General features: G+C 44.9%; 7 protein-coding genes across 11 annotated transcripts; 2 read left to right on the top strand and 5 right to left on the bottom strand.

The window, feature by feature from the left end:
- The first annotated feature begins 928 nt into the window (after nucleotides 1-928).
- crip3 (cysteine-rich protein 3) lies at nucleotides 929-18,806 on the top strand. Its single transcript, XM_018740091.2, has 7 exons — nucleotides 929-1,057; nucleotides 4,748-4,842; nucleotides 10,471-10,528; nucleotides 12,918-13,058; nucleotides 14,778-14,852; nucleotides 16,724-16,818; nucleotides 17,548-18,806. The coding sequence occupies exons 1-7, from the start codon at nucleotides 1,015-1,017 to the stop codon at nucleotides 17,683-17,685; spliced, it is 645 nt and encodes a 214-aa protein (XP_018595607.1). The 5' UTR covers nucleotides 929-1,014; the 3' UTR covers nucleotides 17,686-18,806.
- A 329-nt stretch (nucleotides 18,807-19,135) lies between these two features.
- LOC108926983 (solute carrier family 22 member 7-like) lies at nucleotides 19,136-22,353 on the bottom strand. Its single transcript, XM_029250837.1, has 9 exons — nucleotides 21,967-22,353; nucleotides 21,577-21,680; nucleotides 21,228-21,382; nucleotides 20,744-20,912; nucleotides 20,193-20,316; nucleotides 19,998-20,107; nucleotides 19,693-19,907; nucleotides 19,489-19,597; nucleotides 19,136-19,346 (listed from the first exon to the last, which is right to left on the bottom strand). The coding sequence occupies exons 1-9, from the start codon at nucleotides 22,345-22,347 to the stop codon at nucleotides 19,136-19,138; spliced, it is 1,578 nt and encodes a 525-aa protein (XP_029106670.1). The 5' UTR covers nucleotides 22,348-22,353.
- Nucleotides 22,354-27,455: 5,102 nt separating this feature from the next.
- LOC108927058 (uncharacterized) lies at nucleotides 27,456-42,290 on the bottom strand. Its single transcript, XM_029250836.1, has 21 exons — nucleotides 41,876-42,290; nucleotides 41,387-41,490; nucleotides 41,087-41,241; nucleotides 40,818-40,986; nucleotides 39,961-40,084; nucleotides 39,768-39,877; nucleotides 39,224-39,438; nucleotides 38,836-38,857; nucleotides 38,401-38,607; nucleotides 38,028-38,094; nucleotides 36,325-36,603; nucleotides 32,431-32,928; nucleotides 31,893-31,996; nucleotides 31,531-31,685; nucleotides 30,474-30,642; nucleotides 30,013-30,136; nucleotides 29,375-29,479; nucleotides 28,410-28,650; nucleotides 28,203-28,311; nucleotides 27,852-28,055; nucleotides 27,456-27,654 (listed from the first exon to the last, which is right to left on the bottom strand). Exons 1-21 carry the CDS (start codon nucleotides 42,254-42,256, stop codon nucleotides 27,573-27,575), a joined length of 3,624 nt encoding a protein of 1,207 aa, XP_029106669.1. The 5' UTR covers nucleotides 42,257-42,290; the 3' UTR covers nucleotides 27,456-27,572.
- Nucleotides 37,925-39,063, bottom strand: LOC108927062 (solute carrier family 22 member 7-like). Its single transcript, XM_029251491.1, has 3 exons — nucleotides 38,836-39,063; nucleotides 38,401-38,607; nucleotides 37,925-38,094 (listed from the first exon to the last, which is right to left on the bottom strand). The coding sequence occupies exons 1-3, from the start codon at nucleotides 39,000-39,002 to the stop codon at nucleotides 38,004-38,006; spliced, it is 465 nt and encodes a 154-aa protein (XP_029107324.1). The 5' UTR covers nucleotides 39,003-39,063; the 3' UTR covers nucleotides 37,925-38,003.
- Nucleotides 42,291-47,071: 4,781 nt separating the features above from the next.
- Nucleotides 47,072-52,438, bottom strand: slc22a7a (solute carrier family 22 member 7a). The gene is made up of 10 exons (XM_018740089.2): nucleotides 52,071-52,438; nucleotides 51,239-51,342; nucleotides 50,665-50,819; nucleotides 49,131-49,299; nucleotides 48,913-49,036; nucleotides 48,716-48,828; nucleotides 48,229-48,443; nucleotides 47,693-47,801; nucleotides 47,372-47,578; nucleotides 47,072-47,278 (listed from the first exon to the last, which is right to left on the bottom strand). The coding sequence occupies exons 1-10, from the start codon at nucleotides 52,425-52,427 to the stop codon at nucleotides 47,230-47,232; spliced, it is 1,602 nt and encodes a 533-aa protein (XP_018595605.2). The 5' UTR covers nucleotides 52,428-52,438; the 3' UTR covers nucleotides 47,072-47,229.
- A 6,453-nt stretch (nucleotides 52,439-58,891) lies between these two features.
- ttbk1b (tau tubulin kinase 1b) lies at nucleotides 58,892-100,097 on the bottom strand. Of its 4 annotated transcripts, XM_029251481.1 has the most exons (16): nucleotides 99,646-100,097; nucleotides 99,111-99,156; nucleotides 92,486-92,644; nucleotides 90,918-91,065; nucleotides 88,174-88,247; nucleotides 86,117-86,257; nucleotides 85,340-85,444; nucleotides 80,933-80,998; nucleotides 80,645-80,737; nucleotides 80,408-80,533; nucleotides 79,435-79,589; nucleotides 77,586-77,787; nucleotides 75,896-76,074; nucleotides 75,112-75,667; nucleotides 61,899-63,415; nucleotides 58,892-61,513 (listed from the first exon to the last, which is right to left on the bottom strand). In XM_029251481.1, exons 3-16 carry the CDS (start codon nucleotides 92,591-92,593, stop codon nucleotides 61,054-61,056), a joined length of 3,930 nt encoding a protein of 1,309 aa, XP_029107314.1. In that variant the 5' UTR covers nucleotides 92,594-92,644; nucleotides 99,111-99,156; nucleotides 99,646-100,097; the 3' UTR covers nucleotides 58,892-61,053. The 4 variants fall into 4 exon arrangements, with proteins under 4 accessions (XP_029107314.1, XP_029107312.1, XP_029107313.1 ...); XM_029251479.1 differs by lacking the exon at nucleotides 99,111-99,156; XM_029251480.1 differs by lacking the exon at nucleotides 99,646-100,097 and having other exon boundaries at nucleotides 99,050-99,122.
- Nucleotides 100,098-102,470: 2,373 nt separating this feature from the next.
- On the top strand, nucleotides 102,471-111,772 carry nphp1 (nephronophthisis 1). 2 transcript variants are annotated; one of them, XM_018740086.2, is made up of 20 exons: nucleotides 102,471-102,763; nucleotides 103,340-103,416; nucleotides 103,514-103,574; nucleotides 103,656-103,786; nucleotides 104,100-104,307; nucleotides 104,555-104,656; nucleotides 104,824-104,921; nucleotides 105,120-105,165; nucleotides 105,674-105,758; nucleotides 106,771-106,865; nucleotides 107,169-107,297; nucleotides 108,092-108,166; nucleotides 108,255-108,365; nucleotides 108,626-108,708; nucleotides 109,381-109,457; nucleotides 109,707-109,806; nucleotides 110,067-110,179; nucleotides 110,805-110,878; nucleotides 111,227-111,271; nucleotides 111,382-111,772. In XM_018740086.2, exons 1-20 carry the CDS (start codon nucleotides 102,698-102,700, stop codon nucleotides 111,652-111,654), a joined length of 2,049 nt encoding a protein of 682 aa, XP_018595602.2. In that variant the 5' UTR covers nucleotides 102,471-102,697; the 3' UTR covers nucleotides 111,655-111,772. The 2 variants fall into 2 exon arrangements, with proteins under 2 accessions (XP_018595602.2, XP_018595601.2); XM_018740085.2 differs by having other exon boundaries at nucleotides 105,117-105,165.
- The last annotated feature ends 10,124 nt before the right edge of the window (nucleotides 111,773-121,896 follow it).

Here is a 121,896-nt window from a genome sequence, read left to right as displayed (position 1 = left end):
AAGAAGAATGGCGGGCAAAATGCCTCTTGTGAAAACAAACGTAGGATCTGGAGTTTCGAATACAAAGTGCTACGAAGGAAGTAGGAGTTTACAGACACAGCTGACAAGAGGATGGTCTTGAAATGAAAACACAGGCGACGATCTTTGCTATTAAAATAAAACTTTAAAAAAAGTCCAAAAAATAAACATACATTTTGTTTTGCTCACTGGTTTTGACCTCCCCAAAGAGACAGGCGGGCAGCACTGTAACAATAATAATTGTTACAATAATTCACTCTAGGCAACATGATGATGAATAAGTGCAAAAGTGTTGTGCAACAAATTGTGGCATCTCTGAAAAATTTATTTTTACTCTGGTCTGAATTATGTATTTACCATCCCAGAGATTAATATGCACACTGTAAAAATGTAACTTTTCAAATGTGTATAACGTGATTTAAACTTTAGACTTACTTCCTTATAGAGGATAGCAGTAAATTGGGGTTCTGTTTCACCCCCTCATGTTCCCAGAGGGCAGACAGCAGGACAAGGACAGGAAACAGTGGACAGGGGACAGTGGACAGAGGCAGGGAACAGTGGACAGGAAACAGTGGACAGGGGACAGTGGACAGAGGCAGGGAACAGTGGACAGGAAACAGTGGACAGGGGCAGGGGACAGTGGACAGGAAACAGTGGACAGAGGCAGGGAACAGTGGACAGGGACAGGAAACGGTGGACAAGGGTAGGGGACAGTGGACAGTAGAAGACAGGGACTGGGGTTCACGGACTGGTCCAGTGTCTTGGTCCCCCTGCTGATGGGAGACAAAGCGTGGACACCTCCTGGCCCCTGTTTTTCTCTCTCACTCACACACACTCACACACACACACACACACACACACACACGAAGGCGGGGCGCCGCGCCGCGTCACTTTTAAGTCCACATCGGGGACGAGCGGACGATCCAAGGTTCGAGGCGCGCTTTACTTTCGGGGACGAGCGTTGACGTGCACGAGCATTGGCTGCATTGGAGCGCGATGACTTCCAAGTGCCCGAGATGCGAGAAGCCCGTGTTCTTCGGTGAGTTTCTCTCTCCCTTTACCGTCCCGACCGCGCGGTGACGACCAGGGTAACTAGGGTAACTACTAGGGTAAGCAGGGTAAAGTAGTGTGGTCCCGATCGAGCGGCACCCAAGCGCTCACGTGCACTGACTGGTGGTCTGGAGCCGCAGGACCGACACCACAGGCTGAACAACTGCGCTCCTTCCCGAGCCGCCGCGCGCAAACAAAGAGAAATATTGATATTAATTCATTCGGCATGATGATATTTAATAAGGACCTTTTAAGCGTCTAATGGCTCTTTGTGCGAGTTTCTTGAAAACGTTGGACTCTGGTAAAATATACCGTGCAGCGCCTCTATATTTCAACAGGGCTGTGTCTGTGTGAGATACATTGTTACAAGAATACCATTAAGAGTGTGTGTGTGTGTATGTGTGTGTGTGTGTGTGTGAGAGAGATACTTTGTTACAGCACTACCATAAAGAGTGTGTGTGTGTGTGGGGTACATTGTTACAGAAATACCACAAAGAGTGTGTGTGAGTAATACATTGTTATAGGAATACCATAAAGAGAGTGTGTGTGTGTGTGTGTGTGTGTGTGTGTGTGTGTGTGTGAGAGAGAGAGAGATACATTGTTACAGAAATACCACAAGAGTGTGTGTGTGTGTGTGTGTGTGTGTGTCATTTGTATCACTTGACTGTCTCCTCTGGCTACTGTGGACGCTGCGCTCCGGCACTCGGGCGGCTCATCTGTATTCCTCCTGGACGGCTCCAGATGGACAGGAGACGCAGGGGTTACGTAAGGCCCTCGGCACGGCTCGCCGCTCCCGTTGTGGCTGCCAGGGATGCTGTGACAGGACCCATTGAGGCCGGTCCCCGCATTGTTCCCGAGGACACGGCGACACCCGCGGCGGGCGGGGACGCTTATCGCTCCGCCGGACCTTCCGAGGAGCGGGGACGTTCGCAGCGGCGATCGGGTCCAAACCCGAGCCCAAGCCGCCGCGTCGGCGTCGGCGTCGGCGTCTCGCGGCTCGACCGGGATGCGAACGCAGAGGAGCGTGACGGGGACGCGATCCGGAGTCTCCGTCTCCACGGCTGACGTCTTACGGTTCCGTCTCCGCCTCAGTTGTCCGACGCGTGTCCAACGGCTGCTGCCCGCGTGTCACTATTTGTTGCTCCGTCCTCTCGACCACCTCCTCTACATTAGAGCTCGTATATGCGAAGTGCGAGAACCTTTTTTCCGGGCCACAATTTGCGTGGAGGAACGGAAGGCCCGTTAGTTTGGGTGACCGTGACCAGAGGCGGGAATCGCAGACGAAGCGTTCGCTCTCGTCACTCGTTCGCTTCCGCACGCTTCGGTCGCCGTCCTCTCGGCAAAAAGAGGTATAAACGCGTTCGCTTAGGCGTGACGTGTCTGGAGTTCAGTTCATCGCCGTCTATCGAACTGCGCGGCTCGTTAAACGAACGGCTCTACGGAAGACAACTGTTCGCACGAGCTTCAGCGTGGAGCGTCTCGTAAAAACTGCCTTTGAAAACACCGCAAGCCGTATAATAAATAGACAATAAGCTGTATAAAATGTTCTCGTCCCTCAACGATCCTGCTGTGTACTTCTTTATTGGTGTTTTCTGGAATTTCCACTTTTCTCCGAAGCGACTTCCAATGAACTCTATGTAGTGTTACTAGCCAACACAATTTATTCACCAAGATGACTTACACTGCTAGATACACTACTTAACCTGAACAACATGTCTTTGGACTGTGGGAGGAAACCAGAGCACCCAGAGGAAACCCACGCAGACACGGGAAGAACATACAAACTCCACACGGACTGAGCGGGGGTCGAACCCGCGTTCTCTCGCACCACCAGGGGCTGAGAGACAGCAGCGCTAATCGCTGTGCGCCGTGCCACCGATGGAATTTATTTCACAGCGATGGCCTGTCTCCGTGCACATCTGGGTTAGGGTTAAGGTTGGGTTGGGTTAGGGCTCCTGACGGACTTTTATGGATTCACAGCACTGCACATTGTTTTCCGAGATAGAAAATTAGCAGCAGAACGTTGAACGTTCGTCCTGTTTGTTCACGTAAGGAATCGACTCCTTGGACCCCTCCGCCCTTTCTCAGCGGCAAGTGAAAATCTGGGCCCTCAAGTGGACGTCCACAGAGAAAACGATAGACTAGAGAAGATGCCGGACCGGACGCGATCCAACACAAATATCTCTTTTCGTCCGCGGTGCGTTTTGTCCCTTTAAGAAAAATCCCCCGCGGGTTTGCAGTGGAGACGCCAGCGAAAGGGCAGCCGGTGTCATCGTGGGTCACCGAGCGACGCCGAAATGTGATTGGCGTCCCGACACCTGTCCGGCAGGCGCGAAGACACGGGTCAGGCGGAAGCAGCGGTGCTGACAGCGGAGCTAATTACCCCCTGCGTGGCTGTTCCGGCGAGCGAACGAACCCCCTGGACGCGCGCCGTCTTTCGGTTCTACTCCGTTTATTTCTTTTACGTTGTTTGTTGAATTTGGAGGAGAGCTCTGGAAAAAGAGCAACGCCGCAGTCCTTCCCGGCTACGGCAGTGACTTTTACGATCAGCCGCCCAGGGTTCCCATGATGCCTCTGTTGTCCTGCGCGCGAGAGCGACGGAGCTCTGGCTTTTATTAGGACAATATCTATACCGGCCTCTTCCGGGATGGTGTACGTAGGTGTCCTGGAGGTGTGTTCCCGAGCTGCTCCGGCACGACTGTCCCGCACGCCTCACGGCAGCATCATCACACCACTGCAAATAATTCCAGATGTGGTCATCGCCTGGCGAAAGCTCAGGTGTCTAAGCTGACGTAACCAGATGTTGTCAGAGCGGCACGAAGTACTTCGAGTTCCCGACGGTGCTAAAAATAGGCTGCATAAAATTAGCTCTGGGACAGTTTACCGCGGTGCGTAACGAGCGAACCCCCGGTGAAACTGCTTGGGTGTTGAAACAGTGAATTCTTGAAAGGTGATGCCATGATTTTGGGGTGTATGAACTGTGGATTATCCACAGCAGTAGGAAAAATAATGGGATTTATTCTAGTGTTTAGGAAGGACCTCCCACAAATTCCTTCAGTTGCCCTAAAGCAGCCGGAGCGGCTCTTCGTCGGGCGTCCAGGAGCACGCGGGCCTGGGCCCGCACGCCCGGCGTAACGCTCATCACCTGCTCCTCGGAGCAGCGGGGACCGCGGCAGCGTCCGCTCGAACCCGATACGCCCGCGTAACCCGATCGAGCACAGATTCCGCGAGGCTGAGCTCCGAGAAGCCCGGAAAGGCGACGGCCCCGCTGGTTTTCGGCCTTCCCGATGCTGCCGAGATAAACGCGCGCCGGGGAAATGTTTTGTGCGTTTACATAAAAAAAAAAAAAAAAAATGTTAAATGCGTCTCAACTGCCCCTGGAGACAGACGGCGCAACGTGACGGGAAGGAGACGGTCGGCGTGTTGACAGAACCTCTTCTCCGGCCTCTACGATGGAAGCAGCTCAGTTGTACTGCACTGCCATCCCATTAATGAATATGCAAATGAGCGCCACTGGTTTCCAGCATGTTGGGGTCCAAACGGCCTGGCCCGGTTTTACCGTAGCGCGGGTTGCTTCTGATCGGCTTTCGGCACGGCCCTCCCCCCCCCCCGCGAATGCAGGACTGACGCCCCCTCCCTGGCTCCTCCCCAACCCCCTTTCTCTACCTGTGATTTGCAGCCGAGAAGGTGAGCTCCCTCGGGAAGAACTGGCATCGCTTCTGCCTGAAATGCGAACGCTGTAACCGGACCCTGTCGGCGGGTGGCCACGCCGAGGTAAGGAGACGCCGGAGACACACGACCCCGGCGCGGTTTTCCCAGGGAGTCGGGAGCGTGTGAAGGCGCTGCGTCGACGTGGCTCTAAACGTGCCGTAGCGCTTCCGCGCATCCCACACGGCGTGAGGATGCAGTCGAATCTGCTCCCCGCTGGCGATGGGTACATCAGCCAGTCGTGCGGCAGGACTTCAGGGTCGAGCAAATCCTACGTGTGCGAAGAGGGGCTGAGGCGGTTAAGGTTTCCTCGCCCTCTCGCTGGTCCGCCAGATGCCTGCAGGCGTGGAAGACACCGGGCGATGGCGCCCTCCTCCGGGCGTGCGACGTCTCCCGAGACGCTCACGAGAGGAGGGGTCCGTCAGCGTTCGTCCCTCCCGTTAGGCGTGGTTGTCGGAACTGGTGTTTATCCGACAATCTGACCGAGAAACGGTCGCGTCCCTTTTCCCGTCCTTCTGTGCTCCTCTACGCTTGCTCATACGCTTGTACCAAAAACGAAGACCATCCCAGGTCTCTCCTGCATCCAGGCCCGATTACGTGGAATGTACTGGAAGCGGTGGTGCTTTCTTCTAGAAACTTCTCTAGCAGGTTGTATCACGGGCCTCCATGAACCAGAAGAAAGAAACGGTATACAAGTAGAATATACTGGGGTAAAACAGACGAAAGGCATCAAGACGAATACCATACAGCGAATAATGTAATGAAGCATAATGAAATGGTCAATCATAATTATCATAAATAAGAATGAAACTGTAAAAAGTAAGTGCTCTCCAACAAGGGAGGAAGTTCAGAACCCGGGAACTGATCTCTGCCCTTAATGTAACTGTTAGAAACAGAGGATATAAAACAGTAACTGCACTTGTTTGCTCAATTAGTTAGCGTTTTAGCAGCTTGACATGGGGGGCAGTAGGTGGCAGAGCGGTTAAGGACACATGCAGTCAACTTGGATGCCGGGTCAAGTTTGCGGTTACGGTCGGCGTATAAGGTTAGTGTTGACGTACGTCATGTTGAATGCGGGCATCAGCTAAATTATTACGTGAAAATAATAAAATCGGAGCCGGAAAAAGGAGCCTTACGAGCGGCGGGCAAAAACGGACGATATGTGGAGAGCTCCAGTTTGCGGCTCCGCGCTGGTAGCTGGGAGAGTTTCCATTGCGCCGTTTTTTTTTTTTTCTTTTTTGCCGTCCCTCTTTTTTACGATCGAGTAAATTACAGTTCAGCCGACAGCGCGGCGATCGCGAATCTGACGTAAGGAGGAGTTCACGCAGTCTTTTCTGAGCTCTTGCCGTGATTTTTAACATGCTATATCACGCACGGACGCTTCGGTTACGTTAATGTCCGTCGTTTGGGGGCCGATGGTGGACGTGTGTTCCGTATCACCTTTTTTTTTTTGGGTCGGTTTCTTGTTTTTCTGACGCTCAGATTTAAACTTAAAACTGCGAGCAGATCTTTTTCTGCTCAGTATTTTTTGCTGGCGAGAAAAACTCGACATCGCCAAGTGACCCAGTCGCAGCGACATTTCCATTTCGCGACGGGAGCAACGCTTAGTCTGTCCCGTCGTCTCCCACGCCTGGACCCGGGTTAATTTTCGACCTTTTTGGATTGACCCGTTGGCCGAGGGGGTTGCAAATGGCCTTGTGATCACATAACTAAAAATATCCAAATTTTTCATCCTGCATTAACATAAGTAGCTACCTGTTTTAGGACAACGAATGAAATGGTTATCACCATCTCTCAACTGAAATGGCACACACACACACACACACAACTGGGAGTTTAGTGTAAAAAGTATTTTCCCTCGTGACCCGTTATTATTTTTGTTTGAAGATGGTTTCCACACATTCTGGAGCTGCTTGGGTGCTTCATCCTGGTGTGTGAGCAAGACACTGCTTTATGATGGCTCCATACCGGTGCCTCTCAGCAGCCGGTCTTTACCTGATGGGACCAGTCCCCGAAGCATGCCGGGGCACTCCTCCGGCTCGCCGGTCCCCAACGCTCACGTTAAGGATCCAGGCCTTCTGCTGCTGCCCCCACCCAGCGAGACGCCACTTCCCCTGGGTACGAGCGAGGGCCGGTCTTGCGGGAAGCCGGTCCCGATTCCGCCGGTTCATGATTTAACGATGCACGGCTACGGTTGAGCCTGCTTCTCGTTAGGGCTGCTGTCCTGCAGACGCGCGGGCAGAGTATCGCATGGTACGAGTCGACCGGCAGAACCGCGAGAGGAAATTAAACATAGCGGTTAAAAACACATGTGGAACGGCGGCGGCTGCGGAGGGAAAACTCCTGCCCGTGCTGAGGGAATGAATGACCGGCTCCTGCTGCCCTCCTGTCAGATGTTTGGCAGCTCCAGCAGATCTTCTGCAGTCACACTTATCTCAGGTGATCGCGACTAATTGCACGGATTAGCAAACGCACGTGGAAGCGCGATAGGTGTCGGATGAGGGCTGAGGAATGCGGGGCGGGGGGGTCATGTGAAGCACGGAGATGGTGCTGCTTCGATGCTCGGAAGTGCGCGTTGAGCGTCGCAGCTCCTTCCCACGGACAGCGAGGGGCTCTTCGTGGAGCCGAGCACAGCCGGGCACTGCGGTGCGCTCACGGGGGGGAAGAAAAAAAAGATCAAGCCGCTTTTTATCCTCACTTATTTCTCAGCTACTGGTGCTTTCATTTGGACCCAACTGGGAAGGTTTCAGAGTACCTGCAGTTGTCCCCTTTCAACATCACGGGCCGCCCTTATACCGGGAGAAACAAGAGCGTCTTTGAGCTGAAAGACAGCGGAGGTCCTTTTGAGGGTACCTGTGACCCTGGCTGGACAAAGTGGACCTTGTCCGACTGGACAAAGTGGGCTTTTTATTTGTAAGAAGACTGTGGCGGGGGGGTATATTTCATAGCGAGACGTTTGTCAGTGTAAAATAATAGCTGGTGGAAAAGAGTTTTTTTTTTTTTTTTTTTTTTTTAAATACCCTGGCGCCTTTCAGAGATACGGAGCCAGACCTGCATTTGGAACTGGGCCCTTTTTTTTTTTTTTAGCTGTACCTAAAGAGGAGTCAAGTATTGGTGGAAGCAGAGCAATCACTGTCCATGCTGAGCGGGGGCTGCTGGATAAGGATGACTGGGACGGAGAAAACACAGTTCAGCGTTCCTGATTCGATTCCTGATCCCTTGTGGTGGAACGGCCTCCCCCTCTCACTCAGAACTGCTGAATCTCAGTAAATGTTCATGCACTATAACTTTAGGATGATGCCCAGAGAAACCTTTACGTAGCCACTCCTGTAATGTAACGTAAATGTTTATATGCATCTCAAAAAAAAAAAATATTACTAAGAAGGTGATCAGGAATCGTGGATATTCCGATAAAGCTTTATGCAGCTACTCGTGTGATGAACATCGGTTCCTATGGTGCTATCTGCTAATGTAATGAACACATTGTATTGTCTATGAGATGTACGTCGCTTTGGAGAAAAGTGTCGGCCAAATGAATACATGTAAATGTAGATGATTAAGTGCCGAAATGGTTAAGAGAGGAAGCGAAGAGTGCGACGGATTGCTAATTAACCACGGTATTTCAAAGGATGGAACACCTTCTGAATGTTAGAAAGTCAAGTGTTGAGGTGCCCTCTTGTGTAATTCCTACCGTGCCCGTGTATAGTCAACCCGCCCGGGGAAACGAGGTCCCCGTCGGCTTTGTCCAAAGGTGCGGCGCCACGTAAAGCATCCCTGACGGCGAGCGTCTCCGACGGCCCGTCGAGTGTCCCACCGAGGCCGTACGCAACCCTGGCGCGGCTCCGGGTGAGATGGTGGCGTGTCCGGGCGATTTCCTGCTGGTGGGCCAGTTCCAGATTTCGCGTGCCGAAGGTCGAACCTTTTGTTTCTTCCAGTGCGAGGGTGAGCAAAGGCGACCGCTCACTCGTCACATTTAATATGCTTTTAACGTGCTTCCAAAGTAATAATGCAGGACGGAACGAGTAAGGTTCTGTCCATCAGTAAACGCCGGGCTCCCTTCATTGACCTGGAAGGCTATCTGGAAAATATTGGCATTCTTGATGGCGGACTTTAAATAGGTGTTAACAGACATGTTTTGATTTTTTCGGGTAAAGGACACAGCATACCTTTCAAGAGTGAAAAAGACAGCTGCTCGGGCATCTGGGAAGCATAAGTATGCGATTCCACAGAGACGTATCGGCTAGAACGTCCTTCTGATAACCTTTGTGGGAAAGTAGAGCACCAGAGAAAGGCTGCTTTTACCCACCCCCCCTTAATCAGGAGGTATGGTACTCTGGCTTCTGCTTTTTCCTCTAGGGATTGGGGAGGCGGTGAAGCTCTTCACATTGTTACGCACAGCCCCTGTCATACTTGAAATGGTAGCTGTATCTCCTTGAAGAGGAGCAGTCCCATTTCTCCAAGGCAATGGGCTCGTGCGGGGCCCAGGGACGGGTCTGTGCTTCCGCTCCTGTCTCTGTGAGCCGTGGTAGAATGCCCACAGGGGGCTACAGGGATGGTCCTCCAGTCAGATGGAGCTGATGGACCTTGGCTTTGCAGACCTATTTATGCTGGATATTCTGGAAGCGAAGACTTGACCAGCGGTGTATCTGCAGGAAAATCCAGATGATGAACTTAATGGAGCGTAAATAGAAAAGCATACCTTTTGGGAGGCAACTAAAGTTGAAAAAAGAATAGGACACAGGCAAAAAACATTTGGATGTTAAACTAGAAGCGAGTTTGGTTTTGCAGTGCTCATCACTCCCTCGGAGTCAGGTTATGGGTGGGGAGTGAATGCCACAGTAAATACCAGTAGAGAGGAATGCTATTAATTTTGCATGGGCCCACACAATGAAAATCGTACCATAAGGATAAGGTTCCATAAGGATTTTTCATTAGCAGTGTCCCCTGCCTTCCGCTTCCTGGACTACCGTGATGATACCTTCTTTATATTATATGCAACAAGATTATAAAAAAAGTCAAGCAGGTTCCAAGTATGTGTCTTTAACTACTATGCTGCCAAAGCCCCTGGTGACTGGAGGTGATTGGAGGAGGCTTTACAGCTCGGTCAAAATCCCGACCCCTTCCTCCCTAGATTGTTTTCCGAGACCACTTTTTGCCACATAAATATTATTCTATTTCCCTTTCATGGCATGGAATGTGAGGGAGCACATATGGTAGCTGTTTGCTAAAAATAAGGGAGGGAAAAAGGAAGTGTTTGAAAGGAATTCTGGCTGCGTTTTCCTTGGAGTTCTGTCACTTTCTAAAAGAAGGCAAACCCCGAAAGTCGAACGGACAGGTCGGTGATGCTGGAGGCCTTGTCTTTTAGCGACGATAAGCTAAAAATGTGAAATGATGCTCGACAGAGAGACTGCAAGTGACCAATAGTCTGAACTGCAGCTGCAGGAGCACCACTTTTGTCAAATTCCTCGATAATTTTAACAAAATGCTTATGCGTATAGTTGGAATGCAAGGAACTGTATATGGAGTTACAGTGTAAAGCATGTACATTAATATCTGTCTTGTTCATATTTACCTTTGCATGCAAAATCCACTGACTTCTTATAGAGAGTAGAATAATAATCGAAATGAGTGCTTCTTCTGTACACGTATCATGTTTCACATGTATGAAGATTGCTCTATCTTTCTTTTTTCCAGCATGATGGAATGCCATATTGTCACCAACCATGCTATGCAACCCTTTTTGGGCCAAAAGGTAAGCACAACTTTCTCTGCAGTTTTCAACCTTTGGCTTAGAAGCATAATAATCTAAATCCACCAGCAGTGGAAAAACTGGTCAACATTTATGGCCCATTCAATTACCAGCCATGGCCTAAAAACTCACTTGTGCGATCACTGAAATGAACATGGGTGAAAAAATCAGCGTTGCTGCCAGTAAATCGATGTGACAAAGCGATGTGATTTGGCCGGGCACTGCGAATCGTTCGGTATGCCCCTTGGTTCTACTCATGCACCCAGGGGTAGAGCGAAGGTTTCCCTCCTGGATATCTGATTTTAAACATAAATCCAAATGAATCAGCACCATTCAGGCAAACAGCTAAGTGTTGGACAGGCAGAAGAACAGTAATATTGCAAGCGTAAACTGTCGCCACCTGAGACCCAGCAAAAAAGGGTTTCTGGATATATTACCGTGATTTGTGATAAGCTGTTCACGTGGTATCATTTAAAACTATAGAATGTCCTCTGTAGAGCACATTAGGACTCAGCATTGCAAGATGAGCAGTTTGGGGGATACGCTTAAAAAAGCTTTGTCCTCTAGAGTGGACGTGTCCATTTACTTCAATGGCTCGGTCTCAGGAAGACAAAGCAGATTGAAGGAACAAAATAGTGTCTTTTCTCATGTGAGATCATTACATGACCAATACTAGACTAGTTACGAAGTTTAAGAACGCACCCAAAAAAATGCACCACATTACAAACCACATTAAATGATATACGTAAGAAGTTTCTTCGGCTAAAAAAATACATATATGCGGCGCATTTGTGCCATTCAGTTATTTTTATTTTATTATTTATTGAAATGATCAGTAAATAGCTACTGAACTTTAGGGTAATCTGTCCCCTAGTCAACTGTTCCTTCACCAACTAAATAGTTATTGTAATAACAGTTAAATTAGATATTGTGAGCCAGATCTTTTTTTACTAACTTGGACGCACAGCAATTAAGGTATCACAGGCATCACCCTTGACATGAAAGTTGCTGCTTTAATTCATACTGTAATGCTGTATTGACCTTGAGCAAGGTACTTACCCTGAGTTACTACAGTAAAATACCCAGCCTTATAAAGGGGTAAACTGCTTATCATAAGTGCTACTGTCTAAGCAAGAAGTTGTGATTCTCATTCCCTTACACCTGAAATCCAGATGCGAAGAGCAGTGAAATGTCATGTTAAATTTAAATAACTTTGTAATACAACATATGGAGCCCAACAAGTCTGAAGACACTTGCTGGGGTGTTTTCAGTCTGTGCGTCAAGACAAAACAAGAGTGCAGATCCTGTACAACAGACAGCCCTGGATTTGAAGGAAGATTAACTGTTGTGAAGAAATGCAAACCTTCAATTAAAGGCCACACACGCTTTGTGTTCATCCCATCCAGAGCTGTTGTGGTCTTTACAGCACTGCTAATAGCAGAAGGTCCTTAAAATTCGTGATCCAGCGTTTAGCAAAATTACTGAAAAATCTTAATTCTTGCAAAAAAAAAAAAAAAAAAGCATTATTGTAGCTGAATGGTGACTGGTCTACCTTAACTCTAAGACGGACAAAAATTAAGTAGGACAACAAGACTTCATTAAAGCGGCTTTGTCCAAGTTGAGGCCTCTCTGTGTATTTTTGTTTTTTTATCTACTAAAGATTTAATTGGACTATTCCCAGATGCCATTTAATTCCTCCTTTTCAGGTTCAATAAAACGGTGATATATTCACAAAGGGGGTCCACTAAATTAAGAAGATCACCATCCTGGGGTTTAAATAAGTGTCTGTCAACTGAAGACAATATTCATACTGGAAATTGGTCATCATGCGTCTGTGTAATGTGGGCAAATTAGGCAAATTACCATCCTTTAACTAACCTGCCCCCTGTGGATATGGTAAGTGTACAGTACTAATAAAAATGCCAGAAATCACTTGAACCTCGGGTGTCCCGCAAGGCTGGGATGAAGCTAAACATTCAGTTTTTCTGCTGGGCTCAGTTCGGTCGGCCTCTCATGTTTTAAACGGGACTGAGTAAACAGTGGGGGTTTAGCATGTGCCAAACCACGCGGCTGTGAAATACTTTCCTCCCCACACGTTGCATGCCATCCCGTTTGAAAGGACAGGCTCCGCCTCCTCCGTGTCCTCTCTAGCGGAGATGCCAGTTACAACAGACAAAAAATATTTGTCACGGATGGAGGTCGCAGGGTCAGGGGTTACGGTTAGGGTTTGGCACGAAGCACTTTGACAAAGACCTGCCAATTATAATTGGAAGAGCGACAGGAATTGCTTAGTCGGCATTTCTTGGCCAAGGATGTGGCTGCATCATCAGCTGGTGAGGTGGGTCCTGTTCGGTGCCAAGGCTCTACAGCATTGCGTTCTCTCTCTCTACAGGTGTCAACATCGGGGGCGCGGGTTCTTACATCTACGACACCCCCCCTACAACCCCGAGCAACAGGTCCTCGGACAGCCCTTCGGACGGGTCTCCCACCACACCCTGGACCGCTTCCCAGATAACTCGGCAGCAGCCCAAAGGTGTGGAAACATCTCTCCGCATCAGTGCTGGCCTTAAATGTACATTTATTTATTTACGCTATGTGATGCTTTTATCCAAAGACACTCACAACGTTGGGTTTGTACGCTCACATACTTATAACAACGCATTACCCACTTGTACAGCAGGGACATTTTTACTGTATCGGTTCAGGGTAAGAACCTTGGTCAATGGAACTACGAGAGGGGTGGGAGTCGAACCTGGGTCCTTCAAGTCCGGCGGCTACGCTGAATTTGTACAGCTTCTACGTTTTCACCGAATCTGCGGGGGAGGCTTTGGGTGCGTCAGACAGAATCTGAAAATTATTTGTCCTCCTTGCCCACTGGTGTGAAAGCCAAGCCATTAAAATTCCGAAGCTGCCTTTATCCCGTGCTCAGATCTCCGTGGTTAATATGTATTACAGCGTGTCAGACCGCGTCTCGTCCCCTTGAGAGCTTAGCGGGAACTCGCAGTGCTGCACCGCATTCCGCACCGTGAGCAGTCTGGACCGTCGACCGCTATCCGGGGCCAACAGACCGACGCCGAGGTCACGGTCCGTCCGGCAGGACCCGAGGTGCACCTCCGCCGCTCGGAGCCTAAAACGGAAGCGTTGCTGCGCCGCGAAGGCTCGAGTGTTCGGCTGAACGCGAGCGAGAGGCCGCAGCGTTCCGCCGGGGAGGAATTTTAATGGGCAGCCTTTAATCGCGCTTCCTGAAACGCTCCTTTTAATGAGCCTTTTCCGACCGGCGAGGAGACCGGCCCGAACCCGGCCCCTTTGCAACAACAAGCAGAGAGTAAAAAAGGAGCGTTTCTGGTAGGTGGGGTTCGGGCTGAGAGCGGATGACAGCGAAATTGGACTTTAATGCGATGCGCTCGGGATGTGATGATCGCTTTACGGCTTCTTCTTCCTTAACTTCAAAACTGTTGAAATCCTTTTGAAATATGATATTAGATGCCCAAGGGCTCTTGTTGTTTTGGATATATCCTATTTTAACTCCTTTCATTTCCAATTACAGTTTCCTTCAAAAGAAACTTAGAGCATTAAATGGGAGCGTATTTAACCGCAACTTTTCATATGTCGGGATTAGTATTTGAGATACAAAAAAATGCCTTTCAGAGCCTATTAATCATGGGGGAAGAGCAGGTTTGTTGGCGGGATTGGAGCACGTTGGCTCACTTAGTGGCCAACTTTTACTAAATCTCTTCATCCCTTTAAGTGCCCCCAGACTTCCCCGTATATGATTTCAGTAGTGCAATATGTGATCAGTATTGATCAGCATCGATCAGCCTGTCCTCCTTTGTGCGCAAACTATTAATGAGAATTAGTAAGAGCTTCCAGTGCTGGAAAGTAGGATTTCTTTGGACTAAATGATAAAAACTCTAAGTGGCATCTATGACTACTGTCATTTTCATACACTGACCCTCTTGGGTTAAAAACAACTCTTTCTGCGGTTGTCGAAAATACAATGGGATAAAAATGACTCCAAAGGCGTCGAGTTCCTCTCCTGCGAGGAGGTCTGGACTCCAGGCTGCTGGGGGTCCGCTTCACCGGAGCACGTTGCGCTCAAACACGCACCTCGGCAATGCGCGCAGCACTCTATATTTACACACCGCGCCTCTCGGAATCGCACCCAGGCGTTACACGGGCGTCGTGCGTGTAGTTTGGCTACTTATTCTGGCGCGCGAGTGTGAAAGGCCTAAAGAGTCATTTCTTTTTCCAGTGGCCCCCGCCTACATCAAGACCTTCGCCGGAGAGACGTCGCACTGCCCAGGGTGTGGAAAAGTGGTGTATTTTGGTAAGCGCACGATTTCATCCGCTTGGTACGTCGTACGTTAACACCCTCGCTTCAGATCCATCCCTTTTTCAATGCCCCCCGGCGACCCGACGGGAAGCGCCGCAGATATATTGGAGTAACAGATGTTAGTTGGAGGCCCTCGTACTGACGAAGCGTTCAAACGCACACACACACACACACACACACACACACACACACACACGTGTGGAAAGTGCGCTCCGCTTTTCCTGTTCCAAACCCCTCTCCTGCCCTCTTGTTTTTTCCTTACTTCATCTTTCAAGATCCGCACTTTGGCTTCCTTCACTCCTCGCTTTGACTGTCCTTACAGATACCTGGGGGGGGGGACTTAATTCTAAAAAATAAAAAGGCAAAGGGAGATGCGTATAAAATTGGCTGTGAAAATGCCCCCCCCCCCCCCCCCCCCCCCCCCATCCCCATCCCCATCCCCATCCCCATCCCCATCCCCATCCCCATCCCCAGCCTCCTGCCGCGTCCCTCGGCACTCTGGGAGCAGGTTCCCAAACGGCTGGCATTCAACGGGCAGGACAAAAGGAGCTTTTCTCTCACCGGGGGTCTGGGGGGGTCAGATCGCTCACTCTGAGAGGCCTTGTTTGCAGCAGCTCCCTGTAGTTCTGGCGGAGGGAGCGGGTCCTACGTGACGGCAGCCAGGAAACGCCACGCCTCGCGCCCTTCCCCGCCCTGCCGCCACGCCCTCTTTCATTTCTACCACCGCGTATCGGCAACGAGGGCTCTCGAACCCGTCCCCGTCGCCGGGGCTCAGATAAAGAAAGCGGCAGTCTATTTCAGGGCTGGGCACGAAGTGGTTTGGAATGACTGCTTCTGATCCGTCACCGTGGTTGGCCTGTTTTTTTTTTTTTTTTTTTTTTTCCCCCCCCGTTTTTCGTTACAGAACCTTCCAGAAAGTTACCACAATATTTTCATACAGTTCCAATTACATTTCACCAAAGTGTTTTGATTGAAAACACTCTGCTTATTTCTCCCAAACAGACAGAAAGTCTCCCCTGCTAAATATAGGAGCGGTCGCAAAATTTGCAAGCTTAATGGAAAAGCGGCGCAAAACAAACACAATTTATTATGGTAAAGAAGACCCTGCTGGACGTGGCGGCGGTTAAAGCCATCGTAAAGTCGTGAGGGCGGACGCGTACGTCTTTGTGCTGCGCGCTGTACGTTTGCAAGGCTCAGTGTATTGCAACAAGTGACACCTTTTTTTAAAAGTCTCTCTTGGGTTTTTGAAGACCATGCGGTCCTCCCCCCCCCACCCAGGCAGAGCGTGGTGTATTTCCACCTGCTCAGGGTTCGCACCTCCGCACCTTTGACCATAATTATAGCACGAGGAGCCGCGTCGCCAGGCGCCCCCCCCCCCCGCCCCAGGTGCTCCCCACCCTCATCAGGTGTGGTCCCTTCTCTCAGAGACCACACACAATGCCAGACATCAACAGTTTGTCTTATTGTGAATACATCACTTTGCAATAGGCATTATTGTGTCTTTTCCTACTCCAGTTATGCTTCCAAATTTTTTGAGTGAATGTCAGCAGGACAAACAAGGCAAAAGCACAATTTGAGTTAATGACTATTTCGGCAACGCAAGACGCATGAGAGTAGCGTTCATCCCCTTTGTATAAACCCCTCTATTTATAGGATTGGGTGACGCTTTCGCAAAGGACAGGCCTCATTTTAAACTTCGTGTGGCCTTTTCAAAGGCACCGCCCACGTGACCGGCTGCTCGAACCGACTTCCTTCCCACCCCCTCGGCCATATCCACGTGTCATTACGCCGGCGGGCTCGGCGCGTTGAGCGTTTCTCTCCGCCGCTGGTTGCTGAACCGACTCCCGTGTTTTTCCAACACACAGCGGAGAAGGTGATGTCGCTCGGTCGGAACTGGCACCGGCCCTGCCTGCGGTGCGAGAGGTGCAGGAAAACGCTGACTCCTGGTGGACATGCCGAGGTACTGCGCGAGCGCTTTCCCACAGGGGGCGCCACTGTACGGTGACGCGTGAAAAGTAATACCTCGCTCAAGGAACCAGGTTATGTTTAGGAATGACATTCCGTTTTCTTATGGATTTAATTATGTTTATGTAATGCAATTCCAAAACATTTCTTTTTTCATATCAAAAACTGCAAATTTTGTACAATTATAAATGAAACAGTACAATTTTCTGTTTGGTTCAGCTGTAATAACACATAACATAATATTAATACTGTATAATATGTTTTATTCATTCAACACATAGTTTCTAACAATGAATGACATGTATGTGCTGCATGGTTTAAAAGTGAATTTTAAGAAGCTCTGTTGTTTATGCTGAGTACTTTATCAATGGCCTTGTGTTACAAGGTGACAAAATACTTCTGGTGGGGCAGCTGGTAGGTGTTTGGTTCAAACCCCTTTTCCTGCTGTGCTATTGCTGAGCAGGGTATTTACACTAAGTTACACCAGTAAAGATTACCCAGCTTTAGAATTTGGTAAATAATTGTAAGCTGCTTTTGGGAAAACAGTCAGGTAAAAAAATATAAATGTTTTTTAAAAAATGGGAGAAACTTTGAATGCTCACCTCACACCGTATGTCGTCAAAGGTCTCGGATAATTGAAAGTAAAGTAGCATGTCGGTAAATTTTGTCCTGCGTTCGCATGCACTGATTGCACTTACAGTGTATTCTTCACCTGTAATTGCAGCACGAGGGGCGACCTTACTGCCATGTACCATGCTACGGATACCTGTTTGGTCCAAAAGGGGTTAATATCGGGGAGGTCGGCTGCTACATCTACGATAAGGACCAGAGCGAGCAGAACGAACTGTCAAGCCACTCATAAGAGGTCGTGGAAATTACGTCAACGCCTTTCCATTTCAAACATACCGATAACGCTAAAATAAACAATGATTTACTATGGTGTCATTGCTTGGGTTGCTCCAGTGAATCTACCATGTTTCATTGTTCCACAATGTATGAGCTTATTAGACTAATAAAACTGTAATTTACTGTAATGGCACTGGTCCTCAAACTGCCCTGTGCATTAGTAATATTGCCATATTTAAAGCTGTGTATGTATGAATATGCTGTTATTTTGAGGCAAGGAGCCTCGCTGACCATGAATATTCAACTTGGATATTTTACACAAGAATGGATATTTAATAGAAAATATTCCCAAGTCATGCTTAGAATTGTCTCTTTTTCTGTTAAGTATAAAGGTGCTTGCTGTTTTTAAGAAGGAAAATATACGCGAAGGTTGTTTCTGAACATCTAGGAGTGTTGTGCCAGTAAAAGTGCAGTTTTGATTTCACAAAAACAGCTGCAAAGGCTGTAAAGTGACAGCAATCAAGGCCATTTTTAAACTTGAAATCTTAAAAGTTAGCGTCACAGATATTATTGCGCATTTGGGAAAATTAACATTTTTTCATTAGAAAAAAGGTGAGACCACAGTCTTGACCAGTTTTGCAGAATTTGGGAGCCCCAGTAAGTTGTCTCTCAATCTGTGCTCTCTCAGGTTTCTACCTGGCAACTGTCTGGCATCTTTGTTTCCATTGTATGTAACGTTACCGCATCAACACTCAACGTGCATGTCTGACTGTGTCCAGCTATCTCCTGTTCTGTGGTGGGTGTGAGGGCGTCTGAAGGTTAAAGGTTCATTTCTGTATGCCGATGGATGTTAATTCAACAACAAAACTGACCAAACAGAGCACCAAGCTGTCTTACGTCGTGTTTTGTTGAACCTAAAGGAAGAGAGGCCGCTCATGGAAGAGACTTGAGGTCATTTCCAATTTTGTGTCCTTGCATGTTATCAAGTCTCATAGAATGTTGGCCTGTATCTCTGAAGAGTAAATGTGTTTCTCTTCTCAGTGTGATGGCAGTTATTTTGTTGTGCTTTATTTATAGCATGTGAAAAAAGAACCATTCTGTCATTCATCTTGCCAAAATACTGGTTGGTATCAACGATATCTGCATTATAAAGACTTCTTTCTGAACTGATGTAAAGAAATAATGTTGAGAATTCATTAAATATTTAATATTCTACAAAGACTTTTCAGACTCGTGATTTGACATAATGAGATCTTCAGACACAATATTTCCTTTTGGGTATTACTTTCATGTGTGTAAAACCGCAAGACCATAACTTGCAAGATACTCGCATCTCAAGAAGCAGCATAATTATTACTAAGATACATTCAACACACATGGCAACTACTGAAGTACTAAACGGTTATGTAGGTTTTTTGATATTTTGGCAATTTTTCCCCAGTGGATTGTCAAGCAGCTCACCCTCTTTAATTCCCTTGCTCGACATCTTGTATCGTCTCTGGTAGACGCCTATTTCTTGTCTCCGGTAGCCGGGTAGTTACCAGGCCAGCGGTGATGGCCACAATGCACATTATGACTTGAGGAAGAAGGTACCAGACATCATCCAGCATTAGAATGAGCGGGGCCATGGAAACCCCAATACGGGCCATGAAGGAGGTGTAGCCCAGTCCGTTTTGTCTGGGTGGAGACAAGAACATGGAAAGTATGAGAGCCATTACTTCTATCCAGTGACTCAACATGTCTTTCAGCAAGGCAATCTGGCCTGGGGCCATTACACTGAGGCCAAGTGGGTAAAACACATTAAGAGGTTTTCTCTGACCTTACAACTGTAGGGTAGAGCTCAGAGGTGTACAGGAAGATGGTTGAGAAGGAGGCAGCCGACCCTGCCTTCCCCAGGACTGCGATAATTGTGCGATAAAGCCATTTATCTGAGTGGGAAAACAACGCCATTACAATTCATTTGAGGACAGAGCTTGGATGATACACCGATAAGGACGGACAATGAGAGAAAATGTTTGGGTACCTTTCGGCACAAATATGTTTATACCAAGACAGAGTCCTGCCAACAGCAAAGCCCCCGATTCGGTGCTTCTGCGTCCAATTTTTTCCAAACAGTAATAGACTGCTGCTTTTGCAGGAAGTTCTATGAGGGCGTAAATCAACTGGGTCAAGTAGATATTCAGGCCAAACCCAGTAAGGTTGAAGCTTATACCATAAAATGTGGAGGCAATGCCATACCTAAGAAGAGAGAAATTTTGAAACTCTTGACCTTCCTTAAGGTTCCTCAACAATGGAGAAATCAATGGCAGGAGAAAAGTGTAGTAATACCATATAATGCCTGTGAGTATCGCTATCCTCCTCATCTTCGGGGTTCTCACCAGATCCAGGTAGGTGTACATCTTCTGCCCTTTCTCTGACACCACTATACCCGAAAGATCCTACAGGGTGAACAGCAATCTGTCAGACAGCCCCAAACAATGCTCAGAATACTTTGAGACTGACGTGAATCAGCTGTTTACCTACCTCTGGCTTAATTAAAGATGCAAAACCATCTCGCTTGTTCATTTTGGCACACTTTCTAAGGTAATAGTGGGCTTTCTCTGTCTTTCCGGTAGCTATTAGCCATCTTGCTGACTCTGGTACCCACCTACAAGAGTGATTGACATTGACATATCTAACATACGATTTTTCCCTCTGTAAGCATGGGTGTCCCCCAGGTGTTCTAGCTTTCTCTCCCAGCCCAAAGATATATTTTTTTCAGGTGAACTGGTGACTTTTAAATTGCCTGTAGTGTGTGAATAAGTGTGTGTGATTGTCCTTTGATGGACTGGTGTGTTTCCAAGGTGTACCGTGGCTCATGCTCTATGTATCACAGATACTGTCAAGACCATTAACACCACATACTAGACAAGTGGTTATTCATTATGGATGGACGGTTTTACAAGGTTGTTGCCTTCAGAATTGAACACATGTGCCTGGAAGAGGCTCCAGATCACTACAAGTCAGCGATGGACAAGTAGATGATGAAAATGGAGTAATATCCGACAGCCATGATGATCTCATGTCTCGCTCACCTCCAGCACAGGATAGCCACGGCCAAAGGGGAGGTGATGGTAATAATTAGTGACCGCCAGTCCCTCACAAGGTAAGCGATTCCTGATAGCACGATGGAGCCAAAGGTCCACGCCAAGCTGTCAACCACTCCCACGATCCTTCTGTGCTCAACGTCAACCCACTCCACACCTGAACAAGAGAAGTACAGTTAATTAAATTCTACTATGTAGGCTCTTAGCAAACACCAACCCTTTAAGTGATTTTTTTTTCAGATTAAAACACTAAGAATGTTTTGGGTTTAAGGGTCTGGAGGCAAAAGTGGTATTGTAGATTTTAAGAAGATTAAAGTGAACAATTGCAAGGTCCACAAATGAGCGAATGATTGCGAACAGTACAATTATGAAGAGAATCCATGTGTGAAGACGTTGGGTAATTCAGTATGAGTTGACCACCTTGCACTGTCCTCCTTGGGCAGGCAAAGAGGAGGGCGATTTATTCACTCACACAGGACCGTGGAGACAATGCTTATTCCTGTGATCCCAAATCCCGTGAGGAACCTCAGAATGGCAAACATGACGTAGGACTTGGAAAAGGCACTGGCCATGCCAAAAATCATCCCTAAAATGTAGGAGAGCATCAACATGTTCCTCCGTCCGAACCTGTGGGCCGAGGGCAAAAGTGCATGAATATGCATACATGTGTAATGTTCCCTGGTGCACATAGAGAGAAGTGCTTTGATCGCGTTGCAGTTAAGGAGGCACGATCTCCAACAACAAGCTGTTGGTTGACTCCTCTAGAAGGAAACCTTCACTGAACCCACGAGAAAGGTACAGCGTAAATTTAAGACTGTCACCTGTCACTGAGACTTCCAAACACCATGGCACCAATCATGACACCAACGAAGAAGATGGTGGTAGTCGCTTTACTCATACTCTTCTTATCGCAAAGCAGGTCCCACTTCAAACAACAGGAAATCATAACTTCATAGAAAAAAATTCTACATGAAATTCAAACATGAAAAGAAACTTTCATCTTATATAGAAAGGAATATACTGTGTATTTAGCAGTAAGAATATTAAGGTATGTTTTGAACTCTTGACTTAAAACTGTATTTAAAAACAGTTTTTATCCATCCATCCATCCATTGCTCATCTATAACCATTTTTCTAATGTGTGGTCATAGTTGGAAAAGATGCAGTAATAATAATAATAATAATAATAATAATAATAATAATAATAATACCTCCGTAGCTATTGTGGAAGTGAAGGTGCTGGTGTCATAGACCCATCCATTCTGACACTCAATTGCAGGAGTGTCTGTAGTGTTGGATGGTCCATACAGCAGATGGAGCTGCGGCTGAGGGAACATCTCACAGGAACTCAGGGCTCCATCCTCCTGTGCTGGAATGGAGACAGTCAGCCTCTGTTCCTGGGTTAGATTCTCGAAGATGTCTCCATCGTCCAGGGCGGTGATGTTGCAGTGGTGGGATGGCACGTCTGAGATGAAGTTATGCACCAAGAAGTGGCAGGGGAGGGTGAAGCGAGTTATGAAGGCGATGCTCATCAGCGTGATCTGAAACCGGCTGAAGCCGTCAGTCTCCGCGAGCAGGTTCTCGAACTTCATCTTCACCTTCAGCTCATGAGCACATCTGTGTCTTGGTTTGAACTGTCCTTTCTACTACCACCAAGAAAAATATTTGCTCATACCCCTTGCGTTGAACGTCACTGGTAAAATGTCTCAGTTGCTTGTTAAACTATAAATGCAGGAGAGTAATTGTTAACTAAGCAACTTTTCTGAGGATAATTATCTTGTTTTACTACATAACTACAATAATACAACACTATATTAACAACAAAACAAGGACCTGGTTTGATGAAATAGTAGTGGATTGAAAAGATGGATTTATGTATAAATGCCTTGTAGTTCTCCTACTGATCTTCATGCACTACAACTCTGAATATTAACTGTAATATTAAAATTTTAATATTTTTAATATTAAATATTAACCATTGGGTTCTTCCCAAAAAGTTTCACAGAAACTTCATTGAACATAAGTCTCTCGAAGGAACTGTCTTTCCAGTATAAAAAAGCAATAACGTAGAAAGGGAACGCACAACCGTACATACAACAATAAAATCATAACAGTATGATAGTTGAAAGATGATCTACCGTCTTTGTCATAGTAAACTGAAAAAAACTTTGAAAATGGCTGTAAAAATGCAGCCGGTCACCTACTTACACACTTAAAGTAGTTTACTGCTGAAGTTTGTAAGGGGAGTGTAAGAAGGAGAGGGGCAGGGACTCCTCATCAGTTCTATTACCCTGCTCTACTCTCATTCTATATGTGTATTTCTATATTCTACATGTGTAATGTGTGGTGGCAAAAATGCTGGAATTGAACTAAATGGCAATACTTTGAGTATCTGTATCTGTCTGTGGGTGAAATACAGTTGTTTCACTTTGAAGAAAAGAATCAGCAAAATGAATAAACGTAAAAGTATTTGCACATGTGAACAACCCGGACAGCTCTGTGAGGTAACAGTGGGGTTTTTATTTTTTTTTTTTTTAACCCTGGAACAGAGCGGCACAATGGACTGGCTCTCTCTCCCATCCTCCTATTATCCTCACATCGCACAAAACTGACTAATACCTAATATAAATTTCTTAATAAGAAATGAAAGCACAGTAAGGCGTTTGAAAAGTAATGGAAATGGTATGTTATTTACCTTAAAGTGCAGACAATAAGTGTGAATGAGCTCCAAGGCCGAGATATTGTAAGGAGGCGCTTCATGACGGAGAGATCGCGCTTCATTAACAGTGCAGAAGTGATAGATGTGCAAGGTACAGGGTCATTTAGAGCTTGATCACCTTCTGTTTGCTTTTCCATCTTTTGAGGAACGCAAGACACACACGCGCACACACACACACACACACACACACACACACACACAATGTCTACAAGCATCTCTCCCAAGCGAGGTTGCTGTGAACTGGAGCCTAACCCGGCAACACAGGGCGCAAGGCTGGAGGGGAAGGGGACGCCAGTCCACTGCAAGGCACCCCAAGCATGACTCGAACCCCAGACCCACCACACAGCGGGTACCGACCAAACCCACCGTGACACAAAACACAGGGCAGTGCTTACTATTCATGATCGCCATCTGTCAGTGTTAGTCGGGTTAAGAAAAATACTAAATAGTCCTCAAAAAAGTTCCTAACAGCTAAATGTTCATTACTCAAAAGTCCAATGTGTATTCTTTACTATTACTACTTTTTAAAGAACTGTCATATGGTTAAAAGCCTTAATATTTAATTAAAAACTACTAATTTCTGTCTGAGTAAGTTTTGTGAAAAACAAAAAAAAAAAAAAACTATTGTATGTAGCTTCTTTGCAAAGTACAGTAAAAACAAAGACGCGCAGGGTGCAGTTGCAATATGCCGAGACTGACAAGATCGCTGTTAGGAATCATGAAACAAAAAATAATAGAACTAACAAAATAACACAAGGAGAAAACAGCGGTAAAGCAAACGATGAGAGCGAAAGGAAGAGAAAGACACACAAACGTGCGATAAATTTTATTAGCGCTGTCGAAACGGAACACTGACAGCGTCGAAAGAAAGCGGCCAATAGAACGTGAAGAAATGGAGAACGGCGTGTGCAGAGATCAGCGGGATGATGAAGCTCTCGGGAAAAGACCCTCAGCCTCAATAATTGTTGCTATTAAATATCGCAAATCAGAGAAGCTCATCATTTCAGGATTGGAAAACTGGTTTGAGTGAAATGTCTGAATATAACACCAAAAACTATTCCGCCAGCCATCATACATACATATTAAAAGCCTTTTTCGGAATTATTCTTTTCGCGTTCAAAAAGAGCCCAACGCCAGTTTATGCCATTACATTACAAATGTTACATCTGAATCATCCCGATTTAATGCTTGGACGACAAATGTTATTCTCCAACAATATGTAACAAAAACCTGGAGTAGATCAGTAGAAGTTCGGCCCTAGAGCAATGACTGCTGAGCTCTCATTTCTTTTGGCTTTCTTTATAAAGAAATTTTCAACTTTCAAAGGCATATAAGGTTACAACACGTTCAACATTTTTCTGTTGTCCACAGGAGCTGAAAATTATGAATCTGTCATTAATGAACTGTGTTCATGACCATTCAGTAACATACAGCAGCCACGTGAAGTCCCCATTTACTTTAATTCACTTAGCAGACACTTTCCTCCAAAGCAACTTCCAATGAACTCGATGTAGTGTTATGAGCCCACACACCTTATTCACCACGGTGACTTACACTGCTAGATACACTACTTACACTGGGTCACTCCTCCACACATCAGTGGAACACACTCTCTCTGTCACTCACACACTATGGGGGAACCTGAACAACATGTCTTTGGACAGTGGGAGGAAACCAGAGCACCCAGAGGAAACCCACACAGACACAGGGAGAACATGCAAACTCCACACAGACTGAACAGGGATCGAACCCACATCCTCTCACACCACCCAGCCACTGAGAGACAGCAGCGCTACTCACCGTGCCACCATATCACCTATACAGCATGACTTGACAAAAAGTACGAAATAAATCTCAGAATAATTATGCAACAAATACCTCTGTTAATGTCACACCAGTTGAAGCAAACTGCCAAGGATAAGAACATTTGAGAAGTTAAATAACACCCAAACTGGGTACTTATTGAGGGATTCACAGTTACTCTTTTCTGGAAAGGACGAGGTGGACGGGAAATATTGTTCTAAGGTCATGCCAAACCTAAGAAAATCCTTTAATTTTTTAAATGCTTGCACCTTAGATGAAAATACGCTAAGAGAAGTTTTTTTTTTTTGTGGAGAGGCAAACAACATATGGGGTGCGGTGGCGCAGTGGGTTGGACCACGGTCCTGCTCTCCTGTGGGTCTGGGGTTCAAGTCCCGCTTGGGGTGCCTTGCGACGGACTGGCGTCCTGTCCTGGGTGTGTCCCCTCCCCCTCTGGCCTTATGCCCTGTGTTGCCGGGTAGGCTCCGGCTCCCCGTGACCCCATATGGGACGAGCGGTTCTGACAGTGTGTGTGTGTGTGTGTGTGTGCGCGCAAACGACATTCAACACTATATCCTGCTGTTAGGAGTTGGGTCCTCATAGATACTCTCACTGACCCTTAGGTTCTCTGTGTTGTGTGATCAGATTCTTTGACCCTGAGTTACACTAACCATGAGGACCTAGCTCTCAGCAGATGGTGAGAACCTCCAAGGACCATGAGAACTGGACCCTCAAACAACATGGACATGAAGCAAGGTCTGGGAGACAGAGCTCATCTAACCGGCAGGCGTAGGGGACACGAGCGTGGCAGTGCAGCACAGAGGGAGGCACAACGGCTGTGTTTTGGGATAAGCAAGAGGTGAACTTCCTTTAGAGACACAAAAGTGGTTAACGAAGGACAACATAAAGTCAGTAACCAAGGTTCATACACAGCAAAGATGCTTTCTTCCTAGCAGCAAAGATGGAGGCACGATGTATTCGCAGCCTGTGGTTTATGTAGACCTCTGAATGAGCCACACCCGTTAACTACCAGCACCTCCTGACTCCTGTGCTCATAGAAGTTTTAGAGGAAAACTCTGGAAAATCTCTCTGTGCTGAAGTCTGTGTCTGAGACGTGGAGATGTGCTCACCATAACACCATAACATGAACTCTAACCATAACACTAACCCTAACCACATCCCTACCCCTATCTCTAACCCTAACCCTCACCGTACCTCTAACAATAACACCATCCCTCACCACATCCCTACCCCTACTCCTACCTCTAATCCTAACCCTAACCACATCTCTACCCCATCTCTAACCCTAACCGTAATCCTCACCCTACCTCTAACCATCACCCTACCTCTAACCATAACCGTAACCCTAACCACATCTCTACCCCTACCTCTAACCCTAACCCTCACCCTACCTCTAATATAACTGTAACCCTAACCCTAATCACATTCCTATCCCTACTCCTACCCCTAATCATCACCTTAACTCTAACCCTAGCCCCACCCTTAACCCTAAACCTAACTGTATCCCCAACCCACTAAATATGACTTAATAATATCTGTTTATTTTTATCATATCCGTTTATCTATGGCGTAATGGATAGAGTCCAGGTGGCTGACATCCTTGATGAGGTGCCGGGCAGCTGAAGCGTTGGCTCAGATTGCTTTGTTCAGCATCTGGCTATATAAAGGAGCAAGTTGTAAAAGCATTGAAGCAATGTTGCAGGAGGTGACTGGGTGTATTTGCTCAAATATACACTTGTATTGTGCACTTGTGGTAATGGTGAAGTGACAATAAAGTGATTTGATCTGATTGGAATAACAACTGACCGAGGAAATCCACCTTCAGGAAGTAGAAATCCAAAGGATCCCATCACTAACACTGACAATACAACAAATAATTATTTACTACTCAGAATTTGTTCATCCACAGTGTATTTGAAAAAATGGTTATTGAATGACAGTACTCTACAAGGTACTATATTGCAAAACATGGACAATATATCACCTTCAAGGGCAGAATATTCTTTTATGAACTGCACACACTGTACATGCCAGATGCAGTCGATAAAGGACGTCCTTGGGAGGAAAAATGAGGCTCTTTATAGAAAGAGCCCAAGAATCACACTCAGAAACCTGCCGTTCCTAAAGTGTGCGTTTGATTCTACATGTTGTGGTGTCTGAACAACAGGTGCGCTTGCACTCAGGACAAGTTCGATGGTCATGGCACAACCGCTACACTCATCCCAACTCAGGTATGGACCGCCGATGTGGAAGATTGCGACTCTGAAGACTCGGGCATCAGTTCTCATTTCCATCACTATTTCGACACTTCAGGTGTTTGTCAGCCTTTTCTTGCTCCAACAGGTCTACCGTGTTTTTCCTAGATGAAGGGAAAGCACATTATTATAAACGGGTATCTTTCACAGGCGACAAAGGAAACTCTGTCCATAGGTACATAATGAGAAAAATTATTGATTCATATTTGTTCCCTGTATAACTAGCTCTAATAAAGATAGTATGGTTCTTATTTTCTAATTCTTTCTTCTTGCAGGTTTCACTGGGCATATTTGTTCTCACCTCGCCTCTATATCTTCTATAGTCTCTGGGAGGCGGGCATTAAGAGTCTCTGGGAGAAGCCATGCCATTAGGCTGGAGGTGATGACCACTGAGCAGAATATGACCTGTGGGAGGGGCCTCCACACATCCTCCAGTAGCAACACCAGGGGGGCCATGGAAACGCCCAGTCGGCCCATACAGGACACGTAGCCCAGACCGTTTTGCCTGAGGGATCAGAGGAGTCGTTTCAAACATCAGATGTGTCATTAATTCCCACTGTGACTGATCAATGTTTAATCAGAACTGATGACTAACTGTAATCTTAGGTGTCTCCTGGCAGCTTTTCTAGACCACTCAAGGCCACTGACTTACCTAACCACCGTGGGGTAGAGCTCAGCCGTGTATAAGTAGATCGTGGTGAAAGACGCTTCCGCCAGACCTTTCCCCAGGACCGCCACTACGGTTCGAAAAACTCCCATATCTGAACGATTCAGATGCAATAACTTATTACTGCTTCTTACACAAGGCTGGATGCACATAGTCACTGCATCAGTAAGTGGAAGGACATCATATCCATACCGCTGGGAACGAAGAGGTTGATTGCAATGCAGACTCCCGTTAAAAACAGAGTGCCAACCTGTGTAGTTCTTCGGCCAAATTTATTCAAACAGAAATAGGTACCGATCTTAGCAGGCATTTCAATGGCACCGTAGATGAACTGGGTTAGATAGATGTTCAAGTTAAACCCGCCGATGTTCAAGCTGATCCCATAATATGTGAATGCCACTCCGTACCTGTGAAAGAGGAAAATTTCAAAACACTTCGAAATACCACAAATTTCAGCGGTCCGAGGATAGTATTACAGTACATTTTGTCTCCGAAAATCTACACAGTCTCAGCAGTGCTGTCAGTGTGGAAATGAAAAAGCACTGGTTTTCATGGTTCACTTGTAAAGCTTTGCTAGTCTGTCGGCTTGATGCATGTCTCTGTGATGCTTGCATTGTACTGTAAGACTCTGAGACAAGGTGGAAGGAAAACTTTGGAAGATAACTGACATAACAAGAACATTCTCTGGTATCAGTGACTCCAGCTGTCCCCGATTCTTGTCTCTGTGTCTAGTCCATGGTGGTTTCTGCTCAGTATTTCCTTTCCTGGTCCTCCTCAACTCCCTCTCCCTTGAGTCAATGACTCGTACTGGACTTTCCTTGGTTCTGCATTTAAGCTCCCTCATCACGGTCCTTTAGAGACCTCATTATAAACCACCTGCTGCTGATGGGCTTGATGGGCTTGATGGTGACCACCTCCTCAGAGGTTGAGATGAACGGGACTGGTGACTACTGTTGGCAGAAATCCAAATGCTGAGACCAGACCATTGTCTCACGGTAGTGGATGTCTACCTGAAGACATCAACCACCGCAGCAATCGTAATTTTAAAAAAAAAAAAAAACTCCCCTATCATGATCACAGTTTCAGTTCTGAATTTGATGAAATAAAACAAATGGCGCCACTCAATGTCACCTCCCAATCAGAAGAGCTTACCACACGATCCCAGTGAATAAGGACAACTTTCTGATGTTAGGTGTTCGGATCAGGTCTAAGTAGGTATATTTCCTGTTGCTGTTCTCCTTCACCTTGGCATAAGAAAGAGTCTACGGAGAACAGGGAAAGGAACGTGAAGACGTCACACAGGAGGAAGTATAGTCTGTCTGCAGTTCTGACAACACTTCTCACAGATTGTTCTTATTTCACAGGCCGAAAACGACAGTGGGAAACATCAAGCAGGAGATTCATCCAGCGTACAGGTGCTGGGTAGTGTAGCATTTAACGCTGTTGCCTTGGAATGAAACGCCTGGGTTCAAGTCCCCACTCTTGGTGCAGTACCCTTTATCCATGCACTTACTCCAAACCGACAGGGTAAAATTTATCCAGCAGCATCAACAGACAAATAATTGTAAGCGGCTTAGTGCACAAACCTAACATTGTATCTCTCATTGGACTCTATTAATGATCAAACATCAATGCTGTGTCTACTATATCTTTGGAGACATCCAAAAATGTGTGTGAGTATAACCACAGTTTATGTAGTTATTGTATTAGTTCCAAAACTTTTATCTGTTAAAAATTGACAGCATCAGTTTAAAGCCTTTTAAAACAGATCAAATCTGTACAGTAGCAGGTTTACCTCTGGCATAATTTCAGACATAAATTGTGCCCTGTTGTTCATTTTTGCACACTTTTCCAGGTACATGTGGGCTCGCTTCACTTTTCCATTGACGATGAGCCACCTTGCAGATTCCGGTAGCCACCTGAAATATAATCAGGTAATGGAACAAAATGTGGTGTTCAGAAGATACCCCTGGAATTTAAAGTAGAATTACACAGGAAAGAATCAGTATGCCAGTCTAAATACTTCTCAAAAAAGGTCCCTGTCAGCAGGAAGCACATCACTCAAAAGTTGATGAGTTATTCATAAATTAAGTACCAGCTGTACAAACATGTTCACAGGTTTACAGGGAATGTCATGACAATCTAAGGTGAAATGTGTTTCATTTAACTCATGATCTACTGAAGACTAAACAATTTTTTGGGGAAAAAAATCCTGTGGTGATCTATTCTTATTTCCACTTGCTCTTAATGACTTACCACCAGGCAATGACTGCCAAAAAAAGAGGTGAGGTGACTGCGACAATCAACCACCTCCAGTCATTCACCAAATATGCAATTCCTGAAAGCATCATGCTCCCGAGACTCCAGTCCAGACTCACAATGACTCCCGCAACTGTCCTGTTTTCAATGCCACACCACTCCACACCTGCAGGCAGGAGAGTGTGACAAAGTCATAGAGACCAACTTTCAGCAGGAATCTGCAGATCCAGGTCATGGTTGAACATCCAACAGTAGCCCGTTGAGTTGGGGCCCTTCATATCCTGACAATAATTTCAATCAGATAAGGAAACCTCAGGCAACTGAGAAGTGACACCAGCAGCATGAATCGATGGTCTTCTGCTGCTGAGATGTAATCAGACGATGTGTTACCCCTCACTTACTGTAATCTCTGTGTAGTCAAAATTAGACTTTAATATTAATAACACACAATTTCTTATATCACAACAGAAAGCAGTAAATGTCGCTATGTGGGAACCAGTGCAGACGAAGAAGTGTAAGAGGCCCAGGATGAAGCATTGTGGAAACCAGGGGATGACAGGGAACCACACGTCAAGCCACCTAATAAATCTGCCCAGGAGGCGAGACTGAAAGCTTTCCAATGCTGATCCTTTTATTCCGAGATGTTCTGGAGAAGAAAGTAGGATCTAGTGACAGACTGTGTCAAATACTGCAGAGAGGCGAAAGACAACGAAGACTGAGGAGCGGTAGTAATTTCTAACTAACTGGAGAGCTCCTGACACAGCAAGGAGGGCAGGCTCGATGGAATGGCTGATCCCGGAACCAGACTGATATGGGTGTCTTGGTGGAGGGACAGCTGCTGGTCACCGGACCTACAGTAGTTTATTTTTTCCCCACTCCTTGGTCTGGGAGTCCCTTGTTTTCCTTTCCTCATCTTCCAGATGGCTTACTTTAGATCAGCACATGAATTGACAATTCCCAATTGACTTAGGGTAAAACCCACTGAACTATGATGTGAATACTGATTTAATAATGATTATAATGAATGCATGAATAAAATAGTGTTGTCACTTACTGAGAATAATAGAAATGATGCTTATTCCTGTTAGAGAAAAACCTGTAAAAAACCTCATGATTGCAAACATCATATAGGAGGTCGAGAAAGCACTCGCTAGACCAAAGGTTAATGCTAACAGGTAGGTCACCAGTAGCATGGTCTTCCTGCCAAATCTGCAAAAGAAGGAAGAACTTGTGCTGTTATGTCACCTTTAGTGCCCCATTCATGGAAAAATAACTCTTTGCATTCAGAATATTGCAGTAAGTTACTGAAGTAACTATGCAATATGCAAAGACAGACATCATTTGTGCTGTGAGATTTACCATCATTAAAAACAACTAACGTCACCTTTTCTGAAATACTAAAAAACCTGCTGGTACCTGTCACTGAGGATGCCAAACACCACGGCCCCACACATCAGGCCGATGAAGAAGATGGTGGCTGTGCCTTTAGTCATGCCCTTCTTCCCACACACCAGATCCCACTTCAGAGAAAACACTGAATGTCACCGAAGGCCTACTTTTCTATGAACCTTAAAATGCAAATTATAATTAAATTAAGTAGCTGGACTGTGTATTTTAAAAATGATTCGAGCACAGTATTTCTTTCACATTTTTTACTTGAATTGGAAAGGAAAGGGCCTTCATAGAGGCAAACAGGAGCCTAACCCGGCAACACAGGGCGTAAGGCTGGAGGGGGAGGGGACACATCCAGGACGGGACGCCAGTCCGTCGCAAGGCACCCCAAGCAAGATTCGAACCTCAGACCCACCAGAGAGCAGGACCTGGCCGAGCCTGCTGCGCCACTGCGCCCCCCAATGTTACAAAACACACTTCACAAATTAAACAGATCGTTTAACATGAGCTATGAAGCAAAAGGCACGGAAGACAGAATTTTTTGTAAAGCTTGATGATTTACCTCTGTAGCTATTGTGGAAGTGAAGGTGCTGGTGTCATAGACCCATCCGTTCTGACACTCAGCTGCAGGAGTGTCTGTAGTGTTGGATGGTCCATACAGCAGATGGAGCTGCGGCTGAGGGAACATCTCACAGGAACTCAGGGTTCCATCCTCCTGGGCTGGAATGGAAACAGTCAACCTCTGCTCCTGGCTCAGATTCTTGAAGATGTCTCTGTCATCCAGGGCAGCGATGTTGCAGTGGTGAGATGGCACGGCCGCAATGAAGTTATTCAGCAAGAAGTGGAACGGCAGGGTGAAGCGAGAGATGCACTGTAGCAGAATTACCATCACTTGAAACTGTCCGAAACCATTGATTTCAGCAATGATGGTATCAAACTTCATTTTGGTTGCCAAAACTGCAAGATCTGACAAGAAACAAGAACCAGGAGTGATGTACAGCAGGTAACTGGACACCAGTTTGGATGACACCACAAAACTGGGCTCTGCAGAGTGAGACTCCTGATGCAGAATTGTGTTGAAATCATTCCCTCCAAACTTTTAAAGGTGTGTTAATAGCTACAGAAAGGTGCATCTTGGCCAAGTTGCCAAATCAGGTAGTCTTGCACTTACTTATTTACTTGTGTTAAACATAAACTTAATGCAGGACTGCAGAGAATCTTCATGGACCAGGAACGGAGAAACAACTGAAGGCACGTGAAACAGAAGGGCGTTTCTGCTCCGTGACCCTTCATAAGGTGGCAAAGTGTGGACTTAGTGGATTTATTGGAAGTGTTGGGCATAAGCATAACAAAACTCTTGGTCAGCATAAATGAACTGAAATGAGACTGAAAAGTGTTTCGTCATTAATGCTAAAAATTGAAGAGAAAGGAAAGAACCTATTGAGTATGAATAGAACAGGTAAAGCAGAAGGATCTCCTCAAGAGCAGGACAAAGGAGAATCTTGTGGTTCGAAAGGTTGTAGCTGGGCAGGGTTAGCGATGGGATCGACTTCTATGGAGATGGCAGCTCAGGGTGGCCCTCAGACAGGGACACCTCTGGCATAAGAATTGTGCTTCCAACCCCTTGGTCAGGAAACTGGGACATCCCAAGAAAGTGTTCTGTGGTCTCAACCTCCATCCACTCCAAAGCCATCTCAAGCTTGGGTCACTCGGATGGGTAGACCAGTGTCTCGGCTTGAGGTCCAGGTTCCCAACCCCTAGTTCTCCCTTGGGACCTCCATTGACAAACCCTGCTGGGTCCCCAGTTAAGCAGTCTATTCCCTCTTTAGACACCTCACTGTACTCCTTACTAGAACTAAATCCTTGTTCCCTAAACTGTCTTTCCAGTTCACGATTGGACAGTATTCTTGTCCGTAGCCTGGACTGTTCCTCCAGCCGTGCCCTACATTCAGACAGCCACTCCTTCCACAAACTGCCTTCAGTTTTGGGAAGCAACCCCCATTCCACAGTCTTGAGGTGTTCTTACTCCTGGGTTTCACGACCAGACACGATATAACTGATCAAGGACTTCCAGGTTTTATTATAAATCTTGTCCATGTTAAACTAAACAAAAAAATTCTCAGTCAAAATACACAATTGACTGAAACAAAATGGTCTTCTTGGCTATAGTACTTCAGAATCTAGAAAAATCTAAAACAACACAAATTTCAACAAACAAAAGATCTTAAGGCTCCAAATGACAGATGTTTAATCTTTAACTATCAAAACTCAGAACTTCACACAGAATCAAACTCTTCACATCTACTCCTTTTTCTTCAGTCTGTGGTTCTGTTTTACAGAGACTTTAAAGTGGCTTTTGGTTGTAGTGAGCATTGGGTAATGCTTTGTGTTATTGAACGGGTTAGGGTTAACCTATGCCCTTCGCTGGATTGGCAGATAGGCTCTAAACAACCATGACCCTGCACTGAACCAGCGGGTATTCATAAGGGATGGATGGATGGATGGATGGATGGATGGATGGATGGATGGATGGATGGATGGAATTCTTTTCATTTGCTTCCCCTGGTGCTTGTTTGCTCATAAGAAGCTTGTCCCAGGTCCGGCCATCAGTCTACGGTGTGCGGGTTGCGGCTGAGATTGCCGGCTGCCCCAACCATTAAATGACTGAAATAAGACCAAGCAGTACCACGACCAGCTATTTAGTTTAGTTACTTCCTGAAATTATTTTGTAGTTTTCTTTTTTAGCTGAATGGTTATGAAAAAATATTGTGTTTGTTATAGTACAGTGTGTGTTTTGTTCTGCAGATTAACAGGAATCAATGAAGTACTGATAAAAACAGCAGCAGAAAGATATGGGATGCTGTGGCTCTAAGGTATCTTGGCTATAATGAACATAACACATTAACCTTGTTCACATGCACAGTTATTTTGAGGTGCCATATTGTGTTCTAAAGTATTCAGAAAATATTCCTGGAGAAGAATCTTAGGCAATGTGACTAAGTGCTGACAGTGCAATGCAATTATTAACTATGAAGAAGTAACCATGGATTGGCATAAAATCCTTGCGGTTAAAACAGAGTCGTCTAACCAAACTAGTGGCAACTGTTGGCTCAGCACATCTACAGACTAAAGGAAAATCAGCAAAAGTTTTACACTTCACTTGTGAAAGTGCAAAAAAGTTTTTATTTCTTTAATGAAAAAAACAGGAGTGTCAGTCTCGCGAACAATAAACCAAACCAGATGAGAAAGTTGTGTTTTATGGTAATAAAACAGCCATGAAAACCAAACACCAACTTGTCTTGTTTTCATTTTTAATCTAATGAGGCATCATGGAAGAATCAAAATTTAAACCTTGTAGCTATGACAATCGCTTGAAAAAATGTAACAGTAATGAGAAATGTATCTGGGCACCATCATTTCACTTAAAATATTTTTGTTGTTCATGATGGTTTGAGATTTTGAACAATATTTGCACGTTTTTTCACCTTTTTAACAAGATTTTAATTTGCGCTGCTGTGAAACAAGAGTAATTAAAACGCTACATGCTTTATAAATATTTTAAATTCGAACACATTACAGAAATGAGAGATTTATGTAAAAAGATATATTTTTAAATTTTTAATTAAAATTTTTATTTCTAAAAATATGAAGGCTCAAAATGGTGTAAGACTGGTAGCGTGTTTAAGGCTTTGTAACTGAAATCAGCAGAGATGCAATTTATCATTGTTTCATGAGACTGACCCCAGAGTTCAATGTGCTGCAGTTAAATATTTTATAATATACTCTACAAGAGTAAGCTCAACAAATCTTTGCAAACATCAGATATTAAAAGATGATGAGTGGAAACTCAACGTTCAGTCCTAATTCCATTTTCATAACTGATATTGCTCACAGTTTGATTGTTCACATTGAAGCTTATTTTGAAAAATCATCAAATCTCATGGGTTCACATCTTAAAATTTCCATCAGTTTCTTCAAAGCTGATTTCTTTTAGGAAGTTGCGCTGTTTCCCTAACCAGTTAAGATATGTTTAATGATGCAGGAAACACTATAGGAAGTTATCATTTATTTTCATATCACTGGTCAGGGAATTAAGAATGATGTCACACTTTTGACGGAAACATTGTGTGAAATTCCTGAAAAAAACAAGAACTTAAGTATTGTATACAGTGATAGGAAGCACAACACCTGAACTGTACATACCAGGACAATGCAGAAAACGAGGCTGGAGAAGATGGAGACAATGCACAGGAAGTGACCTGGGGAAGGAGTTTCCACACATCCTCCAACTGCAAGGCCAGAGGAGTGATCGAGGCACCCGGGCGACCCATGAAGTTAATTTTGGTTTCATCATTGAACCAGTGATAGTTTCAAAAGTTTAAGAAAGTACTGGCAAAAGGATTTGCTGAAATCTACAGTGCAATATTTCAGTGCTCTGGAAACTTCTGGCATTTACCTTCATAGCGGTTGTGGAAGTGAAGGTGCTGGCGTCATAGACCCATCCGTTCTGACACTCAACTGCAGGAGCGTCTGTAGTGTTGGATGGTCCATACAGCAGATGGAGCTGCGGCTGAGGGAACATCTCACAGGAACTCAGGGTTCCATCCTCCTGTGCTGGAATGGAGACAGTCAGCCTCTGCTCCTGGGTTAGATTCTCGAAGATATCTCCATCGTCCAGGGCGGTGATGTTGCAGCGATGGAACGGCACAGCCACAATGAAATTGTTCAGGAGAAACTGGCAGGGCACGATTATACGTGGAACCACCAGCAGGAAAATGATCATCACTTGAAACCATCCAAATGTGCTCACTGAGAAGGACACTGTCAAAATTCACCTAGGCTACACTGGAGTCAAAACAAATATTGATTTATAAGAAACATGAGTGATGCATAATAAACTCCAAGACCCAGATTTCTGAAAACTCTTCACTTGAGTTCCACACAGAGACTCCCAATGGAAAGCCATGTGGAAATCGCCGTCACTGTACTTTTACGTCGATGTCCACAGGAAGTTGTATAGTACAAAATATGTAAAACAAAGCTGCCATATTTCCTGTCATTTACTTACTGACTTGCATTAAACATAAACGCAAAGACGAAACAGATGGAATGTCAGTGGGGAGTGAAAAGGGATGAAATCAGACAAAAGTCTTGAGTGGATTTAATCTAAACAAGGCAATATCCTGAGCATCTGGACATTTAACAGTCTTGAGTCACTTTGTGAAATGATGTCTTTGTCTCTTTAGCTGAAGAACAGTGCAAATGGTATTATTTTTGGTGTACTGCAGTGTGTTTTTTCCATACATTAGAAAGAGTTAATGAACCAGCAAAGAGGAGGGCGATTGACAGATGTGTGTCAGTTTGGGATGAAAATGAACAAGAAGCAATGATTACTCACTGTAGTGTAAAATGTGGTCCTAAGGCATCTTCACTATGATGAACATTACAACTCATTAAACTACAGTGTCGCGTCACCTTTGCCCCTGCAATGCATGTTGTGGGACATGTTCCACAGATTTCACTAAATATTGTTGGAGAGGAAGCTTATACAGTGTGACTAGGTGCTGACAGAGTAATGCAATTATTAACTCCAAAGAGGTTTCTGCAAAGTGGCAGAACATCCTTGATGCTACAAGAGTGTCTTGGAATCAAAATACCATATGCTTCACTTTCAGTACATTTGGATACTAATTAAAGCTCCTTCTTATATTTTCATCTCAAACTTTCTAGAAGTGCAAATTTTTGTGTTATCTGCAATTTTTAAAATTGGTTTGTAAAAATTGAGTACAATGCAGGACAATTCTCAAATAACATCCACCAGAAATGAAAGTTCCAATACGGCACAACTGCATAGCCCGGCTTTAAAACAGTAAATTGAACATATCTTTGCCAAAATTGAGATTATGAAGGAAAACTCAACATTTCAGTCATCAATCTACAGTCATGAGAAGATATTCTCATAATATGAGAATTTAAGTAATCTGGAAATTAAATGGACAGAAATGCCAAATTCATGTCTTGAGACTAAAATGCTATCAGTTTGTTCAAGGCTGATTTCTTAGAAGAAATTACAATTTTTCCATTAAAAGTTCAGTCCATGCCTACAATCTTTAATGTTTAAAGGTGAAAAAGTTATCACTCAGGAGCAATTTCTTTCACATCGCTGGTCAGGGGTTTGAGTGGCTGCTCACACTTTTCTTGGGCTGCAACACAAGGTGATGAATTCCTGAAACAACAGGAAAATTATGTTCATTAATTCAACAAATATAATGAGGAACACATGGGCTGTAAGGCTGTATACAATGTATCATGTAAAGAAAGATTCTACAAAAAACAATACTTATAACTACTATTAATGAAAAGAAGAATTTAATGATTGTCTGGTTGACTGGAAAGAAGGTTGGACGGATCACTGATTGACAGAGACTGGTTTGCACAAAATCACGGTACAAAAAATGAGCTGATGGTAAAATGTGATGAAAATAAGAAAGGAAGAAATTGGAAATGGAATATAAGGTCTTCTGTGATTTACCCAGGCTTTTCGATGTCCTCAATCGTCTCTGGCAAGCGGATGTTATGGGTCTCCGGAAGTAACAGGGCCACCAGGCCGGAGAGCATGGCCAATGCACAGATAATGACCTGGGGAAGGAGTTTCCACACATCCTCCAGTAGCAAGACCAGAGGAGTGATCGAAGCACCCAGGCGACCCATGAAGCTATTGTAGCCCATGCCATTTTGCCTGAGTGAAAAGAAGTCATGTGATGTTAGTCCTGTTAAAGATGTAATGACATTTCAGCAGGACAACATTAATCTTTTCACCCAAGCCAGCTCTACAGGGTTAGTTATCCTGAGTTAACCTCAGCCTTGGGTGCAAGATTCTCACCATAAACCGGGTCATCATTCACCACGCTCTGCCTGACCCTTTACGGGTCACACATGCCAGTTGGGGGGTGGGTGTGTTTCTCACCTGACGACAGTGGGGTACAATTCTGTCGTATACAGGAACACAGTCGTGAACGAAGCTTCAGACAAACCTTTTCCAACGATAGCGACAATGGTACGAAAGAGCCACATATCTGATAGAACAAAAAAATAAATCACTGCAAGATGATTGTCAAGATGCTGCAATATCATCTAACAAGGAAGGAGGTGTCTGTGTTCAACTAAGTGGAGTGCATGGGTTGATTATTTTTACAAGGACAAGAAACGAGAGCAACTTGCTCTGTTTCACCGCAGACTGATTCTTTGTTTTTCCAAAGGGCTGCTAGTGAAGGCAGCAGTCCATTGCATGAGTTTATATGATAGGTTCTGCAAGCTCAGTTTCGAAAGGCAGTTAATACACAACTATATCTTACCCTTTGACAAAAAAATGTTAATTGCAATGCAAGTTCCAGTCAAAAGGAGCGTTCCTGCTTGGCAGTGTCTTCTGCCAATTTTGTCCAGGAAGAAATACACCATGAGTTTAGCAGGAAATTCAATGGCAGCATAAATGAAGTGGGTGAGATAAATGTTCAGGCCAAATCCAGAGATGTTCAAGCTTATCCCATAATATGTGGAAGCCACTCCATACCTTTTGGAAGAGAACAAATAAAGCCAGCATGTCAGCATGGTCAATGAAAACAAACTCAGAACATTGATGGGCTTTTATATGTAACTACATCACCTAAGTGCACTGTGTCTGTCTATTCATTCCAAGAGTTTTATTCAAAAGTTTACTCTTAAAGGTTGGGTCATTTCGGTTTTTATTCTTTCCCATATTTGTAACGTGCTCTAGTAGTTTTTTTTTTTTTTTTTAACTCTAGAAAATAAGGCACAAAGCAACATGGTCGTGACAGTAGACGATACTAAATAAAACGTGACTAAAGGAAGAACAAGAAGGAGGTGAAAGGAAGGACACACCAAACCATCCCTGATAATATGGCCAGTTTCCTCATCTTGGGGGTTCTCACTAAGTCCACATAAGTGTAGCTCTTATTCTGCTTTTCAACCATCACAATGCTGGAGAGCATCTGTGGAAAACACAGACAGGAACATGTGAATATTTTACTGACTGAAATGAAAATAAATCAAACTGTGAACACAGGAACTTCACCTCTGGCTTGATTTTCGATGAAAACTCTTGCTTTCTGTTACATTTTGCACATTTCTGCAAATAGAAATGAGCTTTTTCCACCTTCCCATTGGCTATCAGCCACCTGGCTGACTCTGGTATCCACCTGTGCAATTGGTCAATGGAAACAAAGACGACTGAAAATATTTTTGCCTTTTCTTAAATATTTCTCCAAATGTACAGCAGAAGTGCATAATAAACTTAAGACATTTAGAAGGATGATACGCTGCAATGTCAAAGAATGGTCATCCGTTGTTAGAACAAATATGACACTGCAATGTTCTCGCAAATCTGATTGCTCTTCCTAATATTTATGTAGAACTCCTCAGAGTATTATTGGCAATATTTTTGGGACTCTCAATTCCTGATGAATTACGCCCCTGATTTTATTTACCTCAATACTATTACTTAGGGTCAGTCCACATTGGCTTGCCTTCTCTCTCTCTTCCTTCAAACACATAAAATTATTTATGACATCAAGTCCAATTTCAAACGATAACATTTTAACATCAATATGAAGAAGTGGTAAAATATTAACCAAACAAAGAAGAATTACAAATAAAAAAGCTATCGATTAAATGTTGCCGCTTATTGAAGAAATCAAAGAAGGAATTGATGAATATAAAAATAGTCTAAGTGTGGATTCATTTGATCTGAGGTGGTGGTGAAGATTTTGGGAGAGGCCAGGGTGGCAAAAGAACTGAAACTGCTCAGCTCTTTAAATCTGAACCTGATTTAAATCTCTATAAAACTAATGTCCACAAAGTGGGGGATAAATGTGTTTCACTGGTTAAATACTTAGTGACTGCAAAAGGCTTTTCATACTATTTTATTCTTACCACCAAGTGATGATTGCGAAACCCAGAGGAGCAGTGACAGTAATCAGCAGCGATCGCCAGTCGTTGACCGCATATGCAAGTCCTGCCAACAGCATGTTTCCGACAGTCCAGGCCATGCTGCCAATCACTCCAATAAGGGTCCTGTGCTGAACATCAACCCACTCGATACCTGTGGAAACAAGTTGATGATATTTGATATTATGAACTTCGTCAATGAAATTCATCAGCCTACAGAATGCACTTCCGGAACGAGATCAGAAAAGACTCACTGAGAACAATGGAAATGATGCTGATTCCAGTAAGTCCCAGTCCGGTGAAGAATCTCATGACAGCAAACATTGTGTAGGAGCTGGAGAAGGCACTGGTAAGCCCAAAGCCCATGGCACACACATAGGACAGCAACAGCATGCTCTTCCTGCCAAACCTACAAGTCATGAATGCAGACATATTGTAAAACAGTTCTTGTTTAGCATGAAGAATTTCATCATGGCCTGAATGAAATGGGATATTTTCTTTTTTAGAACTGTTTTGTGTATCAGTGTCCTTTTTTGATCTTTGCTGCAGTTCACCTGTCACAGAGGGTGCCGAAAATCACAGCTCCAAGCATGACGCCGCAGAAGAAGACAGTAGCCGTGGCCTTATTCATGCCCTTCTTGTTACAGACCAGATCCCACTATAGAGCATAGTGGAAAGGCTGATGTTCACCTGTTCTGTTGCAACTGTGTTTACACGTGTAGGCACAATAAATACCATAAGACTGAGATCTTTGAGCTGATGTATCATGAAAAATCACAGCAAAATGTTGCAGTTGATGAAATGCAAAAAAGAGGATTACAAACTAAACAGATTAACGTTCCGTTTCTCGGTATTTTAAGTATTTAGCACATTGCAGCACACAAAGGCTCCTTTTTCTAAAGCAGCCTATGTGATCCTTTCTACATGACACTTCACTATATAAAAGAAACTGAAATGTTTAAATTTTGGCTCATTTTTATTGTGCTAAAAAGACTGCAAACTGCAGAAGAATAATCTGAGTGCTGTGGAAACTCGAGATTTACCTCCGTAGCTATTGTGGAGGTGAAAGTGCTGGTGTCATAGACCCATCCGTTCTGACACTCAACTGCAGGAGTGTCTGTAGTGTTGGATGGTCCATACAGCAGATGGAGCTGCGGCTGAGGGAACATCTCACAGGAACTCAGGGTTCCATCCTCCTGTGCTGGAATGGAGACAGTCAGCCTCTGCTCCTGGGTCAGATTCTCGAAGATGTCTCCATCGACCAGGGCGGTGATGTTGCAGTGGTGGGACGGCATGGCCGCAATGAAGTTATTCAGGAGGAAGTGGCAGGGCAAGATAAAACGTGGAACCACCAGCAAGATGACAATAAGAATCTGGAATTTCCCTAAGCCATTAACCTCATCAAGGAGACTGTCAAACTTCATCTTGATGGTTTCTAGAACTTGGGCTTTCCTTCTAAAAAGTAAAACACAAACTTCAGATGCCTTGTCTGGAAGCTCTTTCAAATGAAAAGGCAATGTTTCCAAACAACACAAATTAACACTTATCTTCAGTGCTAAAATTTCAAAGTGTAGCTCCAGTCTCAGTTTTAATCAGTCTATACATTTATTGCTGTTATTTCTGCTTAACAAAGAAGCTGCAACTTTAATCCTTATCTGTACTTCTATTAAAAAAAAAAAAAAAAAAGTGCAGTCATTTTTTCAGCTTGCTGTGACCCAATATTTATGTCCTTGTCAATCCTGGAATTTGTTCATATTCTTTTTTTGACATTGTCACTTCAACAATACTGTATTGTACGACACTGTGACACAATAAATTTGGCATTTATAGATAACAAGGAAAAGTTCTTGCCTGACAGGTGTTTTGGCGCTGTTGCTCTGAACACGGCTGGGCTCCTGATTCTATGATCCTATGGCTTGGCTGCTCGTCGTCCTGTTATGCAAGCTTGCGAATCCCTTCTGGATGCTGCTGTGGCACTTGCCCTCATCCGTCCCTTTCTACTTGTTACAAACTGACTTCAGGGCCAAAGAGAGTCTTCGGTCCATCTGCTTTTGATGAGTTGCATCACTGTTGATAAAATTCCAAACAGCTGCTTTAACATCGGTCTTAGGGTCCCCCGCACACACACCTCCTGCCGCTCAGTTGGGCGAGAGTGTAGGACGTGAAGATGGTGTAATAGCGCAACTCGGAGAACGCTGCACAGCTATGGTGCTCAGACTGGGAGCTTTGTGCTCAGTGCAGCGGCTCAATGCTTTGTTTTCTGTCATTAACATACTGAGGTCCAGCTGAGAGCACTATTGTTCCTGGGGGTCTGAGGTTGTGCAGGCAAAATACTGCCTATTTGTACGCTTGTTTTGGCTCAGAGGCGGGAGGCGTAAGTAGCAGAGGATTAGCGTGAAAATATATAATTAATCCCACTTATTTACTGAGCCTTTTCAAAAAAGGACCCCATGCTTGGGAATATGGTTATCAGCACCTAGTAATATCTTCTGTGATGTCCAAGATTGTATTTGCTTCTGGAAATCATTAACACTTTTTATTATCTTCATATCAGCTAGCTCTGGTTGTTAAAGAACCACCGAGTTTGAAGGTGAAGTAAACCTGCACTCTTTCCCTTTGTCTGATGGCCCTTCAGTGAAAGTTCAAAGCACCATCAGCAACTGAGCCATAATCCAGGTTCTCAGTGTACAAACTGTTAAAATGAAATGATGATCACAGTATAAATTTAATTTAGTCCTTTAGACAGTGTTCCTGCTATTTCACTTATAAGATCTCCATCCAAGGGTAATATCTTTGATCATGTGGTCCTTCATTGCAAAGTAGTATGTGGTGGACAAACACCCTGTGAACTGTGTGGCTCTTAACCTTCATCCTTGTGTAGCCCTGTGTATGCTGATATTTCTTGCAGCTGATATCTGAATAATTCTGGTGTATTGGACTGTTTCTGAACACATTTCATAATTCAAATGGGGTAATAACTGGTAGCGTAGTGGTTAGAACTGCTGCTTTGGGCCTGAAGATCACAGGTTCGAATCCCATTTCTATCCATAGTACCCTTGAGCAAGGTACTTACCATGAACTGGTCTAGTTTTAAAAAAAAAAAAAAAAAAAAATGACCAGCTGTATGAATGGGTAGCTAGTTCTAGGTAACTTAACATTGTAAGTTGCTTTGCAGGAAAGTGTCAGCTATGAATAAGTGGAAACAATATGAAAGTGAATGTGTTCACTTGATGACTATTGGGGATAAAATGTGTTCAATTCAGTTCGTGGTATGCAATGGAAGTGTGCAACAGTGAAAAGCACACCAATGATGTTTATTAATTTTTTTTCCTTTACAATGAAAAATAGCCATTATGTAAACAGAGCAATTGTTGTCAATGTTGCGTTTTAACTGTTAGCCTTTCAACAGTTAACGAATTGATTGATCAAGCTCAGATTTAGTACTAATTTATTAAGTTTATGAAATGAACGAGAAATTCTGCTGGTGCATTCTGAGCTATTATGGTTTTCAGTATTATTTTAGTCAGTTTCCTTGTGCTTTTCCTGGAGATAACTGCATTTGCAGCAGGCAGATCCAAACCTCCCATTCCCCAGCAATGACCTCCATCTCCACCTTGGAGATCTCCAGATGTTCCCAGGACAGTCAAGCGACACAATCTCTCCAGTTTATGCTGGGTCTGCCTTGGAGTCTCCTTCCAGAGGGGCGTGCCCAGTATAGCTCCAACAGGAGCTCAAACGTCGGCAGTTTTAGGACATGCAACACACCTCAAATGACTTCCCTTGATCAGGAAGAGCAGTGGCTCAATTTAGAAGCTCTCCCAGAGCACCAAACCCATTACCTTGTCACGGAGCATGAGCCCAGGAATCCTGCAGAGAAACTGTGTTTAGGCTGCTTGTATCTGCCATCTCGTACATTTTGCAATTACCCAAGGATCATATCCATAGATGAGGAAGGGGACGTACATTGAGCAGTAAACTGAAAGCTCTTTCCAAATGCTCAGCAACCGCTTCATCAGCACAGATCGTAACTGTGCGTGAAAAACTGAAGATGATGCACCAACCTGCTTTTCCACCTCCTGCTCTCCTTTTTCCATCACTCGTTCCCATGCCCCCTGAAACAGCTGTGCCAGGATGAAACCTGCATTGTTTCTCTTAAATCTGAAACTCTACTATGAGGTGGACTCTCCTTTCCAGCACCCTGCCAGGAATTCTGAGGAACATGATCCAGTGTAGTTGGAACACACCCTTCTGTCCCCTTTCTTACATATTCAATCCCCCACCCCCAGTTTGGAAGCCCAGAGATACCTTATCTGTTAGCTATTCAACAGTGAAGAGGCACGTGAGCCGTACTACCCCTACACTATCCAGTGCTTCCAAAGGGTCAGGTCAAATCGAATCCAGCCCTGCAGCCTTACCACTAGAGCGACCACCATGGTAACTCCTGGAACAGTGAGGATCCATCACCAGAACCCACACCCAGCAAAGAAATTAGACCAACTATATGTAGCCAGCACTTTTCCATCCCCATCATCAGCCCAGGCTCCTTCACTGCTGGAGAGGCGACATTCCATGTTCCCAGAGCCAGTTTTCATTGTCGAGGTCTTGGTCTTGTCTAAGTCAATACTCCTCATGGTCCAGACTGCTCATGCTACTTGGCTGGCTGAACCCCTCACTTCACCTGGTAGGGGCTGAGCCCACAAGATAAATATTTTCTTAGACCAGTCCGAATTTAAATGGTACATAGAACCCTGGTCTAGTGGCATGCTCTGATTTTTGTGATACATGGGATGAAGAAAAATTAGTTATCCTGTTGCAACAAAAATTAGCATACAAAGGTACATTAGCACCAATGCTAGAAACAGAAGAAACAGAAAATCATATCGTTTCAAACTGAACCATATGTACATCTCATAGACAAGCCTTATGTATTTTAAAAAACCGTAAATTCAACACAAGGCCAACTGCAATCAAATTTTCTTGTCAGTAAAAATGTGTTCCATTCAATTTGTGGAATGCAATGAAACTGTACCCCACCCTTTTACTCTTATTCACAGCTGATTTTATTCTGCCGTGATTACTAAAACGGCCACGCATCAAATCATGCAGTTCTTTTAAACCTCCTTTGTTCCATTGCTGGTTATAATAAACCTTTGATTTGGCACAATCGCAGGCACTGGCTAGCTGCCACGTTTAACCCATTGAAGCCTTTGGAAAAACTCACACTCGGGTGGGACGAGGTAGATGTTTCTCCTTCCCTCCTATGTCATTTTGCTCGATTCCTTTAGCAGCCACTGGCGCAGTCCCCCCGACCTTCTTATAGCATCTGTCTCGTCTCTAGAATATAGTGGTCAGGGGCCGTCAGAAAGGCCACGCCCAAGAGACATTCTCTGGACCTTTGACACCTTGCCTCTGATGACGGTTTATTTCTGGGCCTCAGTTACAGTTACTTTCACTGAACAAAGTCCACAGTAACATAGGTGTAAACACGCTTTTGAAATAAGCAGCAGAGGGCTTTCAATTTTATTAAGCAATAGTATGAAATCTGCATGTGCCAATGTTATGTGCTGAACTCATGTATCAAGACAACACAGATCCTTTTGTGAACTTATAAGACATCCTCATCACATGGAAATGCTAAAAAATATAAAACAGGTCCTAATGTTTATGTATTGATTTCAGAAGAAACCAGAGAGGGGGTAGACAAACCCAAACCTTGTTGATGAGTTATGACCATTGTTCACTGCAGTCGATTTGGTCAAAGGCAAGGCAAGGATAAGCAGAACAGTTGATGACTGTGCTCTGATGACTGGAGTTTACTATCTTTGCTGTAGTGTTTCACAACTATTGACATGAGGCACAGGCAACATGCTGTGTATACAATACAGGAATGGGGACTGAAGTTCTCCCTTTGTAAGGACTGTAACAATGTATGCACTTATGAAGACAACCCAAAGATAATATTGAATAATGGAATATGAAAATATGCATTTTAGCTTGCATTCATGAGATCATTTTTGCTTCCAATTTTCACTCTAGCAACAGTACTGTAGGAATTGTACATTGTAAATCATACATCAGTCTAGTTATAACAGTCCAGGATCTTCTATCATACCTTTTTTCTTTGGATGTCCATGTTTACATGAAATCTTCTTACCTCAACGATTGTTCCTGATTCCGTAATTTAACTAATTTAAACTTCTTTCCCAGTAGCAAGGTCTGTAGCTGTTGCTATGGCGAGCTGGAACTTGTGGACTTGTGCATTCTCTTGGCCTTGTGGATAATGTTTGAAGAAACCTGCATAGAACTACTCCGTCTCAATTCCTAAGAGCACTGTAGCATTTCGGGTCCAGGAGCGACATGTCATGAGCTTTCATCTCCAGTGGAAGCCAGAGGTTTGCTAATTCATTTCAATGTTCTCCAGCTGGTTCTCAGGGGTTCTCTTGTTCCTGGATGAACAGAAAAACTGAAATGTTAAATGAGGCCAGACAAACCATGTTGCAAACATCTCAAGACAGCCAGACACACATGCCCACACAAACCTCTCTTCCTCAACGTCCTGGATGCTCTCAGGTAAGCGGGTGTTCAATGTTTCAGATAGAAGGAATACCACACAGCCTCCCAAAATGGCAACAGTGGCAAAAATTAGCGGAGGGGTGAATTCCCAGACATCTTCCAGCAGCATGATCAGAGGAGCCAAGGAGCTGCCAATACGGCCCACAAAGGAGGTATAGCCCAGACCACACTGCCTGTTGATGCAGGGATGCAGAAGCAAGTGAGGTCTTCAAGAAATTTAAGTAAGACCCCTACAAAAATGTCAGGAAGACACCTGGGGTCGGATTAAAGTTGGAAGGTGTCCTTACCGAAGCACGGTCGGGAAGAGCTCAGTCGTGTAGAGGAAAGCCGTGGTGAAGGCAGACTCAGAGAAGCCCTTGCCAGTCACTGCCACCAAGGTCCGAACCAGACCATAGTCTGAGGGAAATGAGTCAAAGATCACAGTCTGGAACATCACTACTGAGCAGAAGACTCAAAAGAGCCCTTATTGCCTCCTGCACCACTAAGGTCACATTGATTCTTAATTGCATTATCCAAAAATACATGAGGAAGATGAAGCACATGCTCCAGCGAGGCACATGCTCTAAAGCCGTTGTTGTACTTTGTTCAGTCTGACTCAGCTCACATCCGGTAGTATCAAATGTAAAGCAAGATTATTACTTATTGCCTTGGAATAAAGGTCTATCGAGAATCTATCACAAGAACAAAAAGTACCAGAAACAAGGAAACATGAAAATAGAAGTAACATGAATATTGACAACTGACATAATGTACAAATGATTGTGAGTATCAAGTATGAACGAGTATGGTTAAGAGAGCTTTCTCGAGGTGTGCGAGTCAGCACCTGTAGGAATTACTGTGTTAATCCCAATGAAGATCCCAGTGATAATGAGCGACCAGGCCTGAACGTTCCGTCGGCCAACTCGATCCAGGGTGAAGTACGTCAGGACCTTGGCTGGCACCTCAATGGCAGCATAGGTGAAATGTGTGAGGTACATGTTCAAACCAAAACCTGTGATTTTGAAGCTGATCCCATAATAGGTGAAGGCCACTGCAAACCTGTAGATGGAGAATCCAAAAGTATAAAAAGGTACATTTGACTCAAAACTATTATACCACAGAAGTGAATAATGGAGTCCAGAATCTGACAAATCAAATCTACAGTTCCATCATTTCCATATTGCTTGGCCACAATTTCTGCAGAAACCTACATGAATTCAGTGTAAGAACATTTGACCTATCAACATGCATTTCCATCTACACAGCCACAGTACCTCCTCTCCATCTGATGGATGGAGATGAGAAGAAAAGCCCAGAAACATCGTTTTTACCAGAAGATCCCACAGCAGGCTGTGATTTTTCTCAGCTTGGTCGTCTTCACCAGATCAAGGTAGGTGCAGTGGCTGGTACTGGAAGCCCCAGCTGCAGCAATCTTCTTCAGAGTCTACAATAAGCCAGAAACTCTCAGATGTTGGAGATGTGGCTATAGCAGACAGCAGTCTGTATTCACGTTGCGTGACTGTCTCACCTCTGTTTCCAACACTGTGGTCTGATTAAACTTCCCATTCATCTTGGCGCACTGCGACAGAAACTTCTGGGCAGCTTCCACCTTCCCGTTGACAAGCAGCCACCTCGCAGACTCAGGGATCCACCTGAAATTGCGCACATATCAGATGACGTAGACTCAACTGTCAGGCTCCTTTCAGTTTGGGAGTACACTTGGACCCGAGCACCTTGTGACCTCACCACCAGATGATGAGAGCGGGGAGAAATGGTGACGTGACCACTAGCATTAGATGCCTCCAGTCCCTGATAAAATAGGCCAGCAGGGCGAGCAGCATGTTGCCAACACTCCACACCAAGCTGACGATGATCCCAGTGAAGGTGCGGTGTTTTATGTCTGCCCACTCTATGCCTGGGGGAGAGCAGGAAAACACGAACTTTCACAGCCAAACTGTCTCGCTGTTCCAAAGCTCAATGGATCACCTTAGGAGACTCCCAAGGTCACATGGGATTGAGTTCCCCATTCAAAAATTCAGTGCCTAGACAGTGCGATCAGACATAGGTTTGATCTCTCCTGTGTGGAGTTGACTGTTCTCCCGATGTTCATGTGGGTGTCAGGTAAACTGGTAACTCTACAGTACCCATAGCGTGTGTGTGTGTAACATTGTTGCAGTGTATAACTGCATGAATGGCTTTAGGGAGTTCAGTGTAGAGTATCTACCATTTTAAGTCACCTTGAATGTCAGCTAAGTACTTCATTTTTCTATGTTGCTTTGGAGAAAAGAATGTGCAAAACGAACACATAAATATGACTGCACTTAGTGCCTTTCTATGTGTTATTTTTTCAAAGGTTATATCTGAAGCAAAACATAACTATGCTGAGAACTACTTTTTGAAGGTTAAATAAGATGGAAAGATAAAATATGGTCTTAAAGGAACCACATTATAAGGGACACCTGGAAGTGCAGTGGTTAGTGCTGCAGCCTTTGAACCTAAAGGTTACAGGTTTGATTTGCACCTCTAGCTGTAGTACCCTTGAGCAAGGTACTTATCCAAAAGTTTCTCCAGTAAAACTGCTCAACTGTATAGATGGGTAAATCACAGCTGTAAGTTAGAGAAAGTGTCAGCTAAACGAATAAATGTAAATATCTAAAGCAATCTTTGTTGTTGTAGGACATCTCCAGGTGGACAGCTTGTTTCTGCTGATGTTCTGCTATTTCTACAAGGAGACGCTGACCTGATTCTGCCTCGACTCCATGAACGACTGTACCAAGTCCATTAGAACACATGGAAGTTCCTGCCCACACGTTCCACTGACCACGACGTCAATACAACAGAAGACACAACATACGCCGGGTTCCTTTCCCCTCATTTTTCTTTCAGTGGACTCTGAAAAAACCAGTTTGGCCTTTTCCAAACATGTGACAGAAATTTCATGATTCAATAAACTGCAGCATTGCATAACAAAATAAAGCAAGTCATTCCCATCACGCCTTCTGTGATTCCAGGGGAAACATTTCACTAAATGTTTGGGTCCTGTTAATCACGCCTCTCATCATTTACCTTCATTCATTCAGCTGATACTTTTCTCCAAAGGAATTTACTATGTTGAACTAGTCAGGATTTACTTAGAATTTTTATGGAGCAACTTAGGGTAAATACTTTGCTCGAGTGTATTACAGGAGGAGAGAGAGACAAACCTGCGAAACTCTAAGCACTATGTCGCCTGCTGCAACCATCAGTGAAACAAGGTGTGGGACTGGACACAGTGACCTACTCAGGGAGATAGTTGTGATGGTGATCCCAGTCAAGGCCACCCCACACAGTGTCCGGGTCACAGCAAACATCGTGTAGGAGACAGAGAAGGCTGCTAGAGTGCCCATGATGCCGCCCAACACAAATGACACCAAGAGCATGGGCTTGCGGCCAAACCTGGGCATTGAGAAAGGAGGGAAAGGACAGCAGCGGTTTCCATTAAAAGGCTCCACCCAAGTTCACACACAGGTTACAACAGCTTATTGCCTACTACTCTGTACTGACGGAGACACTGAACCAAACCCAGCACAGTTCCTAAGTTAAATTAAACTTTGTTATTATAGGCTTCTCGTCACCTGTTCTCAAAAGAGTTATTATTGGAAGTGGATATTAATGATCAATAGGCACCCTGCAAGACCCTGCTTATAATACCAATGTTTTGGCACAGTTTATATTTGGGTTGCTGTAACGTCGCACCCATGAAAAGGTAAACACATCATAAGTGAACATGAGAAGTGTCATTTTTTTAAATATAGTAATGACAATAATAATTATTATTATAATTAACGACAACTGGATGTATCTATGCAACATACTTATCTGACAAATTTCCAAAGAGCACTCCACCAAGAGTGACCCCAACGAAGAAGAATGTGGCCAGAGACTGGTTGAACTTCATGTTGTCACACACCAAATCCCACTGGAAAGCAGAAGGGGGCAAGGGGGGGCAGCAGGAATGAGTATCGCGGATATCCAGCCGTGCAAAAAGGACATGCGATTAATATTTCTGAATAAGTGTGTGAGTTGGGCAGCTGGATAATGTTTTAGTGTCATTTCACCGAGGAGAGAATGCAGTAATAAACTTTCCGGTTTCAAGCTGGGCAGTATTTAGCAGACAGGCTCCTTTTTCATAAAGCAAAAGGCTGCAATTGTCTCACATACACAGTTATGATAAAATTTAAAAGTCGAGAACATACACTGGGTGCTTCTGTCAACTCCAGTTCCAAATTTACTTTGAAAAAAGTCGGAAACAAGTCAACATTTGATTTTCCCATTAGCCGTAACTTGAGGAGAGGACATTTTTGGAACTGCATTCTGCATGTTTTTACAGTGATTTAGTTTATTGGTCAAATAAGGGAGGGGAACTAATTGTTTGGATTGCTGGTGCTGTCAGATCACTGGAATGGCCGTGTAAATGCTGGAGTAACGCTTGTAACCTCATTATATAAATTAGTTTTTCAGTCAGTCAGATGTGTTTCCATAAGGGTGCCTGGCAAAGTCCAGGAAAGTCCAGCAGCTCTTCCTTGGGACAGTGCTCTTTTTGAGCTCTGCGGATAATGGTTTCTCATTAGTGGGGTTAAGCAGGTAGCCTTTGTCGAAACTGGGCTAAAAACCCCTGTTGGGCTTGGCGCCAACACAACGACCTACCTCTGTGACGGTGGTGGAGAGGAACTTCGAGCGTTCGTACACCCAGCCATTTTGGCAGGGGAGCGCGACCGCAGATGAGTTGGACACATTCCCGTAGGGAGCGAAGAAGGCTGTGCAGGAGCTCAGGGCTCCGCTGGGGTTCCGGGGGATGCTGAGCTCGAGAGTTTCTTCGTCGGCCTGGGCACCATAGTTCTCCAGGTGGGGCAGCGCACAGCGGTGGGGGGGCACGGCCGAGATGAAGTTGTGCAGCAGGAAGTGCAAGGGAATGACCAGCCGGGAGAAGGAGATCAGGTGCAGCACCAGGAACTGGAACCGGGAGAAGCCCCCTACCTCCTGCAGGACCTCCTCGAAGTTCATGCCGAAGCAGTTGCAAGCAGAGTCCGCAAGCAAAGTGCTCTGTTGCGGGGAATAACTGCCAGAGCAGGAAATTAATGCTGCTTTCCACCGTGTCTAACACACGTCAGACCACGCTGTGCTCACACGACCCCGTCCTCTCAGACCACATTCTGCACGGTCATGTTCCTGCAGCAACACATACAGCCCTTTGTACGGACAGTCTTGTGAGCTGTGCCTCGTGGGCCGTCTCCGGTGCTCCCCAGCAGCCTTCCACATCACTCCTGCTCTAGGTCCCACAGGAGAAAAGATGGGATACACGTACCGAAGTACCCATTATGTGCACAAAAAGTGCATACCTTTAAAAATGAAACACAGGTTCGACCATGTTGGCAATTCCATTGCTCAGTCACTCCAGTTAAAGTTACTTATAGCTGAACTGTCGATACACACATGTCCTAGGCAGGATCGTGGTGGTCCGAGGCGTGTCCTGCAAGCACAGGGGAAGCTGGCAGCATCGTGATTAGAGCTGCTGTCTTTGGATTTAAAGCTTGCAGGATCGAATCTGATCAACTGTTGTATTGCCCTTGAGGAAGATATTTACTCTATATTGTTTTGACTGAAAAATCCCAGCTGAACAAACAGGTGAATAACTGACCTCTGGTTTTTGGGGTGGTCTGGAGCCTATCAGTGGGCAGGGAGAGATACGCCTTGGTGCCCCGGTTAGAGCTGCTGCCTTCCTATCAAAAGGACCTGCGTTGAGACCAACAGCATGAGGTGGGATTTGTTGAGCACAGTGCTTAAACCTAAAAATCAAAGAAATTAAAGAAAGTTACCCTACTGTGGAAGTGGATAAATCACTACTTCTAAATTCATATTCTAAGTTGCTTTGGAGAAAAGTGTCAGTGAAATAAATGGAACAACTATCATCCGCAGCGGCACGGTGCTGTTGCAACAATTATTTTAATAGTTTTTTTCAGGCCACCCTTCGGCTTGGTGACTTAGCTGTTCTTCGGGGACCTGAGCAGAAGGATCCTTGATGCACGTCCCTTTTGCCTCACAAACACGGAAGAAACAACAAAAACTGTCCTTTGTGCACGACACTGGAGAAAAGGCTCCCTCACTCTTGATGCTACTCACTGTTCCCTTGGGGTGAATTTCACTGAATTTGTACAGCTGGCCAGCAGCCCGATTCTAGCACATTCCAAACAGAAAACACACTGCTGATAACAACTTCAGTACTTATCCCATATTTTTCTCCATGTCATTTTCCATTTTATTTTCATCATTGACCTGGACCAAAGTTTGAGATAAAAGTTGCTTCGATCTTCCTTTTGATGTCTGACTCATTCAGTAAACTGAAAAAGTCTTTTAGAAACTTTAAAGTTTTATGCAAACTGTGATCGCCCTTCATGTTGGATACTCACTCGCACGTTTGTGCAAAGTGCTTTGTGCTCTCAGTTGTCAACCACAATACATCTGAACTACTGGTAATAAATGATACCAGTGCGAAATACCCAAAGAGCTTATAGACGCCTTAAAGGAAAGGACCCATGGAGATGATCATCCCTCTGTATCCAATGCATCTTCATGAACCAGTCATCTGACTGACAGTGACAGCTTCATGGAACAAATCAGTTCCTACTTTTGCCCCAGTTCCACTTCCTTTGGTAATGAATTATGGGGAAGGGAGATGGTTTCTGTAATACTACTGTGAAAGGCATCACCTCCTTTAGATTTAGTAAATCCCATGTTCTGTAACAAGACTAATTGATGTTAACATTTATAGTTCATCTGAACACTTCTGTTGTTAAAGCCACTAATGAAATGTATCACACTGAGGACACCTAAGGACCCTCAACCCTGAGCCACTTCACTGGACCTATTTTAGGAAGCCAGGATGTCCAGTAAGTGGTTCACTGAAGGGTAACTTGTCTTCCCATCCCTTGGTACCTGCCATAATACAACAGAGCAGCTAAACCGTTGTGCAAAAATATATAAGAAGATGTGCATAACTTACCTAGCAGGGAGAGAATGCTGAACACATTGACATTAATAACTGTGTTTGGTTTTGGTCTTTTATAGTTCCTTGGCCTGATTCAATCGGGACAATATTTCTATAGTTTTCTACACAATCCTAATCAATCAATCCATTGATTGATCAAACGATCCATCGATCAGTCCATCAACTATACATACAGAAAGAAAGAACTAATCAAATGTTTAAACACACCAGAGCAACTTGGGTTGAAAAAAAACACAAATGCTCATTTCCCGATTAAAATTATTAATCAAACTACTTTCCAGCAACTGGACTCTCACTGTTCACTGTTTACAGTATTCTAAGCAGATATTCAGTTTGGATTTGTAGTTATACATTGGCCAGAAATAGTTATATATGCCCAAGAAAAAAAATCATGCAAAGTTTCAGTTTTACAGCTTTCTATTTTTATTCCTTCAAGTGTTTAAGAATGTGTCATTTTATTGCAAACTTTCAACCCTTTTTTATCACCCTGTGAAAACTATACAAATCAGGACCACAACATGTTTCTCGATGTTGTCTTAGAGCACTGTTTGGGGGAAAAATAAAGATTAATGCTACAAGTTCTGATGTGAAAGGGAGGGGTGAAAACACAAAAAAAGATCTCATTTAACCAAACCCCAATGACGACTAGAAGAGACACAGGAGAGTCACAGTCAGAGTGAAGAGCAATGTCAGTTCTGCGATCAGAATTTTAATATGACTTTCTAAAGCCACATGAGAGGCTACCAGTTTCTGAAGAAGACCAAGCAGTGGGTGTATTGCAGGTGCATCGCTTACAAGATTTGCAAAGTTACTTAAAGTTGCAAGGCAGAGGGTTGACAATCACAACAGCATATGGAAACAAGGAGAAGATTCACCAGAGCAGTGGCTGCAGGAGTCACAAGTGAATAATCGTTTCTGTGAACTATTTGAGCACAAAGCGTACACTGTGAACTTCTCAAAGCTGGTATTTATGGGATGGCTGCCACTTGGAAATTGCGAGGAAAAACCTCCCCTACAAGGCAACACCTGAGGATACTTTGAATCCGAACTAGAGACCTTATGTGAGCGTGAAGAGGCAGCTCTATCATACTCTCCTGAGCAGCTACACTACTTGAACGGCTAGTGGCTGGGTTGACTCAAGAAGCCCTTCTACAGCAAATGCTTCTCCACGGACTTCAACAGTCCACCCCCTGTAGCAACACCCCCCTGCTACTTCCCATCACATCCACCAGGTTTTGAAAGATCTGCACAGATATCATGTGTGAAGTTTGCATGTTCTCCCTGTGATCATATGGGTTTCCTCCGGGTACTCTGGAGTCCGTCCACAGTCCAAAGACATGTTTCACATGAGCAACTCTGCCTATAATGTGTGTGTTTTTGTGTGTATTGATAAGTGAATAAGTGTGTAATTGCCTTGAGATGGACTGCTGTCTCATCCAGGGTGTATCCTACCTCACACCCTGTGCCTCCGAGATAGGATCTGGGCAACTATGACCCTGCACTAGACAAAGGGTTGTTGATGACAGACGGATTAACAAGGTTGTTGGTTTCAGAATTAACTCTTATTGGTATGCTCTACGACTCAAGATCAACACTGTGATACTAAAAAAAATTAATCTGCAACAATTAAGTGAGCAGCATTTTTTGAAGAAGAAGAAGAAGAAGGAAGAAATGACCCAGTATGTGCAGCTCAGGAAAAACGAAACAACAGGCAAACACTTTTAAAATATTGGGGCTCTTTAATAGCATGGGTATGTATGCAGTTGTCTCTGAACAAAATGATGACTGCTTTCTGATACAAGCTACGGTCCACATGGTCAGATTGTATTGACAAATAGTTGAATATGGGAAAAAAGGATGGATTTTTAAGAGTTCTCACAATATCGCTCAAGAATAATGATACATGTGCCATTTCATATGGCCAATTATTACCATCTATCATGCATTTTAGTTTCATTTTTTGTACATTCTGTTTTATATGTGTAAACATTATGGTTGTTCCTTCTTCAAAAACAAAAAGGAAATAAATTATGCAATAAATAGGAATACCCTTTGACACAAAGACCTTGTCTAACAGACGGTCCTCCTGCTCCTGCTTTAAACCCTATTTTCTGGATCATGCGAGCACGTCAGTGTTCAATCCTGTGTGTGAGTGCACGTGTGTGTGTGTGTGTGTGTGTAAATGAAGCACTGTTCTGTTCTTGAGGGGCAGACCTGAACGTAGCTGATGTGATGGAGAAAGAATGAAGATCACTCACTCACTCGCTCGCTATGTCGCTGATGCTCCAGGTTCCCACAACTTGAACTCCCGGCGCTGTATCTGTGCAGCGCCTTGTTGAATTTCCTCGCCGAGAGTGAAGTGAAAGATGTTGGCGAAAAAGCAGTTTTTCATAAGCGAAATGGCCTGAAAATAGCCTGAAAACAGCACGTACTGTGAGAGCTGCAAATGGTATCTAGTAGATATGATAGCAGGTGCTCATGGTTGAAAAGGTCCAGGGTCCCTTTTCCTGTATAACAGATGCTTTGTGGTAGCTATGGTCATCTGGAATGATGTTATACCATGATTTTTGATGATGAGGATATAGTAAATGAGTGGGTGACTTTCATGGAGAAAAAAAATGTTCAACCAGCTCCTCAAGTGTGAGGACTGTGATTGCTCACAGTTACATGCAAACGGGAGGAGCGGGAACCCCACGGCTTTGGTCTGCAATGCCCCACACGGGGTCCAGGGCAGCGCAACACTACAGTGAACCAGGTCAGAGCGGATGGTCAGTGGTCAATACAAGCAAACTTTTCTACAGGGAGATTACTACCAGTCTTATGGTTTGAATGACAGGGGCCCGGGGCATGGTGACACAGTGAAATCAACACCCCTCTTTGCGTCCAAACCAGCGAATCTACCACACGCGTAAACATGCACATGAAACTGGTCTCCTGGGATTTCATTTCACTATGAGTTTCTAGCGCTAACAGATGGAAAACCTCTTTTAGGTTATTGGTCAGCAGCTTTAGGGCTACAGGGGTTACCACTACTAACAGTCACGACATCAGTTGGGACAAGTGGAATAAAACCATGGTGGCCTCAACTGGTCACCATAAGTGGTTAATAGTATAGGTTGTACTCCTGCTCCCGTGTTTCCACCTGAACACGTCATTGCTGTCATAGTCACACATGGACATGGAGCCTTTCCTGAGCTCGCTCTCCTCGGACACACAGGGATGCTCACAGCACTCGGCCATTTCCGATTGTCGTCCTGCGATCCCATCCATTGCTCACCACGACAGTTATTTGCCTCAATGGAAATCACTAAGAACCTCACTTTGTTTACATCTCACCAGGACCGATTAACAAATACTTTGGTAAAGCACTGTGCCTGAAACAGCCATATTTACATCTAAGTGTCTCTTGGAGAACGCTGATTTACGAAGCAGGAGAGGATCATAGCGTTTGTTTCCTGCTAAACAGAAGGTCTTTTTGTTCACAGCAGAATTTTTTTTTTTTTTTGTTTTTTCATTTTGGACACGTTCCCATTTAGGAGTCACTGGGGTCAGCTGCATGTTTTCCAGTGGAGAGGCAGCATGAGAGCTTTAATGCTCAACAGCCCGGAGGGTCTGTTTCTGCGGGTTTCTGGAAGTCAGCGTGACCCCCCCCCCGCAAAAGGCAGAGGGCTTTGAAACAAAACGGTGGAGGCTCACCTAGACTTGTACACAGCAGGGAGAACATCTCGCGTTGGCATTTGGGCTATAAAGCAAATGGTGTGTACATAAAAAACCCACGGCAATAATTAGAAGTGGATCTAAAAGCTTCTGTATCTTCTTCCATCTAGGTGATCACACTCCAAATGTTTTTGGTTTGCGCTAAACCAAGGGTGTCCAGTATTCTAACTCCAACTTTCAACTGTTATGAACCAGCTCGAGGGTTGTATATATAAAAATCACTGCAGCCGTTACATATGTCAAAATTGCACCCCGTAGCATAGTTTTCAAAGCTGCTGCCTTTGCCGGTTCGAATATGACCTACTGTTGTAGTGCCCTTGAGTAAGATACTTAGCCTAAAATTTGCTTCAGTTAAAACAAAAAATAAAAAGAAAGAAAAAAAAATACCAAGCTGTTTAAATGGCTAAATAACTGCAGGTAGTTTGTGAGTTACTTTGGAGAAAAACATCAGTTAAATAAAAAATTGCTTATTTTATTGTATTTTACAACAATGCTCATTAGACTTACTGTTATATACATTCTACAATATATCTTGTTATAGCAGTTACTTATTAGATACTGTATATAGACACAGACATTTATTCATTTAGCTGAATCTTTTCTCCAAATCAGCTTACAATGTTATGCTTACTATTACTAAAGTTACAAGCTTACAATTATTTACCCATTCACACAGATGGGTAATTTTACTGGAGCAATTTAGGGTAAGTACCTTGCTCGAGGGTACTACCACTGGAGGTAGGAATCAAACCTGTGACCTTTGGATCCAAAAACTGCTCTAACCAATACGCTACCAGCTACCCCCTCTTTACCAGTACTGTACTAATTGAAAGCCCAGGTGCCATAGTGTATTAATCATTTGCAAATGTTCTTATGGGCCACAACTGAGGAAATGCCTTCGGGCTGCACGTTGGACACCCCTGCTCTAAACGATTGTCCACTGCAAATACGCAGAAAAAAAGTCAGACTCTAATGTGCCCAGTGACACTGGAAAACAAGCAGTGATCAGAAAGCTAGCTAAAAATCATAATTAATGATATATATATAAAGTTGCAGACCATCTTGTGCAAAACTATCAGTCATTGTAACTGGCGCACAAAAACACACCTGTACCCACAAACACACACACACCACTCACACCATCACACCGCCCAGGGAAGTGTCCGAGGAGAAGGGCAGGAAAGGCTCCATCGTATCTCAGCCTCGGTTGGGTGTTGAGAGAGAACGCTGCCATTCCAGAGTGGCTCCCTCATGAAGCAATGATGAATAAACAGAGCTTCACGCGGCAGTTTCTGGCAGGAACACACACCACTCTGAGGAAAGGGAACAGTGGTTATCATGTTGATGCAGGAGATGGATTTCTCCCTCTACTTCAGGATAGGGTAAATAACTTTCAGCCCTCTCCCAATCCTCAGCTGTCAAGCAGAAACCACGGATTTATACCACCCCCCCCCCAACTTAACACAACTATCGTTCACTGTTCAGCAACTGACTGCTTCGACCACCTGAACACGCAGCCTCGAATAATTAACTGTCAATGATGAGGCATAAAGTTGTGATAAACCGTCACTGAGAAATACCGCACCTGCCAACACTTTGCCTCCACTGTGGCTTGTATGGTACCAAAAGGCCTTTTCTGAAACTGAAATAAACAGCAACATTTAACATTTATCTTTTTTCTGATTTGATTGATTTACCAGATAAAAATAAAGATTAATTCTTCAAGAAATAAGTATATAATATGTACAGACTTTGCTTAAACTATTATCAAACACGGAAAAGAAACATTTGCTTAAGAGGCATGCCCATTCACATAGTGGTCACGGGCCAGTGAAACATCATTGGCTGCTTAGTGGTTGGAACCCGTACATAAACCGTAGGGTCTACACCCTGGCCCCACACCCTGGCCCCACCCATGCTGTGGCTCCACCCACCAACCGATGCTGGTGGCACACTTTGCCTACGCCTCAAACCTGTATCTACACCACTCCCCCAGACCAAACAAACCTTTTCAGAGGATGTCTTGACACCTGGAAGAACGACACATGCGCATCAAATATATGGATTCAGTCAGTATGATGCTTATTTTAAATCAGCTAATTATCTCTGTTCTACATCATGTCTTCATACTGGATTTAGGAAATGTAAATTGACAAACGTTCATAGTTCCTAACCGTAAACAAGATAATTAAAAAGTACATCTGTGCTCCCCCTTTGACTACATGGTTTTAAAACAAATAATTTAGCGGTGCAGTCTAAGAACAGCCAGGGCTTGCGCAGTGTATGACACTTAAATCAGAGAATATGAACCGCACCGGCTTTCATCAAAAGGGTATCTTTGACATAAATACTGCAACACTTCCAAAAGCTTTCCATAATTTATCTTTCAAAAATGATACAATGTGTCTTCAAATAAAGATCAGAGACAAATTATTTAGACTAAGCGAAATTTACCAACCTAAACAGCCAAAAGATGAAAGGATGTTTTACCTTTTGTTCTCATCATTGGGACATTAATACCTTATCGTTTATTCTTTAGTAATACAAGAGAAAGGATTGTATGAACCCACTCAGGATTTGTATGTAACTAGCAGCATGTCCAATGTGTAGTAAAACATGCAGAGGTCTTGCTAACTTGCGATTTGAGAGGGATGTCGGGCCCTACGAGAACTCTGACTATTTGTCAACACAACGGAGCTGCCATGTGTCGGTGCACTGACAGGCCTCTTAGCTGCACAGCTGTCGCTCGAACGGGATCTGGCATCGACCGTTTCGTAAGGTGGTAAAGCAAACCGAAAGCAGTTTGTTTGGCCTGGGAGAGTAACTGTGAGGCGACACGTTACTCCAAAGTAGGTTTGAGAAGCATGAATTTATCACGGTTGGCAGATGTGTCAAGAGAGTGCGTTATTATCTGGTGGCTGTTTTGCCCCTGGCCAAGAGGCTCTGGGCCTGCGGGGGCGGCCGGGGCTTCCTTCCAAGCTTTCCACCAGCAGGAGGCCCGGAAGCAGGGTCCTCGGTGGGGCCAACTGCCAAGGGGCGGGGCTTAGAAGGGGCTGTCGTGGTGGCCCGCAGGGGACCGAGCTGTCTCCGCGTCTCTATGGTGGTGCCCTGCTGGCGCTGACGGCGGGGAGAGGGGCTGTCCGTTCGCGAGGCGGCGGTGTAGCTGCGGGGGGAGGCGCTCAAGCTGCGGGTGGCTGAGGGGGTAGTGGTGGTGGGGATGGATCGGGATGCAGCACGTGGGGGCATCCGGGGGCTCCCGCAGTACAGGGTCTGGCTGGGGGAAGGACGGGGCATTGATTGCATCGGTGGTGACCTCTGGTCGTATTGAACATTCATGCCTGGTTTCCCTGTTTGCTGAGCTTGGAACCTGTAAGGACACATTAAAAGAGTTTACGGTTATACGGGATAGATTTTAAAAAAAAAAAAGGAAAAAAAAAAAAAAAAAAAAACTGTCTGATGCGTGCAGATGTAATCAGACAAACGTGGCCCTTAAGTGGGTAAGGGACAGCAGTTGGGCAACGCAAATGTTACCCATTTGGGCCAAGATGAATGTGTTCAAGAAATAACTTTCTGTACTCAATTTGATAACTTCATATACTGCATTTGATACATGTCCCCATTTTGCTTCCGTGTGTGTGTGTGTGTATGTATGTCCATATTAACACATTCTGTATGTTCTACAGGAAGTTAACAAATTGGACCAAAATTGTCAAATTTTACACTGGTAACATGCTAGGCACTGGTAGACCTACCTATTTACAGCTGTGGGTGGGGATTTCTGGGCATTTGGTGCCCCGAGAGACAGTGGAGAGGGTACAGAGGTCAGGGAGCCCGAGGGCTTTTTTATGGGCGTGACCGGCCGGGGGATCCTGCTGTGCGGCCGCTCCGTTCCCCTCTCTCCATCTGGAGCTTTGGACGTGGAGCCCAGAGCCTTCCTAGCGGGTGAGCGGTCCGAGTCGTGCGTGTCTTCCTCCGAACCCGTAGCCGACAGAGTCTCGGAGGGTGCCTTGCCATCATCACCCGAAGACACAGATGATGAACCTAGCCTCAGCATGCGACCCTGGCGTTTCTCCATGATCAAACGGGCCAGGTGCTGTTGCTGCTTCGACCTCCTGCCTAGTCGCTCTTTCGAAGACAGCGAGGCTGACTGATCGGAGCCAGTGTCCTCTTCAGACACCAGGACCGGTATCCGACTCCTGTGCAGTGCCTTAGGGGGCCTGAAGTCATTGGTCTTCCCTGCAGGCTTAGCCATGCCCTCCTCCAGCGGTACCTTCTCACTCTCTGCCTTCAGCAAAACCTCAGGAGCGACAGCGGACAACCCATCGGCAGAGACCATCTCGGCTACCAAAGAAACGAGCAGAGGGACATCATCCTCTTTGGCCACAAAATTATTTTCTATGGATATTTCAAAGCCATTCTCAACTTGAGCTCCCTCAGCGAGACACTGAGGGGGTGTTTGGGACCGCTCGGCTATAGGCGCAAACCCATCTCGCTCCACTTCCTTTTCCGTACAGCTCAGATCCCCATTCTCTCCGACAACTTCTTCGCGCTCCTCCTCACCGGCCGAAGGCTCCTCGGCCACTTCGAAGAGCTCGTGATCCATGTGCCTCGCCTGCTGGCCACTGGAAGACATCATGTTGAGGTGGGACGTCTCTGCGATGTGGATGAAAGTGCGCTCGACTTTGGTGAACGGAGAGGACGCACCTGTGGTGGTGACTGGGGGTTTTGGTTCTGACCGCAGCACAGAGGAAAGCGTACCAGGCTCAGAGACATCCAGCTGGCTCCCAATGGGCTGAGGTTTCTCGGTCTGAGGGGTGACCGTGGCCATTGTTCCCAGGTCTACATCTGGCTGCAAGTCCCCAGTCGCTAAGGACTTCCTCATGTCTCCAGGAGAGAAAAGGACAAGAGTCCTAGAGCCTTCTTCCAGCTCGAGGTCAGGCTCCACAGTGGATGCCTGGCCCTTGGACTCCCGCTGATCATCTGCCAGGAGAGTGGAGGGTGCTCCATCCTGGCTGCGCTCCGTGCTCTTCTGGCTTGCTTCGCTGCTTGAATCACTCTTGGCCGTGTCCTTCTGCTCAGCCAAAGGAGCTGCCAGGACACTGGGGAACACGGTGGCGACAAAGTCCACCCGCTTTACTCTCGGTTCAGGAAGACCACTTAAAGTTTCTCTCTCGGGGGCCTGATCCTTGGGTCTGGCGTCTTCGTAAAGCGCACTAGAAGGCACCAGTAAAGGTAGGCCATTCTGCTCAAAAGTTCTGGGTGACAGTGTCTGCAAGATAGCCGAAAAAAAAAGGAATAAGTGAGACAATTGTTTCCAGGGTGATGCCATCATCAAAATTAAATTAATATCTGCAAAACTTGTGCTAAGGTACGCAAAAGCAAATTAAATTAATAAACCAAAAGGATGCCTTCAGAACTGTTGTATGTCCAGAAATTTTGCAAAGTAACTGGGGTAACTTTCAAAGAAACATTCCAGGAAAACTAACTTTTGCAGTGCTCCTAATTACATGAAAAGATCAGTGTAAGTGAGGAAACAATTTCAAAATCCTCCTTAAAATCCTTTAATAATGTTTTGGTTGTATACAAGCTCTTCAAGATTGTCTAGATTACATACATAGATAGAAAAGGCACAAAAATCCATTGCACAGCTCAGATTTTTTTTCTTTTTTCAGCCCATTTGTGATTCAAGTGTATCCTTAAATAGTGTTTTGCCATATATATATACAGCCTATAAGCAAATACATTGCATGCTAATATACAGGTAGATTCTTGTAACATATGTATATATGTACATTTGACAAGTTCATTAAAAACCTTAAAATACATGCTTTACTTGCAGATATTACAAGCGGACTGTACAGTGTGGTACAAAAACTATTTCAGAAAGACTTTTTTCATGTCAAAAAAAGACACTCACGGATCATGTGGACGTATCATTTTAATCATTACTAAAACCAGTCAGTGGAACATTACTTTGTTACTCGGGATTACAGAATGCACCAATATTCTATAAAATATTAATCTTCCAGTGTCCTGAGTATTGGCTCATCTCGTAAAAGCTGGTTTTCACGGGCTTTATGACCTGCATCTCTGACCACGATTTGACTCTTATCCCAAGAACTGCGATCCAGGAGCTTCGCAGAGGCAGCCAGCCTTCTACCGTGATGAGAAAAGGTTAAGTCAGTTAGTGTATGGTGGCTGGCCTTGCCATGGATACACCCACAGTGGGTCAGGCACCTGTATTAAACTCCCCCACTCACTACTAGGTCACAGCACGTGGCCCCTGTGGGTCAAGTAAGCAGCATAACATACCAGGTAACAAATTTGCACTAATTCACAATTCTCCAACTGGACTTACAGGTTAGGAGCACAGCCTTCAAGACACAACCTTTAAAGTACTGGGGCCAAGTCTGATGCGGAACCAAAAAAAGCTACTCTGGGGCAAAATCAAAACTGAGAAAAATAAATTAACAGCTTTTAATATGGCTTCCAGTTTTGCCACACACTGTATCAGCGGGCGTGTGGGTAGCGTTAGAGCGGAGCAGTCGATGACATGTACGAGAGCAGACTGGCGGACAACACTGAACACGCACCAAGTTTCACAAAGGACAGCCACAGCGAGCCACGGTCGCTAGGAAACGGGATCGCAGGACAGCCAATGAAAACGAGTCTCATGCTACTAAAAGTCATGTGCACTTAGTATGCTGCTACTCCACTAAAATTGCTATAGTTTCACGTTTTTGCACTGCATAACAAGGTAACAATACAACGTTCGCCTCTTCCTCTATCACGTTTGTCCTCTATCTCTAGGTTCTAAAGTGTTTCTACAGTTATAACCACTGCGCTTACAGTACATGAGTGTTATAGGCAACATCAGGCACTAAGGCAACAATTCTAGAATATATTTAGCTCTGTACAATTCAGTGTGATAAAGCGCTTTCAAAAAAAGATCAATGAAATGACAGCATTATCATTTCGTGCTTTTTTTTTTTTTTTTTAAATTTTATTGCATTCAGTCACTATGAAATATTTATTGATAGCAGCTGGAAATACAGAAGTCCTGTCTGGTGTCTTAGAAAAAGCTGTGTAAACCCTGCTTTATTTAGAACTGGAAGCAAAACCATAGTCTGGGTCACCAACCATTGAGTTAATACAGTCTGACATGGTATGATACCCTTGTTGCATAGACCAAATGGAAGAAAGAAAAAAAATCTAAAGAGAAAAAGGACATAAACTAAGCTGTCAATTAAAACAACTTTAATTCTACTCTAAATGGACATGAAAACTGAAAGAATTATAATGTTTAAAATGAACACAAAGGAAGTCACAAAACTTATACAAAAAATACCATTTAAAAAAATGTATGTTACCACTTGACCCGTGAGTATCCTTTTTAAGCAAGAAAAAAAAAAAAAAAAACATTTTTAGGCATATTCACAAAGATATATAACATCATGCCAACAAGATGTTAAAAATCTGTGCACAAAATAGTTTGACAAGAGACTACGAACACACAGGAAATGCCCCAACGAGTTCCTGTGGGGGTGCAGAGGAAATTCTCCATCACAATTTTGTAGTTTTGTGCCGATTTGATGGAGCGGGTTCAACATCCAAGAGACAGGGAGACCCTGGTGTGACAGGGGATCGTGTCCCAGTGAAAATACATGACACTTACCCTCCCCAGAACACTAACCCATGCAGAACAGTGCAAAGAACCGCACACCACCCACCAAGAAACTGCTCCTTACATTAGCAGCGTGTTTGTTGTATGATACATTCAGGGAACACGGTTGATAAAGGCTAAAGCAGTTGGTTCTGTAGAGCAAGAGGCATCACGCAGCAAACAAAATGTGACTTAATCACACTACAAAGGGGGAAGTGACATTATAACCCAATAACATTCAAAACAAAACCTAGATTCACATTGTTTGTTTCAATTTTTAAATGGATAATTAATATATTCAATGTACACTTGCAGATTTAACACATCACATCAGAGGCAGACAATCATGATGTACACTTTTTCCATGTATATAAAAGTCATGAAAGGAAGACTAGACCTTTGAAAACCCTCATATTAACACAGTACACCACTGACCTCCCTGTCTTTATTACACCGAGGAGACATGCAGTCTTTGGCAGCTCATGTCTTTCACAGCTTCTGCATGATGTGTCAATCTCTCTGCTCCAGGTACTCATGGTTTGGATGAGCCTCAACAGATCTATGATCCAAAGTGATAATGAAACTGGAAACTGGTGTTTAGCTTATGACTCCCTTTTCATCTTCTCATTCCTTGCGGCACATATATACAATGATTGTTACAATACATACAAAAACCATGGCTATTTCAAATTGTGATTTGCTTATCGTTTTGTGAGGAACACACGAATTTGTGAAAGTAAGGGTTTTGTATTTGCTGATAATTATTCATGTTGGATGAACAGGTAAGTGCCAAGTTAATCATAAATTAAAAAAAATAATAGCATTAGAGTTGAGTACTGGGACATTTCAGCACTGAAATGTTTGCATTCCTATAATACAGGTGATACACACGATCAGTTTGTTAAAAAAAGTTCAAAGTTCAATTGCCATGACAACCGACGCTTTAAGAGTTATGAAAAGAGAATCCAGAAGAAACCTGTTTTCCACTTCTCTCCATATAAAACATACACTTATGGTTTAACATTTTTTTCTCTTGCATTACTGTATTCTCCATGAATGGAAACAAAAAATTTAAAAAAGCTACAGTAACATACAAACAAACCACAGGTGTTGAGAAAAGAGGCTTTGCACAATGGCTACCTATTCCTCTATAGCAGCAAAGGTACTCACTCATCGTTTCCGCTCTGCATTTTAAGTTGCAACCGTATGTTCTTTGGAGTTCTGGTTTTTTAATACATACTGATATGGTCTGATACAGGAAAATAACAAATGTGAAGAACGGAACAAACCTCCCACGTGTTTGTTACATGTCTACCACAGCTAACTGGATCTACGCTACATTGACACTAACCCTAACACTACAAATCAGAAGACCACACACGTGATTCTAGTAAACACTACTGGCCCTTTCCAGGGAAACACTACAGCTATTTGCACATTTCTACACACACTTCAAGTCAAGGCTTATCTGGGGGTGGTTTTGGTAACACTGCTGACATCATCGTGGGAATGGTGAAGCCTTAACAGATAACACTCCGGTTACCGGTCAAGCTCTTGACATTTTCCCGCACTCATATAGGGAAAATATAATAATTCACTGAAGTGCGAGAACTGGCAAAACATTATTAAGGTCTGTGTCTTTCAGTACATGTAAGGAAAACAGACACCTTACCTTAACACAAGTAATAAACCTTAAAGCATGATATTAATATGTAATTACAATTGTATATCAGCATCTAAAATAACCTCTTATTATCTAATAAACATAAATGTTATAATATAAAGGTTTATTAAATAGTAAGAGGTAAAATATTCAGCTGAGTGTCTTTAGAAGACTGCCAATGTATAATGAAACTTCTCAAATTTTCATGCACAGACCACTGATGAGGACACATCGAGTAAAGTTTAACAATAAGTTGAATTATATGTCTGTTCGATGCTCGCCGACATCCTCAAAAACGTAACCTGAGGTGGTGAAAAGCATCTAAGAACAAATGGAACGCGATTTCACAAAATAAACACTCGAAAGAAAACATGATCATCATTCACAAATATTTCTTTTAGGCTACATTCATACCCAAGACGGTGTAACATAAATGATATATGTGGGCTTAGTAATCTCATGACACTGCATTCTTTGTGCACATAGCCCTTAGCACACACCAGCTAAAAACCCAGAGCAGTCCTCCATTCTGTATCATTCAGGAGGAAATCTGCATGTGAAAGCAAATGTTCAGTTATTTTCAGTCACATTTATACCAACTGATTCTCCTTTACAAGCATTGTTACAAAGCAATGCGATATCGGACATAAGATGTCAAGCCTGTATGGCAGATCACATTGCTTAGCACTTGACGTGTCGTGCTAACTTTATTTTAAAGACAAATAACTCTTGGTGGGAGCGTAGGTTTATGATGTTTAGCTTTTCAGGTTGTTAACATTTCTAAACACAGCTGCTTACATTTAACTTAACTGCACTGGGATAACTACATTTTCAAATATAAAATTTTGCATTTTTGTGTTGTAATATCTAGGCTGTGGACAGTTTTTCCTCTCATTTTCTCAACAGTAATAAAGTGCAATAGTAAACAGTCTAATTTCAGTTACACTGCACTGTACTATGGCAGAAAACATTCAGTGTCAGTGTTTAGTTCTGTTTTCATTCTGAAATTTCCTTGTGTAGATGTCACCCGTGATCAATATCCACAAGTGCCCAAGACAAACCAAACAGGCTAAAGATGGAGTGCTGTGTCTTAGAGCAAAACTAAGATATTTTCTGCCAGTATGACCCACTGAAACCGAACAGTGCCACGTATTATGGGAGAAATCTTTCAACTGAAAGTACATATGGAAAAAGTTACTGTTCCATGCTACAGTGATGATGGAAGTGATTATGATGTTGGACAGGCAGATGTCCATGAAATGAGGCATCTTTAGGATAAAGACCCAGAAGGACTCTAGAATCCAAAAGGATCCACAAGGACTCTTAAAAGACCCCCAAAGATCCCCACTGATTGCCAAGTACTCCGAAGGATCCTGAAACATCCCCAAGAATCTTGAAGGACTCTGAAGTATCCTCAAAGGTCTCCAGGGACTCCAAAGAATCCCCAAGAAGAAAACAATGGTATACCAATCTTCTAGACCTTAGGCGACTCCACTACTACTCATATTGCTAAGCATATCTTCTCCTTTCTAACCAGGACCTAGAGCCTCACAACACTATAATTGCCATTCCCATTTTAAGCAGAAACGCCTTCTTTGAGATGCTCCTGTACAAGGATTGACAGAACAATGGGAGAGGAATGGCACCTTCCAAAGTCTGAGGCGTTGTGAATACTCAAAGAGAACCAGCCAAGGATAACCCTGTACCTCAGTTATAGAATAAAGTGCTGTGGTATTTCACTGGGTACACACTGTATACCTATAAAGTACTTTCTGACTGAACCAAGACGTGGCAGATTTAATCTTCCAATCCTGCTCTGAATATCCCAATCACAGAAGGATGAGATGTTCACATGCAGCTCTGAACTTGTGCAAGGATACCAAGAATTTGTCTTGTCTACACCTAAACACAACCGCTCTCCAAAAATTTACACGCTTAATGTATTTAATGACTCTCCCCACACAAGTATTGCTACCCAGATTAAAATAATAGTGATGGCCTTAGAATGTAATCATTCCGCTTATTAAAAGTTTTGTCTCCTCTTCTCTGGTGAATCCTTCAGCTCTGGAGGACGACCAAGAGTCACAGCAACAGGCATGTATGCCATAGCAAACCGTATCATCTTCTCACGATCTTCTCACACATAAGCAGTACATGGCATTACACCCCTGCTTCCAAAATACTGATTTCAGGGTTTCTTTTCCAAATGCAACTTAAAACTTAAAGTGCAAGCCAAACACAGTGTCACCAATATGTCAATTATATTTATGTATTCAAAAAATTTGGTAATGTTATTCTGTTTTGGCATTACCAAAGGCCACACTGCTTCTGCCACCCTTTCCCCAGGAAGTACACGTGCCTCCACAAGAGCACAAGCAGAAGCAGTGAATGGGGACGGAATCTGACACTGCTGCATGCAGCTGTAGCCCCCAACGACTCAGAGGTCAGAAATCACAGGGAGGCAGGCTACCCCGGGGGGAGTCAGAGGAGGAACAGATTGAAGTGAAGTGGGGAGTGTTTCACAGCGAGGCACCGAAACGCAACTTTTAACAACAAAGCATTGACCTTGGTTACGTATTAAACACTTGCTTCCAACAACACAAATTTTCGAAAACACCTTTTCTCCCCTCATTTTTGCAAAAAAAATTAAAAAAAAAAAATTTAAAAAAAAAAAAAAAAAAAACCATAAATGTGTCCTGTGTTATTTGACAGTCTTGTTGTAATCCTCTCTTGCTTGCTGGGACAAGGACAGACATGGAAGTGACGCCATCTTGTTTTTAAGCTCTAGGACTTGGCTGTGATGTGACCTTGACTGTGGCTCTTCCAGTGACGGCCAATTTCACCACTGTGCATTTCATTTGCGTACCATACAAAGAACAATTCCAGTTTATTGCGCGAGTGTAAAAAAGAAGGGGAAAAAAACAAAAAACTTTTGTGTCTTTTACTGTCTGTTCTTTCTTTTCCTTTTTAAAGATCAGTAAGGAATTCTGGGACTGAGAATGGAGGGGGCGGGGCCAGCAGACGGTAGGCAGGGCTTTGGCTCACGTCTTGTTCATTAGTTTGGCCAGCATTTGCTGTATGTGTAACCTGGACACATTGAGGACCGAGTGGCGGGGCCGCGGGCTCCCGGCCACCAGGGGCATGTGTCTCCGGGAGGGCCCGCGGGCGGGACTGCTCTCCGCGGAGCGGCTGCGCTGGATCAAAGTGCCACCTGGGTGAGGATACAGCTCCGTTTCCAGAGTTGAGGAGGAGAAGACATAGGATGCCAATCTTCGCAATTGGCTGGACCTCGGGAAAGAGTGTTGGGAGTGTTGCCTGTCCTCCTCCAACTGAAAAAGACCAATAAGAGTGGAGGAAAATGTGTCAGGCCGGGGAAGACTAACTCCTGCCTCCTTTTCTTTCGTTTTATGTAGTTTTAGTTATTTATTACTGATCTTTTCCTCTGCACATGCTGCAGTGATCTCCAACAAGGGAGACACACACAAAAAAAAATAAAAAGAGACAATGAATCTCCCTCTCTTTATCAGATCTATGCAACATATACTGCAGGAAATATCGTTCCTATCAGATATAGATCTCTAAAAGTGTGGGTGGAGGACAAAAAAAAGGGAAAAAAAAAAAAAACAAAAACATATGGACGTCAATCTGCAGGGATGCCAAGCCTTTGAACCATTAATGTCTGCCACCATATGGAGGAAAGGGCACTAGTTCTAAAGAACAACATGTTCCTTAAAAGCAGGAATCTCAGTTTGAAAGAATCTGCCAGTTCAGAGACAATCCCCACAACACATCAGCTTCATGGATCATATCGCAGGGCAATAAATGCCACTGACGCACTACAGCACAACTACTAGGAAAGCCTGAAATAAAGCACTACTTAAGATGAAGGAAAGCATAGCATTATTAGTGTTTTATTCAAAAACTTTTTGGACTTTCTTCACATTCAAGGCCACCTTAGTGAGGCAGTGATATTTTACTGACATCCTAACCCTAACCATATTGAGTGGCCCTGACCTTATCCAGTATTGCTGTACTCCCTTCTGCCTTCTTGAGTCTATTTCATGTTTATTACTTTATTAAATTATTAATTTATTCATGTATTCTCACTCTTTATATTTGTTTATGTTGCACACTGTTGCACTCGAGTGCAATTTCCCTCTAGAGTTAAAGTTTTCAGTCATTCATTCACTTAATCTCTGCTCATTAACCAACACTATAAAGTGTGTAAGTTTATGAGAGCGGTTTTAGTGAAATTTTCCCAAAAGTTCTGGAAGAACATCACTTCTGCATGTGATAACGACAACACTTAGATGTTTGCGTCACATTTTATTTCTGTTGGCCAACAAATTCATAAATAAGGGACATATGCAGCACTGAAATATGCTTGTGTTATAAAACAAGGGCAAAGCTAAGGCAGATTAAAAAAAAAGTGTATAAATCGCTAATTCAATGTCAGATTAAATATATTTTCTGAACAGTACAACAGCACGTACCAGATGTCTTACATGAATCTGAACATTTGTGGTCACAGTCAAGGTTTGCTACCTTGTCCGTGGGTTTTAAACGTATAGCCCAGAGAAGTTATTTGTCTGGTCCAGATGATGAGTGGGTGAAGATTTGGGTGTTGAACTAAATACAGTAATTTTGAACTAGCACTAACAACACAGTAATGAAGAAAACCAATAAATTAATCTGCCACTGCAAAGTTATGGAGTAATCAAGTCTATTATACAGGCATACCATCAAAACCCTGTACTTTACCTTACCCACAGGACTGTTACTGTAACACCTTGTTTTAACTGCACTGTCAGTGGCATTGTTACAAATGAGGACCTGGCAGGCAGGACTCCAGGAAGGAGCCCTTCATCACACCTCAGCACTGAAACTTGACAGAACGCACAGGCATGTTAGCCAAAGCTCTAGAACACACAGAACAGCATGGGAGGTGAAAGCGCAATAAAGTGCATTTTCCGGTTTTAGAACCTTTCGTCAGCAACACCTGTGCCAACGGCGCAATTGCGGCAGGCTGTTGACAACGATCTCAAGTCAACAATCGATGATTTGAACAGCATTCTGAAGCTGACCACTGCTCAACCTGAACTCTGACACCATTACCCAAAACAAGCTGAGTTTACAGGAAGCAAGTAGCTACATAAATAAACTGCAAATGTCATGGTATGATAGTGGCGCTATTTATCGATTTATATTTTATCCTTTGAAAAGTGCTCACAGTAGGGCGGGGATGTCCAACACACAGCCTAACAAATTACAATATCAAATCAGAGTATAGCACTGTAGGAGTACAGGTGGATATAACCTTAACTTTCAATGGCTATGAATAGTACCTACCCACTCTGTTAACCACTGTCTCTCATACAGATATGATGTATAACACCAGTTTTCAGCAGGTGACATGACTCCCATTCAGCCCTGCCGTGTAATGTCTGCTGGCTATTGAGTAATGTTTGCCATTACATAACTCCGGATGCATTTTCAGCAGGGCAGTCGCACAGTTTCAGACGGTTTCAAATCAAAGTAAAAAATAAAATAAATTGTTTTGCACACTGTTCTGTGTTGCACCATGGTCCTGGAGAAACAACATTTCTTTCCACTGTATACAAGCTATGTAGAGGAATGACAATAAAAACCCACTTGAGATTGAACTTGAATAACTCAAAGCTCTGAGGCCAGAAAACTTGAAATAAGTTTTACGATGACATACAAAGACTTTCTGTTTGGTGCAGGGATACTGTAAAAATGGGCATTACTAATTCCAGTGAGCCAAAGCAGCAATTCATCAACACACCTGGCAAAAACCACTATGGCACAGAGCTCTGAGGCTCCGTTGTGTTGAAGAACCTCAAACTTCTGACCACAGTGTTCATCACCAGTCACGCAGCTGACCGCTGACCTGCAGCCTAAGTGCACACCGGCTGTGGACCAGCGGGCGTGTTACGCATTGTGACAAACAAACCACCAAACACACAGCAATCTGACAAGCCTTTCCACAGCACAGGGGCCCAACATGCCACAGAATACGCTGCTGAGGAACACAGCAGACTTGCAAAGCCTTGGCCAGTTATGGGATGCCCCCTATTGGAATAAACTCAGAAGAGCTACAGGAGGCACATATCCTATACGGAACCTTTAAGTCAAATCAGTCTCTAAAACACAGACTCTATACATTCCCGAAGGAATCCGTTTTTAAAAAAAAAAAAAAAAAAATTTTTTTTTTTTTTAAATCAAGAAAACTAATTTTATGTTGACTTATGTTTGCTGTTAAGACATTTTCCCACTCATTCTGTTAATTATTGGCAACAGAGCCGTCAAGCAGACCCCACGTATGATATGTAGTTTTTGACCTGAAATGTTTAAAATCGTGATTAATCCTGCAGATCCTGCTTTCCTTGCTCACACGGAACAAGTGAACTGAAACATGCGACAAAGGAGCTGAGCGGCCAAGGAAAAACCATTGATGGGCTCAGCACAGTTCCTAACGCATCTGGTGTAAAAGCGGTGTGTGATTGACCCTTCTGAATTACTTGTTGATGGGGTTTTCATATTATACAGCCAACCTGAGGCACAGTCTGAGACTCTTCATTGTGATTCTGCCACATGGTCAAAAGAATGCGGTGTGGGCCATGACCGGCTGCCCAACATGATGCTTCTGAACTATCAACAGTACTGATCACATACTGTACATCAGCAAGTGTTCATCAGCACAGCGGTGCCTGATTTCCGTTTGCCATGTGCTGGATGATCACTGTGAAACAAATACTACATAATTATATATTACTCCTGCTTTGATGCTTGCTGCCGCATTTTCTATGCATGTGTTTAATTAAACTTCTAATGTTGGGGTGGTAATAAACATCCTAAAAATACTTTGCTTTGAATGCAAACCAAGGGCAAAACTCAACAGTGAATGATAACCTCTAACTCAGGAGTCACGCGATTAAGGAAATATTTGATAGCATGAAAGAAATAAAAATGTGCAGTTTTTAATAACTGGGAGCCTCTTGGCTGCACAAGGACACAGTGAAATAGTGTGACGCTGCCGTGTCCTTGTCACCACCTGCAGGCGCTGTGTACAGGCTGAGGGGGAAACGCATGCAGCGCTGCCCCTTATTTCAAGTCAAGGGGGAGGGTGCAGAGCCGCAGCTCCGCGGCCAAAGTGCACATGGGTGTGATGTGCGGTCGGCGGGATGATGGTGCAAACGAGAGCCACAAAAGAGGTGCAGAAAATACCTTGTCTTACAATGAATGTAGAACAAAGGGCAATGGTACATGGTACTGTACGTACCTGTACATGATATGGGGAAAATGCTTCAATTCATGCAGTTTTAGAAAAAAATTAATAAAAATGTTTTCAATAAATTAGATAAAATAAACAAATGTAAAAAATGAAATTGAATGCAAGAAGACATCCGTTCAAAATTATTGTGACATTAACGTTACAATGCCATTTGGCATTCAGCTAACTGATGTCCCTTCCATTACCATGACAGCAAGAGAGCTGGGTGCCATGGCGATGAAGAGCAGACTCTTAGCTGAAGAAGGCAGCGAGAGCAGGCAGAGGAGATGCACCTTTCCCATCAGATAATAGGGATAATGAGGACTATATAGTGAGGGCTCTTACTGGTCTGTGGGGTCCAGATGGTTCAGACTCCCTGCGCTTGGGCCGGGTGGAAGGCAGCGAGTGGCTGGGCGAGTGGGCAGGGCTCGGACCAGCCCCATCCTGCCGGCTCTCTGATGTGGAAGGTCGCCGGACGCTCCTGCGAGATGTCTCCTCCTCAGCGAGCGGCAACATTGCCCGGATCCTTCCGTCCTGGGTCTTGGGCCGCACCACAGCCTCGACGCCATGTCTCCGCCGCTCCTCCGGGTCCTCGTAGGGCCGCAGCTCCTCTGGCTCCTCATCCGTGGTCCCCGAAGTGGTGGGCTCAGCGCCTGGGTGGAAGTCCTTCAGCTCTGTCTCCTTATCAATGATCACCCACTCCTTACTGTCGAAGTCCTCTTCCTCAGCAAGAGGCACAGAGCGGAAGGCGTTGCTTAGAGCCTCGTGCTCCACGGAGGCGGACACCTCTATCCGTCCACTGGCCTGCCGGTCGCCATGCGCCGTGTCCACAGAGAGCATCTGGGCAGGCTGGGAGGAGTATAGGTGTCTGGAGGGAGAGCCCAGCATGTCCATACGCGACCTGTCAAGCAACACAAAAGCACGCACGCACGCACGCAGTGTAAGGGTTAGCCATCTCTATCTCCACATCAATTCATTCCACATCACAATGAAATATCAGAAATTCAGCATGGCACCCAGAGGTTAAGCAAGGAGGGTCTGTGGATGCGCTCCCAAAATCTTAAAGGCAAAATATATTTTACAAGAAAATGTTGGCAGGCTATTAAAGAAGTCCAGCCAGAGCACTCACCGCTTGTCATAGCCATCAGCCCTCCCCTCGGCAGCTGAGAGATGCTCAGACTCCGGGCTGTTGACACGGCGGTACCGTAGGGAGCGAACCTGCGTGCCTGGGGACTCCGGTGGTACCCCTCGCACCGGGGACATAAGGCATGCACCTCGGCTGGGGTCGTCTTCTGCAGCTCCCTGCGCCTGATGTGGGAGAGATTATGCAGAGGAAATGGATGGGATATATACCGCTCGCTTATCTCTACGGTAAAGAATTAGCAGTCCGACACACGCACATACACACGCAGTTTACCATGCATATAGAAATGCCATGAACAATAATTTCCAGCGTATGGCATATTATAAAACAGATATACACCTCTCTCTCACAAAACAGGGTAAATTTGAACCATGAAATCACTCCATTGGAAGAAATTCCTGTTGTGAAGGGATGGAATTATCCACCATTTATTATGGGAAAAATGGTTCCTGGATGGAAAATACTTAAAATTCATTCAAATACCAAAATGAAGAATATGTTTATGCATGCCAATGATAACCAACATATGTTGCAATGCCAGCTGGTCTTTCACTGTTGTCTTTTAAGCAATATCTGTCTCCATCCCCCACCTACTAATTTAGTATTAAAAAGGTGGATTCCAACCAGCACCATTTCAACCCTACTGGGACACTAATGATCATTGTTTCCAGGGTAACACACAGGTTAATACACTAGACTGAGCCAAACAACAACCATATTGGGACCACCATGAAAAAAAAACACCTTCTGAGTTTGAGATACAAAGTGTGTACGTCTGTCCCAAAACGTCTTGTAGAAATGACTGTGCTGTTATACTGAATGAAATACCCACTGTGGAAGAGGAATAACTGTGTAATGAGGAGAAATGCTGCTGTGCTGAGTAATACTTTTCCATTTAGCGCACGCTTTTCTCCAAAGTGATATTTAGTGTTAGAATACTTACAATGATTCATCCATTTACAAAACTGTAACGCTACTAACAGTAGCGCTGCTGTCTCACAGCGCCTGGATGGTGTGAGAGTACAAGGGTTTCATCCCCACTCAGTCTGCGTGGAGTTTGCATGTCCTCCCACAGTCCGAAGACATGCTGTTCAGGTTCACCCATAGTGTGTGAGTGACAGAGTGTGTTCCACTGATGTATGGATGAGTGACCAAGTGTAAGAAGTGTATCTAGCAGTGTAAGTCACCTTGATGAATAAGGTGTGTGGGCTCATAACACTACATAGAGTTCACCGGAAGTTGCTTTGGAGAAAAGTGTCTGCTAAATAAATGTAAATGTAAAACTGTATAATTTTTATTGGGGCAACTTTGGGTAAATACTTTGATAAAGGGTATTACAGCAATAAGTGAGATTCAACCCTGTAATCTAGATATGAAAAGGAGGTAGTGTGAACCACTATGCCACCTGCTGGCCCGATATAGTAATATTCCTGTTGTAGCTAATGTCATAAGGTGTTGCAGTGGTTTTTAACTTCTGCATAACATAAGGTATAGCATAGCATATAAAACAATATAAGTAAGCATCTCCTTCTGGCTGTCTTTTTTCAGCTCTCCTTTCCACTGGACAGGCTTTTATCCAGGAGCAGGTGAGTAAAGGGGGCGGCGCACTGCCATCCATCAGCTCTGACAGGGGCCACCGCCCCCAGGTCATTGTTCTGCCGTGGTGCACACCCACCTTGCCGATGCTGATCCTGAGTTTGTTGCGGTTGAAATCTGTATCTTCCCACCCATCACCCTCAGGGGCCACCAGGTTTTCAGCAGGTCGACCAGGCACCACAGGTGGAGCATTCTCCTGATCGCTGAGGTGTTCATCTTGGAGGACATCGTCCGTGTTCTCCCTCTGCAGGTCGCCGGGGACCGGAGTCACATTCACCACCCTGCGAGAGAGGGCCTGTGATCAGCGTTACGGTATAATCTGAATAGTAGGTGGGGAGGTGGCAAAGGGAGCTGAATGATACTGGTGACACTGTGACAAAGCTGCAACAAGCATCTTCTGGAATGAACCATCATTTTCAGGACCTCATTCATACAGTCAACTATAAATTCTACAAGGTGCACATGTAGACATGTAAATCAATACAAATGACCCACGTGTAAAGTAATTAATTTATGCCTGGTGTCAAAGTTCTACTGCTTTTTTACCCTTCTCCTCTCTGACAAAATAAAAATGTAATCAAAATGTTCATCTGTAAAAACTGCTGAGTATAGGGTATAAAATGTATTTTGGTATTCCATAATAGAAACAAATATGATATGGAGGATTACATACTGCATTAAATGTCTGGAGCAAATTGTAAGAGGTAGGCGTTCTTCTGAGGAACAAATTAGATAAACAAATGAAATGTCAGCGTTCAACAGCAACTCCAATAAAGCGTAATTAGACCTAACAGGACAGAGAGCTGCTGTCAGTGCGACTGGTCATGTGTCCCTCTGAAACGACGTGGACGCTGCAGCTGAAACGCAAGCTCTGAGTAAGCGTCCCTTCATGTCCCCCACTCCTCCCGATTCAATGTGCTGAGATCTGAGTGTCCGGGCGCCTGCATCCCACGCCAGAGAGCAGCAAGCGATAATGATGTCCCCAGAGAGGGAGCCGCTGCAATTGCGAGAGGGAGGACGTGCTGCAGTGTTGGCTGACGGGCAGCTACAAAGCAAGACTGTCACTGCCGCAAGGGCCAGAGCTCGACACAAACACTACAGGGGGGATGAAGGGTGGAGAGCCAAGGGTGAAAAGAAATGTTTCATGAATCCCCGCTAGACTTTATCTGAGAGATCCTTGATATAGCTCTGTGAAAGGGGCAAAGTGGCACAGGAACTATGATTTCTCAAACAGCAATTTACACTAGACCATAAGAACATAACCTGATGGTGGCTGTTTTCAGTCCTCTGAGCCTCATAAAACTCTTGAACAAAAGTAGTAAATTCAGAAGGTATTACCTCGAGTAAAACAGTCAACGGTAAAAAACAAACATAAAAAATATATTAATATAGCAGTGATACACATTTATTGTTAATAATAATAATAATAATAATAATAATCATCTATTTATTTATTCTTCAAAAAAAGAATTTTTAAAAGAAAATGTGTGGCTCTCAAGGATTCATTTCACAAAAGTGTGTAGCTACCAAGCAGATGCATTTACATTACATAACCACATACCTACCAAGCAGCTTCTTCTCTGTTACATAACCACGTAGCTAGTAACTAATACATTTCCATTAAATAAGCTTGTAGCTACCAAGCAGCTACATTTTCATAAAAAAAGCTTTGCAGCTGCCAGGTACTGTAGCTACACTCCTGTTAAATAGCTGTGTAGCTATAAAGAACCTACAATTCCATTTAATAAGCTTGTACTTACCAAGCAGTTTCTTTTCCGTAAAATAACCATGTAGTTATCAAGAAGCCACGTTTCCTTAAAATAAGTTTGCAGCTTCCAATCAGCTACATTTCTGTTCATTAAACTTGCATCTATATTTAAATAAACTTTCTGTTAAAAAAGAAACCTGGACACAGTTGGGAACCTCACCCCACCATGGCGGCTGTCTGCCTCGTGTTCTGCTGAGGTGGAGTGGATGTAAAGGCGGTCATCACCGAGTCCGCCCCTCCTTTCTCCCAGTCAAAGGGCTCGTTCTCCATTATGATGCGCTCCTTCATGCTGTTCTCAAACACTGACATTAAAAGCTGAAAATCACAGCACAAATGCTGGCAAATGCTTTTTCTTGCACACTTCAGCTTTTACATGTAGACCTCCAACTGCAAAAGTATAAATATCTACACCTGATTTTCCAGCATGTTTAAAATTCCTGTGTCTTATCTTATATGAAATGACTTATCTGTTAATTATAATAAATACTTTCAATAACCTGAAAATTAAACACATTGTTTAACTACCCTATACAGCGCCCTACCCTATTAATTAACAACTATAAATTGTATACCGTAGCCTGTACCGACAGACTTTACACGTTTCTTGCAATGAAACCACCAAAAACACATCTAGCAAACAATGACACTTTACATTATTGCACTGAAGTGTACTATATTTATTTTTGCTACCATATCTAATTATGTCCAGCCTTGGTTATATAATTAACTTTCTACGCCAATATATACTGTATTGGTTGAGTAGACAAAGGGCAGTTCAGGGGAAAATACTGAACCATAAATATGCAAATATGCTTTAAATGACAAGCCTGAGCAAAACTGTATATCAGTCACATAATATGACCTAAAAAAGACTCATCTTAAGGAAGGAAAAGGAAGAAAAGGCAACAGACGTGAGAAGAAGAAACCTAAACGGATAAGATCAATATGCAAGTGGAAGAATGCTACATACAGGTACTTGTGTAACATATGGTGGCTTATATAAGTGTCTGTATCGAAAACTCTCCCCCTTTGTTAATGCACGTTTTGTATTGTTCTCAGAGACTTTGCTTTGTAGAAAAACATCTGCTAAATGAATAAAAGTAAATTTTAGATCACAAGTAGAGAGCAGGCACCTGATAGTCGGGTTTTGTGTAGTAGTCGAGGCTGAGCACATGGTCCAGAAAGGTGTGAAACTCAGAAGGCATGTGCTTGAGCAGCATACGATGATCGTATCTCTCTTTGATCTGTCCTACTTGCTCCTGTGTAGGGAACCAAAGCAGATACTGTTAAAACTTGCCACTTACAATCTGTGTGATGCAGACAGGTAATTATACAGCAGTGCAGTGAACACTTCAAGAAGAGCACAACACCTTGTCCTTTATCTTGCGCCATGGCAGCTGTCCAACAGCAAATTCTACCAGCATGTAAAACAAAGACCATAAGTCGTCATGGCGACCCATTTCCTGCAAAAGAAAATGTATATATATTACATACACACATATACTACTATATGTCAACATAAATGGGCAGCATTAACACTAAAAGAAATGTTCCGCGGTGTTTTTATGTTAGCTTAATACAACAGCGGAGTTGCCTGCATGATCAATAGCAGTGTAATCGACAATGACAGCTGCGGCAATGACCGTCAGAGCACCAACCTTGTTTTTATGAGCGTTCACTGAGGCATAGCGAACCGTTCCCCGAAACCCAGCGACGGTTCTCGGCTGAAGGAGAAGCACAAGGAAAAGCCCTATTACAATGCAAACTTCTGATGTGAAGCCAAACTCCTCACAGGTTCACTGACATAATAACTGTCATGTCTATGACTGCAAACTTTGCTTGCTGGATGATATTTTTAGCACATATTCCAATAGAACGCTAAGTGTTTATAGCTCTAATTAAATTGTGTCCTTTGACCCTCTTATTTATTTATTAGGGTGTTTTACTTAGAACGCATGGTCCTCTATATCATGTCCATAGATTAAAATATGCGTGGCAGATTAAAAAACCTCGTCAATGGAAATGTGCAACAAAAATGAATTAAAAATAGGTGGAAAAAGGAAGAAATAAAACCAAGAGAGACTAGGTAGGGATCTCAGCAGGCAGGGAGAGGGGCTTGAGAGTGTGGGCTATGTGCCAAGCATGGTGTGTGTCTGTGTGTGTATGTGAGTGTTGATGGTAGCAGTGTCCTGGGAGAGGCGGGGGAGTGGAGGTGTGGCTGAGCTGCGGTGCGACATGCCGTGTTCCAGCAGCAGCACGGCACACTGCGGCCCCTGAGACAGGCTCACGTGATGCACTGGCAAACAGTCTTCTCCAGCTCCCCCAGACGGATGGGCCCACATGCTCCCAAGCTTAGCACGGGGTGGATACACTTGATGGACAGCCCCCAAAGCCTGTCCCATGCCAGTTCTCATAAAGAATGACAACTAGTTGCCATTTGACACCTTATTGATTACTTATGTTGACATTAAGGCTGGTATATAAGAAGTGGCCTGAGAACAAGAGAAAAAAAGAATGATGGGAGGAATTTAGATATCACAGCTCCCTGTTTGTGATCCTATTTTGTTCAGTTTCTTTACGTTTCTTTTTTGTTCAGCACTGTTACCTGTTATTGCTGTGAATTTATGTTGGCTTGCATTACAAAGGACACACCCTCAGTTTTGGTTTGCTATTTTTGGCCGGAACCCCAGCTGCCTGGTGCCTAAATCCGTCTTTGTGGCCACCTGAACCCCAATAATGGCCACACTAAATACAAGTTAATTTAATGTATACCAAGTCAACTTAAAATACAAATCAATAAAATCAAAGCAGACTTACCAAGCGACCAGTCCATAAATTTAACAGATGGACAGTGTCAAAGAATCTGAAAATATGTTGTGACAGAAGTGACAGTAATGATTTATGTACTATTATCAGTTGAAGGATGAAGCACTTGTTGTTACACTGAAACCTTAAAAAGGTAAAAGTAGGTGGTGGAATCTGTGTTCCGAGAGACCTTTGCACTGTACCAGTGGAGAGGAACGGTGGGTGACTGCAGTCGCGGCGCGCCTCTGTCAAACCAAAACGGATGGGAGAAACGGGCCAAACATGCGCTGCAAAACAAAAAGGCCAAAAGGAACTGCAAAACATAAAGGAAACAGTCAAACAAAAAGGAGGAGAAAATTAAAATAACCCAGCAAAACTAGGGATGGACGGATGGATAATAAATAAATAAATAAATAAATAAATAAGCAAAATCAAGAAGGATGTGCACGTGCCAACTTTCAAAAAATAACCTGTAACATCTCCTTTTGTTTATAGTCTCTTCATGGAGCTTGACTACCCATTTAGTGGAGCACAATAAAAAAAAACAATGCAAATGCTGATAAACGGACACTATATTTCTGTAGTGGTGGCACTCAGTTGCATACTTGACAAACTGCCCTAAAGACTCATGAGATACATCCAAATCGACTGACTGTGCACAGACCAATGGCAACGAGTCCCAGTGGGGTCGCCCACTGCGATTGGCTGAGACTGTGCTTCGGAGATGCTCCAGCTGCTCAGCATCCATGAGAACATTCGATAAGCAGTGATGAATAATTGAGGGCCATTTCGGCACAGAGTCAGGTTTCGTCTGCGCAGCTTGTGGGAGATCTTGCAAGAGAGAGCGAGCCCACTTTCCGGGAAAGATTTTCCAATAACATAAAAAATGTATTTTCAAAACAGTGGACACTCACAACCTGGGTTGAACTGGGTGCCGATGGCTTATGAAAACTGAAACAACAGCTGGTATACATTATTCAGAAATGCAGTCAATGTCACAATGCCCTTGACATTGCTGCAAGCAGAGACTAATCATCTAGGTAGCTGACTCACCATGTAAAAAGCCTCACTGGTATCATGCAGAACTAGGTCACCAGAAAAGCACTGAAACCTTCATAACCCAAACAACAATACTGGAAGGGTAACTGAATCTGGGAATTGATGTGAACGTAAGTCCGAGATAACAGCAGCTACCTAAACATTTACCTAAACTGTCTGGGGACTAACCCAAGCATTTAAATTTCCTCATTTACCTTAATCAAGGGTACTTCAGCAGGGGGTGGGTTTGGAACCTGGGTTCTTTGAGTCCAAAGGCATAGGCTCTAACCACTAAGCTGTCTCTGCAGCTACCAACTGAGAACAACTCACACAAGGTGAATGGGTAAGATATAACTGATACACAACATAGTCTGTTGGGTTTAAACACATAGAGGAGTGGTTTGGATAAGATGTGCATCACGTAGGGGGGACAGAGATGCATGAAGGTCAGGAAACAAGAGGACTGGGTGAGGCTGAGCAGGGTGGCAGGGCGGCACTGCGGACTGATGTGATGAGCAAAGGCCGGGATATTAAAAAAAACACACCACGGTAAGGGGTGGTCACTGCTGAGCTGCCCGAACGACAGAAGGTGGAGGGAGTCCACTAAACAAAGGCCCAGCATTGTGTGTGTTTCCTTCCATTGCCTGACTCACACACAGATGTCCGCTCCGCTGCTTTGTCAGAGCAGTTAGCAGATTTCAAACCTGTCAAGAGCGTTAAACTGCGCTATTTGTACAATTAAAAACTGAATTTGTCCAATTAATTAATACCAAAACAAAGATGTAAGAACTGATCTTACGATGTCTCAAAAATACCACTGAATAAAGGGCGTTGGAAGTTCTGCATTTAATTCAGAGGAGGGTCGTTTTTAAACTGTGAAATGAAAGACATCTATACTATCAATATTTTAATCTGTTTTGCTTAAATTTCTTCACTAACTGGAGAGCAGCACAATGAGGCATGGTATGAGAATTACTGACATTCCAAATAGGGGCAGCTGGACACCGCAGTTTAACATTGGAGCACCACCGAAAAGGCCCACAACCGACTCGCTCCATCTCATTACACTCAGGTTCCAGGGAATCCAGGAGGGATGAGCCAGTGCTATTTATATGCACACTATGATTTCTAAGCTCTGCAGTCAAACGCAGGTTCGGAGACACGCGACGCCTCCGCGGCTGCCTCACTACCTGGGAGTGCCGATAGAGGATGCTTGAGGGTCCCTCACATACTGGCCCCTACAGGTGGGTGTCCACCGCAGTCGGCCAGCCTTGGGACAAACTGGGCTTCCGATCAATAAGAGGCCGGTGCTGAGTCAGGACAAGACATGAGCCGTGCGCTGCCCCACCCCAGCTGCGTGTTGCACGCAGGCGTATCATCTATTCGTGTCACGCTGCAGCACTTGGGGAGTAAGCTGCAGAGGAGCCAATGACACCAGGCTGCAATTGCCAGCTCTTGCATAAGCTAATGTAAGCAACAGAGTGCTGGATGAAACCTAACTGGGTTTTGGATGTTTGGTAAATTTCAGTTTATAATTAAAAATCACTGCATAACAGTATATTACACTGCAATGTCATTGTAATTATTCAGGTTTCTTCGGTGTACACATGTTGCATGTTATATGCTTATGCAAACAAGTCCAGTTTCTATCTGCGTATTAAAGTTTTCATTCATTCACTCACTGAAAAATCCTGGTCTTAAGAAAGAGGTAGTCTCTGACAACCCACACTGATGGCTTCAGAGGCAACACTGGCATCTTTCTCAAGGTCAGTCAGGTGAGAGCAAACCAAAAAGGCTGTCAGCATGTCTGTTTAAACATCGCCGAGTATTCAATCACAATCCGTGCAGCTCTGGCATTTTTTTTTATTTATTTTAAAATTTACAGCTCAAAGTTAATGCCAATACCAGTACGTATTATTTCCAAACAACTTCAGACATGGAAGGTGAAGAGTGCAGGTTTGAAAATGCAGCCTGATCATAAATGTAAAAGCCGTGTCCTGGGTCGGGGTGTCGCTAACTGGAGCGGCCCACCCTTCACCATGATGGAAACCCAAAGTTGAGCTACATACAGTTTCCTATTGGTATGTTAAACCCATCACATTTCGTGTCGCTGTCTACACACTGACGGCTGCACAAATTTCCGCAACATAATATCACTGAAACTCATGTATTTGTCATTAGGACAGTGAAATAAAGAGCCAGTAAATGAGACGCTCACTCACGGGTCGCACTTCTCCAGTCGTGTTGGTGTACTGTCTTGCAAGGCCGAAGTCTAACATGTAGCATTTCCTGTGTGTTGAAGGTAACCGCCCCATTGCGAAGTTCGACTGTAAGAAAAGGGACACGAACAGCTCACATTTTATGAGGCATTTGTGCAGAAATCCAGAAATAGTGCTGCAAAAAAGTATTAGTCCCCAACTGAAAGTTTTTGAGACAATGTTTTCATGTCTTCAGCAAAAACCTAATATTAGATAAAGGACAGCTGAGTGAACAAATATCTTGTTTCATTTATTTAATGGATAAGATTATCTAGCATCAACTGGCACTGTGTGAAACAGTAATTGTCCCCCCCATTACATTTAACTAGGCACCTTTAGCTGTAATGACTGCAACGAAATACTTCCTGCAATTCATTATCAGTCTTTCACTACACTTCTGTGTAGAATCACTTTAATTTAGAAACACTCGTATGTTTTTGAGCCTGAAATGCTTGTTTCAGGTCCTGTCACAACATCGCTATTGGATTTAGGTGTGGACTTCGACCAGGCTACTCTAAAACCTTATTTTGGTTCATTTTCAACCATTCTGCAATTCTGAAGGGTTCACATTTTTTCCCTCACAAATGTATCATAATGATAATATATACTGTCAAAAAATGACTAATTATAAACCAAAAGGTAGCGCTGTGCTGTGCTCAGTCCATCTCCTATCGTTGGAAGAACACTGGAGGCATCGATCCCGTCTGGGAAGCAAGGAGTGGCCCTATGAGACACACGTACAGGTTTGATGTCGCGATGCAGGAACCCGACAGAGTGAATGGCTTCTATTGATTCCAGGATCTGTTTCCCCAGCCGCAGGGTTGTGCTCATTGTGAAGGTCCCGCGGGGCTGGCTCCTCCTGAGGTCTGCGAGGTTTCTTCCCTGTGGATAACAGAGCAGAACCTTTGAATGACCTTCAGGCAGGATGCAGGAGGCTCACAGCAAGGGTGAGGACCTCGGTCTGTATAACCAATGATCTTAACAGGGCTAGGGGCAGGGACGTCGTCAGCCCAGGAGCCTTCATCAGTGTCTGTAAGCCCTTTCAACTCACTAGGAAACTTAGTTAAACATGAGGGATGAAGAGCCCTGAGCAAGTTCAAGCAACACATGTGAAACATGAAGACAAAAGGCTCACTACCCATTAACCATTAAAAGGCAAGAGCTCTAACCACTACGCTACCGGGTGTCCATCATCAACCAAACATCAAGTACACAAATTCATATGCAAATATTGCCTATTCTGCATTTGCGGTTTAAATGCCCACAAGAAATGCAGATGTGCTTTTCCAGACATTTTCTTTCTGGCTCTATCCTTGTGAAGGCAGACTTCACAATTAATAAAAAGGTTGTGATTCATACAGCCTCACAGTTCACTCAGTGATAGTCCTGCCCCAGATTCCGAAGCAATCCCATTTCCTGAAAGAATACACCCTTAAAAACGTGAAGGCCCCCTGGGCCCCATGGCCGGCATGCCGAGTGGTCACGGAAGGACTGGGCACCACTGCACAACCCAAGCAACATCCATCATCTTCTGCACAGCCTGCTTAATGGAACTCTGCCTTTTAAGCCATGTTCCATAAACAAAAAAATATGTGCCATTATTCTTTTGTGCCGTGTCACCAATTCAGATGGTTCTCCCGCCTTGGACAGTTTTGCGGCCCAGCAGAATCACAGTTCCTGCATTTGTGGTAGCACAGGCAAGTACGAGCGTCGTCCTCCAAGCAGATGGTTGTTTCTCACTGTTTCTCGTCTTCCCTTTAAAATAGCTCATATAGCAGAGAGGCGCAGCAGCAGGGTTAAGAATAGCACGGGGACCATTGCGCCCAGAATGGCAGGAGTCTGGCTGGCTGTTTGTTTCCCTGGAAGCTGAGCAGCAGGGGCAGGAGATGGGAGACGATCAATAGGTGGACAGCTGTGAGGAGTCTATTTGCTGGGGGTACGTGGACATGGGGGCTGCATGTGGACTGCAAGAGTAAAGGGAAGCAGAAGGAAGTTGCAGATTTTCTCTGCTTACAGCTATTTTTGTTTATCAGGTGCCTTGTCCATGGTAAGAATGGGGTTTTCTACTATAAAGCACTTATTTTGATTTACCCCTTGATACAGATGGGTAATTTTTTTTCCAGGGTAATTCAGGGTAAGTACCCTGACCAAGGTACTGTTATTTGAATCTTGAATCTCTTGATTGCAAGACCACAGGATAAACCCTATGCCACCTGCTGCCCTCAACGCAGCTTAAAAGAAACAAAGAGATCTGTATGTATATAGACACACACATATACACACACACCGCTTCCATCATCTGTACTTTTAGCTCCAGGTGCTGACCTGCATCTCAAAGCACGTGAGCCATGTTCTTTGAACACCCAGACAAATACACTCATAAGACAAAATGTGTCCTCCCTCAGTAAGTGCATCAGCCAGCCACTCAACAACTCCCGTTACTCTTAATCACATCTGAAAAATGTTATTTTAAAAAAAAGAAAAAAACTGAAATACACACACACACACACACACACACACACACATTTTCAGAACCGCTTGTCCCATACAGGGTCGCGGGGAACCGGAGCCTAACCCGGCAACACAGGGCGTAAGGCCGGAGGGGGAGGGGACACACCCAGGACGGGACGCCAGTCCGTCGCAAGGCACCCCAAGCGGGACTCGAACCCCAGACCCACCGGAGAGCAGGACCCGGTCCAACCCGCTGCACCACTGCACCCCCCAAAACTGAAATAATACCATGGTATATACACTACAACGTGAGTATGTGGGATGAGAACGGCGGCTGCAGTACTCACCTGAAGCTGCATTACCACATAGTTGAACTTCTCGTTTCTTCCACAACCGATGAATTTACAAACATGATTTTTTCCTTGAAAACAAACAAAAAGAACAAATATGAAATAATGTAACGTTAGCTGAAGGTGAGCCTTGCATAGCATTTCACAAGTAGGCCAGATTCCATCATTTCCAGGCTAACTCAAAAGTGCAAAGCAATAATCTTCTCATGTGAGGTGAGCTCTATGGTATGAAACAAACAGCACAAACACAGCACAGTAAACCTACATTTCTACATGTTTGCATATCTAGGTTTATCTGTAATAATATTTCACATATCTACTGAAGCTCCTTGAGATCCACAGGTGAACAACAGGGAGAAGAGTAGCAGGCCCCAGTCAATATGCATCAAATTTCATTTGGTGTTAAATGCGCTTTGTATGACACTGTGGGAAGAGGAAATGAGAACCAGGTGCAGCCAATTCAGAGGATGAGGACTTTAAAAGACACACTGGAGAGCAGAGAGGCCGAGGGAATACTTTGTGAATTGGAGGTTTGATTTTGGCACTTTCTTGCAGTTTATAGTTAATTTACTGAAGTTGTTTGTGACTTCTGATTTCCAGAGTTGTTAAAACCCTGACAGATGCTGGTTATTATGGAAAGTAGCAATGGAGTTTTAGTTGCTTGGTTGTTGTTATTTAAGAATTATAGGAAAAAGGAAAAAACTAAAATTCACCCATCACCACTCCCCACCTGGTCACTCCTTGAACCCAACACCCTAGCGTGTCACATTTGGTTTGGAGAAAAGTGTTTAATAAAAAAAAAAAAAAAAAAAAAAGCATCAAACTGATGTAAGAAGGTAAGAAGTTACTTAAATTTTAAAGATTGTTTAAAGCCTGAGCTGTTACCGTCACACGCAGCTTACGGCCCAATCAGTACAGCCAGGTGCCCCCATCGAGTGACTCGAGCGTGTGTCATGCAGCGCATACATGTGACCATGAACCCAGAGACTCGCCTACAATGATCCTCAACATGAGTCGCCTGGAGCCCCTCTGCTTTGACTCACGAGCTCTCAGTACAGGCCTCATGCCATTCCCAGTGACTGCTGGCATGCCGCATAGCTAAAACAGCCATGAAGGACACATCAGGAGGTTCCTTTAAGACTGATGTCTCATGGTGCATGGGCTATACAGGTGGATCTGGGCTTGGTCCCCACTCAGTCTGTGTGCAGTTTGCCCCTTCTCCCCATGTTCATACTTCTGAAGCGAATACAATGTTAAGCTACTTACTATTTACTGATTTATACAGCTGGGTATTTTGTTTTCTGGAGAAATTCAGGGTAAATATCTTGTTCAAGGGTACTACAGCCAGCAGCAAGACATAAACCTGCGACCTTTCGGTCCAAAGGCAGCAGCTCTATCCGCTACGTTAGATGTCTGTTGCAGGTGAACGGGTGACTCTAAATTGCCCAGTGTGTGTGTTCACCGCTCTGGCATGTACATGTGTGAATAACCGTACGGAATTCAGTGCAGTGTATCTAACGCTGGAGAAAGGCGTCTACTAAATTACTGATGAATTAAATTAATTAATGGAAGTTGTACAAAGGCTCGAGACTGGAAATAGTTCAGGATCCTGCTCACACACTAAAAAGCTGTGTTTTAACACTGGGTGAAGCTTGTTCACATTTCAGAGTGGTTCTTTGTGCTCCCACCAGTCTTGAAAGGATGTTCCTTTCCGTGTTCTCTGTTTCTCCATTAAAGGGGGAGAAGACAGCCGAGGGCCGTGAGACACGGGAGCCGCTTCTCTGCGTTCCTCAAGAGATCGAGGCACGCAAATGGGACGGCTCATTAGGCAGGGGGAATGACAACTCTGTGCCAGGCAGGCATGGCACGGCATCTCCGAGCCAGGCACCGGAACAAATGTTTGTGACAGGCAGGGCTTGCAACACGGGGGCACCCCAGGGGGAGACTGGGTAACGACAGGGTGTGACTCCCTCCCTCAGCACTCAACGTTTCAGGCTGGAATAAGAGCCCAATCGGCAGTGCCAGACACCGGGGGGAATTGCCTCGTTCCCTCCACATCCACCATAATTGGCTGGATTGCTTAATTACTGACACCACGACCCTTCAGCAGCTGGATGTTAAGATGCTGACGATGAGGATGCTGAATGCAGGAGGAGCTCCACAGACTGACGCTTTCATGCAGATTTACACACCGGGTGTTTTACACTGTACAAAATGAAGCGTCTTGTTTAGGGGTACTAGGGTGTGTGTCAGTGAGGGTCCCCAGGGGGAACAGAGATTAAACTACTTTCGGGGTTCAACACCCCCCCCATTAACTGAGCAAAATAACTAAGTATAAAAATATAGCCTATGTAAAAACTATGAAGTATAAATACTTCAGTTACATATATACATTTACTGTATATATTTACATGCACAGACTACATTAAACTAGTTATATTTGCTGTATATAAATGTAGCCTAAATAAATATGCATTTAAATATATACAGTAAATCAAGTCTAAATAAGTATACATTAAAATGTAGTATAAAGGACAGTGTTCAATACATACTTTATATAAAAGTAACTACATGACGTGTATACATGTATACAGTCTCTAGTCTAAGTTAATAAACAGATTCCTCTTCCCAATTGGTTCCAAAGTAACAAACATAAACAGAATCAGTAAGCAGCGAGAACACAGAGCTTCAAGAGAAAGAACTGGTGGTGTGAATTCAGGCAGTCAGGCGCCTCGCCGTACCTTGCAGTTTCTTCAGGACGGCCACCTCCATCTTGAGGACTTGCTTGGGCTGCTGAGCCGACTCCACCTTGAGCGCCACATTCTCCCGTGTCAGCAGGTCAAGAGCCTCGTAAATCTCGCCGAACCCGCCGCCACCAATTTTCTTCAGCTGGAGGTTTTTTTTTTTTTTTTTTTTTAAAAAGAAAAAAAAAAACCCACAACATTAAAAGACATCACCAACTAAAGACCTTTCATTTCGTAAAGCAGTCCTATTACAGAGTAACAGTTTACCATTTCCCCCTTGGGTAAAACTTGAGGGTAGACACACAATCTTTTCTTGTGTTATGTACATTACACAACATATAGAAATGTCCTATTTTCAGTATGGAACTGAACAATCTGGAAACGCCGATGTGTAAGACACAAATATTGCCATGTATTAACCCTTCCATTCATTTGGAGCCACAAGGTGAGTACAAACAATTCAATTCAGCCTGGGAACTGAGATATTTTTGAGGAACGAGAGGGGGGAAAAAAAACAGGAAAACAAAATTATCCAAGTATACAATTTGTGCAGCTCTAACAAGGACAACCACTGACTGAGAACAGTGTAATTCTGACATTTCAGCACATAATCATTCATATCCTACTGTTAAAAAAATCCAAAGCCCCAATAAAAAGGCATTAAAAACCCTATTACAGTTTATTTATATTATATAATCATCAGTCAGTTTATGAACTCTCTATATCTGAAATTTCGGTATATCAACCATTGGCTTTTGACACCAAATATTTTATGTACGGAACAAAAAAAAATTTAACAAAATTTATCCAAAGTGTGTTGAAAAAATGAAAACTGCGCATATCATAAGTGAAGCAGAAGTAACGTACAGTTGTTTGGGTGTATGCATGCAGATATTTCCGACTGTTGGTGTGTTTGAAATGTAAGAATGTTGCTTTAGAAGAATGATACATTATAGAAAATGTATTTCAATTCGACTACACAGCATGTTGGGCATAGCGGGTGTGTTATTTAATTAAATTATTGTACAATAAGCAGAGCAATTAGCAGGAAAATTTTAGGTGATGGTTTCTTGGACATGTTACACATTTTAGGTGCAATGAGTAGTTTTATAAAGTTGTTCACAATAAACGCAACATGCTTTGATTTATCGCTTATCCTGCACAGAACTGATCAATTAAAACGAAAATTGAGAGTTATCCTGAAGCAGTATGTGCATAAATGTGTTTTATTTTGTGCTAAAATCATGGGTGTATAGTTATATGGTGTTTTACACTATTCTAGTGATATTTGGAAAATTTGTTTGAGATATTTGGATGGGCTGGTAATGCATTATTATTTTTCCCCATTTACAATAATGGGAAATAGGCTTTTGGTACCAGAAATGTCAGTATCTCCATTTTCAGGAAGATTAATTTTGTAAATTGAGGGGTGACTGTATTTTAACCTTTGAAATAAAAAAACAAATGGTCTCCTTTATAAGTAATGCTAGAACAAATTGACATGTCACAACGTTGTTCACACACTTTTACAGACAAACACATTTAAGGGCATGGAGGAGACTCACCACTTTCCATCGATCCTTGACCATACAGTTGGGAGGCAGGATATCCGCCTGCTCTCCGGCCCCGTTCATGTTTGCGTCTTCCTGGAGAGCTGATGCTAGGCACTGCATCGGCCAGCCAGAGAGAACCCGGGCAGCTCCCAGCTTAAACGAGCCATTTATCTGCGGGATGAGGGAGACGGCTGAAGGTCCTGATGCACAGCGTGCTGCTGAGAGGCCCACGGCACGAAAAACTAAGAGCTGGAGAAATGCTTTGGAACATTACAGACTGGCATTTTGATATTTTTTACCTTAGACAAAAAACCGCAAATGAATCAAACACGTACACAGTATCACCGTAAGAAGAGTCAAAACTGCAAGAAAGGACCAAAAATCTATAAAAGACAAATTTCTTTTCAAAAATACATAAGGATAAACATTAAATGTGATAAATTATTCCCCAGACTGCATATAAGAAAAACTGCACTTCATCAGTACAAATTAAGAATTTCAGGCTAAAAACTAACTGAAAGTAATATAAAAAGTATATATATATTTTATTCCATTTGACTCCTCTTTATTTGAAATGTCAAAATCATTTCCTAACAGCAAAGGTCAAAGGTGTCATCAGCATGAAGAAAATAAATACATTTTGGTTTGAAACACTTAAGCACATTTATGACTGTAAATCCTTTCAACTACAGACTATAGACTGCAAACTCAGGAATAAGTGGTTAAATTTTTCTATATCCGAGAGAAAAATACACTGGCTCCTCACATCACTAACGATCAAGTTAAGTTTGCTGACTAAATTTTCAAAGCTGAAAATATTTTAAATTTACCTTCAATTTGATTTTCTTATCTTAGCTCTCTTCTTAAAATCTTTGCTAGAGAAAACGTGAGCTGCGTTTACCATCCGAGCCAATAGTGGGCAGTAAAGAGCAACCAGACAAAATAATAGTGGCAGGCTGGCTAAACCAACTCTCTTCCGCAGTGTTTACATCTCTTGTCTGACGTTCTTAAGTGTGGTCAATAATAAGATGTGAAACATGGCATGTTTATGCAATGACTGAGGACAACTGGCACCGAATAGAAATTTGTGGAGATGACATTTTCATTTGCCACCATTTTAAATTAGTTTTAATTTTAATGTAGCTCAATGTTAATAAAAAAATTTGATTCAGATATATTCAAGGTTTTTGGATAACCAAACCTATAAATAAACCAAGGGACATCTGTATTATTAAGCTTTTATAGATGGTGACTTAGTAGTAAAAGTGACTTTGGAGTTACAAAGTGTTCCAGTCTCAGTTGTGCTCGTCAATCGAAGGGCCAGAGTGCTACAATGTTGATTTTACCAGGTTATTACATTTTCACTGCATTCTGTTTATACCTAGCTTTTAACATGCTACAGTTTCTAATATTGAAACAGATGTCATACAGGATTCTTGGTTACCGCAGTGACACCAGCTTAAAAAGCTACTCCATAATAGTGCTATATCAGTCAAATATATTCTTTAAATATCCATTAGCGACCAGTCTGAGACAACACTATGATTTTTCAATAACAACGAATCACACGGTGTCTGGACTTCAGTAAAGATCTCCATCGGGAAGTTGCCTGCTCACAGTACTCCATTTACCGCATGTGTAGGTGGCGCGCACTGATTCCCGGGAACACTGTGTAACACGGAGAGGTTTTGTACTACTCCACTCACATTTGCGGCACACAACAAACGACATTCTTATCTATGCCATTCTACCGCAAAGCCCAGATTGAAAGTACTTGTCTAGTGCTCTTAAAGGTATTAAACATGCTTCATGAAAAATTCGGCAAAGGCTGACAATCAACATTAACCATAAGAAAGAAGCATCTATGAAGAAAAGGGAAACTTCCATTCAAGTGAACACATGTAAACAGTAGAGTGCAGATCCCCAGATCCTGCGTCACACGACTACATCGGAAATACGGCGCCACCGCGTATGTCCTGAAACTCGTGTGAACGGGGATTCGGCTGTTTGAAGGTCATTTTTCAGGCCGTAAACCAGGATCATAGGAAGCGCAGCTGAAACAGGGAACATGCTGTCATGCATGCAGCACTCGGGTGCAGCGGGAAACCATGCAGAGCACCATTCAGGCTCAACCCCCAGGGTCCTGAATCCAACAAAGCAAAGTCATGCCAATTACTATTGCCTGCTATCCTCAAGCTCCGCACTGGCGGAGGCGGCAGAGAGGAGCAGGGGACCAGAGAGAGGTAGCGAGCGAGACCACAATGCGCCCGTGTGGACCGACAGCATTTGCACGGCTCTGTCATCATCAGCTCTGAATGCTCTTCTAGGACATCCGCACATCATCGTCTATCGGTGGGAAGGCAGCCCTCTTTAGCTAGAGTCACGTTCTTCACCACCTAAGCCCAGATGAGGCTCATTTCAACTGTTTTTCATGTGATTCACCTTCAGTGTTTACTACGGTTCCTGAAAATGAGAAATTTGAAGTGTGTGCATTCATCCTATGCATTAACGAAATGCAAATTCAACATCTGAAAGTACAAATACATCCTAGAGAAAAAATTGCAATTTCATTTTGTACTCACAAAAGGTTGATATTAAAGATTTATTTAAAAAAAAAAATGTTGCATATTTGTTTAATATCGTTGTTGAGTTATGCTTGGCAAGCCGATAATCATGTTTCTGGATTGAACTCAGTTGTGAAATGCACTTTTGCATAGTACGTAGTTTTGGAGAAAAGCTTCTGCAAAATGAACAAATGTAAAATAAATATTTACAATGGTAACTCCTGTGAGAAAACTCCAGTTCTATAGGTTAACCAAGCAGTTGTGCTGTGCCAAGGGTAAATCGTGGTGTTAGTCTAGGCAGGGCATCGAAGCCCAGTGACGAAAAGAAAAGGGCCTTGTGAGAGCAGGGACAGCTGGGTCGGCCGGTTCCTCATAGCATCCATCACGCAGCCACACTGTAAGCACTGACTGCACATATTCGGCTGGTAAGCGTACAGCTCTTCACTCCATATCAAATACAGATATCTGCTGAGATTCTCTCAACTCAGATGCTTCAACCACAGTTTGTTTGAGATTAGTTCTTAAGTTCAAGCCGTTTCACTTATTCAACAATTTTCTCAAGTAAGTGTGTATACAAATATACATGCCAATGCTTCTAGTTTTAGAACGAGAGGGGAAAAAAAAAAAAAAAAAAAAAAAAACTTTATACTGGCATTTCATTACTTAGCAAGTGTTGAGATAGAATTTTCAATGTTTTTTCGTAAGGATCATCTACATAATGTAGCTTTCTAGCAAATAGGCAATTTAATTTGCTCTAAAGCAATACAGATGTCACTCTGCATAGTTAATGATCAGAACGGTTCAGCTGTACATTATTTAAAGCCTTTTACAATAACAGTGGTTTAAAAATCTTATTCCCTGTGATGGGATCGGGAACATTGTTAAATGTGCAGCTTCTTGGCAGACCCTGCAGAAGGCTACGGAAATGTTCAGAGACATGTGACAAGTGGGATTCGATAACTGTGTTAGAAGAGACTCATATTTGTAATGACAGATAGGAAAAGGCATCCTCCGTATTAGTCCATTCACATTCTTGTGAACCATCCCACTGTGAAGGGTGTTTTTTCTTTCTTGCGCAGAAGCAAGGAATAGCTGCATTCAGGTTTCCTCATCAATTAAGAGCAGCGATACACTCCCCGGGTCTGAGGGAAGGTACCGCAGAAGCAGGCTGGAGTTAAAAATCGCAGTGGAAAGCAGCCACTTTGCCAGCAACTTGAAGAACACATAAACCTCTCACCATATTAGACCAGCTCTGGACAAACCCTCACGTCTCTGTTAAAATCCTAGACTCTGGCTTCCCGATTTAGTTGATTCCAAAACCCTCCTCTGTCAGCCTACAAGTCAAAAAATAGAGGAGAGTTTGTTATCGCGGCTGACTAAAAACGTTGCATCAGCCAGTCATGCTCCGTGTGAAACACTGTGTAAAATCACGGTGAAAACTCTCCCCAACTCACCCTGTGTCCAGGGACATGCATGGGACTCAAAGGGAGAACATCTGCAATTTCCCTGTTTCACAAGCAGTTCACAGTTAAAAGAGGTTGATCATCATTTCAAATTCATACAGTTTCATTCATACGTCGTGAAGCATCCACGGTGAAAACTAAGCCATTAAACTGACTTCAAGAAGTGGGTTCATCTCAGAGGGAGGAAGCAAAACAATTAATATTACACAGTGAATGTCATGTGAAAGGTCACCCCTGTGATATTTAATTAATTAATGAAATGGAATCTGTATTCCAACTTGACAGCTGGCTTCACTCAGCCCTGTCAACTGCCTAAATTATAAATAATTCACTCTCATTGTGAAAACAATAACTTGCATAAAGAAATGCTTACAGACTTAATATAAGAGATTATACAAGAATGAAATGAAAAACATACACTGGCATTGGTAAAACTCATAATGCAGTCAACCTATCCTTTCTTTTTGAAACATTTACCAGGTTTAGACCAGAAACTCCTTAGAGAATTTCTGTTATAACTACTTTAAGAAATATTTCTATAAACGTTATTAAGGGCATATCCATATTTGCATTCTGGACAAGGATGATTAAGCAAAACAGGCACAGCAAGATGGGAAAACAAAAGGAAGAACGAACAGTTAACACGAAAAGTGAACATTTAAACAAATCCTTGTCATGCAACACTGAACAAATGATTTGGGACACATACCAACTGTCTGCATTCAATTCACATGTTTTTCAAAAGACTGAAAAGGTACCTAGTAGTAGTGTGTAACCGGGCTAATCATTTTTACAGTAAAAAGTGCTATAAAAACACAGCCAACATTCTCCTCACATCATATTCACTTATATTAGTCATTTCCAAAAAGGACAGAAACCGCTCTTCTTCCAAGCTACTGGGGCCAGAAACTGACAAATATTCTATTTACATATTTATATAGGAGGCTTTAAAATTCCATTTAATGGCATTCATAAGTAAATAGCCATTTTAAAAAGTAAGCAGTTTAATCTGACCCAGGGCCCGTCTTCCAACACCGGGGTATCTGTGTGGTAACGTAGGCGCTCGGCCAACGACTGACTGTACTCTTCCCTTCGGCATGTGATCGTAGTGAAAACCAGGCACTTCTCAAAATATTATTCCGTATCCCGGCGTGTCAAGCGCAAAACTTCATAGTTTCCAAAATTTGCTGTGAAATTCAAACACACAAACAGTGGCGGTTACTTCTTCTAACACATCGTTAAGTGACTGAGGCTATAAAATGGTGGCCAAAAAGTGAACGGATTAGTTGTTAACACATTTAAACGATCAGGAACGGTCTGCTTTTATTCGGGGGGGGGGGAACAAAAGGCTGATTTGTGTAGAGAAGGCGGAGAGCACTTTATCCCAGGCACCACTGCGGACATCTGCCCCCGTGTAGAGTCTGCACTGACCGCGGTAAACCCGGTGACACGGCGCGTGGCTCCGGGACAGGTGTCGGTTTACCTGGAGGCTACCCCTTCCGGCCTCTGCTTCATCCCCTCCACCTGCTGGGACCTCTTCTCCAGCCCGCGGCTCTTGGAGTGATCTACCCGGCGCACATATTGGGAACGGAGCACCGGTATTATATCGGCACCGGCAGCACCGACACCAATTATACCCACTGCTCTTCACTACAGGGTCCAACGGCCAGAGCCGCAGCCGCCTGTGTCTTTATTACAGGCTCAGTGGAGCAGTTTGTTGCTTCATCTTGTTATAAGTTATGTCATGTGTTTCTGTTATTTTTATACTGACTTACTGTGAATTGTTTTCGCCCAGTTACTGTATTTACCTCCCCGCCTCCGGAAGAAACTGCTTTTCGGGATGAACTGAAGTCTGAACGGCGCTACACACACAGAAAGTTCCTGACTGTACAGTGTACTGTAGCGATAAATGACCGTCACCCTCCTCCGCACCTCTACCTGACAATCACTATCAATCAATGCTGCAAAATTTACACTATATCTACAGCCGCCGCCGCATCCAAAACAGCACACATGTAAAATTTTTGAGGCGAGAGAGGAGAGCGACGCGTGACACACGTTTCGCCTCAGGCAGCGCGAAGCCTCAAGTCCATCTTCGGCGTTTTCTCGTCAGGTAATGATCTCAACCGTGAGCGCGCGAAGGCGAGGAAAGCGTTTGGCTGAGACCTGGCACGCCGGTGGTGGTGCTGAATTCAGTCATAATTCCTGCAGCAGCCTCTTTCCTCCTCCTCCTGTCCTGTCATTCGCGTTTCTAGTATTTCGTGCGATTCGTTTTCGCTGCCAGGTAACAAACACCGACGACGGGCGAATTCTGAGTAGAAATCTCCTCAGCAGCGCGCGCTCCGTGGCGTGGGGAGCCAGCGCGCGCCTGCCTCCCGCTCTCCCCATTATGCGTTTTATCCGCACTGCAGTTCCGTCCCCAGCGCAGCCCGCGCCCGCACCCCGCAATCCCGCATCCCGCGCGCCTCTCTCTCGCGACAGGGCGGCGCGCGAGCGCACCGTTTCCACGGAGACTGCATCCGTCCGACACGCTCGCCCGGTAAACGCACCTTTTGCTTTTCTCTCGGCGAGCCTCACGCCAGGGGGCCGCCCTTAATGTCAGCCCCTCACCTCGACTTTAGCGTATATCGTCAGCCATCGGCACGGCGTTCAGACTCTAAACACTCAGAAGAGACAAAAAAAAAAAAAAAACGCGGAGGGATGAGGACGCTGTACACTCTGGGATATGTAGTTTTTAACATGGCAGCTCATCGCAACGCGACTTGAGTCGTACAAGATACAAAGACTACAAATCCCAGCACCGGCCGACAAAGGGAGTCTTATAAAGCCTGCATTATGATGCATCTCTGTCAATTATTCATTACTATTATTTTAATGATGAAACATTCGTTAAGCGGAACAAATGTCGGTTTACTTTTGCTCGATTCGTGCGCGGTGAGGTTGTCACGTATGCAGCGCTAAATTCGCTCCCTGTTAATTATTATCACACAGACAGAGAAGGCGCGGCGGTGCTACCGATGATGTGATGGGCGTTTGCTGGAGATGTGAGGTCCAGACTTAGTAGCAGTACCACTGACAAGGTGCCACCATCATCACCACTATATCACCATGATGATGGAGTAGAGAAGTGAGCCGCTGCGCTCACCTGTGCTCCTGTCGCCGTTCACACGTGTCGGGATCGGCAGCTCCGCTCGGGCGCATTCTGTATCTCTCGGGGTCACTGCAGCTCCTCGCTATCTCGCTCGTGCACCATGTTGCAGCCGCGTCGCTCTCCTCCTCCTCCTCCTCGTTCCTGAATCAGCATCACTCGTATGTTCCCACGATGCACCGCGGCCCTACGACACCACGGAGGTCCGTTGCGTAGCAACTCTTACTAAATCAATGTGCTGCGTTCGCCTCGCGCAAAATAGCGGAGTCAATTTTTAAATGAGAACATTTCCGTACCAAGGATAATTACATCATTTTAAACCTGGTAATATTTTCAAGAAACACCTTCCAAGTAAACGCTTTAATGACTGACCTTTCTGCTTGATCGTAAAGAAACAAGACAGAGAAACTGGACGTTTGACATGAATCAAATATACGACCAGCGATAACATAACTACGAATATTATAAACTGTGTATTCTGAACTTTTCAAAGTCCAATCCCCCACCAACCCTCCAGGGGGGGAGGCACCATCAGTATTACCACTGGTCACACAGACTCATGCATAACTGTTGCAGGGTCGGGGTGTCTGGAGCCTATCCTGGAAGTATAGGGCGCTGTGGGCTGACCACCGGTCCATCTCCGCCTAAAAACCATTCTTTGTTGTTAAAGCTCTCATTGGCAGTGTTTACCAAGGCTGCACCGAAAGCTTTGGTCAAATAAATCCTGGTTTGAGTATTTACAGAATCCATGTCAGATTCTCTGGACTGACGCACAGAAATTTGACCATCTGAAAGGAATAAATGGAATACAGATCATATTTTCTAGATCATCTAATAATGTAAATGAAGGTGCGGTTCACTGACTGACATCTGAAGACAAAAAGACATCTGGTCTTTTTAAAGCTACGCTGTATTCATTAGTCAGATTAATTAAAAATTTTACGTTTGGCAAGCTATTACATACACATGCAGCAGAAATATCAAGTTTAACAGGCTGTCATGTAGCAAAAAGTAGGTGGAAGTTGCCTGCTCCGCTCTGAACTTCAACTGGGAAACTCCACGAGTTATACTTGGTTTGGTTACATAGTGTAAACACTGGTTTTATCGTTGTAAATGATCTTAGGAAGACTTCTTCCGACAATTATTAGAATAATAACGGTTACACTATGTAATATTATAATTATTGTTGCATACTGCCACTCATATATTCACTTTTGTAGCAAACATGTAATAAACATTATGTTAAAACCGCTACACATTAATAACAGTTTATATTAATTCAAATCAAATGTATGAAATTGTTACCAATTCCACATTCATAAAAATCTATCTTAGGTTTGCTAACTGTTTGTCCTGGTCAGGGTCGCGGCCGTCCGGATCCTATCCGGGAATAACAGGGCGCAGGGTAGCCTTTTACAAAGCAAATGAGAGTATAAAATTCTAATTTAGGTAATAACTGTTGGTATATTAACAGTAATTTGGCTTTGGAGAAAAAGAATAATCTGAATGTAAATGTAAAATAAACCCTTGATGAAATACGTTAATTCTGCTAAAGACACAATTTGTTCAGACGTTTCTCATGAGTTACTTTAATTTCTAATCGGATTCGTGGTAAAATTCACTAAAATGGACATAAAAGCGCATGAAAGGAACGGCCTCTTCCGCTTTTAGACATTCTGTAAAGTTTGGTCCTGAACACTTTCCGTAGTGGACGCCCACAACTTCCGCGTGTGCATATCACGTGACCTTGCGTCGCGACGTGCCGCGCCCACCCAGAGGTGAACATGGCAGACGTGTCCGAAAGGATTCTCCAAGTGGCGATACTGATTTCCTTCGCCTCGGGGTTCCTCGCGGGCTGGCAGGCCAACAGGATGAGGCGCAAGTTCCTGGACTGGAGGAAGAAGAGACTGCAGGAGAAACTGGCGGAGACACAGAAGAAGCTGGACTTGTCGTGACAGTGACTCGGAGCGCGCTCGGGACGGATCGGGATCCGTGATCACTTCGCACGCGGCCTGTGTGTGAGTTGTGCTGTGCGGTCGCGCTCTCTGTGTGTACACACAACTGAGGGGGGGGAGACTCGCGAACGTCACGTTCTAAGATTATGCGTGTGGCGTCCGTGCAGAGCGAGTTAATCCAGCGTTCATCGTGCTGGTAGTAAAAAAGTTCGTAGCGGCACCACCGCACTTTGACTGGACTGTGAGCGCTTATGAAGCCCTAGCTGTTCGCTGGATTTAGATGCGAAGCTTCAAGCGCGGTGTGCTGTGTTAGACAGGTACAGCACCGTAGTCTCCTGCTGTGTGAGGCTGTGATTCAATGCGTTCTTCTTCTGCCTTTTCTCCTGCCAGGCTGTCCTGTCCGCCCACGCAGAGCCGAAACAGCGCCACCACCGTCGCCTCCGGCTTTGAGACTCACGTCAATGAGATTGGAGCCTCACTTTGGAAATTAAAGTTTTAAGGACGCATTTTTTGTTGAGGGGGAAAAAAAAGCCAACACTCATCTTTCACCGTTGTGCGTTTTAATTTGTTCACTCAAAATGGTATTTTTTCAATAAAATATGCTTGTTTGTTAAAACTGCATAAGCTCTTTTTTTTTCCCGGTTGATTAGTCCAAGAATTGAAAAAAATATCGGCTGCAGTAGTATATCTATTTTACCAATAAAATATGAATCTGCAAGTTACAGTATAAGAATTATTAAAAGAAACCGCATAACTGAATGCCCGACAAGGCAACGCCTCTCATTTAACGCTAGACTACTTACCGTGAACTTAACACCACACCGACCCTAAAGGCGCAGGTTTATGACGCAAGGCCCGCGCGATTTAAAAACGTGACGTCACATCTACGCGACAGCTTCACTTCCGCATTTTGACTTTTCACCCCGCTGTGTTTCTAAGCGACCGAATCAGTGGCGTCTCTCCACTTAGAATAATGGTGCTAGTCGTCAGTCCTCCACAGTGCCCATAAAGTAAGACGAATATATATTCCCGCGAGTCTAAACACTCCAGAGGCGGCAGCACTGCTGAGCTGTGCGGTTATATTCAGGAGAAATATGCCGCCGAAGAGAAAGGGGCCGCTGCAGACGCTGCAGAGGGACACGGATGACATCAAAAGACAGGTGTGTTTCTCTCTCTTTTAACACCGACTTTCACTCAGGTTCGATGCAGCTGGATAAGTTATTTCCGTATTACTCTGAACCATTGTTTAGGTGAATTGAAGTGGTAGATAAACTTTACACTGATTTACCATTGGCAGGGTGTACTTGCTGTAGTCCTACACAGAAGGAGTTCAACTTTAAATTTGGATTTTTATATTGCAAGGCCAACGGCTCAACCCTGGCACTGCCTGGTGGCCAGAAAGTAAATATAATTCTCCGTAGTACATTTACTCATGTATCTGACACTTTTCTCCAAGCAACTTACTGTGTTAAGCTACTCAGAATGACAGTATTTCCCCATTTATACAGCAGGGTAATTTTACTGGTGCATTTTAGGGTAAGTACCTTGCTCAAGGGTACTACAGCTGGAGATGGGATTCGAACCTGCAACCTTTGGGTCTAAAAACCACTACTCTACCAGCTGCTGTAATGGATGATCTGTCAGTAGTTCTTAACTCAGCAGATGAAGTCAGTAAATCAGGTAGATCCTTGGAAAGACTGCACTGAAGTGAGTGACCCAGATGTTTTTGTGGAAAGGTGGACTCTCTGGCGAGAGAGGTGCAGCAGCTGGACAGGACGTCGGACGGCGAGGGGCTCACGGAGGCCTCTGGGAGGTACGGTCGCCGGCAGTCCCGAAGCGCAGCGAGAAAGGGCAGGAGCGCGGCGCTGTGCGTTAGCGACACTCCGTCGTCAGCGTCCCTCTGTTCGCAGGTGCAGCAGTCTCCAGAAGTCAGTCGAAGAGACGGCGAAGACCTTGAGGAAGCTGACAAAGGCGAGTATCGACACGGCGTTTTTGGGCTGGCGTGACATGACACCGTTGGCCCCGATGCGTGAAACCGTTCGTCTGTCTCAGGCGGACGAACCCGCCCCCGTGGGGAACTACGAGGGGAGGAAGCTGGACGAGGAGAGGAGGTTGCAGGCGATCCGGCAGCAGCTGCAGTCTCTCTCTCTGAAGCTGTCCATGCTGCAGAAACCCACGCAAAGGTAACTCGCGCCAGCGACAAGGAGAACTGTGAGACCTTTTTTGGGCACATAGTGACCATTGGTCCCTCGGTGGCCCACCTGTTGTCTCCTTTCTCTCACTTTACAAACTGGATTGGCCACACTGTAGTTCAAGGCTCTCACTCTTAGTAAACATTTGTGATATATCTGAATATTTAGGATGAAGCGCGTGTTGTGCTTCCACATCGGTGAAGCCCTTAGAGAAGAGGAGCGCTCGGCGACCGCGGCAGGTTGTGTTCGAAAAGTGGCTCAGCTCTGTCGGTGTTGAGCCATCTGTGTTTACTTTGTGGGTCAGCGAAAAGGCAGCGACGCACGCTTCTTCTCGAGATGAGCCGGAAAGTGAAGACGAAGGAGAGGAATCTGAGGAGGAGGAGGAGGATGATGATGACGAAGAGGAGGAGGAGCAGGAGGAGGAGGATCAAGCTGACGAGGAGAAACGAGCTGATTTTTTTGTCGTTGCCTGTTCGTTCAAAGGTGAACAAGAAGGCGACTTGACAGTGCAGGTAATTCAGGGGTTTTTAAATGATGGGGTTGCTTTTCTTGTGTGTGAGTGAGTGAGTGAGTTAGTTCCTGGTGATGGACTGACCTCCTATCCAAGGCTTCTCCTTTTCACATAACATGTTTTTCAGGACAGGTGTTCCATCAGTGTGACCCTGACTAGTTAATCAGTTGCTTATCGATTACAGAAATTGATTGTGCTTAACCCTTGTGTCCCGTGACGCTCCGATCGTGTGTGTTTTCACGCAACAGAAAGGCGACTTATTGCGCATCCTCTCAAAAAACCCCGATGGCTGGTGGCTCGCTCAAGACTCCAAAGGAAGGATGGGTGTAGTCCCTAAAAATTTCTTAAAGGTGAGAACTCCTCTGATCTGTCTGAAACGTAACTTAAGGTTCAACAATTTGGGACAGTTCAGCGTATCGATGGCATAGAGTGTACACAGACGCTCATTCACGCACAGGGAATCGCTGCAGTCTGTACCATATTTTTGCATGGGTCTGACTGTGAGGGGGCCTTACAGGTGCCGCAGGAAGAGGAGGACGAAGAGGATGACGAAGACGAGTCGGACGCTGAAGAAGAGAGCGCCGACGAGCAGTTGGAGCCCACCACCAAGTCCAGGTACGCTTTCCACAAATGACCACCAGATGGCGCGGTACACAAAGCAAGCAGCTTGTGATCCTAAACTCTGTCTCCCAGTGGGCAACTATTTTAAGACAAAACAACTGGAAAATCAGAGGTTAGGCCTCTAAGGCATGTTTGTTTTAATGTCTGCAGAAGGCAGAGGGGAGGCTCATTGCTTTTATTTATTTTTAGCAGAAGCCACCATTCCAACTGGGATGTCGTGAGGAAAGCGATAACGGAGGTGAGCGGACGATCTGAGCGCAGTGCAGGCGGACGTGCGGAGGATCGGTCCGAAAGCACAGCTGTATGCCTGTGTCGTCACGCAGGTTTACACTGCACACAGCGACCTTGTTTACTGTAAACGGCAGCGCTCTGTTGTGATTTACCCTCACCACGTGTGATAAAATCGAGCTTTTTCCACCAGCTCAGCAGCAGAAACGTCGCCTGATGTTAATTTGTTGTTAAATGCAGTCGCGCACAGATGTGTGTCGTGTCTGGTCCTGCTCTAGGTGTGAGTAGTAAGTTTAAGAGTGGTGTCTGGTGTGTGTGGCTGACAAGCTGGAGGTGCCAGACGTCCATGCAGCTTGTTAAATCTCTTTATCTGGGCTGTAGACTCCAGGAAGAGTCGCTCCCTTAAAGCCGCCAGTCCTCGTGGCTGCAGACGGACTTTAGCCAGCTGCAACAATCCAGGCGGGTTTTTCAGGATGCGTGTCTTTCCGTTAACCCTCATGACGTGTGGCGACCGGCAGATGAACGCGACGGACGTGCTGTCAGCCATGGGGGCCATACCTGCGGGCTTCCGGCCATCCACCCTCTCCAGGATGCTCGCCGAAGGTGAGGCCCGCAGCGACCCCTCTCGGGGTCCGCGCTCCCACTGCGCCTCTGCTGTTCTCACACTGTGTCAAACAGTTGCTCAGAGGGACCTTTGCACCTCCCACAACGAAATAAACTCTGCACGGACATGCGAGAACCCCACTCAGAAGTGTATGCCATAATGAATGATGACATCACCATTTTATCTATCTATCTATCTATCTATCTATCTACTTGCGCTGATTTATCCATTTATGCAACAGGGTAAGTTTTACTCTATCAATTCAGGCTAAGTACTTTGATCAAAGGTACTGCAGCAGGAGGTGGCATTCAAACCTGGGTCCTCCGAGTGCAAGGCAACAGCTCTAACCGCTGCGCCACCTGCTGCCACAGTTTAAAACAAGCTATTATTTTAATTTGTCTCTGTTCAACTCTAAAGGTTTATTTTGACGGCGTGTTTCACAGCTGCAGGTCACACAAGGCGCAGCAGTGCCGGCGGTGTCGGTGAGCTGGAAATCTCCATCCACCGTGTTATATAACCATCTCACCTGAACACACAGTTGGCTCCACAGAGGCGGTGCACGTGAACTACTTCCGAATTCGTTGTGCACAAAGTTTTGTTTCTGCAGAATTTGCTCGAGGGCGTAGATGAAAGGTGCTATAAGGGCGCACGCGTCATGTTTTGAGTTCTTCGCAAAGGGCTATCTGGAGGGGATGTAGATGCGCGCCAGGATCACAGCCAATCTCGCCAGTGCCGGAACATTCCTCGCATGCCTCTCGTAGCTGCCGTTCCTCAGCTCTCGATGAATCTGCAGCAGTAATGCCAATGAGTAACGGATGACTGATGGGCACGAAAATGTCTTCGCACCCCATGAAAACAGGAATTGGATTAATTGACGACAGGTTTAATTAGGTCTTTTACCTCTTTGGATGAACAGACGTTACAGCTCACTTGTGGCTCTTTGTGGCGTTTCTTGTGCTCTTCTCGAACCCTCATTTCTCTGTGAGCAAGAAGTGTGTATTTTTCCTGCAGGAAATACGTACAGGAGTAGTTACTACATCCAGCCGGAGCTGAGTCGATCCCAGCTGGCCTTCAAAGACCTTTTCTGGGACCCGGACACAGGAAGTGTATGTATTTATTCTAAGCTGCAATTTTTTAATTCTTTTTTTTCCCCCGTTTTGTGTGTGTGTGTTTTCATAGTATCGCTCAGGCCGTGACCAAGATCCCTGGAATAACATCTCCAGTGTCGTTTACACCATCAGGTGTTTTGTTTGCTCGTTTCCTGCAGTGCAACATGCTTTTTTTTTTTTTTTTTTTTTTATTAAAACCTGTTTCTTCCGTCGACTTTTTACTCAAGCGAATAAGAGGATTCCGATAAAGCCGAACTGCCCCGCTTGCTCTAAACGTCCAGTTGCTCATTTTGTGTGTAGGTGCGACCGCGGGTGACCAGGACCTCCCTGACGCTCACGCTCTGGAGCTGCAGGATGATCCCCGGCCCCGGGGTGGGGGTGCAGGTCCTCAGCAGACACGTGCGGCTCTGCGTGTTCGACGGTGTCCGGGTGGGTCGCCCAGCCGAGGCCTGCGCAGCCTGCGACTGCTGCGACTCGTTATTTCACCCTCTTGGCTTAGATCGGATGAACCAGAGGTCATGACCAGGTTCACGGGGGCTTTGCGCACGTGTGGCTGATTTATCGTACATCTTCATTCTCAGGATACCTCTTTGCTGTCAGGTCTCTTAAGGTGTGCTTGTAATTTTGCCTCCGACCTCTAGGGGGCACAGTACTAAGAGAGGCCATGCCCTGGCTTTCCAAAATGTGCTTTTCAGACCTCCCTGCTACTCATCCCCGATCTAAGCTTTGCCTAGTGGGAAATTGGAAGTTGCCATTTTCAGTGTAAGCTTTGTAGTCCAGCTGAATAATAATAATAATCGTCGTCATCATCATAATAATTATAATGAAGTGGGTTACACACTGCTGCAGCAGATGGCACTGGTGTCTCACAGCACCTGGGCTGTAGCTTTGGATGCGGGATTGAATCTGACTCTGTCTGTGAGGAGATTGCATGTTTTCCCCTTGTTCATGTGCACTTCCTACAGGTGCTCTGGTTTCCTCCCACAGTCCAAAGACATGTGTTTCAGGCAAACTGGTGAAGTGTGTATGAGAGATTGCCCTGTGATGGACTGGTGTCCCATCCAGTGTGTACCTTGCCTCACGCCATATGCTTCCAGGGGAGACTCTGAACTTCCACTACCCTGCAGTAGACAAGTAGTTATTGATGGATGGATGGATGAGTTGTGGTGTAAACTGTATTTCAAGTCACGCTTCTTTAACTTGTTCCTTTTCCCCGGCTGCAGGTGTTGAGCAACATCCACACAGTGAGAGCCTGTCACAGCGCAAAGAACCCGAAGACGTGGACCTTTTCTCCAAGGGTACGGTGAGCTGCTGTGCGTCGGAGGCTCGCTGGCTTTCCGAAGGCGTCCGCGCCGCATCCAACACAGCCGTGTTCCATCGTTGCAGACGGCCGGTATCCTGCCCAGCCTCTTGGACGGAGACTGCTTCGTTAGGAGCGACGCGCAGTCTCCCGAGCTGGGAGTCCTCTTCGAACTCGGCGTCACCTACATTAGAAACGTGAGCTTTCACGTCTTCTTACGATGCACGTTTTTAATCGCCGTACAGCTTTTGGAAACTAATTTTAATAAAAACAACCTGTGGTTTCTTGTAAGAGGAATAGAGACATGTGAGTTATTGAGTTAATTACTAACAGCTAAGCGGTGGTGCATGGCCTTTAAGGCCGTTAAAAAGCGTCAGCGGAGAAGCGAGAGACCCCCGGCAAGGGGTGCGCTCCTCTTATTAGACGCCGTCACGTCTGACTCGCTCTCGACTTGCAGTCCACAGGCGAGCGGGGCGACCTGAGCTGCGGGTGGGCCTTCCTCAAGCTGTTTGATGCCAGCGGCGTGCCGGTCCCTTACAGGTACAGCTGATGCGGTCGTCACCGGCGCTCCTCGGCCGAGGCGGGTGGGGTGTGACCGCAGGGTGTGAAGCGGCCGTGCGCCTCGTGCACCATGAACCTTCAGAACTCCCCAGTGGCATCTTACTGCAGTGATGTCACTGTCTCTTTCTATAAATAGCACCGGATGTGTATAAAGGGCATCTGAGTATCTAATGTTTTTCTCTGGTTTTTGAAGATAATATTTGCATGCACTTGAAAGTGTGTGAACTCCCTGTGTCCCTTAGTTTTACCATGGTTGTATTGGTTAAACCAAGTAGGTGAATAGAATCAGGGGAGTAAACTGTAATCCTTTATCCATTTCATAAGTTTATCTTAACATGTTAATACAGGAATAATGGCCATCCCTAGAGGGTTTGCATATTTTCAAGCAGCACTGTATATAATCATATAATGTGTATATAATGTATAATCACTCAGTGCTGTCATTTAGATGGGCATTAACTTTGGTCATTGAGCTCTCATTGTTGTGTTTTACTTTAGATACACTGTTTTGTACTGTTTATTTATTCAAGTGATATCCAGTGTCGTCTGTCACTACCGAGGTGTGTGCTGTTCCCTTCGGGATCTATGAACTTTCTGCGTAATCTCTACTAATTAGTGATGTATGATGGAGAAACGCACCCGCTTTTTCAGAATGTGTGAGCTGAGTGTCAGCGGAGGGACGCCGTACGAAAAGGGTGTCGACGTGGACCCCTCGATAAGCAGCCGAGGTGAGGATGGACAGGCAGCGCTGTCCTTTCCGCAGAGTCTCGGGTACAGAGGGGAATCCCGTCTTTATACACGTGTGTCGAGTTTTTTCGGGTTTAAATTTTTCAAAATAATTGAATAAATAATTAAGTGGACTGCGACTCTTGACGTCGGACCAGTTTGCTCTCTTGGTGGTGGCCCGTTTTCTCCAAACATCAGCTCTTCCTGAAAGTAATCCGTCATCTGTGTGCGTTTGTGTGTGTTTGTTGCAGCCACGGGCAGCGTCTTCCATCAGATGTTGGCCTCCAGGAAACAGCCCAAGCTCCTGGTGAAACTCAGGCTGCCCAACACAAGGACCAGGGCCACCTTGAAGTAAGTGCGGTCCACCGCGAACCAGTCCGTGCGAAACACAGGGTGTGTGAGTGTAAATCTGCAACGTCATTAAAGGCGTGAGATAAACGAGTGAAATGAGATATTAATGTGCTTCATATTCCGCATGGAATCAGTCTGCGAGCCCTGGAGTTTGAACCCCCACTTTTCTGCATGTCACTTTAAACCGCTGCGCTTGACCTCTGTGACCTTGCAGTTAAGCCAGTACACGGCTACAGGTGACCTTCCTGTTTCCCCATCAGCCTCCTGCCCGACTCCTTGGTTGGCAGCACCTGCAGCGCACACCTGTTGGCTCTCTACAGACAGGTGTTGGCCGACGCTCTCGTCAGGGACCGGCCCACCATACAGAACGCCGGTAAACACGCACCTGCGCAGTGGACACCAAACATAACACCTTTTGTGTTACTACAAAGTTTCTATTTTTAGTGCATCTCATCTGGGATCTGATCCCAAATTGTCCATCCTTTTATTGTTAATAACTGCTCATCCAGTGCAGGGTCAAGGTGGTCCAGAGTCTATCCCGGAAGCATAGGGCAGGAGGCAGGGTACACCCAGGATGGGACACCAGGGAAATCACACACACACTAGGGGCAATTTAGAGCCAGTTTACTTGACACACATGTCTTTAGACTGTGGGTGGAAACCAGAGCACTTACAGCAAAGTCACATGAACACAGAGCAACGTGAAGGCTCCACACAGACCGACCCCAATTCGAACCCAGACCGAACACAAAGCCCAGGAGCTTTGAGGCACCTGCGCTACCCGCTGTGCCGCCGTGTCGCCACTATTCCTAAATCGATTCATTCGGACAGAGCCAGTTCAGCCGAGCAAAGCGATAAAAGAATGACTGGGATTTTTCTGACACTGATATCGTGAGCTTAGCGTCACACAAGAAGTTATGATCGGAAAACAGGAGCAAGAAATATGAGGTAGAGCTCGTGCTCGTAAAATTTCTGTGAAGAGCAATTTTCTTCTGCAGATCTTATCTGCCACCCAGTTCTGGCAACGTTCCCAGAGGTTTTGGATCACACTGATCTTCTGGATGCTCTGAGGGTAAGTCAGGTGAACAGCTGAACCACCTTTGAACCTCTTTCAAACAGAATGTCTGAATTTCACTGCATTGAAGGATTCTCGTGGAGATTGCAGGTAGCGGGTGGTGTAGTGGTTAAGGAACTGGCATTTTGGTGTCCAGCTCCGTTGTTTTCAGCCTGGCAGTGGCCTTCGTAAGTACAGTATGTGAAACATTGACTGCGGTAAAGAGGGGTACTGCCGTTAGACTGTAAAGAAACGGAACTGTTTATTACGTCCTGGTTCACAGAGGGTAACGGAATGTCAGTGAGAAGGAATATTGTGAAAAAGGTCGCTCGCTTTGGCTAACGCTGAGCTGACGTGTCCGTCCAGAGCACGTGGGCCGAGAAGGAGAGCGGGCTGAGGAGATCGCACAAGGTACGTGACTCTACGCTTGAATCTCCAGACGGTTTTTAGTGCAGGAAACGCGCGCGCACGCTGCTGAGCGGAATGAGCCGAGCGTTGATCTGTCACGCCGTGTTGCGCAGAGGGACGGCCAGCGGCTGAAGGGCCTCTTCGTGGAGGTCTACATGAGCACCGTGTTCCCCCTGCTGCGTTCCTCCGCCCTTCCCTCCGCACAGTGGGCCAACGAGGAGCAGGAGACACTGCGCTGGAATGCGGTGTTCGCCTCCGCCTCGCCGGGCGTCCGCGATGGCCTCTCCGTCCTGCTCTCCGCGAACCCCGTCCAGGAGGCATTCGACATCACCCAGGTGACCTACGACTTCCTGGGAGCAGCCAGAAGGGGTGTGGAGACCACGTGAGCCACGATGGCCTGTAGGACTGAAACTGGAGCCAAAACCGTATATTTATTTTTCCTTATGTCATGTGGTATTGTTTGAAATAAAGCCTTTTTTTTTTTTTCCACAGCTCAGGGTGTCGCTGTCCTGTGCTCATTCGTCACTCCTCCAAACACCAACACTTTAAGCAATGTGTTCAAAAGAAAAAAAAATATAGGAAGCTACCCACACGGACACAGATTTCATCCACTCGTGTGGTGCGGACACTGGGAGAGGAAGCCCAGGAAAGGCGTTCTGTCGGCCCCCGGCGACTGTTTGGGCCCCCGCTGCCCATTTTTTTTACAGCTCTAGCTTTGATGGCAAGAAAGAGGCGGAAAGGAGCTCTGCCGTCACACCCAGCAAAATGAAACGTATCACACTTCTCGGCTGTGTTGACAAAGCAAACACTGGCGCCTTACCTGTCGTTTTTTTGTTTTTTAAACGTTTTCTTTGTTATGTGTCCCAAGCACAGAGTTGTTCAAAAATGAATCACTCCATATTGTGCTGTTAGAAGCTGTGTAAATTAATTTGGCAAAATAACTGAGACGGATAGCATCCCAGCAATATGGCCAACGAGCAAATTCACACGAACCCTCGTAATTAATCAGCTGGTCACGCCGAATATCTTTCCCTCGATTATCATCACGACTCTCAAGAGAAACGACGGCATCGGGCGCCAGGATTGACCGGCAGTCTCTGCGTTTGGAGATCTGCAACTGATTGTTGGACGGGCAGGGCAGGTCTGTTCGTATTGTGGCGCTCAGCGCTCTGGGGTCGGATGGAGCGAAGAAGGACGCACAGGCAGCGTTCACGACGAACGTTTATTAAAATACCGGCACGGAAATAATGCTCTTGGTCCGAGGACCCCTTTTCCTCAAGGACGTGCGCCTCAAGCCTGCTTTCACAGGCTGCGTAGCCCTCCCCCCCCCCATGCTTTCTCCCTCTCCTGCTCGCAAACACAGTCGCCCCATTATATTCCCCGAAAGTCCCCCCAGTGGTTGAACGCTTATTTACATTTTTCCCATAATCCACCCATTTAGGATAAACACATTTTCCTGCTCAAACTCCCAGTAACGCGTGTCGATACAATATCAGTTCTCCCTTCTTCCCAGTGTCCTCAGTGTTTGCTCTGAGGACGTAGTGACTTCCAGTTTTACCCTTCTTCATTTGCACTTCAGAGTGCGTTACGCCAACATTTTATGAGGTAATTGATGGCTCAAGGTAAAACAGTGGGGCCCCTTCCTCGGACTCCAAATGGAGCGTTTCAGTTATTTCCTCCCCCGCCGCGCTGCCTGCTGCCACAGCGCATTAAAAACGCATTTTGTGGCTCCTACTTTCTGTCAGCAATGAAAAAGAAAAAAAAGGTTTTTTTTTTGGTTGGGGAACGATGTAACCTTGAAACGTAACGCACGTGTTTAGCGCAGCCCTGACGTCGGAGGATGACGCCACCCCTATTAGCTTCCTCCGAAGTGTGACGTCACACGGGCTCGTTTCAGATGCACCACGATTGAAAAAGCAGGTTTTCAGGCATTATGAGGGCAAGGCTGAGGGCAGCAGAGCGAGTCGATCTGATACCCAAAGGACTTCTGAGTATTGGAGCGCGCTCGAGATCCCGGCATACTATTCGGGACGCTCAACGTGTTGTACGACCGGCTCTAAGGGCCTTATCGAACCTGCATACCAGCGCTGCGAAGGCACGGCGGCAAGGCGAAGCGAATCTCAGCGATAATATTTGCACATAGTCGCCTATTTCATAGACGAGACGTGTTGGTTTCGCGTTACGCGCTGTCCGCAGCCAGAAACGTTAGCTCCGGACGAGCGCATCCCAGCAGCACGCGGAGTTGCGACGAGCGAGAAGCTCGGCGGTCGCGTTCCAGTCAGACGAGCGGCTCTGCAAGCCACTTGCACGTCGCTCGGGTTTGCGCGTTTCCACCGAGTTTTTCCTGCAATTAATTGCGAGTTATCGAATTACTTCCCTGCAGGAGCACGGCCTCTTATTGTGTTCCGCAGAACATTTTTTTTGATCCCGACAGGTCTGCAAGCAACCAGGCCTGTAATGTTATCTGTGAAACGCATCGCGCATCTGTCTGAAAGCCTACCGAAGAATGGGCTCCGTTTTCCAGGGATCGGGTTTCGGTGTTGCTTTGGAAACTGGACCTGGTGAGGGATCCTGGCGTGTCGCGTGGTGTTCTCATGAATGTGGCACAACCACGAAATCAAGGTGGCCCCAAAGCAGCACAAACCCGCGGTGGTCCGGTGCAGGATTGTGTTTCGATGGGGCGCCGGCCTTGGGTTCAGGTGGAGGCGCCGGTTTGAAGCCTGAAGGTTCTTGGCTCCGATTCCGCTCTCACCACTGCCGTGCTTAACCTTTAATTGAGGCCCAAGAAAGTGAGTGAGTGAATGAATGAATGAATGAAAATGACGACGCATCAATAGCATGCGGCGACCACTCCGGACCCAAAAGGTGCTATTTTGTAGCGCTATGGTCCTGGAGGAACGTTGTTTCGTTTCACTGTATACCTGCTGTACCAGCTGTATGTGGTTGCGATGACTTCGACTAAGAATGAATGAATGAATGAATGAAGCAATCGGGATGAAACCTTGGGATAAACGGCTAATCAGTTTTAATTACTGCCGATTCCATTTTCACGGCGTCTTCGTTTGCAACTCGCACTCCGCGCTTGAGTTTGCCGTCAACAGGTGACCGAACATTTGTTTGCCCAGATATTGGTATCAAATGACGAGAAGGTGCTGATAAGTGGGCAATTAAAGCACTCCAGGGAAAACGCAGGTAAACTAATTAGCTTTTAATTGGTAACGACCGGGTTGCATTTTGTAACCGAACACCTGCGCCAACAAACGGTCCTGAGCGCTGGTCTCCCGCCAGTCCCTTTGACTCGGGTTCCCAGGGAGATCAGGAATATTGCGTCGCCGGGTTAGCAACCAGATCTTTGCGCGTGATAGCCGTAGGTGTGTTTCCTGGCCTGTTAGGGTAAACAGGCACACACCTCTGCCGCGTATCGTTTTCATGTTTTCCCTCCTGCCACGGCACAGCACTGTTACTGTGATGTTATGCGATGCAGAGCAACGGCCAACGGCGGCAGTCCCGCCAAGGGCCCTGGAAACAGAGGCTGCGATTACACTGACAAGTTGTGATTTAAAAAAAAAAAAAAAAAACTCACATTCTACGTTATCGGGAACTGAAGGCCTGGAATGCGGCTGCCGTCCCCCTCGATTCGTATCTTGGCCTTCGAGGCCCCTTACGGAGGTCAGGAGCGGTTCAGACACACGCGTCATTGAATTTCTGGCTTGGCCTTTAACTGTGCAGAGCACGCACATAAACACAGCCTGTTAACTTTTATTGTTACCGCGGGCAGGGTAAAAGAGCGGCCCGAGGCATTTCCAGAGCGCAAACACCGCTGCCCTCGTAGCACAAAGAAAAGCCCCGCCGACGGAAGCCGACGCGACCCGTTTGCTCTAGACTGATCGCCGCCGCCACCGCTGCACGTTTCTCACGCGTCCCACTTTCTGCGTGTGTTCCTTTAGGTCCGGATTCCTCAGGCATGAAACTCTAAACCATCACCCGTCGTCCAGTTTGAAAAAATAGTAATGAAATCCGGACGCGTTTTTGCGACCGACGAGCCGAATGTCTCCTGCGGACGGCTGTTGTCCTGTCCCCCGACCCGCGGTCCCTCCCTTCTTTGGGACGGTGTACTGTTTACACAAGGGGACTCTGTTAGTGGGTCGCGTCCACAAAGGAGGCAACGTGGAGACCGAGACCTGAGAGTGGAGCTCGGCGCATTCTTTTCACACGAGCCTCACCAACCCGGAAACCCCGACCGCGTCCCGAACCCCGAAGCGATGCCGAACCTCCTGGAAACGAGGCGAGGATCCGCCGGTTCCCCGGGAGGCTCTCCGGGCTCCGGTGGCGGTGCCGGTGAGTCGGCCAAGGACTCCTCAACGCGAAACGGAAGGTGCCCTCGAAAACGTACTGAGGACAATGGCTTTTCACCACGCCCCACAAGCCCCCATTCAGCCCTTGCTGCTCTGGAGAGATATCTGGGAAAGGCTTCATTTTTTTTTTTTTTAATTCCAGCGCTGTATTATTTTATTATTTGCACCACAGCTACGTCACATTTACTCATTTATCTGACACTTTTCAAAGCTCCCTGCGATTCTTTATAGAACCGGGTAACTTTTACAGGAGCAATTCAAGGTGAGTGCCTTGCTCGAGGGTACTACAGCCAGAGGTGGGGTTCAAACCTGCAACCTTCGAGTCCAAAGGCAGCAGTTCCAACTCTAAGCTCTTAGCTCTCGCCCTTTGCTCGGGCGTCACTTTGCTACGTTGCCGATGTGGCTGCAAAAGCGAAAAAGGCGGTTTTATTGTCAACATTTGCCCAGAGCTGCTGCGTGGACCATGGACAGAAGCTCACGTTGAAGCTCGATTCGGTGCAATTTTACACGGGAGGGTCCTGTAAGTCTATGGCCTTTTCCAGATCTACGCTACGTTACAAAGGTCACCGAAACCCTCCCTTGAAGGTCACCTGGCAGGGGGCGAACCAGCGCTAAAGATGCGTTTCTTCATACGGAAAAGGGTGAGTCGGTTCCCCCCTCGGTAAGCTTCGCCAAAAAGCAGATTTTTACGCACGTAAACCTAGGAATGGCTCATCTGGAGTGAAACGTGGAGCCACACTTAACTGTTTAAGAACGTTCAGCTTTATTCATTTATTTATTTTAATACAGCAGAGCCCCGATCGCCCGATCTCCGATTATCCGGCCTTCCGTGTCATTGACCTGCAGGTTTTTTACGGAATCGTCTCCGGTTTAGGACCACGTGCAGCATCAGGCAGTGATTTCCGCCCTTCTGAACATCGTACTCCACGCAGCCAGTGTGTTTTTTCCTCTTTTTTTTTACCTTCATCGGTTGCGCGCTCAATTGTGACCGTGTAATAACTCTCGTTTAATTGTCTTTCGCTTTAGGTTTTCTTTCAAAAACTTTGAAATAATGATTACTGCCTAGGGTTGAAAATGAATAAATGATATTTTAATAGCTTTTTATTGTCATTAGTGAGTCTCCCTAACAATCTATTTCCAGATACAGCTCATATTACACATGGTTCAGCATTATCCAGATTATATAGCTCATTATCACATACGGTTCCAATTTTTTTTTTTTTCTTCTTTAATCAGCCCACCAGCATTGCTGTTTAGGCTAGATAATTGAAACTCCACTGCGATGTGTCATTTTATGTTACAGTGAAAAGCAATTACTGTTTTTCATGACAGTTTCATTAATAATGCCAAGTTATTTTAATTTCTTTTTTGATATGTGAATCCCTGTACGGTGCCATTCTTTCCCACTCCACACATATAGTGAAGCAGCAGCTCCTGTAATGTTTCACGAAACTAAAATCACAACCTGAATGCACGATTTGCAAAGAAAACATGATCGTACAACAGGGCCTCTCTGACAAAATATACGAAACATCTATATTTTGAACACTTCTCTCCGTAGCAGCTCACAGCAGGACTTTACTTGAGGTCATGAATCCATTTATGCAGCAGGGTAATTTTTAATAGGGTTGGACCGGGTCCTGCTCTCCAGTGGGTCTGGGGTTCGAGTCCCGCTTGGGGTGCCTTGCGATGGACTGGCATCCCATCTTGGGTGTGTCCCCTCCCCCCTCCAGCCTTGCGCCCTGTGTTGCTGGGTTGGGCTCTGGCTCCCCGCGACCCCGAATGGGACAAGCGGTTTCAGACAGTGTGTGTGTGTGTGTGTGTGTGTGTGTGTGTGTGTGTATAATTCTTACTGTGTCAGCTGAAGGCGAGTGTCTCGCTCAACAGAAATACAGCAGGAGGTGGGATTCAAACCTGGGTCCTTTGAGTCCAAAGGCAGCACCTCAAGCTGTAATGCTTCCACTTTAATGTAAACTGTTGAGTGTGCGAGGGATACGAATGATGCTGATAACCGGAGCTTCCACACAGCTGTGGTCCTTGTGTTCGTTAAGCAAACAGCAGCTCATCACGTTCAATATGGAATATAGAAATGGTGCCCGGACCCAGCGGCTCATTATGTCGCCTGCCACGGCTCGAAGAAGAGGTTCGAAGGCCGGATCGCGAAAGACTGCGACGAAGGCGGCTCAATTTGCCGATGTATCGCGAGGAACGGCCGAAGGTGACGTTGGCATGGAAACGAGCGGTAAAGCCTATCATTACCATGGGGGCGCCTGTGGACCGAAATGCAAACTCCTGTATCTCTAGGAGATTTGAGATACAGGCAAGTGCTTCTGAGTCGTTTACCTGCACGTGTTAGTCAAAGGCAGGGGCCAAAAGTTTGTTCAGGAACAGTCTGAGAAGGAACACCACGGCACGGCCGGCCTGCGGGGCACAATCGCCTTATTGCGCTTAGAAATGCACCTTCGCGGTCAAGCGGTGCAAAGAGGCACAAAGAGGGGTCTACTGAGGAGCGGAGAGGTCACGTGGTCAGACGAGTCATCCTTCACCTTGCTCTCTACAAGTGGATCGGTATGTGCAGTGCTGAGCAAAGAAAGTTCTTGCTTCCCACAGTGGAGGGGCCTCCTTTGGCGTGGGACCCTTCTTCCTGGCACGGTTCACTGCCATGGAGGACAGGGCTAAATGCCACCGGATGCATTTGCGAATGGTCATGTTTGTCCTACAGTGAAACATTTTTCTTGTGGCGGAATCTTCCGGGACGACAACGCCCCACGTGAAGGAAGCGAACAGCCAACGAATTGTTCGGCGAGCAGAGCCACGGCGTGAACCATCTACCGCCGCCAGCCGAGTGAGATCAGCCAAGGACCGACGGGAGATCGCGGAGACGCCGCCGACGTCAAAACTCTAAAGTCCGGAATCTGGAGCGGAAGAGCGGTGTTGCAGGCGGAGGGATCCAGTATGGTTGTAGAACCTACAGCGGGACGCACTGAAGCTGATCCGGTGGCTCGTGGTGGCCGGATCCCCGTTACGACACATTTTGAGCTCAGTTAATTTCCAGCCCATTCACTGAATTTGCGGCATTAAATTCCCGTAGGATATTTCCGGAGACATCCGGGTTGTGCTTTAAATGCATGGCTGTTTCTGGCTCCCATCTCATTTATTCCGGGATTGATAAAGTAGATGTTTACGGAAATAGGGCTTGTTGAGTTGGTCCAAAGGCTTTCAACGAAAAAGTTGATCGCCTTCTAAATACCATGTGAATCACAACCCAGCTGGCGGTTTTGATAAAGGTTCAGACAATAAACAAATGATTTTTACATATCTCACAAGAAAGTGTCTTTTATTGAGAATTTTATCCCCTTTCGTGAACTTCTTTGTTGCATGAGCACCAGCCTTAACACTGCAACTTGTTGCCAGAGTGTTTCCTGGTGTCTGTATGCATTTGGATTATCTGTGAGTATTAATTGTAATAATTAATAATCGTGAGGGGGCACGGTGGCGCAGTGGGTTGGACCGGGTCCTGCTCTCCGGCGGGTCTGGGGTTCGAGTCCCGCTTGGGGTGCCTTGCGGCGACTGGCGTCCCGTCGTGGGTGTGTCCCCTCCTCCTCCAGCCTTACGCCCTGTGTTGCCGGGTACGCTCCGGTTTCCCGCGACCCCATATGAGACAAGCGGTTCAGAAAATGTGTGTGTAATTAATAATCAATAATTGTTATTAATAATTCTAATTAATTATCTATGAGTAGTAATAAGTATTAATGCATAAATTGTACTTTTGCTGAGATGTACGTCGCTTTGGACAAAAGCGTCTGCTAAATGAATAAATGTAAATGTAAATGTAATTCTGTCTCTGTACTTTTGGGACCCGTTGCTGTTCTTTTCTGTTGTCACAAAATTACCACTATATTGATGTTTCCTTTATTCTATCAGTTACCTGTATGGGGCTTCAGAAAACTTCTCTCATGCCCAGTCACTGCATTGCTATGTATGTATCATAGCTCTTCCACACTGTGTTTGGGAAAAATATGACATATTTTCACGGTGTGCTTCAAAACAAACGCAGGTGTAGCGTAACTAGAAATAAGGGCGAGCCCATCGTGACTAGGGAGTGGCAGCAACCAATTACAGCGTTCCACTCATTTCACTTTACTGAGACTATGATTTTACATCATTTCGTAAGAGGGTGCCTGCCCCACAATTGGAAATACACCCTTTGTGTGCCTCCCATGGCTTCTCCAAGCTATTACAAGTGGGCTGGTGGAAGAAAAGCTCTTCATTGTTTCGGTGCCAATCCATCTTTGATATGTAGAGCATATAGAGTATGTACAGATATGACATGCCGCAACAGCAGGGAGACATACAGCAGTGCATTTTCTCCAAAGGGGTGTTATACAGCACAGGCCTTTGAACCCAAGAAGCTCCGTAACGGTCACATAAGAGGAACTTAAACCGCGGGGTAACCGTATTCGAGATGGCATGTTCTTCAACGAACCCCTAGTCTAAGCATGTTCAAAAACAGAGCATTCTAAAACACTTCTAAATTCCCCTTTTGGACTTCAAGTACAACACCCTGTTTTGGGTCTAAGCAGCCTGGAAGAACTGAAATCGGAAAAATCCACTTTGACGCGATAACGTGCAAAAAAAGCCCACCGGACCATCCCCGGTGTGTGGCACCCGTACGGTACTGTTTCATCGATGCAAAAGAACCATTTGAACATATTCTTCTTCTGGGAAACTCATAGTATCGTGAACATTTTCAGCGGTCACTACTTGAGAAGCCATGGCAAGGATTTGTCGCGGCCTTCGCACAGGTGATCAGAACGAATACAACCGTCAGGAGTAGTAGACCAGTAAAAACATATTATAGGACAGTGAACCTCGAAGTTCCCAGCGTAGGTACCAACCAGGTTGCCCATCCGTAGGGGTTTGTGCTTCCATCCTTCGTTGTGGATCTTGTCAGCCAGCCACTCGATACGCTCGGAGTTGTCAGGGATGTAGGTGCAGCATTCGGAGCCAAGCGAGCCAGAGTCTCGCCCCGGGTGGCCGAAAGGTCGTCTAAGGCCAGACGGGTCCGCATGGTCATCGTCTCAGCTGTTACTTCCCACAGGCCCTCAGAGGCGTCAACGGCCAAATGCTCCAGCGAAGATGCCGTGTCCATCAGCTTGGGCAAGGCGATCATCGAGAAGTACTCCGTCTCCGAGACGGCGCGCTTCCTTCTCTGGGCTCCATAGCGGTTGGAGCCGCTGCCTTCAGAGCCAAAGGTTGCAGGTGTGAATCCCACCTCCAGCTGTACTTTCTCGAAATTACACCAGTGAAACCGTCCAGCTGTACAGTATAAACGGGTGAATAATTGTTAGCCGCTTTGGAGAAGAGCATCAGGTAAATGTATGCGAAGTCCTCGTGTCCCTTAGTTTTACCACAAAGTGGTTATTTAATAAGAAGCAGTATTTCTCGCCCGACGCGCACTAGGTGCGTGAAGATCAATTCCACATGTCGCTGTGGAGGAAATCATGCGTGTAGAAGGAACACGGAAGTAGTGCGGGTGTAAAAAGAAGCGAAGCCCAAGTTGTGCTGCTTAAACCAAGCAGGCAAATAGAATGAGGTGTGAAATATAATCATTTATTAATTTTCTATGTTTAATTTGAGATTTAGATTTTATATGTTAATCTTAATGTTTTATACTACTCCTATAGGTTCACGTGTTTTCTAGCAGCACTGTCGGCGTGTCGAATGTGGAGGACAACATAGGGAACAAAAACCTGCCAGACCAAGCGTGACTTCTGCATGCAAAGTAGGTACTGTTTGGCGCTACCAAATCAGGACTCTTATGAACCGGTGTCACCACTGTTATAACAGGAATTAGGGACAGGGAAGGTCAGTCCCTCACTTACATTTCAAGGGAAGGTAATATTACATCTGCTTACCCTACTTTACTGCAGTGTTTCACAGAACAGCTTTGAGTTCGACACAATAAGCATGAGGTGCTCGGAGAATGAAGAGGATGGGGAGTTCGGCAGGTTCCGTTTGCGGGGGGGGGAACAAAAGAGTGAGAATTAGTCATCTGTATACCCAACTTCTCTAAGGTTTCGTCCTGAAGGCTGTTGATGGGCTGGAGAGTTTGTCTGTATTTTTCACAGTGTTTTACCTGGTGTAAATTGTACCACTTTCTCCAACCTACATAACCACTATTTCCAAAGGGGATGGGGCATGAGGGTAGCTGCGTGTGGGCAGAGTGCGGTACGAGGGCACATATCCAACACTGAAACGCACCGGTCTTAC

This window comes from Scleropages formosus, chromosome 4 (genome assembly GCF_900964775.1).
Source record: "Scleropages formosus chromosome 4, fSclFor1.1, whole genome shotgun sequence".
Lineage (NCBI taxonomy): Eukaryota > Metazoa > Chordata > Actinopteri > Osteoglossiformes > Osteoglossidae > Scleropages > Scleropages formosus.
This window is presented reverse-complemented; position numbering and strand designations above follow the sequence as displayed.

What these genes read in the sequence shown, in the direction of transcription:
- slc22a7a (XM_018740089.2), bottom strand. Translation starts at nt 52,427, where the DNA reads ATGAACTTCGAGGAGGTCCTGCAGGAGGTAGGGGGCTTCTCCCGGTTC. An exon ending in TTTGGAAATTTGTCAGATAA is followed by an intron (nt 50,820 to 51,238) that starts GTATGTTGCATA and finishes CTCAATGCCCAG; the next exon opens with GTTTGGCCGCAAGCCCATGC. An exon ending in GCCTGCTGTGGGATCTTCTG is followed by an intron (nt 48,444 to 48,715) that starts GTAAAAACGATG and finishes CTCCATCTACAG; the next exon opens with GTTTGCAGTGGCCTTCACCT.
- LOC108927058 (XM_029250836.1), bottom strand. Translation starts at nt 42,256, where the DNA reads ATGAAGTTTGACAGTCTCCTTGATGAGGTTAATGGCTTAGGGAAATTC. An exon ending in TAACATTTTTTTGTCAAAGG is followed by an intron (nt 38,858 to 39,223) that starts GTAAGATATAGT and finishes TGTATACGACAG; the next exon opens with AATTGTACCCCACTGTCGTC. An exon ending in CTCTACCCCACGGTGGTTAG is followed by an intron (nt 28,056 to 28,202) that starts GTAAGTCAGTGG and finishes CTGATCCCTCAG; the next exon opens with GCAAAACGGTCTGGGCTACG.
- LOC108927062 (XM_029251491.1), bottom strand. Translation starts at nt 39,002, where the DNA reads ATGATATTGCAGCATCTTGACAATCATCTTGCAGTGATTTATTTTTTT. An exon ending in TTGTACCCCACTGTCGTCAG is followed by an intron (nt 38,608 to 38,835) that starts GTGAGAAACACA and finishes CTTTTCACTCAG; the next exon opens with GCAAAATGGCATGGGCTACA. An exon ending in GAGGACATCGAAAAGCCTGG is followed by an intron (nt 38,095 to 38,400) that starts GTAAATCACAGA and finishes CTGTTGTTTCAG; the next exon opens with GAATTCATCACCTTGTGTTG.
- crip3 (XM_018740091.2), top strand. Translation starts at nt 1,015, where the DNA reads ATGACTTCCAAGTGCCCGAGATGCGAGAAGCCCGTGTTCTTCG. An exon ending in TGGAAAAGTGGTGTATTTTG is followed by an intron (nt 14,853 to 16,723) that starts GTAAGCGCACGA and finishes TCCAACACACAG; the next exon opens with CGGAGAAGGTGATGTCGCTC. An exon ending in CTCCTGGTGGACATGCCGAG is followed by an intron (nt 16,819 to 17,547) that starts GTACTGCGCGAG and finishes CTGTAATTGCAG; the next exon opens with CACGAGGGGCGACCTTACTG.
- LOC108926983 (XM_029250837.1), bottom strand. Translation starts at nt 22,347, where the DNA reads ATGAAGTTCGAGAACCTGCTCGCGGAGACTGACGGCTTCAGCCGGTTT. An exon ending in CTTCCACAATAGCTACGGAG is followed by an intron (nt 21,681 to 21,966) that starts GTATTATTATTA and finishes TGTTGTTTGAAG; the next exon opens with TGGGACCTGCTTTGCGATAA. An exon ending in TTTGGAAGTCTCAGTGACAG is followed by an intron (nt 21,383 to 21,576) that starts GTGACAGTCTTA and finishes CTCGGCCCACAG; the next exon opens with GTTCGGACGGAGGAACATGT.
- nphp1 (XM_018740085.2), top strand. Translation starts at nt 102,698, where the DNA reads ATGCCGCCGAAGAGAAAGGGGCCGCTGCAGACGCTGCAGAGGGACACG. An exon ending in CTCCAGGATGCTCGCCGAAG is followed by an intron (nt 105,759 to 106,770) that starts GTGAGGCCCGCA and finishes TTTTTCCTGCAG; the next exon opens with GAAATACGTACAGGAGTAGT. An exon ending in GCCCACCATACAGAACGCCG is followed by an intron (nt 110,180 to 110,804) that starts GTAAACACGCAC and finishes TTTCTTCTGCAG; the next exon opens with ATCTTATCTGCCACCCAGTT.
- ttbk1b (XM_029251481.1), bottom strand. Translation starts at nt 92,593, where the DNA reads ATGCAGTGCCTAGCATCAGCTCTCCAGGAAGACGCAAACATGAACGGG. An exon ending in CGACTGGAGAAGTGCGACCC is followed by an intron (nt 80,999 to 85,339) that starts GTGAGTGAGCGT and finishes CTTCTCCTTCAG; the next exon opens with CCGAGAACCGTCGCTGGGTT. An exon ending in CATCTGGACCCCACAGACCA is followed by an intron (nt 63,416 to 75,111) that starts GTAAGAGCCCTC and finishes GCTATCTTGCAG; the next exon opens with ACACTGTCACCCAGAACTTT.